Below are 144,179 nucleotides of genomic sequence, written 5' to 3' on the forward strand. Positions count from 1 at the left end.
CAGGATTTATTTCAAACAATGAAAACAACCTGTCAATAATAGATTTACAATAAGTACAATGAGTAAAAGGTTTAGAGCCGAAAACTACAAAGCTTATAACGGTCTTCTCCTATACATTTGTACAACATGCACTGAGTCGTCAATTGTATTGGTAATATTGTTTGAAACACAGATTTTTATAAGAATAAGAACATATACAAAGAAAGAAAAAAATCAAATATTAAGCTGCGAATTAAATCATAGTGAAACTAGCAATTGTTCAAAGGGTTCTAGTTGAATGAATGATTGAATGAAAAAAGAAATTTGTGAAGATTCATTCGGAAAGGTCAAATTTTATATTTTTGTGAAACTTAGATCCTGGAAATCGGTAACTTTCACGTATGTTAACCTGGAGTGCTTGTTTTTTATAATTAATGTCATGGCTAATATTCAGGTCGCCGTTTAGTAAGGTGTGTCTTAGTACAGACTTTAGAAAAAAACATCAAAGAGTCGAAGTCTGATATAATTATACAAGAGACATCCAAAGAAATAGTGGTTGTTACTTTCAAGGAGGTCACATGGACAATTTGGCGAGGGAGCATATTTTTTCTGTTTATGTGATTGTTTAGAAAGCTACATTCTGTTCAGAGCCGAGTGTGAATGACTTGTCATTTTCTTCCACCTATGTAATATCATTTAGGGATTTTGAAGTTAACTTTTAGTTGCGTTTTAAAGGGGGACAACGATGATGAGTTTTGATTTTCTCTTGTGAGGGAGTTCCAATCTCTCAAAGTAGATAGCAGAAATGCATTATGGTAAAGAGAAGTACTTGTTCGTATTGTTGGCATATCAGAAGCATTTCGTAAACTGTACCTGGAAGTTTCTCGACTAAAGACGATTTTCTAGTGAAAAGGCTATTGATCAGTTAAATATTGCCTTGATGGAAAATCATATAAATTGAAACCGCCACCTGGTCGGTTACCTAAATTAGTTCAAATGCCATTTACACATGGCGTGATGACTTTAACCGAGTCATACTCAAATTTTCCTGGTTCTATCGTCTTGGTTGTTTCTTTTCTCTGTTTCTCCATTAGCAGTGGTATGAAGATAGGCCGATAGGAGGATAAACCATCATTGATGGTATATGAATGAACTTTTTTGACAAAGGAGTAAAGATTTGAAGTCCATATGCTTCCATGATTGTATAGCTATTTATCTGTGCCCTAGGATCTTTAACTAATGTATGCATGGTCTTTAACTAATCACGTGACCGGTCAGGTTCAACACTGATTAGAGACGAGTAACAATTATAATAATAATGATAAAATCTTTATTTAAAGAAGGTAACAAATTAATATAAATACCACCGTAGAAAACAAATAACATATCTTAAATTTAAATTTGGCTTTCTAAACAATATATATAGAAACACAAACACAAAACATCATAAAACAACTACAACTTTTGCCCTCTAACTTTTTCAGACAAACGCTTTTTGTAGATATTAAATATTTATAGATTTTCATATACAAATATATTAACAAATATACATGCATAATAAGTATGATAACAAAATGACATAGTTATGAAGATATTTATTTGCTCTGCAAGATATGTTTTATATTTATTTTTAAAAGATGTCAGAGAATTAGAAGAAGGGATATTAGATGGTATTCTATTCCAAATCTTTGCACCAATGTTACAAACAGTGTTTTTACCATTATTTGTCCGTTGTTTAGGTATAGCTATGTCATCATGTGATGGTGATCTTGAATTGTCAATTTTATTGCTAGAAAAAGTCAAATTTTCAGATTTATAAGATGGAGCTAGATTAATGCAAGCTTTACAGTATGAAAATTGCATCGTTCATTGAACGGCATCCACCCAAGTTCTTTCAGTATAATTACCGGTATCTTGATTTCTTATTCGAGATGTTTTGCATTTTACCTATTCTATTTAAAGACCTTAAATTTTCTTTGCTCCAAACAGTACAGCAATAATCAAACTTCGACATTATAAAATAACTATTTCATTTCATCTGTCAAATATATACGCCTCAATAATGCTATTTTTGAGTTAAAATTTGAACAAAGCACTTCAATTTGGTAATTCTAGGACAAGTTATTATCAATATAAACACCTGATATTTTTACATTTTCTATTTTTGTTTTGCAATACATATAGTAAGTTCATTACAATAATTACTTTTTTGTTTCTTACATAATATCATGCATTTTGTTATATTTGGATGGATTAATATATTGTTTAAATTGCACCCTCGATCTATGGCATGTAAATTTTGTTGAAGTTAACTTTCTACTGCATTCAAATCATGCTTGTGCAAAAATCTTTCTTATGCTTATATGTATTATATACATTAAAATTCTAATAATGACATGATCATAATCGTTGTATCTTTAACCAAAACTAACTTTGAAGAGTGCAATACTGACAAGTGTACTTAAAAACATCTTGTGTATTGTTTACAAAAGTCTCTAAACTAACCATGACGTATTTTTCTTTCATTTTAGTATTTGTGGTTTAAACACAATCATGCTTTCAGTAAATATTTATACCTTGCACTTTTAGTTCATTTATTGACCTCTTTGATAATGATGAGCAATATAGGTCATTTTATGAATTTGACACGTTTATTTACCGTTTTATGTTATATAATAATACACTTTTTTTTCTTAAAAAAATCCAAATTTTCATTACTTGTAGACTCAATTAAAAATTTGAAGTTGTAAATTTGACAACATGCTGTTTCTATGAGCAAAATTGAAAATGGCATAGTGACTTCATTTCAAGAGATCGTTTTAGAAGAGGAAGTAAAAATCTGACCGATAGGGTCACGAACAGTTACAATGATTCGGATCTTATCATATATTCGTACATGTTATCTGTGAAATGTCGCACAGTGCTGTCTGGTTAATAGTACTGGATGACATAAAATAAGTCTTATAGTTTTTTCTCCCCATCATTTATAAATTTTGCTATGGTATAAAACTATAAATCATTGAATTATGTAATATAAATGTTGCTTTTCGTAGTTTTTAGTATAAAAATATTGTTATATTTATTGACCTTTATTGCAAAAAGTAAAGAACGAAAAACCTTTATTCACTTTGACAATTGAAATATACATGTTTTATTTAATCAACAGATAACCGTCACTGTACAACCGTTGCTTGGATACGAGAATCATACATTTATTTTTGTATTTATTTATCATAAGTTAAGCCAATGAAACCTAGATACATGTATTTTTTACGCTTTGCAACCAGCCAAAAATCAATTCAAAATCTTTTTTATATACCACCAGGATAAATTACAATGTACATAAAAATCATTATTTGTATCCATGGTCCATTTTTGCATGTTAAGATCCACTGTGCTACTGTTACTTCATACAAAACTATTTTTTCTTCTTGTCTGTGTTGTTATTATCATTAGAATTGATAAGATACAAAATGGCAAGACATAGCTTCGGTTTTAGTTGAGCTAGGAAGTAAACTGCTTCCTTTTATATTACAATTATGTAAACATTATGACACAAAAAATAAATAATACATTGATGAATGCAAAATAAATAAAGTTTGTTTATAAACATAACAATTGTACTTATAAATAATGTAACATAATTACAGAAATTCTCTCGATAACCATACATTGCACTGAAACTTAATGTATACAAATATTCGCCCACATCTTTCATGTTCATGCATAAAATCTAACAATATGATAAACATTTTATGCGTGCACCAATCTTATATAAATTATATAAATTTTAAAAGTATAGCTGATTACAAAATGGTTAACTTTAATCTGCATAACACCATTCTGCATATCGCTTACATAAAACATATTTTCTTGTCTACAATGTCCAAATATGTAGTCAAATTTCGTATTTTCTTCACACATAAATTTTCATTGATTGTAAATCACGCGAGGATCTGAAAATGATTTAACAAATGTTTAAGCTGCATGCCAGATAAATAATATAGTTTTTGTTCTATGATGGTTTAATATAATTATCCTCCTCAAGACATTGGATGATTTGCTCTTCTAAAAGCCGTGTGACACCAGCCATTCCATGTGTATCATCTGAAAAATACACAATTCGAATTTGTACAATTATCACTTACAAGCGAAATTGTACGTTGAAAAAAATCATATCTTAATGAAAATATCTAATCATAAGTGTGTTCTTATGAAGGAAAGAAAACAAATGTCAAGGTGAATGCTGGGATAAGCTATTTTTTCATAAAAGTGATTCAAAACTTTGCCTGAATTAAATTTAAACATCCGATCGATGGAAAGGCGACTCACAGAATGAGCAAATAGAGATGGTACGAATAATTAAAGAGGCGAATCGTTTTATAATATTATGAATCAATGTATATCTATTAACGTATTGTAACAATATAAAGAAATGTAGTTTGCGTTTTATACGGTCTTTTATTTTGTACGTATGTATGAAAAAGATATGAAAATTTGAAAAATCATTTTGATAATCAAGAATTAAAATAAACCACTTTTTTGGAAAGGAGTGAAATTACAAAAAATAAAGTAATCAGTTTCTTTTCTTGAAAAGAAGATTAATCAAAGGCAATGAAAATAAAACTTTATCTGTGCAAATCAAACTTGGGACTGTTTTAGGGTGTGTATGTGAGACTATGTACAGTGCAACATCACTCCCTTATCCCTACCTTTGCAACGGTCAAATGAGCACTAAAAGGAACCAAAAGATTCCATAGGACTAGAAACTGACATTGAGATTTAGTGTTGGTACATGTATTTGCTGCGTGTTTTTAAAAATAGAAAATCGTGACGTGTTATGTAATAATAATGATGATAGTGCCGTTAATATAAAGTTACTTAACGGGAAGTCTTATTTAACAAGAGTTATCAAACCTTCAAAATAAACGATTGAGCATTTATCCTTCACATCTCCAATTTCTTTGTTGAACTTTTCGTGTTTCATTATTTCATTAGAAAACTCTGCGAATTGTTTTGCCTGCTTCTTCATTTCCGACACGCTTAACCCGGCAAACGGGAGTCGGGTCATGTCGTTCAAGGCAATAACTGGCGTGGCATACTCACGGGCGTAGCAAACCCTCTGAAATCCACGCAACGTTAAAACAAAATCGGATTGTTTCATAAGAATGCAGCTTTAAACTATTTGCATGAGTTTGAAATTCTCCTATTGCTGATCTTAATATAATTACATGTACATGTATATAAAATCATCTGATTGTGTCTATTGAAAATATAATAATTGAACATGGACAAAGTAAATTGGCTGTTTATTAATATGATACACAACTATTGATACACAACTATTTTCTTCCCAGCCTTCATTTAATAATTCAATATTTGGTAAAGTATCATTTAAATACACAATTAAGAGAGTTGGGAAAGAGTAATCAATTTTATCAAATAGAATGTTTGCTTAAGATTTTAAAAACAACAACAATAAAAGCAACACAATTGTATAAAGTTCAAAGATCCTTTAAAGATGTATCCTGTCTAAGACGGTGCTAGGGGGTCATTATCAGGCACGGTCATCATGCATTTCACGTCATAGGACACATAATCATGTTTAGTCTGCATCAAATTTATATTTAACATGTAAGACGGGCTTAAATGCTCTTAATTCACTTGTTTATTTGAAATACAGTTGTAAAGCAATTATTAATCATAAAGAAGTGCATAAGTTATTAGAAAAGCATAAAAAGAGAGCCAAATTACCTGTCCCTTCCATTTTCCAGGTTTTGATAACGTCAGAACATAAAGTTGAAGAAAATATTTACGAGAGCCAATAACTATTGGTTCCAAAGGTCCGATGTGTTCCTCGTGTTCAAATTGTGTGCCAGGTGGGGGGAATTCACATGACTCCGGTACGATAACAAACACTTTAGGAACAATATGGCAGCTAAGTTCGCGCTTTGTAACTGCATCCGTAAACCGTTCTTTGAAGTCTGAAAAAAGTTTCCAATTTCTTTATTCGCATTTAGAACCCTTTTTTAGAATTTTATCCTCGCAATAGTGTTCAGCATATTTTGTTCTTGTCATTTCGGGATCATTGATTTCAATACAATATTAAATACAGATTCAGGCGGTGCTGGGGTGCTAAACGATTATGCAGATTTTCAATATCTGTCATGGAGAGATTCGACAAAATCGAATCTGCAACTTTGAAAATTATTTTCATTGCTCAGAAGTCTTATAAAATCTGTGAAATTATTGATTTTAAAGTTATATTGAAATACAATGTAATGCATATTTTTCTTTTTATAAAAACAATATTATTGATATAAAAATGAAATTAATAAGCTGGAAAAAAACCAATGAATTTTCAGAACTACTAAGTGTAACTTACCTTTTCCATTATCAGTTTTGCCGACGAGATTAAAAGACATATAATTTAACATGTACGAGTACGCCAGCCCCTCATACAATGAGCCTGCAGGCAGGAGCTCCTCCAAATTCCTCTCATCTATACCAATAAATTATAAAATTATAACTTAACATTCACATTTAAGACTTAATATATTGTTGCCTTAATTTTATAGGAGTTAAATCGTTATTGAACTATGATGGTGTGAAAAAAGGTGAAGGATATGTTAGAAGAACTGCAAAAACAAGAGTCAGCTCTTGTTGACTTATATGGCCTATTAACAATAACTTTGTGTCAATGCGGGTAAAAATAACCTAATTATAACTTATAGATTCATGTTGCTAAATTTAACTTTAACTCTGTGAATATTTCATATTAAGAAGATAAAACTCGCATCTTTCCGAAGAGATGAAGTGTTTAAATAAGCTTAAAGCTTACAACACAATCGAACTAAAATAAATGTGTATAAACTTTATATACTAGTATTTTCATTTTGCGTTACCCAACATTTGCCTGATACTTTCAAATTTTTATACCTTGCATAGTACTCCACATAGTGTCTAGATAGCAAGGGTCTTCTTCACTTAAAATAGTTATCCATTTTAAACTGTAAGGAATATCTTTCATATTTACACCTTTTGCAACAATAGGTATGACCTGAAAAGAAATATTTTCTTGTTGTATAATATCTTAAAATTGTCTTTTACATATACTATTCAAAAATCTTATTATATCTATATGAAGAAGAAGAACTTTTATATGTAAATTTGAGTTATCATGTCTCTTTAAAAATTATAAAACACAAGTTTGTCCTTTTTCAGAGAAAAAGACAACATTGTTCATTTTGAATTTTGAAAGTGCCTTTAAGAATATAACAACAATAAATAATAGAAAATTATAAAGGTGTTTCAGAATGTCATTTGAAAAGTACAATTACACAATATTTTACCAATATCTTATTTTACCAATAACTTATTCTATCAATATTTTATTTTAGCAATATCTTTCTTTACCAATGTCTTATTTTATCAATATTTAATTTTATCAATGTCTCATTTTATCAAAATGTTATCTTACCAATATATTATTAATAATGAAAAATAATACCCAGCGTAAATACTTTTTTCATTATTGTCCATTTTTTCATTTAAGGCAAGACATTTGCGTAAAACTTTAGACGAAAGTTGAATTAATTTAGCTAATTAGTTGAGCGTACATTAATTTGATTTAATAATAAACCAACCTGCACTTTGTTTTTGGAAATGCTAATTGACATTGCTTCATTAAATTCATGTATCATATTCCCGTCTTTAATTGAAGTGTCAGTCAGAACAAAAATCCTCCAATTTGTATCTGTTGCTTCAAGGTCAGTCTCATCTGACTCGTCGCAGGTAAAATTTACATTGTGCTTTGTTAGAAAGTCTGTTATTTCATCAACCAATGGCTGATTTGTGTTTTTATCTGCAGAGTAAGTCACTGTCACTTTACATGTCTTGTCCTGTAATTAGTTTGTATAGAATGTAAAGTGCAAAAGTATAAAAGTACTGATAATATAACAAAATAATTTGATAAAAAGATAAATTGTATTATCCCTTACAACAATAAATAAAGAAAAAATAACAAGTTATAAAGAAAACCAATTAATAAAGAAAACATGAATTAATAAAGAAAACAACTAATACAGAAAAAAACCAATTTATAAAGAAAACAATTAAAAAAAAGAAAAAATAATTAATTAAGAAAAAATAATAAAGAAAATAATTAATTAAGAGCCAATTAATGTTTTACTTCACAGCCTGCTTAAGATTCGTTTATAAAAAAAGCAGAACATTTCTAAATGTCAAAATGTTACAAAATTGAAAAGTTTTATAAAATGTTGTTTGAAGATATATAAAACTTACACAGTTTTCAAAAACTCCATTTCTTTTTTGTATTGCCTTCGGTTCCTAAAATTGAATAATTTTACTTATAAATTCTGGAATTTGCTATATTTCCAATATAACAGTGTTATGCTAGCCTGTACATCCGTTAAGCATGACTATTTTTTGCTATTCAAATACATGTATATTGTTGTGATATATAAATGACTTTCATTTATAAATCAATAATCATATTTAAGAAAACATTTATTAAATGTTAATAGTAAAAATATTCGAAAAAAGAGAATGTTTATAAGGAGTAAATTCATCAGTAAAGATTTATAAAATTTTCAGTTTACCAGACCATTGAATTTAATATGACGTTAAACTTACAATGTCTGTTAAATTGTTAAGTTCGGCCTCTAATGCTGTCCATATATCCTGAGCAGGACTTGAAGAAAATTTTTGTTCTGAAGTTAAAAAAGAAGGAAGTGTTAAACATTAAATCAGTACGCATAATAAATCCTAAGCAGATACACTTGAGTGACAATTGTTTTAAAAGTTTATATAGGGAAGACAATTGTATATTCTTCTTAACCACACAATATTACTATAATTAAAATAAATAATCTCGGTCTATGGCGATTGATTGTTAGGAATCATAATTACCTTATAATAATATTTTGTTACAATCTATAATTATTAAACAGTATTGCAATCTATTAATGGTTTCTTTTTTATGCAGTCGGCAATTTTAATACTAGCAGTCTTTTCTTTAATGTACAGTCTTTAACACGTTGAACTTCTTCTGTTTATTGTAATCATTTGTTTATTCTTTTCATATCATGTAAACACGGTGATATTGTATTAATTGTATGCAACGAGATCTTTTATAATAAAAGTTATTAAAATAATACAATTATTATTTTCTTATAACATTATAATACTCATATTTTGTAATCATTGACATCTTAAATGGTGAAAGTTTTGGAAATGTTACTGATCTAATTATTTACAATTTAATTATTATATGTAATGGAACATATTTTAAAGTAATGATCCATAAGGAAACTTGCAACATACATTTCTTTATGTCTTGATAAACTTACTATTAAACATTATAATGTTTGCAGTGTCCTTGCATTCCAGGTTACTGCGATGTTCGACTAGTTCCTTCAGTGTCATATAAAACCTGATCACCTGATAGTGTAAATCAATGTTGGCAAAACCCATTGTCTTCATCTTTAACATTGTAGCAATTATAAACGGGCAATCGGCGCAGAAATAGTAAAACTGAAACAGAAAAGGGACAAGGTCAAAGAAAGCTGTATGCATTTGAGCCGTGTCACGACAAAACCAACATAGTGCGTTTGCGACCAGCATGGATCCAGACCAGCCTGCGCATCCGCGCAGTCTGATCAGGATCCATGCTGTTCGCTTACAAACCCTATAGCAAGTAGAGAAACTGATAGCGAACAGCATGGATCCTGATCAGACTGCGCGGATGCGCAGGCTGGTCTGGATCCATGCTGGTCGCAAACACATTATGTTGGTTTTGTCGTGACACGGCTCATTTAGTTTGATAATAAAGATAGATAAAAGTTGACTTTATTTATTTAAACGTGAAATTTGAATTTGGACGTTCTTGACCTTTTTCATGCCTTATTAACATTTTTGTCGTGTGTGAAATTGTTTTATCTGAGAATGAACGGATTGTGCAATGTTATTCATTTTGTCTTCTTTTTTCACTTGAAAAATGTTGGATATCAATGACTTTTACCTCGCTTCCTTTCGTGATTTTGTAAATAGTCAAAGTATATTTTCGTCTCTTGTCACCATGCGTGGCATCAATATCGAGCGTTTTGTCCATCTTTTCTATCACGAAGTTTTCATAACTACCTTCCAGTGGTGTGACGTCACACGATTCTGGTATGACGATAAACATCTTCTTTGAGAATTTGTCAGATGTGAAAATGTCCACTTGCTCAACCGATTTTGAAATGGCTGAAACAAAATTTGTCTTTTATTTTTAATTCGTTGTATGTTTTTCAAATTATGTTTTCTTTTATTCTTTTGTTAACCTTTTCTCCCATTGTTTACAAAAGAAGTTGAAAATTCTGACAACCAACATACGTCATGACGCCAGGAGAGACGTTTAAGAATTGAAACATTATGCAATTTTATCATCAATCTTTATTCTTCAGTTGAATAATTTGTTGGCTACCATTGGGTTAGAACCTTTTTTCTAGTTTAAATGAATATTTCTTGTACTTTCGTTATCATGTTAACTTCAGTCTCTTGTAGGTGAATTGGGATATGTATCATTGCTGATTGATAAGAAATATGTTTAAAATCAGCCCTACTCTATGCAAAAAGAGTTTGTAATGATTGGTTTCATAAAATCTAACAGACTTTAATATGCTGTATAAAACATAAGGTAAATAATAGGACAGAATTAATATTATTAAAATTAGGCTGCCTACCTGGAATTCTAAAATTTGACTACATACCTGGCAGAACATATGTTAAGTAACCACTGAAATAGTTGAACACAAGACCATGTGCAACATTTCCTGCCGGGAGAAGTTTCTGTGTCGGTATGTTCTCTATACATTAAACATAAGTCAGAAAAATAATTATTAAACATGATATTGATGTGACAATTTGAATGGTTTGCCAAATGATACTAAATGATCATCTATATTTGTATAAATATTCATTTCATGAAGTTGGTGTTAAATCATCTTAAATTTAAATTCTTTACCACATACCCCCCCCCCTTAAAAAAATAGCCCATCCAAACAAAACAAAGCAAAACAGAGCTACTTTTTAACACTCTTGACACAATTATTTTATTATTTACATCCTTATTTTGAAACCTGTATTGTTAAAAGTAATAAAACTAGATACATTATATAATTTTAAAAATGAAGTCATTTTTCGGCTATAGTTAGGGAAAACCTTTAAGGACTGCAAAATGAAAGAAAAAATCAAATTACCTTTAATCATTTTTATAAAGGACTCTTTCCAATGCTCTTTGTTAAAATCCACTACAATATCAGGTATTGTGGCCAACATTCCGTGCTTAAATTCCAACCTATCTTTTTCTGAAACGCCTGCAAAAACCAAACGAACGCTCAGAATGTTTCCACGTTGTGAATTCTCCAGTGCTACTTGAGTTTCTAAAGACACCCAATGAGATTTCATGGAATGTTCTGTAACCAAAATCAGCACGATTTCCGCGTGTTTTATGGCATACACAATATTGTCGAATACTGGTTTCCCGATGGTGAATGCATGGCGTTCACTTTTATAGTCAAACGAACTCAGTCCAAATTCTTCAAGTGTTTTGTTTATAATAGCAGCTTGTGAAGAGTCTTCAGCACTATGCACAATAAATACATCAGCTTTTGCTGACTTGACAGTGTCGGTGTCTTCTGATTTCATTTTGTTATTTGTGATGTCTTACAAATCCGTCGAAATTCGATTAAAATGTGTACTGAAATTGTTTTTATAAATACCCTTAAGGAAAATGTTGATGAAACATATTTTATTAATCAATTCAATCAATATTTCAATAAAACATAAACAAATTAAAGAATACAAAAAAAAATAAATGTTATGAATAATCAAATTAATATATATAATAGATTTCAAAAGAATTGCAACGCTTAACCTTCATAATTACTTCATCAAGAACAAGTCAATTATTTGTTGTTTTAATTTTTTTTTATATTTATCAAATTATGCAATCATTTTCTACGAGATTGTTTAATACCACGAATAAAATTCCTAATCTAGCACTTGTAGTCAATTTATGCCGTCATTTTTTTTTCATTTGAAAATTTGCAAATTATATAAATAAAATTCATTTCTAATATTATTTCTAATATAATCTTCATTATAAAATATGACAACAAAGATCACCAATCACGGAGGGCAGCTCCAAATAAGGTCCAGCAATGCACACTTGACCACAGAACAGACTTTTGTACAACTGTTTTGCTAATATTTAAATCACTTATTTTTCTGACAACCTTTTTTAAATTTGCTTTAATTTAACACATGAGTTGTTTTTGTTTTATTATTATTTTTATTAAATATTTTGTTTTATTATTATTTTTATTAAATATTTCGTCTTAAAAAATGTTGAATATATAATCAAATATCCTAGTCCATCTGTTGCTTCTAAAAAGTTATATTTAAAAATCTTCACGAAACAATGATTATTTTTTGTGATCTGTGGTATTATTTGTTACATTATTATTAAAAATGATAAATTTATCACCATTACAAATTAAAAAGAAACAATTCACTTACAATATGCGTCTGTCAGTTATAAATAGTGAAAAATATAACAAATTATTTCCTCGTTTTAGATTAGTAATTACATTATAAATAAATCTATTTAATAAAGATATTCTTTCTAAAGTTTTTTGTCATTGCCCAATCCAAAATATCATTTTCATATTAAATTATATCTATTATCCGAGAATACTTTAAGATTTGCTTTTTAATTGTATGCATGTATATTGCATCGTTGAACACTTTTTTATTATTTCAATTATAACTTTTATTTATTATTTCATTTTCATTTATCCTACAACTTAAATTTAATTTAATAATATTAATTAAAAGCTATAAGTTACCATGAGCCGCAGAAACAAATCATAAAATATAAAGATTTACTTGGAAGGCACGCGGAAATCTTTTAACAGTTCGGAAAGTAATGTGGAAATACCATACGGAAAAGTTATCAGTACGCATGCGCATGTGTAAAAACCTGTTATCTGCATAAATTATGTTGATGTCGGCCATGTTTTCTTTTTTGTACATACGAGTTCATGTATTTGTTTACAAAATAACTTTATAGGTACACCCAATACTATGACTATTTTTTCTCTAATTTAGTTAATATTTAATACATAAAAATAAACAAATTAAAATATTTCAATTTACTTTCTTTTGTTCCATACTTAACATATAGACAAAAATCACGTTGATTTCATACTGTTAAACAATAACTTTTTACTTGAAAAATGTAACATTGCACTCTGAAAAATTAAGGCAAATACGAGAAGGAAGAAAACAGATACAATACTTTCATGATTTTGTTGTAGTTCATTTGAAGGTGCGACACGTACAAATGAAATATAAATGTATTACAAAACTTTTAACATACCAAATACAAACTAAGAATAATAAATCATTGTGATAATTTACTTCATGTGATGACAAAATATATTGTTTCAAGATTTTTTTTCTTATTTAATCCAAAATGATAGTTTATTTTGTTCGGGGCGGTGGTTGTCTGTTGACAAACTGTAAACGATACAAAATCAAGTTAAAATTTTGAAGCAATATATATTTTAAATTCTTTATTTTTTAAACAATCTAAATTAAACAAATGTCCACTTTGAGCCGAAAAATAAGTGCATTACAAAATAACATGTATGGAGTGTGCTTATATTAATATACTTCTTTAATAATCTTATACTGGTGCTTTTTATTTATTTATTTATTTATTTATTTATTTATTTATTTATTTATTTATTTATTTATTTATTTATTTATTTATTTATTCATTTATTTATTCATTTTTGTAGATATGAATAAAAACAGACGTTGATTATATAAAAAAAATTCCTTAAAGATAACATGTATTTTTTTATTCTAGAGTTAAATCACCTTAAATTTGATTATCCTTTGTTTTTGTTTGACATCTTTAAACTAAACAAGAATTTGTCTTGCTAAATATTTCCGCTTATCAAATCTATAAAAATGATATCTACATATATATGAGTATAAATATTTCTGTCATCATTGTACAGTTATTGGATAGATAATTCGATTGTTTAATTTATGTTTTATTTATATTTTGTCAAAATATAACATGTACATGTATATAAAAAAAACGACAACAAAAAATGAGAAAATTGAAAATCGAAGACTCTGTTTTGTTGTTTTATCGAGACATTTCAAGAAAGATATGAACTGTGAAGCGTCTCTCAGCGCCCCCTCCCTGGCACAGCCTAAAGCGATTTTCAAATTTCTATACTTAACGCAATGAAATCAATCATGCCAAAGAGATTTTTTTAAATCTTAATTCTCAATATTTTCAAGTTAGTTTTTACCTGCCTTTTTTAAAAAGTGTTATACTTTTTCAATTCTAGAAACAGTCGAATGCTGTAGTAATTTAATTGAATGCAATTCCACTTTTAATCAAAATTTAAATTAATGTTCTTTTACACACAAAAATACGTTGTCCTAAAACTACAGCACAATTTAACATTTTGTCACACTCTTTTATATATATTGAAGGAATTGACAAAAAACCGCTTACAATTCGTTCTTCCGTCGTCGCTCTAAACTGAAATGAAAAGAGATAGAATTATGAAAAATTAATAGGATATGCTTTACAGGAAACGTAAAATAAAATCAGAAGCTTAAAGAAATTATATATTTATCTTAAATATGACGTGAAATACAGTTTATGATATATATTATCCAAAAATATGTTAGAAACTATGACATTTGTAGTTAGTACGTTTCAAAAACTGCGGTTAAGAAAATTTCTAGGAACTTTAATTTCTTTTCAACAAGCATTTCATTTCCACCAGATGATTTATTGTGTTTCATATTTTGTTACACAAAATATTCCTACCATTTAAATGCGCATTATGTAAATCATGTTTTCCCCTAATGCATTAGGCTTGTAGGTAGTCCGTGTAAAATAATCGTCGTATGAAGTCAAACAGTATTATTTATCATCTCTACTGGTAACGTGTAAACTTCCTCGGTATTCCCATGTTTCATTCCATAGATTTAAATGAATTCAGACACCTTAAAATAACTATGGATATTTCCAACAACTATATATATTTATTGTTTATAACATACATATTTTTGCAATACTTGGCAACAATCTGTCGTTTACGTATTTCCTTTGTTTTTTTTGTTTTTTTTTTTGCTGTTGTTGTTTTTGTTTTTACAAGTTCGTGCATGCATTGAAGTTCTTTTCATATTAAATAACTTAATGGTTCATATTGTGTATTAACATTAATCTTAAGCCAGTACGTCGCTCATATTTAGCTTTTACACATATTAAAGATACTGATAAAAAGAAAGTCAAAATAAAGAAATTTAAATACTAGTAAAGAATATATATGTTAATTGTCATGTTTTATAAATTTTCTGCCCAGCTGTCTGCTGTTCCGGCAGAAAACAATCTAGGGTTATATTCTATTCCAGAAATCACAAGTTATAGCTCTTCATTTAAGCCAAACAACATTTTCATGAAATAAGTCTGATTGTAGTCGTAACCTCATAATTGTTTGATTATGTTTATTAAACATCATGTATATAAAAATAATCACAGTTCGTTATTGTGTTAAAAGTAAAAAAATAACTCTTCACATTTTATATACTAACCACATTTCATTTGAACCAAAAACGATCGATTCATAAACCACAACTTCGGTTCAGTACGCCATCATGCAACACTATCTCTTATCATGCCATACTCCACGTATACATCATAGATAAACCACACGATTATTATAGTAGTGGTGGAAGTAGTGTTACCCCGGATCACGACAGTTAGCAAAGTGACCTGCACCGTCCGGTTATCGAACAAGGATCGATCGATTTTCAGTCCAACGATTAGTTTGTTTTTGTTTTATTTATACTCGACACCGGAGTTTACCGTATGTCTCAAACCTACACGACCTTGTCGATCTGCTGAGTGTAGCTGCAACCATCGGGGACGTCTTGAAATACTGCCAAGGCATCCGTGTTTCGTAACAACGATACTTTGCAGGACCACACTCTCCCGAGTTAGTCACGAGAGGTCAACCAATCATCCCTGGTACATCGGAGGAATTGACCTTGACCTGCCGCGTAGAGGAATCTGGACCTATGCTCTACCTAACCACACGGTCTTCATTAACCTCGCCTACTTAACTTCATTTTTTACATTAACAACACCTCCTTTCATGAAACACACCAGCTTTATATATTAACCGCATCGTTTTGTAACTTTAACCACACTTATATTTTTACATTTACCACATCAAAATTTGACATTAAAACAAACCACATTTCATTAACCACGCCATTTTTATACATTAACCGCAACGTCATTTTACATTTATAACACCAAACTTTTACATTCATCACCTCGTCTTTACATTAACCACAGGTACGTATAATATTAACCACATCGTCTTTTTACATCATTCACACCATCTTCCGTTTATCATATCAGCTCGATATATGAACAAAATGTGTTTTCTTTAACTATAAACACAATTTACATAAACCACATCACCATCTCGCATTAACTACATCATTACATATATCACACAAGCTCTTGATTTCATCGTGCAGTCTTGAACCACACGTCCTTAAACATTTACCACATTAACTTGTTATACTAACTAAAACATCTTTTTACATTTGCCTCATCTAATTTTTCACATTCTTTTTTATTATGTCGCACCTTGCGACCTTTCTGAGTTTCAAGTGCGACGTAAAACGCAGCTGAAACGTCATGGACACCGTAAGTTCGTGCTGGAAAGGACTCCAGCCATCGCGAGGATCCAATCATTGTCTCAGCATTACCACGGCAACAATACACAAAAACAAGGTTCGGCGTTCTCAGAGCATCCCAGGAAAAGAATACTCTAGGCCGTGGCCCAATAGTCACGGTAGACACATAATGAACAATCAATGTGCGCACTGTAGATGTCGCATAGTCGTCGTGTTAACGCACACAAATTACATTGTACATAAAAATCTATGGCGGCATCAGTGCGTTTGCAGTGCAGCCAGGTAGTTTTCTTTATGACGTTTCTAGGGCGTCCTTGCGGTCGTGGTGAAGACGCCTTAAAACGCCATAGTTGCCGTAGCATGGTGGTGTTCACTATAGACACACACAATGTCGTAATAATGCCATAAAAAACGCCTATGTACTTCGTGTAAATGCAGTACAAACTCCAAAAACGTTATGTAAACGCACAAAGCGAGACGACAATGTGACAGCTGGCTGAATTTTGCAATTAAAAAAGGACATTGGGGTTCCTAGTGAGAGAAAAAATACCGGGATAATACCATGTCGGTGTCACGTTGGTTCTATCTGTTACTGGACTCACTATTATCATTGGAAGATGTAAGTTTTTATTTGCAAAACATTTAAAGTCATCTTTAGAAATTATAAAAAAAACAACATAAGTATGCTTCTTATAAACAGAAAAATGCAAGAAGACGCAAACATTAAGTTATTTAATTGGCCCCCTTAACATGTTTAATCACCATAGCTAGATGTGACATTGAAATCTTCTGCGATAGATACAATTTTCATTGTTCAACTTAATAAAGATTTAAATGATATTAAACCATGTATATAAAAAATGACACGTAGTTTGTACGGAAAATCCAACCAAAATTTATTAAGTATGGCAACAGTTTGTGGTAATTTATCATTAGCTGGTAAAATTTCCAGTGGGATATTTTAAACGGAATCGTGTCAACCGTACAAGGTAAAGTATAGAAATCGTAGGCTATTTATAATACATGAATATGGATTTTAAAATCGAAACTAGATTAACATTAACTCCGATATCATTTATTCAACTAACAAAATATCCCTCAGATAAGTTTTATATATTGCCAAATGTTTTCATTCCGTAACCCCCCCCCCGTCCCCTCCCCGCCATTCCACACAAACACCCGGATGTATAAAGAAATTACATGTTTAAAGGTACATGTAGGTTAATTACGGGAAAACCCAAATGGAATTTAGTCGCGTATAAACCAAATAGGAAATAATGCTATATTTATCTCGGTTAGGATTAAGTAAGCATACATTTGTTTAATATTTTTCCTGAATAAAATAGTAAAAAACAGGAAATTAATATTCTTTGACGTTATGAATTTGATTATAAAAAAGCAATTTTGAGTGGTTTCAATTATTCTATTTTCGACTAGGAACTCGACTTGAGTTACAGATAAAAATCTATTGTTAAATAGAATGTCCTGTTGTTAATGTCGTCTGCTTTTGGACATTATGTGATATTTGAAAAGGAAAAAAAAGGTATGTGTTTCCTACTAGTTTCGAATTTATAAGTTTTATTTTAGATAAGATTTAAAATGACGCAAATAATTTTAGTTTTAATTCATTCGGAACACTTATCATATCTAATTAAGCATATTAAATATCAGGGGCATTTAGTCAAGTGTAAATGTATTTCGTAAATGATATAGATATAGATATTCGATTGGAAGAATTAATGGACCGTGCTGGCATATAATCCGTACATTCGAAATGAAGAGGGGTATCTGGGTCAGTCTTTACTTTCGGTTTGTTCAAAAGTGAAAATCAGTCAATAAATAATGTACAAATATTTTACATGATAGGATGACACCGTTTTAGAAAACAATAAAAAGGGTTAGATGGGATAAAAAGATCAATAAGTCGTAATAATTATGTACGTGCACTATTTATATTTTTATCGATTGAAATAATTATTGACAAAAATCAAGTTAATTATTTGAGCCGCGTCACAACAAAACCAACATAGTGGGTTTGCGACCAGCATGGATCCAGACCAGCCTGCGCATCCGCGCAGTCTGATCAAAATCCATGCTGTTCGCTATCAGTTTCTCTACTTGTAATAGGGTTGGTAAGCGAACAAAATGGATCCTGAACCAGCCAAAAGTACACCAGTACTGGTATCATATCTTGAACCAGCAGGTTTCGAATCCTCTATCCCTAGGGTAAGAGACAGGCACCTTAAGCACAAGAATTTTGTGATTTTATATAAACTATTAAACTTTTTTAATGGTGTCATTATCAGTTGCACATGGTTGATTATTTGTATTTATATACCGACAGATTAAATTTTTGTGGCTAAAATTATAGCAACATTTGATAAAATTCTAAGAAAGTCGGCAAGTCAACTTATTAAAAACCTTTAGACAATCGTAACCTTTCGGCACTTTCCGTCAGACTTCGGTAAAGAACTTACAATAATGAAGGTATGAAAACAAAATTTATCCGCATAATCGTTTTGTCATTATACTTGTACAAGTTATGTTAAAGTTAACGGTGGCAAAATCTGTGAATAAAGGCCATCTAAAGGAGCATGGTCTTTATTGCCAAGTGGTATCTATTTGGAGATGATAATGTACTGTTTTATCAATGCAGGTTTGTCCAAAAGTGTCCTTTATTCACATGGTGATCTTTATTCGGAGGTGGTTTTTAACATAGGTTTGACAGCATTATATTTGTGAAAACACAAAATGAATGAAGTATATAATAGTTCGAATATTTTCTGACCCCCCCCCCCTTTCCCCGCCCACTGAATTTATCGCGATGAGATAAATAGGGATTGTTAAACCCTTGGCAGTGAAAGAAATTCGTGATTTCGAAAACGCTAATCTCTCAGACATGGGAAGGCTGCCGTTGTTGTAGTCAGACTCTACGGACCTACTGAATGAGGCTGGCTCCATACCGGTGACCTTGACCTGCCACTATTGTCTCTAACGTTCTATCATAGGTTAAACTGGTATCTTAACCATCACATGTATCTCATACTGCATGTTTTTAAATAACTTTATTTCTAGATGTTAGGAAGTTTTTTCTGAGAAGACTAGCTGTCCATTTGTAGAAGAGTGGGTGACATAATGGCGTGTCTCACAAAATCGGGTAAAGAAGTCTATTTTAATCTTACATATTTCAATAAAAAATCTGTTTAAAGGGGTGCAATTTAAACAATTAAATTATCACAATTCAGGTGTGTTTTAATAGATTGTTCCCTATAAACTTACCACGACTCTCTTGCGACTCTCTTGTTTTACTCGACTCTTTTGTTTTACCACGAGTCTCTTGTTTTAGCACGACTCTCTTGTTTTAGCACGACTCTCTTGTTTTACCACGACTCTCTTGTTGTACCTCGACTCTCTTGTTTTACCGCGTCTCTTTTGTTGTACCTCGACTCTCTTGTTTAACTCGACTCTCTTTGTTTTACCACGAGTCTCTTGATTTAGCACGACTCTCTAGTTTTCCCGCGAGTCTCTTGTTGTACCGCGAATCTCTTTGTTTTACACGACTCTCATGTTTTACCACGACTCTCTTGTTTACCGCGACTCTCTCTTGTTTTACCGCGACTCTCTTGTTTTACCGCGACTCTTAGTTTTCTTTGTTTAACCGCGACTCTCTTGTTTAACCGCGACTCTCTTGTTTTACCGCGACTCTCTTGTTTTACGACGACACTCTTGTTTACACGTGACTATCTTGTTTTACCGCGAGTCATATGTTTTTACCGCGACTCTCTTGTTTTACCGCGACTCTCTTGTTGTATCGCGACTCTCTTGTTGTACCGCGACTCTCTTGTTTTATCGCGAATCTCATGATGTTCCACGACTCTCTTGTTTTTACCACGACTTTGTTGTTTAAATTGCGAATCTCTAGTTCAGCACGGCTCTCTTGTCTTACCACGACTTTGTTGTTTAACCGCTAGTCTATTGTTTTACCACGACTCTCTTGTTTTACCTCGGGTCTGTTGCTTAAATGCGAATCTCTAGTTTTACCGCAACGTTCTAGTTTTACCACTACTCTCTTTTTTAACAGCATCTCCCTTATTTTACCGCTACTCTATTGTTTTACCACGACTCTCTTGTTTTACCACGACTCTCTTGTTGTACCTCGACTCTCTTGTTTTACCGCATCTCTTTTGTTGTACTTCGACTCTCTTGTTTTACTTGACTCTTTTGTTTTACCACCAGTCTCTTGATTTAGCACGACTCTCTAGTTTTCCTGCGAGTCTCTTGTTGTACCGCGAATCTCTTGTTTTACCACAACTCTCATGTTTTACCACGACTCTCTTGTTTTACCGCGACTCTCTTGTTTTACCGCGACTCTCTTGTTTAACCGCGACTCTCTTGTTTTACCGCGACTCTCTTGTTTTACCACGACACTCTTGTTTACCGTGACTATCTTGTTTTACCGCGAGTCATATGTTTTACCGCGACTCTCTTGTTTTACCGCGACTCTCTTGTTGTATCGCGACTCTCTTGTTGTACCGCGACTCTCTTGTTTTACCGCGACACTCTTGTTCACCGTGACTATCTTGTTTTAAACCGCGAGCCCTATGTTTTAGCGCGACTCTCTTGTTTTACCGCGACTCTCTTGTTGTTATCGCGACTCTCTTGTTGTACCGCGACTCTCTTGTTTTATCGCGAATCTCATGATGTTCCACGACTCTCTTGTTTTACCACGACTTTGTTGTTTAATTGCGAATCTCTAGTTCAGCCACGGCTCTCTTGTCTTACCACGACTTTGTTGTTTAACCGCTAGTCTATTGTTTTACCACGACTCTCTTGTTTTACCTCGGGTCTGTTGCTTAAATGCGAATCTCTAGTTTTACCGCAACGTTCTAGTTTTACCACTACTCTCTTTTTTAACAGCATCTCCCTTATTTTACCGCTACTCTATTGTTTTACCACGACTCTTTTGTTTTACCACGACTCTCTTGTTGTACCTCGACTCTCTTGTTTTACCGCGTCTCTTTTGTTGTACCTCGACTCTCTTGTTTTACTTGACTCTTTTGTTTTACCACGAGTCTCTTGATTTAGCACGACTCTCTAGTTTTCCCGCGAGTCTCTTGTTGTACCGCGAATCTCTTGTTTTACCACGACTCTCATGTTTTACCGCGACTCTCTAGTTTTACCGCGAGTCTCTAGTTTTGGCACGACTCTCTTGTTGTACCACGACTCTGTAGTTTAACCGCGAATCTCTAGTTTTACAACGACTCTCTTGCTTTACCACGACTATCTTATTTAACCGCATCTCTCTTATTTTACCGCGACTCTCTTGTTTTACCGCGACTCCGTTGTTTAACCGCGACTCTCTAGTTTAACCACGAGTCTCTTGTTTTACCGCGACTCTCTTGTTTTACGCGACTCTTTTGTTTTACCTTGAGTCTCATGTTTTACCTCGAGTCTCATGTTTTACGCGACTCTCTTGTTTTACCACGACTCTCTTGTTTTACCGTGATTTTCTTGTTTTACCGCGACTCTCTTGTTTTAAGCCGCGACTCTCTTGTTTTACTGCAACTCTGTTGTTTAACCGCGACTCTCTAGTTTTACCGCGAGTCTCTTGTTTTACCGTGACTCTCTTGTTTTACGTGACTCTTTTGTTTTACCTCGAATCTCATGTTTTATCTCGAGTGTCATGTTTTACCGCGACTCTCTTGTTTTACCACGACTCTCTTGTTTTACCGCGACTCTCTTGTTTTACCGCGACTCTCTTGTTTTACCGCGACTCTCTTGTTTTACCGCGACTCTCTTGTTTTACCACGACTCTCTTGTTTTACCGCGACTCTCTTGTTTTACCACGACTCTCTTGTTTTACCGCGACTCTCTTGTTTTACCGCGACTCTCTTGTTTTACCGCGACTCTCTTGTTTTACCACGACTCTCATGTTTTACCTCGAGTCTCATGTTTTACCACGACTCTCTTGTTTTACCGTGACTCTCTTGTTTTACCGCGAATCTCTTGTTAGACCCCCTTTATTTATCTTAACTGATTTACAATATGAACTGTCAATACGAGTATGAACAATATTGCTATCTTTTTAGATAGTTAACATAATAATGCGAAAATTAAATTTGCAATATATTTAGTCCAGGATGATAATTTAGCATCCAGATTACTTTTTGTGAACGTCAATATGTTTAATTTAAAGATGGATCACCTACCACCGCTTGTACAACAAACAAGAAGGAGTATGATGCTTTTATCGTATACAAAACGGATGCTGATTATGAAATTGCCCGTTGCATAGGCACAACTCTTGAGGAACATTCTTTAAAGGTTTTAGCACATTGGAAACAAGAGGCATTCCCTGCAGGCCAAAACATATTTAATAGTATTGTTAGATGTGTGCATAACTCAGCAAGGACAGTTGTCATACTAACGAAGGATTCGTTGGAGAGCCCATGGGTTCTTCTTGAAATGGTTCAGTCAATTGACCAATCGCAGCAAAGCAATATTTTGACCTTGAGACTTATTGTAAATGACGTCAAAGACGAGGACCTAGATTACCTGAAACGGGGTATACTAGCGACAGTTCCACATTTCCGTCTGAACTTTAATGACAACAAATGGGAAGAAATGCTGGTTAAAAATATTACCCGTAAGTTTCTTAAAGTAGTGTACAGTATGGCAATGCCACGTGAAATATGATGTCAATTGTGGTATAGCTACACTGGTGTATGTTGCAGATTAGCGTCCATATTTAAAAGAGACATCATTACACATTAGGCTTGATTTCATTGTAAAACAAAGCATGTTCCCGAAATTTGTTTTAAATAATAAGATATTGATCGAAAAAAGAAGTTAAACACAGCAATTAAAAGTAAGAATTCCTATTAGATATTAGATTTTTGCATGTTCATGCCATTTCCTCATTTTAACGAATGTATTTAATCTTTAGGTATTAACCACTGATACTTTTTTAAAATTTATATTAGATCTGATCTTAATCTGACCAAGTCACATAGTTTTTCACTAATAGTGACTTTTTTATTATACTACAAGAAGCTATCGTAGAACAATATTACATAATACTCTTACTAGTGTATGGAACACCGCGACTGTATTACAATGATCACATAAGACAGTCACGGCGTTCCATACTTCCATACTAGTGTATCTTAACCCATCTACTTTAAACATTCAATTGTCTTAATCCATGCCAAGTTCTGCTTGCACGGGCTATATTTAAGCTATTGCTTGCTGATCTTGATCGTTCAGAAATGATAACCGGTTAAGATCATATATATTTTATTTCACTATACAATCGCCATCTACTTTACTCGTATTAGTAATGTCATGTTATTATTCACTTAAGGTACACCACCCCTAATGGGCAGTATAAGGAACTGTAAAATTGACAACATACTACAGTTATATGTCTTAAAGGTCACCTGTATGCAAAATTTAAACAAAATTTACCGTGTGGTTAATGAGTTATGGGTATTTTTCTAAACTATATTCGCTATAAGTAGAGCAACTTTTCAGAAATGAGGAAACTCTAAATTATCTAAAATATCATCATTATGAAAAATGTTTTCCTATTGCTCATTGTTAAGAAACAAATAATAACATTCAGGTAACAAATAACACGAGCAAAATGATTGTTTCTATCTAAAGAAAATGTTTTTTTAATATGTTTAAAAATGTTACCCTAAACACTTATTTGACCATTTCTCTATGTTAAAAGCATTATTCAAAATATCCCTATAAATATCATATACAGACTTGTATTATTTTACAGAGGATGTACCATTGCCAAATATTTTGCCACTAGAAGGAAGCCTTGCACATGGTTTGGTATTTTCTCATTATGTTGGATATTTGTCGCATGTTCTTCCTGGTAAGTTATTTTCTGTTACAAAGGATTGTGTGTTTTTTCTTCTTAAAAATGGATTATTTGTCATAATTGATGAATGTATATCTAAAAAAATTAATCTTGATACATTTTAAAAATATACATGAATGAATACATTCATCTTATAAGAAGAAATAACATTCTCTATATTGTAGTTCTAAAACAGACGATAGAGCAGACTTCAATATTTAGAGCTCACCCTCAGCGGGTATCTAGAAAGTACCACATCTTGCTTCCAAAAACATGCGACGTTAATGGAAGTTTTGAAAGCTATGATGACCAAAATAAAATCCGTATCAAAAAGCAAGACATAACAGAAATCAAGAAATCCCATGTCGGTAAACCAAGAATATACAAACTAGTAATATACGAGATTACTAAAGAATGTGAAACTGGGGACGAGGTATATGTAATTCTATAAAAGTTAAACTTTTTAAAGTCGCTCAAAACATTAAAAAAATATGTATACTTTGTAAATAAATTTGATTATATTGTGGATAAAGAAAGGTAAAAATACAGCACTTTTTGTAGAAAACATTGTGATGGCAAAACATCAAATTTAATTAACTAAGATCTTTATAACGAGACTGTAACGCTGTGATGTCTGATTAATTTTGTCCTTTACATGTTACAGACTGCGTCGAAATATGTTCCAGATTTGGACGTTATATGTTCCAGACTAGGAGAAATATGTTCCAGACTAGGACGTAGTATATGTTCCAGACTAGGATGTAGTATATGTTCCAGACTAGGACGTAGTATATGTTCCAGACTAGGACGTAGTATATGTTCCAGACTAGGACGTAGTATATGTTCCAGACTAGGACGTAGTATATGTTCCAGACTAGGACGTAGTATATGTTCCAGACTAGGACGTAGTATATGATCCAGACAAGGACGAAGTATATGATCCAGACTCGGATGTTCCAGACTAGGGCGTTATATGTCACAGACAAGGACGTAATATGTTCCAGACTTGAACGTCATACATTCTATTCCTGGATATAATATATTTCAGACTTGGACGTAAAATGTTCCAGACTTGGTCGTTATATGTTTCAGACTTGGACGTAATATGTTTCAGATAGGTGATATGCTTATCGTTCTCGTTTATTTATCTAGATATTTAGATATATTTATTTATGATAATATGTCTCTTAATAGTTTTCTTCTATTTTATTTTTATTTTTTTTTTGTTTCAGGGCTATTTCTTCTTTGCCGATTGTCCGTATATACTAAATGCCATGTTTGTTATGAACAAGGAACGTTTGAAAGTAGTTGATATGCGTCACCAATTAGCGCAGCTTCAATATATTCTAGGAGAAGTTATCAATCATGCTGAAAATAATGATTGTTTTGGAACAGTGAAATTAATTCTATATGATGGTATTTATTGTTTTTTTCTATTGAATATTCTTATATTATATCAAATAAAAATCTGAAAATTGTTGAAACGTAAAAATTATGACTATTTTAGTATAAGGTAGACCCCTCGAACGCAAAGAAAAATTAAGAAAATGGGTGAAAGTCAATAACTCAATTTGATTGAGTGTGCCAATGCGAGAGAATGGAAAGAGCATCAGCCTACTCTGCACTGGTTTTGTCAAATCTATTTATTCAATAATAGTAATAACTTACAAACGCATTTCCATAAACCTTGTGATCTTGTCGGCTAAATACGTACCTGCGTGTGCAACTCTTTTCCTTTTAATCTTTAACCTATATAAGTCGTTTATTTATTTGATTTTACAACTATTACAATTATTATCACTTAGAAAATGAGGGGACGATGCAATCAGCGCTGTATAATGCTGTCAAAGAAAGTATCGAAGCGGAGCTCAAAGAGGATACGCAAACCGAGGATCTGTCTGATACTTTTGAGGTAAATCAAAAATTTATGTGTGCTGCCATACAAATATATTCTTTTTGGGTGCTTTGCAAAAGATATATTCATCAAACAATAAAATGGTTTGATCGTTAGACCAGACCTTAAATGGGTGAATAACAATGTAAGGAACTTCGGTGTCGAGAGAAAATGATACTATAATGTAAATAGTGTTTTTAGATATTTTTGAAAGCATCACTGCTACTAAAATTACAGAAAGGTGTGTATATACAAATGTACCATCTTTAAACAGTTACCCAGTTCAACATTTTGCTAATCTGTAGATTATATGTACTGAACAGTTACTTTACTTTACTTTTCCTTCTTTTACGTAGAAAGATTTGTATGTTCGCGAGGTTGATGCGAAAACTGAAATTTCTGCTTCAAAAAATACTTCAACATATGATGACCATGAGGTTGCCATTAATTACATGAAAGATTCACATACTGAATGTGAAGTGGCTGACAAGTTAAACAAGTTTTTTGAAAGTAGAAACATGTCTGTGTATCTTGACAGAGGCAATGAAAGAGAACTTTCTAGACGTCCGGCTAAATGGCAAATTTTTCTGCTCTCAGAAAACACCTTTACAACGCCAAATACCTTATTATACAGATGTTCTGTAATGCTACGTGAAGGCCTAATGGATAATGCATTGCGAGTTATACCTGTACTTAATGGCATTGAAGTAAAGGACATACCACGCTATATCAAATGGGTGACCGTAGTTAGTGCGTCAGAGCCAAAGTACTGTGAGAAAATCTACATGACAATGAAAGGTAAATACACCGATCAAGGAATATAAAATGTATTTGAACATTTTAACAAAGATTTATACAGCCTTTTGGTAAATATAAATTATTTCTTTAATTTATTTGACTTTTCCTTATTTTTGTATTCTACAAAGGTAAATTATAAAAGCAAAATATTCTGGCGGATTGAACCACGGTAGTTAATCGCCCTCGATCATCATGGCAAACCATTCGTAAACCAATCAAAGACATACTTATGTATCATCCCCAATATATTAATTATATAAGACGGGATTTGAAATTGTTCAGTTTTTTTTTTCATTTCTTTCATATTTTTAAAATTATGAAACATTCAGATATTGGTTTGGTGATTTAGGATACAAAAAGTGATTTTTAATCCATCTTCCAATTATTTGCATCTATTTTCTAATTTATTAGCGGAAGTTTCTTTTGGAAATGGTGAATTTTTAACATGTGTAGTTTAATAAAACATATTTTAATAAAGACAGTTACTTCATAACCTATTTCGTGGGACACATTTTTGTCTAAATACCTTTACAACTTTATACTGGTAATTGATGGGAAACATGGTCATGTTCCCAAATTTGGCTAGAATTAATGATTCTTGAAAAAAAGATACCTTTATAACTTGGTCAACGCTGCACATTCTATTATTCACTTCAGGTGGTATTGTAAGAATGGAGCACCGCTTGCCATCAGGTGATGTAGCTACAGGTTTAGCATGGGCTTATGTGATCAATTACTTGATAATCACACTTCTAGGTTAGTATTTTTATTAAATTAGAACTATTAAAGAGAATTTACAAGAAACTTTACACTCAATGCTTAGTTCTAGTTGGATCCAGAAACGGGTTCGAGTGTTTCAATCAGCTTAAAACATTGAAGTAAAAATCAACAAACCTAGCTAACCATCCAAAAGATGTTAACATATTTATAAAGGATGTATGTGTAATTCTGTAGTGTTAATGTGATATAAAGTCATTAAACCTTTCAGGATTAAATGCTACTCTAGGCATTTGAAGAAAGATTTTGAATATACCGTGTGCAATATTGAAACTTGAATTCTTATGATGCATATGTAAGTTTGTAGCATGCTAAAACTCCATAAAATATTATTTCTGATTTTCCTCATTTATTTTAGATGTTAGCAACCGTGTCAAGGAGTTTTTGACAGAAAAGAAAATAGATTGTGGATGTATATTGAAGATGTTCCCGGTGTTACCAAAGTCATGTACAGTAGAGGATTGGTTACTCAAGAAAGCAAACGAAGGGTAAACTTTGCTGCAGTCATGTTTTTTCATTACATTTTAAAAATATGACACTCTATCTTTCTGTCTATAATCATACGATAACTTATAACTAACTTCTTTGTTTCTCAATGCATCAAACTTAACTACAGAAAAAAGGTTATAAACAGAAAATTTCAGGCTAAGGTTACTTTACCATGTCCAATATCAATAGTTTTCCTAAAATCAATTTGGTTTCAGAGTAAAAGCCAATGACAAAGTTGTTGAACATCTTGGAATGTTGAAGCCAGTGATCAAAGACACCGGTGGACAACTGAAACGTCCTTTCTATCTTCATGTTTACAAGATAACCGATCATGTCAGCCGGAAGGTTTGTTTTGATTTACCTTATTTAATTATAATGTTTTGTGTGTAGGCAGATTGCAAATAGAATGAAACATTCATTAGATACACTCAAATTATTCCCATAGGTATCAGGATCTCTTGAAAAGTATTAGCGTTTCATCGATCATTATTATTATATAAAACAGGTTAAGGAAATATCCAGGTCCAATTGCAATAATGATGAAAAGTGGAAGAAGCAAGATAAAGTCTACACCGATAAAATTTAGATTTAATGTTATTTCTGATGTCAAATCTTTTTTCAGTTCTTTTATTACATTTTCAGAATTAGTCTTCTTCAGATAATAACATCTAAGCATGTATTTATGGAGAGCAGGGCTTTTAAAAGATGGCATACAACCTTAAGATGCATGACTGCGTTTCTTATTCCTCCAATACTGTTGTTGTTTTTTCAGTCGGTGTGCTTCATAGCAGAGTATTTTACGCCAGGACATTGTCTACATGGGATGGCATACAGCTATCCCTTTGCTGGACTAACGACAGATGAAATGTTAGTTCAGGGTAAACGTACAGTTGAGCTTGTCACAGACATTTTACAACTTCCATCTGTGAAACATAAACTTGGTGACATGTCCAACTTAGTTGATATCATTTACTACGATGGTAAGAATTATCTTTCGATATTTACATTTATACATTTAATACATTAATAATTTTTTTCTGATGTTTTCTCATGTTTATTTTCATATTAATACCTCGATTCTGTGATAATAAATTTCTCATTTATAGAAAATTTCACCTTTGTACATACAACCTATACTGTGTTAATGCGACGAAAAACCAAACAACAACAACAAATTATCATGTAAATCAAATGTTTATGTATAAAGTATTGTTTAAACTCATATTAACAAAAGAACAAAAAAAAACAACACAAAAGCACCCATTTTCATCTTCATATCCCCGCAATTGATAATGGACAGTTAGTACAATGGATAAACTAGACAAAGCAGTTGGACAAAGTCATTAGAGGAGGTTTAAAAATGTTTCTGAAGCGTTTCTTAACTCAACGTGCATTGACATTTAAACATTTTTAACTAGTTTGTTATTTGATGCAATAAAAATCCTTAATGAAAAGAAGAAAAATGTGTTTTTTATTACCTTGAGATGGTTAGGTAATTTTCTTTCTTTTAAATTATTTTTCATAAAAAAAAACAAACACTTTAAATGTTTGAAACCGACTGAAACATATATGTCCCATACATATTTTGATGTATCTTACGTAATTATCGTCGAGCTTGAAATATGAATATACTTATGTGTAAATAAATATACAGAATCGCATTTATAAGATATATTTATCTGGTTACAGATGGTCAGGAAACATTGATGTCGGCATTTTGTAGACATATTTTTGAAAGCAAGAATGGAACACAGAGCATGATATATGCAGAAGGAAGAGAATCAAGTATTAAGTAACATAAGAAATTCACAGTCGTGGTAAAAAGGAAATGATCTGATTTCAGCTTTAATGTAAAGTGCAATGAAAACACCTATAAAGAAGCAAATATGAGCCTTTATTTCAACTCATTGTGATATTTATTAAATCTTGGGGAACATTTATTACACATATGTACATGCAAAACAGATAAATGAGGAAATGACCAATGCCAATACTATTATCATTCAAAAGATATCATTAACAATATGACCTATTTTGCTTGACAGTTTTTGTGTGCGCATATAATAGTTATTTAAATGGTTTACAAGTAGAGATACACTCCTTTTATGCACTTCAAATACTGAAAAGCTTTCTTCGAGTGATTTGTATTGTGAGGGGTGGAGATATCACATCAGTGAATTTAGCTGTCGATACATGCGTTTGCTTACTGCGAGTAAGTGAATAAGTGGAAACTGATTAAGCCATTGTAACAGCATTTATATGACAAGGGTCTGGCGGTTTTGGCGATCACTGGTAAACCAATTACCAAATCAATTCATAGATTTATAGAAAACTCACGTGCCTATTGGAACAACATGAACATGCTGTTGTTTTTTAAAAATGAGTTGCAGTCACGGTGTAGCTGGGTGATCACTGTTATAGCGGGATGATAACTGGTGTAGCTAGGTGATCACTTGTGTAGCGAAGTGATCACTTTTATAACGGAATGATCACTGTTATAGCTGGGTAATCACTGATGTAGCTAATCAGTCCATCTATGATTTGATACAGCTAGAACATGCGGATTGGGTTTTGTGTGTGTTTTTATTTTATTTTATTTTTTTTTATTTATTTTTTTTTCTTTCTTTATTTTTGCAAATTACGAGTATGTCTTACAGTATAAGCATTGTGATATTTGTAAGAATGTAATGTTGTTTATAATATATGTTGGTATAATACTCATATCATTCTCATGTCTGTATATAACTTTCACCATTGTATGACAATATTAACTACAAAAACAAATTTCGAAGATCTTGTGGTTCCTTATCATCTCGAAAATGAAAAGAAGATTGTCAGGTTTGCATAAGAGTTAATGATCCTGTATAATTTAATTCAGGTTGTATACCACACTTAAGTGAAAAAATATATATATGTATATAATTATGCTTCTTAAACAATTTTCGAACATCGAAGAATATCTAAAATACGTACTGCAAATATTTGTCAACATTATATGTAATCATTAAAATATATGCATTCATTGCTTATTGAAAAAATGACTTAGACTTTAAAGAAAATAAATTTCTAATGACATCCCTTTATTTATGAAATGTAATTTCGGTAATATCTTTACAAATAATGCTTTTTGGAACTTAAAATTTAGCTAAATCTTCATTTGAGCATTATATTTATGATTTCCAGTAAACCATAAAAAGTTGAGCTACAGGAACTTTAATGTAAGTTGATGCCAAATTACGACCTTAAGTCTTCTTTTTAAGAACACTTTATTTGATGAATCTATAGACATATAAACATTGTAAACATGTTTTGTTGCTAATAAACAAAAATTGATTCATTTTTAACTGGTTGTTTCTTCTCATTTTTGTTCAGATGTTATCTATTACATTAGTACCTCGCTATCAATACAGTGTTCCGTTTGGACATTAAAGACCTTTTTGACATGGTCCGTTGCTACGCAAAATTGAGGATGAAGTATTTGCTCACGCATGCGCAATCTGCGTAGGGTAAAATATCATAGTCATGCATATAAGTGTTATAGACAGTCATATACAATCCCACGGCACCGTCCAGTTAGCTCAATATATACAGCCTTGGACTGTGAATCGGGGGACCCGGGCGATGCACATCATATTCGTTGTGATTGATCATGAACTTTCTATGGTCATTCGCTCTGGGAGTTACGAGGGGTGTTCAAATATGAATGCAACTAGGCCAATATCTCGCTTTTAACTACGTTTTGCACGAACTATGTACATGTACCGCATAATTAGTTGTGTAAGCTCTCAATTGATATAATACATGTGTAAATCAGTTCAGTCTAGCTTTGACAATGGCTCGATTAATGCTATCTACTCGTGTATACTAAAGCTAAAATGGTTAGGGAAAGGTCTCCGTTCACTGAACAATACGGTCCTATATAAAGAACCGCTGTATTCTCGGTATACAGGCGAAATACATATTTAATGAATATGTCGTGTTTATGGGAACAATGAACTTTTTCATCTGTCACACGGTGGTGTAAGAAATTTAAAAGTGGTGTGGATTCAGTTAAAGATGAATCTCATTCTCGCCGTCCGAAAACTACAATTTCGCCAAAAATGGTTAAAGATTACAGGATTTGATTGTTACTGATTCAAGATTTACAACTAGGTATATAGCGAAATGCGTAGCTATCTCTGTGGAACCGCACATACAATTCACAGACGTGATTTAAAAAATGAGAAGGATGAGTGCCAGATAGTTACCCCATCTCCTTACAAAAAAGGAAAAACTTGCTCGGGTAAGAATATCCAAAACATTGTTGAAACAGTTCGTCGATCTTTCGCAAATTGTCATCACTGGCGATGAGACGTGGATCCCAAGCGAAAGATACATACCAAAATACGGGCAACCAAAGGAAGTCAAAACCTTGCATAGCAAAACGCACCATGGCCATGAGATTCAGAAAGGACATGTATGTAATATTCTTTACCAATCAATGTCCTGCTATTTATATTGCCGTACCAAAGGGAAAATCTGTAAATGCCAAGTTTTACAGAGGCAAGGTCCTTCATAAATTAAAAAAAATATTTCAAAATCCGTCGACCAGCAACTGGTCTCCATGGGTTCAGGTTTTTGCATGACAATGGTTGGTCACAAAAAGCGGCCATTGTACGATAATATCTGTTACAGTAAAAGGTTGTCGAGCTTCCTCGCCCTCTTATTCACCTCATCTTGCCCCTTGTGACTATTTCTATTTCCGAGGCTCAAATAATTATTTTGGCACTGTTTGTTAAGCACTTCTGAAAATTGACCCAGTTGCAGTCATATTTGAACATCCCTTCTGACAACGTTGTCTGTTGTTAGTCGGGGAACATAATTTCGAATTGTACTCATAAAGACAACTTCAATGAAGTAGAACTAACAATTAGGCGAACCATTATTTGTAGATGTATACGATGCATACCAAAACATTAACTTAAAGGCGACATTGATTAAATTGTTTATCAATACAGTCTAGTCTTATTTTCAGAAAGATAAGTTATTATAATGGCGACCTTTTCATTGTTTTTGTTGTTGTGTAATATGATATACTCTCTAGTCACGTGGGTTTATCTCAGTGTAGATTTGTCTCTCTGATAACAGTTTCATAGAATGCTTTAACATGTAAACTTAGAATAAAACTTATATATATTTAACAGTGTTATGGTTATAACTGACCATCGGTCATTCAGATAATAGTACATGGTGTCAGAAGTAAACACAGAGAGGCACATGTGCAACAAAAGTACAGAAGAAAAACATGGACCTACATGAAATTGTAAACAATGAAAAGGACTTACATTAAATTGTTAAAAAGGATTTACATTCAATTGTAAATTAATAAAACATTGTTGATTGGATTAAAATTGAAAATTTCTAACTGGACTACATTAAATTGTAAAGTTACAACCTCCAGAAAAAATTTGTCAAGCCCAAATAAATGGAATAATTGGAAACAAAAATTTTCTTTCTACAGAACAGCTTCAAAGCTTCATCAAGAAGATGAATATATACAAGTCGCTACACAGGTATATACCATGGGAAAAGATGCTGACAATTTATTAAAATCTGTTTGAATTATCAGAAAGTAACGAGAAAAAATATGACACTGTCTTAACAAAATTTGAAGAACATTTTAATCCAAAGAAAAATATAATTCATGACATAAGAGAAACCAAATGCAAGGTGAAACAGTAGAGACATTCATAAGATCTTTATACGAGTTGGCGGGCTGTGCTGTGAATTTGCTGCCGGTATGAAAATCGAGCAAATAAGGGATCGAATCGTAGTTAGAATTTTAGATAAAAAAAAAATTCAGAAAAACTGCAGCTTGAATCTCGAAAAATCCGTAAACAGCGAAATAGTTAAAAACCAAATTCGATCACAACAGGATGTAGCTGTAACAGACGAGGTTCGTGGCGGGGTAAAGCCAAAACGAAGTTCGTACCGCAACCACACGTTTCTTGACAGCAGAATGCGACGCAGAAATTTCCGGGGACACAATCTAGACAATCGAAGAAAATTGATTATAAACGGTGTTCAAATTGTAATGAAAATCATGCACGACAACATTGTGCAAAGTATGCCGGAAATGTGGACTTTATAATCGTTTTTCGCAGTGTGTTGTAAAACTATAAAAGTACACGAACTGTGTGCAAATGACGCATTATCATATTTAGGAACTATTGACTGTGCACCAGATGAACCTTGGACAATAAAACTTCAGGTGAGAGATTTCTTTGTCTACTTTAAATCAGACACTGGTGCTGATTTGACTGTTATTCCGGAAAGTCTTTATAATACTTTAGGCAAACCAAAATTGAATAAAACACACAGATCGTTATACGGTCCAGGTAACAAAAATTGATAGTTATCGGTTCATTAACACAGACTCTTTCACACAATAGTAACTCTTCGCAAGAAAATATATACGTTGTAAGAGACATAGATAGATGTTTATCAGGGAGACCTGCTATAAAGAATCTCAATTTTATTAAATTTGGACGAGATTCAAACCATCGAAAATATCAAACAGAAGCATCCTAATCTATTTCGCGACCTAGGGCAATTAGATGGTGAATATCGTATTTCACTCAATGAAAACGCGCAGCCATATGCTTTACCTGTACCAAGGCGCGTGCCTATACCTTTGCTACCGAAGTTTAAATCTGAGCTCGAGCGTATGGAAAAGGCAGGCGTAATTTGAAAGTAGATGAAATCACAGATTAGTGTGCAGGAATGGTATGTATTCCTAAAAGCGACAATAACGTGCGCATATGTGTTGATATAACACAGTTGAATAAAAATGTGCGACGTAAAAATTTTCCTCTGCCGATTATAGAACAAAGCTTAGGTCGTTTAACTGGAGCAAAATATTTTTCAAAATTAGACGCTAATAGTTCATTTTGGCAAATTAAACTTGCTCAAGAAAGAAAATTATTGACTACATTTATCACACCTTTTGGTAGATACGCGTTTAATCGCTTACCAATGGGGTTATCTAGTAATTCTGAATATTTCCAAAAAAGAATGTCTCAATTACTTGAGGGCATTGAAGGAGTTTTTTTGCCAAACAGATGATGTCCTGATATTCGGACGGATAGAGGCCGAACATGACACTATACTTAGGTCAGTTTTGGACAAACTAGACCAGTGTAACACTGAATGAAAATAAGTGTGTCATCAAGCAAAAAACAGGTCAAATTTGTTGGATACTTAGAAGGACAACATGTAATCTCAGTAGACCCGGACAAGGTAAATGCCGTAAGAAATTTATGGCCTCCAAAAGACATACATGGGATACGTAGTTTGATGGAATGGTCAATCAATTTGGGAAATTTTCTCCATCTTTGGCAGCAGACTTGAAACCTATCAGAGATCTGCTGAGTACGAAAATCAATTTTACTGGGGTTCAGACCAACAAGAAGCTTTTGATAAAATCAAGCTTACTTTGACCAGTACTCCAATGTTAGCTCATTATGATCCAAATAGGGAAACTGTTCTCATGACAGATTCTTCAAAATATGCTACCGGAAGTGTAGTCCTTCAAAAACAAGACAATGGTGACTTTAAGCCAGTATCATTTGCGTCATGGGCATATACACCCACAGAGGTTAGATACAGTGTTCTTGCACTTTCCAGTACCGTCCATGAACAGGCTCAATCAAACCGAGCCTGCAACATTTTCAATATTGTCGTGTTTGGCTATCTTTAGGGATTCTGTTTTACTCTATTTTGAAAAAGAAGCACTAGGCGTAGTTACTGGGACTGAACGACATAGTGACCTTTTGATTAGAAAACATTTCCATATCAAAACTGACCATAAAAGTCTTGTTAGTCTTTTAGAACAAAAGAACTTGAGTGATCTACCGGTAAGGGTACAAAGATTTAGAATGAGACTGCTGAGATTCTCATACTTATTAAGCTTTGTGTCTGGAAAATTGATGTATATTCCTGATTACGTGTCGCATGCTGAATGTGACACCTTAACATTTACTGACTATCAAAATTGTAATGAAACCGAATTGTATGTTGACTCAGTTGTCACCAGTCTCCCAGCTACAGAAAAAAGGCTGGAGGAAATTAAATCAAAACAAAAATCTAAGTGTGCAGCAAATTAATTGAATATACTTATAATGGGTGGCCTTATACAGAATAGTGTGCAATTGCCGAACTGTATAAACCTTGTAGGTAATTGAAAGAGCATCGAAACATCTGATTTGTACGAGGGGGCGTAGCCCCCGAGTATTAATCAAATTGCCGAGTGTTTTGATGTTTTTTTCTCTTTTGTATCATAGTCAAACATAAAACACGTTCCCTGTTGTCACAATATGAAACCCCGGGAAAAAGTAACCAATGAACGAGCATCTGAATATGATATTTCTGTCGCTTTCCTTTCTCTTCCGTCACAATAAGTGAACCCCAGCAAAAATTAGCCAATCAATGGACATGCTCAGGAGTGCGGGTAACTAATGTTAACGCATTGTGCATGTATATATGTATGCGATTTAACTGTGACACATTTTCAACAGATAGGTACCCAAACTATGATACAATTACTAGATATGACAGGCTGAGTAAACCCCCAGATATATTATTCCTGATTTAACAAATGATTACATGTTGACAGGATTTAATGTTTAATGTGTGTTTAAAAACATAAATGATAAATATTTTCTCACAGTTAATGAAATATTTGAGGTAATAAATGAATGAACTTACAAGCTATAGTAAGGGGGTGTTGTGTAATATGAGATACTCTCTTTAGTCACGTGGGTTTAAATCAGTGTAGTTGTCTCTCTGATAATGCTTTAACATGTTAACATATTATTATTATATATGCTCTAGTACTTAGAATAAAACTTATATATATTAACAGTGTTATGGTTATAACTGACCATCGGCCATTCAGATAATAGTACAGTTTTAATAAGATTTTATCAGAGAAATGTACATGGCAAAAACTACGCGTTATGAAGAACAGCATGACAGTTATCAGATAAAAAACAAGTGACAGTAATAGGAACATAAACGTGACAGAAAAAAGAACGTGACAATTTTTTCTAAGAATAGTCTCGTCACATTCTCTAAAGAACCACGTGGTATTTAGCAGTACTGCTTGAAAGTTATTATAAAAAATACGTGAGTTATTTATGATATGATATATGATATGATTATGGCTATCGAAGATAGTGACAAGATATCACCTGTACATTTTGTCCTTCATAGGACGGTTTGTCTTCATCTAACTCGTGTTATTATATTGGAATATGAACAAATATGTTTAATTCGTGTAACTGTACAGTGTTGTCCTGTGGTGTTTTTTACAAAATCGATATACATGAGGCTCTTTTTCTATAAATAAATAATTCAGGAGTGATATTGTAGATCAAATATTATACAGTAACACTCTATCTATATAGATAATAAACTAAAGGTATAACTTTGTAACTTCCTCTTTCGATTTGTTTTCAATAAAATTCCATGGAGACATATTTAGTATGACCTTAATTAATGACGAGTACACTGTAAGGAATACCATATATATATTTTGGGGCTTAATTTAGATTAGTTTTCTATTTTGATAAAACTAAAAATCTAGCTGCAAGTTTTTAGAGTGTATGGGGCTGTTAAAAGAAGTGTTGTTGTTTTAAATAAAGTTTAATATATAGATTATAAGAATAGTTGGACTTTGGCAGGGTATAGATATATATCATGTATTTTATCGTCGAAACCGAAACTAGTTAGATTCAATATTTTATCTTTATCAGCTTTTCGATATATATGTATGCTACTAATAATAAGCTATATTCTTTTTATATTAATTATATATTTAGTGTTAAGAATTTATAAGGTCTAATCACTGATAAGGATATTCACAGTTTGTATATATAATTGATGACGTATTAAACAAAATATATGAAATATTCAATTTATATTTTATGTTAGGCATATATATACCCGAGACTGAAACCGAAAGAGGGAAATAAGATTACTCTTGGAAGAGACTTATTGTGGCCAACACTAAGATGTCCGATCGTAACTTTTGTACATACATGCATATGATCTAATTTGGCACATTTAGGAGTACAATGATAGAGGAATGAATGAATAAAACTGGTAAATATTGTTATTAACCTCTTACCTCATAACTATCTTACCCCTTGAGGTCTCACACAGTGAAAAAATGTCCTATTTATGCCCCAAACACAGTTCTTCGTTTGAGAAACTATTTCGGCGCGGTCCCCAATCAAAATTGTACATCAAGGGGTTGCCAGAATTGGATATGCCCCTTCTGTTTCGGGGGAGGGGGGGTGAAGGCTGCGGCAGTCCCTTCATCATGTTCATCGCCAAGAAAATTTTGGAAATGTGACAGACTAAAAATGGCCTCAGATCGATCTTGGGGTAACTAGTAACCAACGCTGAAAAACCTTTTACTCTATCTCAATTCATTGAGAAGTTGCAGCACTTTGAACTCAGTTTTGACGGAAAAAAGCAATGCAAAATAGTGTTGTTTTTTCTCACAATTTTGAGACGTCCTCCTTTTTCCATGGTAACAGGATATTTACGACTGAGCATGCTGTTACAGAGGCTATGGTCTAGTCAATATTTGTGCCAAGTTTCATTAGAATTGAAGCATTTTTCATAGTGTCATAGCAGTTTGAACTTGTAACGGTCATTTTTCACAATATGCTCATGAGGGAAAAGGTTAAAGGACAGTTACTTATTAACATGACAAACATTTCGTAATAAAAACGTGACAGCTTTTGTTTAAATATTGTGACGGCCAGGAATCGGGGTTACAGTGTAACACAATTAAACAAAACATATACATGTAACTGAACAATGAACAATGAACACACACATGGAGATGCGACATATCACTGGCAACACTAAGATGATTATCATAATCCGAACTTTTTATTTAAAAGATTCAAAATGGATATTGTTTTTCTTACATTTTCTGCAGATATTTTTTGTCGATATAATCAGAATCAATAAAAATCAATATAGTCTCAGGGGCCACTAAACTTGTATCTCTTCAGGAACTTCAAAGAGAAGTTCTTTGGGAATCGCTCGAAAGCCGTAGACAGAATCACAAACTTATTTTGTTTTACAAAATGAAAAACGGTCTCACACCAGATTATTTATCGTCCTTAGTTCCACCATCAGTTGGAGAAACGTCTATGTACAATTTACGAAATGCTTCTGACATGCAAACAATACGTACAAGAACTTCTCTTTACCATAATGCATTTCTGCCATCTACTTTGAGAGATTGGAACTTACTATCAACAGAGGTACAAAACTCAATATCTTTGTCCTCTTTTAAAACGCAACTTAAAGGTAATATAAAAAAATGCCCCAAATACTATTATATAGGTGAAAGAAAATGGCAAGTCATGCATACACGGCTCCGAACAGAATGTAGCTCTTTAAACCATCACTTATTCAGAAAAAATATGTCCCCTCACCAAATTGTCAATGTGGTCTCCTGGAAAGTAACCACCACTTCTTCTTTGAGTGTCACTTCTATAATGATATCAGACTCAGACTATTTGATGCTGTTTCTAATATTTGTACTATAACACTTCATACCTTACTAAACGGAGACCAGAATCTTAGCCATGACATTAATTCTAAAATTGTTCAAGCAGTTCATGTATATATACGTGAAAGTAACCGATTTTCATGAGCAAATAATATGCCAACTTGACCTATCCGAATGAATCTTCTTTACCTTCTTTCTTATTCTTTTCAATTATTTATATTCTTTAAAAAAGGATCTTTTGAACAATAGCTAAAATCTTCGATTTTTTTCGTTTCAAATATGTTAAAAATTAACTTCATTGTTTCAAACAATATTGCAAACACTGTCATAATTTAACTGCATTGTGCAAATATGTAGGAGAAGACCTTTATAAGCTTTATAGCTTTCGGCTCTAATCCTTTTTCATTCGTGTATCTAATTATTGTAAATGTATTAACAACATGTACTTGTATCATTGTTTGAAATAAACTATGTTTAAACTAATAAAAATCAACATGCTATAGAAATGTTAAAGGGCCTCCAATACGTGACATCATGGTGTGTAAGTCAAATGATTTTGATTCGATTTAATTAGACGTTTTTAACACAAATCAGTTTATCTTATTAACAAAGATTATACAAACGTTTATTTCGCCGAACCTTTTGATACGTCTGAAGTTTCTGTCAAGGCAAAAAGGTATATTTTCGTCTATTGTATAACCTTTTTTTAAAAATTCGCCCAGACAAAAAAACTTCAAGCATTTCGAGAAATGTTACTGAGAATGACAAAACAAATGGCAAAGTCTTTGTGAATCAAATGAATTGAATTTTTTAAAAACATTTGATAAAATCGAACACAAATCAGTTGCTTTACACCTCATGATCGCACTACATCATTTCCGTATTATTCAAATGAAATAGAAAATGTTGAAGGATTGATTGAGCCTTTCATGGACGGTACTGTTTCACAGACGTATAGGATGTGCTTTCAAACAGATCTTACATCATTAAGATTAACTTAATGTTTACAAGAAGATCAAAACTAATTTACAGACCTGGCGAGATGTTGTTCTCATATGTATCACTCTGTTTTAACACTGATATTTCATATGTCTTTAATTTTTACTATTATTTATGCTACTTTTTAGATAAAACAAATCTAAACCGGCTATAGTAAACTCCTGTTTGCACCATAAAACTGTTTTTTGCTACATTATATTCATAATTAAACCAGTAAGGCTTTCGTTTATTTTGTTTAGGGTGATTGCAAGTAACAAAATGATGCAATAAAAATATTCCTTGATAATGGTACATTATTTTTACAGGTGCTGAAGTCATACGATTTAGAAATGTCTGACAGAAGAGAAGACGTTAAGAATAGTTATGAAAAAGATAAAAGAACAGGATCAGTTGACAACCAGACTAAAATATTTATTGTTTACAACACCGGGGAAACAGCGGAAATTAAAACCGCCCAATTTGTTGCACATGCATTAACAAAAAGGTCGGTTTCTTGCGTTTTTGATGTTGAAGACCACCAAGCTTTCCCTATTGGAGAACCAGTGACAGAAAATATTGTTAAATGGATTGAAAACTCGGAAAAGACTTTGGTGATTCTTAGTAAAGATTCAATAAAGAGTACATGTCAGCTACTGCAAACTATTCTTGCTCTGGACAAATGTAAGAAGAAAAACATCTTTTGTCTACGGCTATTACTGCACGGGGTAGATGAAAATGAAATACAATTTTTGAAAAGGGATTTCTTGCAATCAGTTCCATGTAGAAAATTAGATTTCAACAAAGATGGATGGGAGGAGCGTCTTGCATCTTACATAAATGGTCAGTACATTACATGGATACAAATTTACTTTTCATATCAATTTTTTATGTGAAAATGTGTTTTATCATGTTTTTTGTCACTTTAGCAATAGACAAAGAATAATTCTTTCTCATTTTAATTGCATCGCGTTTTAATTAATACCATTGCATAAAAAACCTATTGCAAATACATGCATAAAATATTTTTTACTTATTTTTGATTACAAATAACGTATAGAAGTTCAGTCTAATGTATATAAATCATGTAACAAAATATTTGATCTTCCAGAGGAAATACCTGTTCCAGACATTCTGCCTGTTGGGAGCCTTGCACACGGATTGGTTTTCTCACATTTTAATGGCTATTACAGATATGTTTTGCCAGGTAAAATTTATTACAATACTTTGATCAAACATTTTACACTCGTTGCTAAGTACTGGATGGTTCCAAGAACGGACTGAGAATATGTCTATAAGCAAGTAGCTTCATACACAATGAAAGCTAAGTACTGGATGGTTCCAAGAACAGACTGAGAAAATGTCTATAAGCAAGTAGCTTCATACACAATGAAAGTAAGATAAATATTAAATAAACAAAACATACTTTAATATATAGGTATATAGTTATGCAAACTATTATTATAACTACGTGGGTGCTTCAAAAAGTAATGTTTCTTATGTGTTTCCATACTTAAATCGGATGTTTATTCAGGTATGTAGTCCGATTTAATAGCTACAAAGGCACAATATCCGCTTGCAAATTTCTTCAAAAATGACAAACATATCCATTTGTAAATGTAAGCTAGTAATATACACTGTGCAATTTTTCGCTCACCAATGAATAACCAAGGTGGTAAAATAGAAATTCGTGCCTATATAAAAGGTCGTGATGCTTTATATATGAAAATCAATACAAAATAGACAAAAATAATGATTTTTGAACAAGGAAGACATTCTTCTTACGATTTCAAACTAAATAACGAATCATTAGAAATTGTAGCACAATTCAAATATTTAGGAGTGACTCTATTCAAGAACGGTCATTGGAATCGCACCAAAAAAAACTCTTGCGCAACATTCCCTTTACGCTCTCCATAATTTATTTATTTATTCAATCAGTTAGAATTAAAAGTCGTGGATAAATGCAAACTTTTCGACAGTCTTGTTAGTTCTATTCTTAATTATGGGGCGGAAGTATTTGGATATGACGAAGCAAAGGATATTGAATTAGTTCATTGTAAATTTTTACGAAAAGTACTTAATGTTAGGAAGTCAACAAATACGGAGAGCTTGGCCGACATCCAATGAGAATTCAAAGAAAAATTATACTTGTTAAATATTGGCTAAAGATTATAAATCTCGAAGAAAATTGTTTACTTAAACAAATGTACAACATACTTAAAATTGACGCTGACAACGAAAATTCATATAGAGGGAAAAATTGGGCCTACCATATCAAATCTATTCTTCAGGAGATCGGGATGTCTAATTTATGGTTAACTCATACTGCTAATCAAAATAATTTCATTTCTATAAAAAACAGAATTTTGGACATATATAAACAAGACTGGTATAGAAAAATAAATAATTCAAGTAGATTATCTTCCTATTGTATTTTCAAACATGATTTTAATCAAGACTTATATCTAAGTGTTATAAATACGAATAAATTCAGAATAGCTTTAACAAAATTTAGACTGTCAGCACATAATCTTACCATTGAAGCAGGTAGACATCAAGGAACGCCTAGGGAAGAAAGAAAATGCCAAAAATGTACCATGAATGTAATTGAAAATAAGTTGCATTTCCTCCTTATATGTCCAAATTATTATAACTTAAGGAAACAATATCTAAAACCATATTTTTGTAGGTGGCCTACTATTAAAAAATACGAATTACTGATGACAAGTAGAAATCCTAAAGAAATTATCAATTTATCAAAATATTTATACTTTGCATTTCAAAAAAGAGAATTACAAAATATAGAAAAAAATAAACTGAAAATATATAGCTTTTAAGAGGTTATTTATTGTTCTATTCTGTTCAGTAATAATTGTTGTTTTGTACAATTCTTCTGTAAATTGTTAAATATTGTACAATGTTTGTAACACGTTTATCCCTTTTCATATGTAATTGAAAGTATATTGGCTATATGTATGCTCATGCTATTTTATGCCAAATAAAGATTATGTTATGTTATGTTATATACCACCAAAACAAATGTATAATGAACTGAATGATATTTATTGGTCTTCCACGGTATCATATATGACAGTTTGCAGATGGGTAAAAAATTAAAGCTGGTATATCCAGAATTAAAGATGTAGGTAGAAAAGGTCACCCAATCACATCTGTTACCAGAAATAATGTGTCTCCTGTTAAGGCACTTGTAGAAGAGGGGTTCAGTAAGGTATGGATCTTAGAAGGGAACGCTCATACTATTCTGACCCAAAATTTGGGAATGAAACAGGTATGCGCTCATTTGGTCCCACATTTACTGACCACGAACCAGAAAAAACAGAGTCGATTGTTAAAGAAAGCTTCTCAAAAAGTTCAAAAACTGTGATGACAGGCTGATTTCTAATTTACTACCAAGAGATAAGACTTAGGTCTATATGTTTTAGCCACAGAGAAGGTCAGACAATAGGCAATGGAGAGGTGAAAAACAGAAATGTCCGGTCATAGCCAAACTACAGTATAGCGCACAAAATTTTCTTTAATTTTTCTGGTCCAGCGGTACAAATACCTTCAAAGGAAGGGATATCTATTAGTGGGAATTTCTACACTGTTGAACAAAATAAGCAAATTCTATAAAAAGAAACACCCAAGTGTGGTTTGAAGAGCATTTGTCTGCTTCATGACAATGCTCCAGTCCATAAAAGCGGGTGGGAGTAGACTTTCTGAGCAAACACAAAATTAATGTTTTAACCCATCCTCCGTACTCTCCTGATTTAAGTTCATGCGACTTTTTCCCTTTTCCAACGACTCAAAAATATCTTTCGGAGATATGTTAGCAGGAGTGCACTTGGAAGCACTGTGCATCATTGCCTGATAGATACCAAAGGCAGACTACTGTGTGGCTTTTAAGCAATGGATTTGTTTGAGATTACAAAAGTGCATTTCGGTCAAGAGGGATAATTTTGAGGGGTTGAAATAAATCATTTTGAGGCACTTTTATCCGTATCCATGTTATTTATTCGTCGTATTATTATTAGTAGAAATAATCAAGAACTGTACATCATATACAGCCATAATCAATTAGTTGTTCTTTTTGTAATTTTGAATTATTATCATGTAGGACATTTTTATTATGTGTGTTGTGTTTTGATTTTGTATTTGTCCATACGAATAAACTCACTACTGTAGAGTGTATTTTTTCTTAGAGCTTCAAGAACATCTTATAAACAACGACGTGTATAAAAACAACCCAGGGAGAGTATCGGTACATTATTATTTACTCATTCCAAGTACGTGTGAGGTTGTTAGCAGTTTCAAAGGTCGTGACAGCAAAAATGATATCACAATAGAAGAAGAAACAAAGCTAATGTTTACAAGGCACCATGCAGGAAAGCCGCGAGAATACAGTATTATCATTTATAGAATAAAGAAAGGTGATGAGGTAAAATTCTTTACGTATTATATTCTATTATCATTAAACCTATTGTAGTTGGTTATAATAATAATAATAATAATAATGATAATAATAATAATAATAATAATAATAATAATAATAATAATAATAATGATGATGATGATAATGATGATGATGATGATGATGATGATGATGATGATGAGCACTACAAAGAAAAATATGTGGACTTTTGTACTGACTTAAAACCATGGTGTTTATTTCATTTAAAATTTGCCAATGTTTTTATCACAAAACCTCTTTCTATAGAATTGAATATATTGTCTATAGATGAATAAACAGAACTTTAAAAGAAAATAAAAAAAATTGTGTATCAGTTAAATCTGAATGTTTTGATAATATCATACTGAAATATTCATTGTATTTGCTGTCCATATACCGTTTAACTACATGTAACATTCAATTTAAAAATTGGCATTGGAGTTATTATCTATTATTACAGGACCCTTACTATTTTTTCGCTGATTGTCCAAACGTGTTGAATGCTATTCACACAATGTCAAAGGAGAAAATGGCTACAGTTGATGTACAGTCACAGGTGGCCCGTTTCTACCATACCATGAACGAGGTCATTCATCATACAAAGAACAAGTTCTGCAAGGATGATGCTGTAGAACTTCTTCCGTACAATGGTAAACTTTTTGAATTAAAAAAAATTTGTACAGACCAAAACGTGTTTAAAAACTGTGAAATACTTTTTGTATTCTTTGAATTGAATGTGTTAATTAATTAAGACAATTTCTTACCATTAATTATATTTCCATGAACATGATATTAGTAAATAAATATGAATATGACTATTAGCTATTAAACCGATTTAGAAAGTACATTCCATACGTGACGTCGCTGCAATGCTTAACAATATTGCACATATAAAGTAACGAAACTCCACTTAGGCCAAAAGTCAGAAAAATATAAAATTTGAAAATATTGCATTGATCAATGGGGATACCTATAACTAAAACCCATATGGTAATAAAGGATTATAGTCAAAAAGAAATTGAAAGCTATATTTAGTTCAGTTCTTGGTCTTTGGACTTAAACGTTTTTCAATTTGGTAATTTGCACAATATTATTGATAATTGCAAGAAAGAAATGAGCAAATGATGTGAAACACATTAAATAGAATAAAAATCTTGAAAAATATTTTCAATCCAGACATAACCAAATTCCTAAGTGTGGGCCCTTTAAGAAAATAATTTTTAGAAAAGTGAGCATAGTAATATAATTTTCAGAGTGACACAAATCTAAGTAAACTCGTTTAAAATGTAAGGCATAATTCTTCTGGCTCCAACATATATTGACTGCCGACCTTTTAAACTAAATGTTATCAAATTACGTAATATTAGCATAATAAGTATGACTATTAATGATGAGTCGTTTGTTCAACTTAAGACAGATCATCTTTCAGATATATATTTGTACATTTAATATATTAAATAGGTGTGTAAAGTTAACCTGGTATAATTTTATGCTCTTCAGCTACAGACGAAACTATGCAATGTGTATTATACGACGCCATTAAGCGAAACTTGAGTATGACGGTAAGTACTAAATTATGATAATAGTGTATTGCAAAAATATCTTGTTTTTATTTATATGCTGGATTGTGATGATGATAGTAAAAAAAGCTTACTGGTACTACCATTGAGTCCGCTGGAACTAAACCGTTCTAGCTCCAAATGAGAGAGTGTAAAGCTGGCCCAAGACGGGCTTAAATCTACAACTTTAAAACATTTAGGTGACATTAATGATTATAATATAATACTATATTAAAATCTAAGAAAAAGGTTATTTTTTATAATTAAAGCGCGTATTACATAAAAAGCATTTAAATAAAAGCAATATCATTATTTCACTTATAAAAAAGGAAGAGCTTCATATTGGTAGAGCGAGAACTTATTGGTACTGTCTCTTACTAATACAATATATGATAATGGTATAGAATACTATAAATATTAACGTACGAAATTAGTGAAACAAAATTTCTAAAAATGTAACTATGATTGACAGATTTGTACTTTTGAACAAGACTTACAAGCGCGATAAAAATCATAACAATATCAATCACGTGTGACACTATTTGAGTGGATTTATTGCTATAATTTTTAGATGGGCCTTCTTGCGACAGTTCGACTTGTCTAAACGTCAAAATACTTAAAACAATAACTATCAGATGCGTGAATGTCATCAAATTTTTAATTAAGTTATTTCCTTGATAACATTTTACATTAAAGATGTTCTGGATGGATTTTCAGTGTACTACCATAGGTATGTGCATCTGGTCGTTAAGTATAGGGAGTAATCATATAAAGTTTTATAAATCAACACACTGAAAACATGGCTGTCATAAGGACATCCTTTACATTTATAATTTTGTTATCAACATTATAGGACTCAAAACAGCAGCGCACTCCACACAGACTTCTTTCGCCTCATGCAAATCAACCTGAAAACGATGTCACAATACTGTGCCACCCTGATTGCAGTAATGATCTGCTTCACGCAGATAAAATTGAAGAAGAATTAGTTAAAAACAACCTTAAAGTTGTAAAGGATTATGAGGGAGGAAATGAATCAGAGCTGAGAATAATGCCAGCGAAGTGGTACATTTTGGTGATATCGAAAACAACATTGAACTCGACCAATCTTACTGCTTTCAAATGTGCAGCGTGTTTAGACAACAGTATAACAGATGATTCAGTTAGCGTTCTACCTGTCTTAGTTGGAGTTGAACCTTGCGAAATCCCGGCAATGATCAAATGGGTCACAATGATCAGTGTGAACGACCATAATTACCTAGAAGCCATACTACAAATTGTGAAAGGTAAACGTTTTTGTTTGTTGATGATAATTTATATTCTTCATATTTTACATATATTTATTACATATTGATTTTTCGAATTGATGCTTAAGCAAATAGTAGCGCTGTTAGATTGTATTTACTGAGTGTAATGTGTTGTATTCTTCGTTACCTGCTCTTTACGACTCATGTTTTTTATCTGAAACATAGGACAGCCTGTCAGAATGCAAGACAGAATACCATGTGGAGATGTTGCAACAGGTCTAGCGTGGGCATGTTATATTAATTACTTGTCAATCACAATGGAACCAGGTATATTCTTGAGACAGCAATTCTTAAAACATTTATAAATGATATTAAAATGAAAAATATTTTTTAAATTTTTGTTTTACAAATTGCGGTAACACTTTTTAACAGATTAAAGTATTTTTGAGTAAATCAGCATTATCAATATACACAATATTTAACTGATTTATGATCACTCGCTCTGACTAACAGCATGTGTATATAACTACTTATTCTCAAATTTTGGTCTATATAAACTGAAATCATAGCATAACAAATTTGTAACATTAATATTGCTAAGCATATTTTATCAAATATCTGGAAAAGTGATATATATTAAAAAATCAAATTAAAACGCATGAATGTGGTTTATATGTTGATTAAAAAACTATTAAGATAAAATAAACACAAGTTTTTGATATCACATACATTCCCAACATGCTTAAAATCTGAATTAAAACCATGTCAAGGCGCAATAACACATGCGAAATGGACGTATAAAATATACATTTTTTTATACAAACGCAAAATTATGTCTGACCAGATGTGTATTGATTACTTATTTTATAATTGTAAGATGTCTTGTGTTGTTTGATAAAGGTTTACGTGACAGAATAGTGAAACTGATGAAAAGTAAAGGTGTCATGTGTGACTGCATTGAGAAGTTCTTTATCATAGTGCCGCTATCTTGCAAAACAGAACCAAAGCTTGCAGAAAAGGCAAATGAAAAGTAGGTCAACGTTATACTGAGTGGCTTTAATATAAAACAATCAATATTAAACTGAGTGGCGACTTGAATGTTTTCTTGTATTAAAACAAACACTGTTAAATTGAGTGGCGACTTAAATATTTGTCCCGTACACAGAACAATCAATGTTTTACTGAGTGGCGACTTTAATGTTTTCCTATACTAAAACAAACAATCTTATATTAAGAGGCGTCTTTAATATTTGTCCTGTACATAAAACAATCAATGTTATACTGAGTGGCGACTTCAATGCTTTCCTGTAAAAAAAAAACAATGTTATATTGAGTGGCGACTTAAATATTTGTCCCGTACATAAGACAATCAATGTCATACTGAGTGATGACTTGAATGTTTTCCTGTAATAAAACAACGTTATATTGAGTAGCGACTTTAATATTTGTACCATACATAAAATAATCAAAATATTCGGTCCTTTTATACTTTTCATAGAGTGACCTTTGAATTGATTTCTGCTGAGAAATTTGATCTCAGTAGTTTCAATTTGAGGTGTCGGACTGGACCTTCGATAATTATCTACTTGTTCTAGGCACATTGAAATAGCATTAAAACGTTTATATTTGATTCTATCTTTTTTAATTATAAATTAAAGCATCAATTTTTACTTTCTTGTAAATTAGTTAAGCTTGGACTGGTGATCTTATTTAGCTTTTAATATATAAATAATTTGCTGTTATCTAAATTGTCCTCTCGTTTTTGTTGTTGTATATATACTGTTGATGCATCACCTAACGATTCAATTTTAGAAGTGAGACACCAGTTATACAATATGTTGGGATAAGTGAAAAGGTGGAAAAGGAAATGGCTGGTCAACATCGTACATTTTATATTCACATGTATAAATATACCGACCCAAGAACTAAAAATGTAAATATCTTCTATAATCTAGATTTCCACTACTTATTACTTTTACTACTATTATTATAAATAAATTTTTTATAGCATTCTTGTTATAATTCTAGCAGTCTTTATTAAAATCAAACAACATTAAATTTTTCTTTTTCAGAGACTTTTCGGAGTCTCTCCGTGTATACGGGTATACATATCTTACATATGATAACGAATTTTTTCAGAGTGTTTGCTTTATGAGTGAATATTGTGCGGCAATCAATAATATCAGGGAAATGGGCAATCTACCATTTTCTGGAATAACGAGGGAGGACATGAGCAGACAGTGTGAAAATTTTGTAGAAGTAATGGAAGATATTATGAATAGAAAGGCAGTGAAGAATAAACTCGGAGACATTAGCAAACTTGTTCACTTTGTTTTCTATGACGGTATGTTTTTTTCGCAAATATTAAATAAATGCTTCGTATGGAGTAATGTCAGAATGACCTTTGTCAGTGCCAAATTTGCCTTTGTTAACTCATGACTTTTTATCTGAAGGATAACATCATTACTTTAAATAAACATGTATATACTGCTTCGAAAAAAAATCATTAATTTTCTACTTATTTTTAATTGTTTACAAATTATTAATAAATTTGAAAGGTATTTTGCATGATTGATATATACTTTTAGTAACAAAAAAAAATGGAATATAAATGTTGTTTATTATTTGTCGTTTCTTCAAAATCAAAACTAAAATTACATAAAAAAATGTTCTTGTATTTGCTTATACTGTTATACATGATGCAATGGAAATTACATCACTTACAGGAATTTTCAAGTTGTATTACATCCATGCCCTATTATATCCATGCCCTTGGAAATATTTTATAAATGTTAATACGGTATAATATAAATTAAATCGCAAAGGCTTTATAGATTTTATCAAGGTAAAATTTAGATGAAATCGCAAAGGATTTATAAATGGTTATACTGTACATTATTGATGCTATATGGATATCATTATGAAACATGGATACTATAAATAAAATCTAAAAGGCCTTTTAGATGTTAAAATGGCATGATAGTGAGGAAATCAAAAAAGGCGTGGTGGCGGCGTGGCCGAGTGGTTAACGCGTCGGACTAGTAATCTAAGGATTGCTGACCACGTGGGTTCAAACCCTGTCAGGGGCAAGCCGTTGTTTCCTTGAGCAAGAAACTTTACATTCATTGCTTAGTACTGGTTGGTTCCAGGAACGGATTCGAGAGTGTTTCAATAAGCTTATAGCTTCCAACACAATCGAACTAAAATAAATTTGTATAAACCAAATCAAAAAAGCTTAATAAATATCAAAACTGCAACTTGTGTCAATTAATCACGTTTTTTGTTGTCCTTTTGTTTTCAAGATAACTTAGGACCAATATGTAATTTGGATTTTTTTCAATATTTATGTCATTCTTTGGAGTAAAATGTCTTAACCCTTTTTTTTTCTTTTTTCATTTTCAGATTCGAAGCAGACATTGATTGAAGCTATAAAGGAACAGATCATTGGGGGAGATTACAATATGATTTGCAGAAAAGATATTGTCTAAAACATGTGAAATGAACAAGACTCGTCGTGTGATAATTAATCCTGTTGACTATCCTCGTTATCATCTTGACATTGCAAGTCTGTGATATGTTTCAAACACCAGTATCATTATTTTCTACGTAATATCATCCATCATCATCATCATCATTATTATTATTATTATTATTATTATTACCATCATCTTGACATTGCAAGTATGTGATATGTTTCAAACACCAGTATCATTATTTTCTACGTAATATCATCCATCATCATCATCATCATTATTATTATTATTATTATTATTATTACCATCATCTTGACATTGCAAGTATGTGATATGTTTTTTTACATCACTATCATCGATATCATTATTTTCTACGTAATATTCTTCATCATTTTCCTTATCATCTTAACATTTCTCTGGTGGTTTTTAGCGTCACTATCCATTGTAGTGTTCCTTCAGAATCACTTTTTTCAAATATATAGACTAAGATAAGCGCACTGTAGTTTAATGCATTCATTTGAATCCGAGGCCAGTATTTGTGCAGACTGGATTCACATGTCATGGAATGCTTTTGTAAATTATAATTTGTTATCTTATTGCAGTCAAAAATATCTTTGGACATTGCCTTGTTGCAACACAAATAGAAGGCACCTGTTCATGGTATAAATTACAAAAAGACAAAAAAAAACATGTCACGTTATAATTCATTTATAAAACAGATAAAGCACCCCTATTATAAAACAAGACTAGTACTAGTAAGAAAATCAAGTTTTTCCTCTCTTCTTTGTCTAACCATAGTAAGCATGACTGGATTTTTTTTATTGTCAACTGTTTGGTTTATGATCATCAGAGTTAACATGACCAAATTCTTTAATGTCAAGTGTTTCATTTTAGGGTAAGCAGATTTAAAATGATTCTTTCGTTTAAGTGTAAGCAGAATTAAGATGATCAGAGTCTTATAAAAGGTAAAGGTAAAGGTCTTGTTTATTATAGTGTCACCCCTACTGAAAGGGCCAGCCATTTTGACTTATGAGACACCTTTTGCTTGCATACCATGTACCTCCCAATTCCTACCACTATGCCAGGCGCCAGGCGGATAGAAATCGGTAACCATTCATTTTAACTACCTCGCGGCTCACGAAGCGGCCATTTCGGAACGAGTCCCACGAGAAACATTCATCCTTCAATTAACGATCCCCGTGGGGCTCGAACCTTCGACCTCCCGATCCGAAGGCGGACGCCTTAACCACTAGGCCAACGGTATGTCAAGACTAAGTGTTTTCGTTTTAATGGAAGATAAACATATTCTTCATTGTCAAGTATTTTGTTTTATGATAATCTGAGTTTAGATGATCAAATTCTTGAATGTCAGTTGTTTGGTTTTGAGTTTAAACGGATTTTTTATGTTAACTTTACGGCTTAAGTGTAAGCAGAGCTAAGAGTACCAATTATTTAATATAAACTGAATGGCTTAAGTATAAGCAGAGTTAATATGACCAATTCACTATCAACTGTACAGTTAATATGACCAAAACTTTAATATCACCTGTTCTTCTTAAGTGTAAGCTGAGTTAAGTTGACCAATCATTTGATATCAACTATACGGCTTTAGTGTAAGCACAGTTAAGATGACCAATCATTCAATGTTAACTGTACGGTTTTTAGTGTAAGCAGAGTTGAGATGACCAATCATTCAATGTTAACTGTACGGCTTTTAGTGTACGCAGAGTTAAAATGACCAATCTTTCAATGTTAACTGTACGGCTTTTAGTGTAAGCACAGTTAAGATGACCAATCATTCAATGTTAACTGTACGGTTTTTAGTGTAAGCAGAGTTGAGATGACCAATCATTTAATATCATATGTTCGTCTGTTAAGATGACCTATCATTTAATGTCAATTGTCCGGCTTTAGTGTAAACAGAGTTAAGATGCTCAGATTCTTTATTGTCAATTGTTCGATTTTAGGTTCAGCAAAATTAATTCAATCCATTTTATATCAATAGTTCGGTTAAATAGTCACCACAGTTATCATGACCAGATAATAAAATGTCAGCTTTTCAGTTTAATGGTCACCAAAGTTAAGATGTCCAGATTCTTCTTTGAGGATTGAGAACATGGTTAAGACGGTCGAGCTATTTATTGTCAGTTGTTCCAGTATTAGAAGAAGCCGTATAAAATTACTTTCAAAGAATACATATCATTTACATTTACATATCGTTTTAATTTGTGTCATTTAATTTTCAATACCTTTTATATGAAAATATCTGCATGTCATTTGTTACCACATCTATTTATTTTGGTTTTGTATGTCTATTTTTCCCCTGGTCATTAATATTATATGTTCATTGTAGTATTATTTTTATTTTCATTATTATTATTGTTATTTCATCACTGTTATTGTTACTATTGTTGTTGTTGCTGATTGCACTATTGTAACCAGGGAAGAATGAAAACCACAAAAATGTGTAATGTCTACAATCGATGCATTTCATTCATCTAAAGGCTAATAATCACATTGCAAAAATTTTATATTTTGTTTTCCCCTGATTTATTTACAATACCCGGTGATTTCCTCTAACACAATGGAGAATTCTATCCTCCAACAACTTTACTAAACATTGCTGCAAGGCTACAACGGTATCTTCGAAATAAAAAACCATGCACGTGAACTTTGTTAAAACTGAAGACCCTTTTTTCTGAACTTTGCAGAATATTGTATCCACGCAGGCGCGAGTTGACTAACGAGGGTATAGGGGTCGAAGTCAACTGTTAAAAAAAATGGAGATTTTAACAAAATGTGGAAAAAAAGGTTTGTCATGGAATTATAAAAAATGGATATTCTGTATGATTTTTTAAAGATATGTGTTAGTCTTTGAGATTTCTCTCACTCCATGTCTATTTTTTTCAGTGATCAGCCACAAACTCTTTTCTCATTTTTGAATTATAACCATGACGGTATAGGGATTGCACTGTTTCAATAATGTTTTATACATGTTAAAGCTCGGATTTATAAATAACGTATGAAGTCGCTTTCTTATTTGTTTACTTTATTCGCATGCTACATTCATTGTCTAATTTAAAACTCAGCCCATATCCATAACGTCATAATTGCCAGATACCACGTCAATACCTGTTACTGAGAGAGTTTTCAAAAAAGCTTTACAAGCTTCCTACTCAATCCGTAAATTTTATTTTATGTAATTTATTATGTAAATGTGTGGATTATAAATAAATATTGTTTAAAACTAATACCTGTTACAATAAGTCAACTTATTTTCCACGTTCACCAGTCCCGGTTTAGTGTATGCAATATAATTCAAATAAATTGGAGCATTTGATCGGATAAGAAAGTGGGACAAACGGTAAATGTACATACAAACTGTTCCAATGCTATTAAATGAACTCCAAAGAAGGTTTAAAACCATAACATTTGAAAAAAAATACAAATATCTAGTGAAATACTTAAAATGTAAAACCCTGCAGAAGATAAGAAATATACTCAGAATTGAAATGTGTGCAGTTCTTAGCAGGTAACTGAGTTAAAGGCTTTGCAACGCTTTTCATTTTAAGGTCATTTTCACAATAAAAATGATTATTAATTCTAAAAAATAAAATTTTAACCATAAGAAAATGCATGTTCTTATGTTCTACAATGATATTCTTAAAGTCAATACTATCTAATTGTCACTGTACATCTACATTCTAATGAAGTATTTCTCTTTTGCTTTTCGGTGGTTTATAGAAATATATCAGTGAATTAACTATATGCATTCAAGAATAAAAACAAAACAATATAATAATAAAATATATATTCATTCAATATAAAATATGAAGGCCAACAAATAATCATCAAAAATATTCATCCATTACATCACAATAATTATATTTTGGTGAGTTATGATCCCTTTTTCAACATATTTCATGACATAATAAAATAATTAAGAACACTTTAATTGATATATCTATAGACTTTCACATATGCGAAAGAAATTAGTAATTTGTAATTTAATACAATGATTATTTTGTAAACATGTCTTGTTGCTAATAAACAAAATTTGATTCATTTTTAACTGGTTGTTTCTTCTCATTTTTGTTCAGATGTTATCTATTACATAAGTACCTAGCATAAAGTACGATGTTCCGTTATGACGTGGTTCGTTGCTATGCAAAATTGAAGATGAAATATTTGCTCGCGCATGCGCAATATGCGTAGGATAAAAGATCACCGTCATGCATGTAAGTCTTACAGACGGCCATATACAATCCCACGGCACCGTCCAGTTAGCTCAACATGTACAGCGTCGGACTGTGAATCGGGCGATCCAGGGGGCTACCTCTCTTCATTTGAATTTTTATATCACAGGTACCCTCTCATTTTTTAGCACATAGGTACCCTCAAAGCACGACATATGCTTTTATTTGCGTAAATCGTTATGTATGAATGTAATATTTCTTACTTTTATATAAATATTACATACTTAGCGATTAACGCACATAAAATTTGAGGGTATCTATGTTTTAAAAAATGAGAGGGTACCTGTGATATAAAATTCAAATGAAGAGAGGTAGCCCGTGCCGCTGCAAAACCGAAAGTTGGGAGTTTTTAATTAATTTTTGACAATATACTGCCATTTGTCCGAAGATGATATGTATATGAACATATTAAATATGTATGATGTATACATAATCAAGCCACAGGTTGATTTCAGCCCGAAAAAAATATGTCGAGGTGATGGGCGAGGCAAGACATGTCGATTTTTTTGTAGCTTATTGTGAAGTTGCAGTACATGAAAAACCGGCACATGACAAACAGCACATAAATAAAACATTCTAGTGTTCCGTGGTGTACATCTTTTCTACGTGTCATACCTCCTTTCCTTATTACAATGAAATTTTACTGGATTGTTATCCATCGCTGGTATGTTTTCAGCAGAGAATGACTTGTGCATGTTCAAAGAGGGTACCGTTTGAGCAGATTTCGCAAAGAGGGTACCGATATGGATATGCACCGTGGGATCAATTCTTCGTCTACATTGGATGCCAGACGGACATGTACAGAATTTGTGTACATCAACATCATTCTTATAGATCGAATCGATAATTCGTCTACATAGGATGCCAGACAGATATGTACAGAATAGTGTACATCAATTTATATTAAACAACTTACACGATACAATTTCGTCTACGTATTAATTAAAACAAAAACAGTCGTGTAAGAAAAATAAAAAACCCACTGCTATCATTCAAGTTCGATGTTGTCTGTCTACGACGCAAGACAGACATGTACAGAATTTATGTACACCAATGTACACCAATATATATGCATTTATTAAGGGAGGAGGACATGATGATAAGTAAACGAGAAAAAAATGTAATGCTGTTAATCTGAAATATTGTTTACAAAAATAAAACTCCGTTCAAAATTGATTTATTCAGTTAAACTTACAAATAGATTAACAACTAACAAAACCTCGTGTTTTCTTATTCTAAGCGAATAGCTAAAACTTTACTATTAAATCTTCTGGAATCAAAAATACAGTTAATGCAATTTTTGTTCATGAAAATATTTTGACCTGCTTTAAACTCTAGAATATCTTTGATAAAATCTTGCTTGACGCCATTGTTTTTAAACAAAATTGGCCAAAATGACGAACTGTGCCATTTAGGAACTATCAGAGTGCCTTTCCCTTTACATGCTACAAGGTGAAATATGGTTCTACAAACAAGATATATAGGTGGCACAAGCCAATTATTGCAGTCTGACCAAGACTGTGTAAAAGCATCGATTGCCTCAGACTTATATTCATAAAACAAAGAGTTAAACCGATTTAATTTGCGATTTTTGAAGCTGGCAAACATATCTACTTCATGAGGACCCCATATTTGATCAATAAAATTGAAAAATTCGGTGGTACCTCCCACTCATCTGAACTATATATTTTACTTATGTCGTCTGCAATCTGATTATGCTCACTTGGTACCCACTGAATGCTTAAATCTATGTTCCATTTTAAACATAATTTAAAGATATTAAGCGACTCAAGTTGTAAATCTAATTTCGTGCTACCCGACTGAACAGTTTTTACACATGACTGAGAATCAGAAAACCACTTTACTTTAGAATTTTCTAACAAACTTCCATAAGCTCGTAAAGCAAGATGAACTGCTCTTAATTCTCTAAAAGTTGAACTCTTAGCCTGTCTTCATTATTCCAAACGCTATGTAACACACTGTTTTTGCAGTCAACGATATAAGAACCACATGACAGATGAGTTGCATCAGAATATACCAAAGTCTGTAACTGATTGTAAGCCGACAATTTTCTTGACATTTAACTTCTCTATATTTTCAATCCAAAAAATTACTTCAGTAAGGCAAGGGTGATTTAATGGCAATTTATAACAAAAATCCCACGACTTACTAGTCTCTATCTCTTTATACAAATACCGAGTCATCAGTCTTGCTATATTCCCAATAACAGGCATCATAGAAAAGACTTTTCCTGCAAATTTCGCTAAATGTCTAGCAGAGACATAAAGGAGAGAACCCAACAATAACTTGAGAGGTATGTTAAAATCATAAATTCTTCTTTGAGGAATGGATATACAAAATTGTGTGTTCCAGAAAATACCAATCCACTCCAATTCTTGAACTGGGAGCCATATTGATTTTTCCTTATTAATTAAAAAACCTGCCATCTCAAGACTGTTCTTTACAAAATAAGAATCGGCTTCAGTCTGTTCAAAAGTTTTGTTGCTACCCCAACCATCATCTAAAAACATTACAATTTTTATTCTGTTCAATCTCCAGTATTTAACCATTTCCCTCAACACTTTTGTAAAAATGTAAGGGGCGCTACTGATGCCAAAAGGTAAAACAGTAGTTTTTCCCCTTTACCGAAAAACCTAAAAACGTTTGATGACTTGGAAAAATGTCTAAATAATGGAAGCCCTTACTTAAATCGAACTTAAACATATACACATCATGTGTAAAATACTCAAGTCCAACTTTCCAGTCCTCAAAAGATATTTTTTATTGCCAAATATGTTCATTAACTTTTCTCAAATCTAAAATCAATCTCTTTTTTCCTAAATTGTTGATTGAAACAGTCAATGGATTGATAATATGTGTGTTGTAAATGGAACCTCAACAACACAATGATTCTTTAAAAGTTCTGAAACAGTTTTTTTTTACGAAATCCATATTATCTAATGCAGACTTGTTATTTTTAGAAATTGACCTTTGAGGTACAGAAAATAAACGTAATTTGTATCCATTTCTCAATGTATCTAAAATTAGCTCCATTTTTTCCCCAAAATGATACATTTTTCTTGAGACGACCCTTTACATTTCCATTTAAAACCTTGCTTTTGCAAAATCTAATTCCTGCATCTCAAAAAAATCTTTTGAACATAGATACATATCTAAATACTTAACATTAACTGGTGGCTGTACTTGTACTGGTTCCGGTTGTCTAACGTATGTCGATTCCGTCGGTACCCTGTTTTCCAGACAAGAAACGGTTGCATTGACGCCGGAAGTGCCCTCTGTACCCACATGCGTAGCAGACGTCATTTGGTGTTGCTCGTCCTTGGCCATGAAAAAATTGATTGAAGTTGGGACGTGGTGGTAACCAATATCTTGAATCATCTGCCCTTGGTGTGGTTGATTTGTAACCCATGAAAGAAAGAGAATCACTCTTATAAGGATGAAAACAAGCTTGTTTTGAAGAAGTTGTCTTAACCTTTTTAATGGCTCTAGATTCGGCCTGCTTGAGTTTCCGTTTATCATCGCTATCGCTAGCGAGAGAAGGCTTCTCATATTCTCGGACCGTAGACCAGCCCCGGGGGAACTATCTGCTATTTGTATCAATTTATTCCTGTGTTTAATCTTACTTATCAAACCTTTAACATCAGCCTTCAAATCTGATTTAGACAACTCCTTCAAAATCGACTCCAAACCGTCAAGAATTTCAAGGTTAAATTCGTGTTGAATTCTATGCGACTCTTTATTCAAAGTTACTTTTTTAACTTTAGACTTCAAACTTTGAGAAGTTATATCACTTTTCAAGTCAGACAAACGAGAATCAAAATAACTTCTAAATAAATCAAAGGCTTGAAAAACTTCGTTCCCTTCCCCCGGGGACTTACCTCGTCTATCTCTGGAACGCTCCTGTCCTTCTCGACTATCTCTCGATTGAAACTCACTTGGCCTGCTTGGCGAGTTCCTTCTAACTTCTGGAGAAATACTCCGTCTGCTTCTTGAAGTTCTGGAAGGCGAATACTGTTCTCTGTCACGAGTTAAACTTTCTCTGGATCTAAATTCAACGTGTTCACTGCCACGTTGCTCATTATCTTCCATTATTATAGTGCAATTACGTCTGTGTGTAGTGAACCTATAGTACATCGAATGGTCAAATACCCGTGTACATACACCTTATATATTGACCTGTCTTACGCATCGATACGCTTGGTGGACAGCTGAAATACAGCTGCGCTGTCCACAGTGACCGAAAAATCATATTATATTAAAGACCAATGATAAATAAATACATATGGATACGTAAAAGGAATGCGCAGGTCAAGTTCGAATTTTGTCATGGTTCGATGATTTATGGCCCCTTAAACTTTGAAAAAAAAAATTCAGTTTCCATTCATTATCTCCCAAACAGTTGTACATATTCAACTCAAATTAAAGATATGGATATGCCATAAGAATGCATTGGTCAATTTCGAATTTGGTCATGGTTTGGTAATAGCTGACAGAGTTATCCCTCTTGAAAAAAATAAGAAATTTTAAGTTTCCGTTCATTATCTCCCAAATGGTTGTACACATTCAACTCAAATATGACATATAGATACATCTTAGGAATAAGCAGTTCAAGTTTGAATTTGGTCGTGGTTCAATGATTTTGGACAAAGTTATCTTTCTTGAATGTTGGAAAAAATTTGAATTTTCAGTTTCAGCACTCATACTTTTGCGGAAATGTATGTAGCTATTATTTTGGCTACAAATATGCAATTTACAAAAGGTTAACAGAATAGTTTCAGTGTCTGGTTGAACTTTGTATAAAAATGGTTTGTGTTAATATTGAATAGTTTTAAGGGTTTTGAACTTAAAATGAAAAAAAAAATTTGTGCAAACAGATTTGGAACTAAATATTATAAGATCTGAAATTTTGGCTGCATGTGTAGTGAACCTATAGTACATCGAATGGTCAAATACCCGTGTACATACACCTTATATATTGACCTGTCTTACGCATCGATACGCTTGGTGGACAGCTGAAATACAGCTGCGCTGTCCACAGTGACCGAAAAATCATATTATATTAAAGACCAATGATAAATAAATACATATGGATACGTAAAAGGAATGCGCAGGTCAAGTTCGAATTTTGTCATGGTTCGATGATTTATGGCCCCTTAAACTTTGAAAAAAAAAATTCAGTTTCCATTCATTATCTCCCAAACAGTTGTACATATTCAACTCAAATTAAAGATATGGATATGCCATAAGAATGCATTGGTCAATTTCGAATTTGGTCATGGTTTGGTAATAGCTGACAGAGTTATCCCTCTTGAAAAAAATAAGAAATTTTAAGTTTCCGTTCATTATCTCCCAAATGGTTGTACACATTCAACTCAAATATGACATATAGATACATCTTAGGAATAAGCAGTTCAAGTTTGAATTTGGTCGTGGTTCAATGATTTTGGACAAAGTTATCTTTCTTGAATGTTGGAAAAAATTTGAATTTTCAGTTTCAGCACTCACACTTTTGCGGAAATGTATGTTATTTTGCTATTATTTTGGCTACAAATATGCAATTTACAAAAGGTTAACAGAATAGTTTCTGTGTCTGGATGAACTTTGTATAAAAATGGTTTGTGTTAATATTGAATAGTTTTAAGGGTTTTGAATTTAAAATAAAAAAAAAAAATTTGTGCAAACAGATTTGGAACTAAATATTATAAGATCTGAAATTTTGGATGCATGCGGGTGCATCCGTGACGTGACGACACATTTCTAGTTGTTTTTATTATATATGTTACACCCAAGTATACAATCACAAACTCCCAAACATCAAGTAAACATATATTGTTTGTTTGTTTGTTTTGGGTTTTACGTCACATCGACACAGTATAGGTCATATCGCGACGTTCCAGCTTTAATGGTGGAGGAAGACCTCAGGTGCCCTTTCGTGCATTATTTCAGGCACGAACGGGCACCTGAGTAGAACCACCGACGTTCCGTAAGCTAGCTGGATAGCTTCCTCACATGAAAGAATCCAAAGTCCCTGTCGGGATTCGAACCCACAGCGGTGAGGGGCAAGTGGTTTGAAGTCAACGACCTTAACCACTCGGCCACGGACGCCCCAAGTAAACATATATACAGTTACAATAACGATATTTGATATTAAAGGCGTGGTTTAATCTTTCTAGTAGACTTGCTTACTACAATGGGTTTTCTACAGACATATGTCTTATTCATTTGTCGTCAGACTGTGTAGGAATAGAATGCAAATTGATAAAGGTAATTTTACTGGAATGATTATGTCAAAGGGCATACGATATTGTTGAACACCCAACTATTCTTATGAAATTAAGTGCAACTGGTCTTAGAGATGATATTTTGAGATGGTTTCGATCATATTTATCTGATATAAGGCAGCTTGTTGATGTTTCAGGTACACAAACATCTGCTGCTCGGATAACATGTGGTGTTCCACAAGGATCAATCCTTGGTCCTCTTTTGTTTTAATATACGTTTTTGACAGGTCAGCTGTAGACAAAATTAAGTTGTTATTATATGCAGATGACTCAATAATTATGGTTTCAGATAAATGTAAGGCTGATGTTGAATATGCCCTGCAAGAGGATTTGCATCTTGTTAGTCATTGGCTAGTGGATAATAAGATATCATTACATCTAGGCAAGACTGTGTCAATCTTATTGGGGTCTAAACAAAAACCCTTTCATCTCATAATATTTAATTGTAATGGCAGAATTATTAAAGCAACCATTTTAATAATTATGTCATGATGCAATGGCTAGGTCAGTGTTACAGAAGGCTAATTTGAAACATTTACAATGTATTTTGCAAAAGAAATACCGTACTAAATATACGAAGAAACTTCTAGTTATGTCCTTAATCAAATGTCATTTTGAGTTCTGCTGTTCAATGTGGTACCCCGGTTTGTCCAATTTCCTTAGAAAATAAACTTCATGTTGATGCCAGGTCACATATTGGTCCCAATCACTTTCGCTCACTTAACTGGTTACCAGTCAATAAACGATGTAGATCAGATGATCCTTTGTCATGTCTTTTTAAATTAAAAATGATCTGGCTCCAGATTACATGGAAAAGAATGTCATCCCACAGGTCACTGTTTTTTTCTAACAAGACCATGTTAAGTAACAAGGTGCATTTTACAAAGGTCAAAAGTTTTTGGTTACAAGTACTTCAGCTTTATGGTTTGTTCGTTGTGGAACAATTTGCCAGCTGAATTATCTAGCATTGCCAGGTTACCTTCTTTCAAAATATCTGTTCAGTAGTACATGATGGACAATTTGTATTTTTAATATATTTTGTGAGAGTTTTTAAATTTATATTAGATTGTTTCGTATAGGAACTCATTCGTTAATCATTTAACACATTCAATATGCAATGGTGTATTTCCTTTAGTGTAAGTAATACCCACATTTTTTGAAAATTGTTTTTACTTTTATGTGCAGATGATATCGTTATTCTATCTGAAACAGAAGAAGGCTTACGTAAAGGTTTATTGTTATTGGAGAATTATTGTGATAAGTGGAGATTAACTGTAAATATTAAGAAAACTAAAATAATGATTTTCAGAAAAGGCAGACTAAGACATAACATGTCATTCGTATATAAAGGAGAAAATTTAGAAATTGCCGAAAAATTTACTTATTCAGGAGAAGTCTTTACAACTGGTGGGTCTTTTAATACTTCTTTTGAAACATTATCTGGTCAGGCTTTGAAAGCATTATATAAATTACAACTAGATTTGATTAAATTCCCATGTATAACTGTGAAACATAAACTAGACCTTTTTGATAAATTAATCTCACCAATTTTGAACTATGCTTTAGAGGTAAGCGGTATATATGATTGTTGTAAATTAGAAAAAGTGCATATAAATTTTTTGTAAAAAAAATGTTAGGCGTCAGACTACAAACTCAGAACAATTTTATTTATGGATAATTAGGTAGAACGAATTTGAAATGCAGAAGAAGTGTAATAAAATACCGGCTTAAAATTATACAGCTTGAAGATATAAAATATGTTTATGTTTTATTGTACAGAGAGTTACAGGTAAGACCTAACAAAAAAAAAACATGGGTTAGAAGTGTTAAAGATTTATTACAGTCGCTTGGTTTTAATGATGTATGGTTATCTCAAGGCGTAGGCAATGTAGATGTATTTATTAGTTTAATAAAACAAAGAGTAAATGATGTTTTTATCCAAAATTGGTTTTCAGAAATAAATAACTCAACTAGAGCTCGTACATATGTAATATTTGCATATTTTAAATTTCAAAAGTATCTAAACTGTATTAATATTGAAAAATTTAGAATTGCCCTGTCCCGGCTAAGAGTTTCTTCACATAGACTCGAGATTGAAACCGGCAGATGGAATAAACCTAGTGCTAAACCTTTTGATGATAGGAAATGTAAAAATCTTTGCTTTTTAAGCTTTTTCTCATTTATTTGCAGACGACCAAGTACTTTTTTGCTAAATCCCCTGAATCCCTACAGGCAATGCTAACGAATATTGAAACTTATTGTAATACATGGGGTTTGAAAATAAATACGTCTAAAACAAAAGCAATGATTTTTGAAAAGGCATATTTTTTTTTATATTTACAGCACACCAATCGAACTTGTAGAATCATTTAAATACCTTAGAATTACCCTCTTTAAAATGGCAATTGGTTTAGAACTCAAAACAGAATAGCTCAACATGCCTCATTTGCTTTACATAACCTGTCTAAAGTATTTAAAAATATAGAACTGTCAACATATCAGAAATGTAAATCGTTTGATTTTCTAGTCGGTTCCATTCCGAATTATAATTCGGAGATATGGGGAATGCACGATGCTAAAGATATAGAAGTTATTTATACTAATTTTTCGCGGAGAGTCTTAGTGTTTAAAAAATCTACTAACTTGTCAGCACATTATGGTGAGCTTGGTCGTTACCCGTTACATATTACTAGAAAACTTAACGTGATAAGATATTGGTCAAAAATACTTAAACTTAATGATACATCACTTGTTAAGCAAGCGTATTTACTTCTTAAGTCAGACACAGATGTTGGTCGAAATCATAACGGAAAAAATGGGTTTCTTTTGTTAAAGACAACTTGTCAAGTCTCGGTTTTTCATATATTTGGGACAATCAGTTTGATATAGATATACAATATAATACTATTAAACAAAGATTAATTGACACCTTTCTATAAAGTTGGTATGCATCTATCAATAATTCACCAAGATTACAAACATATTGTATATTTTAACATTCTTTTGAAATGGAAAAGTATTTAGATTATGTCCAAGAAAGTAAATACAGAACTGTTTTAAAGGTACTCCACTGAGGTACAGCCGAATGTCACAAAAAAAAGTAAAATTTCACAAACCGATAATTTTTTGATACCTGCGTGTTAGGGACATTCAAACAGAATCAGTGATACATTGATGTGTTCTTTGGATTGGCAAATCGTTTGAAATACACATTTTCTCCAATTTTGTGGGAAAAGCGTTTAAACACCTTTCAGTTGCAAATCTGAATAAAAACAACGGTCACGTGATGATTCTCGGGATGACTAAAAAGCGAAACGGAGATTTTTTTGTGTATCGGCAGCAACGAAAGTGCGAAAGTGCGAAAGTGGAATATACCAACAATCCATAAATTTAAAAGCAAACTATGGGTTTGTTTGTTAAATTTCTTGTTGTTCACATATGTTCTTGTGAGAAAAATCTTTCAAAAGCAATTTCAATATATTTAAAGCATTACATTGTTGTAATCATGTTTTTTTCTCCATTACAATGATGGATTTAGCTAAACGTACGGAGTTGGAAACTGACATACACAAATTTTACAAATATTCTATGTCAATTTGAGAGCTTTCGTGTAATTCTTAGATATTATGTATTAACTTTATAATGGTTAAAATATCATGATATCTAGGCTAAGAAAATTTACTTTGTCAATCAGTGTAATGGGTCCTATTTCAAAGGTCACTTTGGTTTATCTGACACTCGTTCTGGAAAAAAAACTTCGTAATACCTTTTATACAACGAACATGAACTTGAGTATTGTAAGCATAAAAAATCACACGCACACTCAGAATGTTATTCCACAGATTTCTCTTTAACTCTGATCAAAGCACTGAAAGCACTGGCTAAATAGAGAATGAATCCGGCCTCATTCCTATATAAGACATTTAGGCTTCAACTTAATTAGTTAATATTTCTTATGTATGTCTAGTGCATATAATTTAAATTCTATAAGAAAAAAATCGACCTCCTTTGCTAGATAGATCTGAAATTTAATATTTATCATTTTACATACATACTTGCATATTTATCCGGATTGGATGTTAACTTTGTTGATGAGAAGATTACTACGTTTTGATCTAGACATTCAAAACTGTAGGTAATTGATACCTGTTTCATGCACATGGTGTAATGTTTTTTGTGTAATTTATGTACGTATATTTATTGTGTATACGGAGTTCAGTAATTTACAAATGTGAATAGAATAAAGTAAGAACACAGATGAGAGCTTATTAAGTTTAATTTTAGAACTGGCTAGTGGCGGGAATCGCCTGTCTATAAATAAGAACTGCCCATTCAAGCATTAATTTATGTACGTATATTTATTGTGTATACAAAGTTCAGTAATTTACAAATGTAAATAAAATAAAGTAAAAACACAAATGTAAGCTTATTAAGTTTAATTTTAAAACTGGCTAGTGGCAAAAATCGCCTGTCTATAAATAAAAACTGCCCATTCAAGCATTAATAAAATAGTACTAATAATATAAAGGTCAAGGTAAAATAAACATGCAGGTTAAACTAAAATTTAATATCGTTACTCATGGTAAACATCATCAAGAAGGTCGGAAAAGAGTTACAATCTGGCTCTATTAATATTATTATTATTATCATTATTGATATAGCAGATACCCTGATAAATTGCTTTCTTATTGGAAGGCCTCCATTCTAGTGATGGGTCAATTGAGTTGTGCTTTAATGTTACCAATATATTGAAGCTTCCCGGTGGAAAAGAAAAGGAGAGCGTTATAATAATAAAAAAAAAGGAAAACTGGAATAAAGACAAACAAGGCGACGGCAAAGTTCACAGGACGCAGCCCCCGACACAGTCAAGCTTCCACAGCATGGGTATTGCTGTGACTAGTGAAATAAACTTAAAACTGATTATATAGTTGTTGTTCTTTAAACCCTAACATTCTTTCAAATTAAACGAAACAAACAAAATCATGATACTTGCAAGACAAATGTGAAGGGCAGGTAAGTAAAGGTAACTTTAAGAATTCAGTAAGATATTATTAACCTCACCTCAAACAACAACCATTACTTAAACTATGTTTTATAATACTTCCAACTCCTAGACGGTATACAAACTTGGGAAACGGCAATGCATATCTTAACAATTGTTTTACTCCTTATAGCCTGTTTATCTTTTTTTTACCACTTGAAAGCCTGAAATTAAATTTTTCATTGATAATTTAGCTGTGGTCCTGTGTTGCTTGGTCGTGTGGGTGTTGCATTCATTGAATGTTACCATTTCTTTTTGTATTTCTGATCAAAGATCAGGAAATACAAAGATAACAGTCAATCTCTGACACAGCGGTTTCACGACAAACCTAACAACAAGCAGTTCTTAAAACAGCTGAAAGCTAGCGATTTAAAAGAAAGAAATATTTTCATTTTGTTATAAGAATCCAACAAATTACAACGCATTCAAAGTTTAAAAGTAGCTTTGGGTTATAAAATTGTCAATGAATGCACATTCACAAATTACGCGGATGAATATCATTTTAATCAATGAAAATGCTATTTTAAGCGATGTCGAGAGCGTATTTCACAAATAAATCTGACTGTCGAGTAGTGGAATATATACATGTCGGACTGTTTTTGCGAGAAGATTTTTGTTAAATTATTTACATCAATGTTAAACAACAGGTTTATCTTGAACAAAAAACCTCGAAATTAATAAGGATTACAAACCCGAAATGCAATGAAAAATCTAAATTTAGTATTACTTGATTTTATTCAGGCATTGTTCGTATATCTTCTCTGTGGTGCGAGGGTAACGCGCTCGTTTAGTGTGTCTGGGGTTCAAATCCAATTCAAGGCAATTATTTTTTATAAAGTTTCTTTGTTAAGGAAATAGCCACGATATGCAGGGATAAAGTGTGGCTGTCATAAAAATGAACATAAATGATTTTTGATGCAACTCTAGTCATGCAAAATTGCATATGTATCAAACTCTGGTACCAAGCAAGAAGAATTATAGTACATAAAAATAAACTTATACAGGAAAATAATACAGTTAAACAGTGCGATTTAGATTGCAAAAATCAGAAAATACCACAGAGCTTACAGCCTTTTGATTTATCTTGTTTTTCGTATGTATGTTCTGGAGATTAGGTGGATTGTTCTCGTAATACTTTAAGATTTATAAGATTGTGTATTAAAAGCTTTTGTAAATTGTTTCGGAAATACTGGATATCGTTTTGAAAATTTATAGAGCTACTGAAGTATTTTAAAACCATGAACGAAAAATTTCACAGTAACAGGAATTAAAATTAATTCCTAAGTATTTCGGTTATAGTGATTATACCGTAATCAAACGTTAAAGGTCTCCTAAGAAATATTCTTTGGAATAAAATACTAAGTGTGAGCAATAGAACATAAACCACCAGATTGCTTCGGCAGGAAAAATTGGTTCACAAAACATAATTTTTCACAGTCATGATCAAATGAACAGACTGTCATTTTATTCCTGTTACCGAAAGATACGAACAGACTGTCATTTTCTTCATGTTACCGAAAAATACACACCAGGAAGATTTCAAGTAGAAGACACGTCACTGACAGAATGTTCTTAATATTTGAATAGAAAAGAACTTGCTAAAGCCAATTTATGAAAGAGAAATCGGGGATGCCACTTATTAAATTATTTGCCCATAAAAGAGGGTTTATTTTACTCGTTTAGATTATTTTCAAAAACAAAAAGTCTCAAAAAGCAAAGGTTAGCTGATATTAAAATGTAAACCGCGACATATAAAATTAATTTACCTGTGAAACCGGAGTGAAAAGGTGTTAGTTTATCCGGTTTTTTCTTCAGTGCCTTCAGCACTTTGATCTTATATGTAGTACAAGTAAACTATATCGTTTTCACCGAAAAATCATCAAATTCTAAACAAGTTTCTAATAGAATCATAAACATTTATTGTATCATAGTTTGAAGACATTTCTGTTGAAAACGTGTCAGAGTTAAATCAAATTCATATACATGCACAGTGCGTAACTGGAGTGCAGGTAATAGTTCCAAATACTCCAGAGCATGCCCATTGATGTACTCATTCCTTTTTTTTTTTTTGGGGGGGGGGGTGCTTTTTGTGGAATAACAATAGAAATGTCACATTCAGAAGCTGGTTCATGAATATGTTTTTTTCTGGGGTTTCATATTGTTACAATAGGGAACGTGCATTCAATTTTGCCTACGGTATGAATATGATGTAATTGTGTGTGGAACGTGTATGTACGATCCTATCAAGATAGCCTACGAAACGTCACTCATTACATACACAGATGCCCGTTTGTGCCAGAAACAATTTTGCAAAGGGGGCACATGAGTTCTTACTCCACCAGTAAAACTGAAGAGTCGCCAAAATGACCTACACAGTTTTGTGTTACGTAACCCCCACTTCATTCCAAAAACAAACAATCAAATCAAATGAGACATGTCATTAACTGTATTTGATTAAATACGTTATAGATAGCGTTAAATACATTTATTAGTGTGATAACACTGTGCTCGTTATAGTATAAATATCACCGATGCATTATGTTTGCCTTAGAATATTGAAATTGAAACTGAAATGTCAATGAAAATAATTGTACATGTATATTATATCTTTCCGTTTTATCTAGAAAATGTCCGCTTCGCTGGCGTTTGATTTTTCAAGACAACGAAATTATCTTTTATACAGTTTTTCTTCGTTATACTCAAGTTATATAAACATGATAGGTTACAGTGTTAAGAAAAAATCAATAGACTTTTTTCCCCCCCTTTACTCTGTTGTTCCAAAAATGTCCGTTGCGTATTTTAGTCATACCCGATGAATTGTGGGTAACTTCTGTACATGCCTGGGAAAACCAACTTTCATTTTTGCATCAAAAGCTAATGTGAAAATGCATTTTCTAGCATACTTGTTGTTAGAGGGTTGGTTAAAGTGTAAGTTATTGTTATTTTAGTTATAATATTGTGATTTGTGAGGAAATTTGTTTACATTTTTTTTGGACACCAAATTACCTGTCAGACCTCAGTGTAGCCCCTTTAACAAGATTTCGAACTTCCTCCCATGATTTATTATAGAAACTGGCATATATGAAAACATTCCTAGAGAACAGCAAATATGTAATATGAAGCAAATAGAGAGTGAATACCACTTTCTCCATGTGTGTAACAACTACCGAGATCTTCGAACAAAATATTTTAAAAGATACTACTGCCATTGGCCGACTATGAATAAATTCGATAGTCTCTTGTCGGCAGACTCAAAGAAAACTATATGTGCCTTAGCTAAATTTTTGTATTGGGCGAATCGTAAACGTATATCTTAATCTGATATTTTTCTGTAAAACTATATTGTTGATAAGTACAAATCTTATTTGTTCCTATATTTACTTGTATTCTTCAGAAAACTTGTGTATTGTTAACTGCTATTTTTCTCACTTTACCATGTGGATCATTGTTAATTGGCTATAAGCAATGTATTTTGTTTTATGCTGAATAAAATTCGTATTCGTAAATGCTTCTTCCGTTTCTAACAGAAAATCATATTGTAAAGATTTCTATAGTCAGGTACAATAATTTAAGAGGTTATTATAATAAAGGTTTTTTATGGTATCTGTTGTCATTTACGTCTCGGCAGTTGACGTCACCAACGTCCTTGTAACTTTCACATTTTGCCTCTCCCTTCCTTGTCCACAATCTCTTTATAATTACCCTCTCTGAATCGTTTATGCCAATCAGAAACTATGGTGCGGCTTACTATACTTTTTCCTGGATAGCCATTTTCCTTACGAATTTCGAGACGTTCTAACGACACAATTGTAACGCGAATCTTACTGTCACAAGTGATGTACTACGACAATTGACAACGTGTTTTCGTGATTTTTTCTGACAACGTTATCCTAATGATTCGGAATTGCACTCAAAAAGACAATTTCAATAAAGTAGAACTATCAAATAGGCAAATCATAATTTTGTAAATGCATACCCAAACATTGAGTCGACTTTGATAGCTTGATTATCAAATTATTCACTTTATCACAATCTCACTTGTAGAAAGATAAACCATTAGTTAATTAAAATAGTGACTACTTTTTTGTCTTAATAAGATTTATGAGAAAAAGGTACGTGTCAGTTATCAGAAGAACTACCTACGTGACATGCATGACAGTTATCAGGTAAAAAACATGAAAGTTATCAGAATATCTATTCATCGTGACAGTTCTAAGAAAATACGTGTCATTTATTAGAATAGTGACGTGACATTTTTGAAAGAACTACGTGGTATTCATAAGGACTTTTTGACAGTTTTTAGAAAATTACGTTAATTTTATCAGAAAGAATGCTTATGGTAAGTCAAGATATTTGTCTTTCGTATGACACTTCGTCAAGTACGTGAATTTGTGATATTAGAATATAAATAATGATATTTTATTCGTGTAAATGTTTACTTTGGACCTCTTGGTCGAGACACATGAGTTGTTTTTCCTTTAAATACACAATGAAAAATATATTGTTATCGTAAATTATCTATATCATTAAGTAAATATAAACTAAAGTTAATAAACTAAAGATAAGACTTCAAAATTTCCTATTTCGTTTTTGTTTAATTTTATTGTCAGAAGGAATTCTATGAAGACATAGTTAGTGTGTTAATGATAGTACAGTTTATAGAGTGTCAAATATTAATTTAGAGCTGATTTAGATTTTGATCATACTGCAAGTTTTTGGAGTGTATGTAACTGTTATATTTTATTTTGTTCTGTGAAGTGTTGTTGTTTTCTATATATTTTAATATATAGACCAGAAGAATAGTTGGACTTTGACAGGGACTAAATCTATATCATATGTTATCGTTTTGTAGTTTTACAGTTTTGAATCAATATTTTATAAATTTATCTGCTAATTTTGGTGTTCCAGGTGTCAATATGAAATTGCTAAACTATTTAACAAAACATATAAAATATTGAATTTGTATATTATGTTAATTGATAGATCTGAGATTGAACCCGAAAGAAGAAATAAGATAAATATAGGGGAAAATAACAGCGACAAGTCCGTTAGAAAAACTTATTAAAGTCGACACTGTTCTACCGCTTGTTATACTTAAATAATACTTTATTAGACGCCGAGTGCACGCAGCGCCTAATAGATATGCATTTATCTATTCAGAAATGGGGAAATTTTAGTCTTTCTTTTGTTAATTTTTTTTTCTTGTTTTATACAAAATCGCACTGTTTTCAGATTCTTCAATAATTCTGATGTACAACTTAAAGGAATTGAAATAAGCGTTTAACTGAAGTAATAGTTCAATGTTTGAATATCATATTCTTTTTTATATTTTAACTTTTTTTTACCTGATAAAAAACGTGTCAATGAGCCAGTCTATATTGTAATGACGGGAACCAAATTCGGACAGAGAACAAGAGGTGTGACTTAAATATGCAACGAAGATTTTTTGGCGCAACGGACATAATTTTTTTTTTTTTTTTTTTGCAAAACAGGCCCCACGTATGCTTATTCATGAAAAAGTTAACATTTAAGTTATAAAAAAGATTAACTGAATGAAAAAGTAAGTTTGTTTTAAACTGCAACACAAATATTTGCAATAGGCAGTTTTGAAGAATTCTGTGACGATTTTTCTCTTTTACTTATATTTTCAAGTTACATTTAGTGGTTCTACAGTACCGAAGGGAACGTGTTACAGTATCGCGTTTTCTGGTTACAGTATAGAATTTTTAAGATGGAGGATTATTAATGGGAAGAGAGGTAGGTGATTTTTATTCAGGTCCATACTACAAGTAGTTTAGTTTCTAAAAGATGATTTGTTGCTTTGCTTGTAAGGAACATGATCCGGTATCTAGTCATATATTTTCTTCAGGCCCTGCACCGCAGATTTATCTCTATATTGTCTCATAAATGTGCAGATTGGACGGTTTGAAAATTTGAATCGAGAGACCAACACAGTTTTCTCCCATTCCGACATTATTTATGCATGCATAGATAAAAGAAATCTACAAAATGTTAGTCCTTTGTGTTTAGAAACGTTTATAAAAGTAAATGACCCGTTAAACCTTTTTTCCTGTTCGTCCAATGCAATTGAAAAAATCAACAATGTTACAGTATAGAGCGAGGTGAATTTTACTGGGTTACAGCATAGACCAAATTTTGTTACAGTTTATACCCAGATTTCGGTTACAGTCTAGAAACTTGCCAAATTTCAACAAAAGTTCGTGTATCCATTTTTAATGAAATAACTCATACCTATCTATTTAATACATTCTTGAAAGGTTGTACATGTATTACTTTTTTTCGTTCAACAGAAAAGTTATAGTTTGCTATTTTTCTTACTTTAAATTTCAGATTGAGACTTTTTGCAGAATACGTAATGCCCTACGTTAAGGACTGTTTTCACGACAACGACAGTACCTTTTATCAAATTGTATGGAGAGAAGAAAGATTATTGCTTGATTCCGTTACACATTATAATAATGCCTATTAGTAATAATATATAGAAAACAACAGAATCCTTAACAGAAGTCCAACACGGAAAACATGAAAATGTTGCTGCCTCAATTTGATTGAGACTGTTCATGGACGGTTATTGTAACTGCAAGCTACCGTCCACGCCTCCTAGCACCGGCTTCAGCAGAATTCACATTAAACATGAACTGGTAAACTTGAGGTTTTTTAACATCTGTGGATGTGTTCATATTGCGGTTATCATGGAACCTTCAATGTGACACGTTATTGCCATTCCATGAAAAGCGGCATATTACCCCCAGGTTAAAAATTGCGTGTGCCCTAAACGAGAATACAATGAGTGAAACTAAATAAAATGAAATTTTGAGAGGGGATCAGAGGTTATGAAGCCTGCATACCACAGATAAACTGTCAAAAGACACATGAGTTCGACAGACGGACAAATAGCCATTGGGGCAATAAGCTCACCAATTGGGTTTCTAGAGATTTAAAAGTCTATGTATCATTCATACATTTTACCTAGTATGGATAGAACATATCGAAGTCTAAGCTGTAACCGAAATCTGGGTATAAACTGTAACAAAATCGGATGAAAATTACTACATCTAAGCTATTACCCTGCATAAATCACCTCGCTCTATACTGTAACATTGTTTATTTTTTCAAACTCATTTAACAAACAGGAAAATAGGTTCACAGGTCATTTACTTTTATAAACGTTTCCTAACATAAAGGACTAACGTTTTGCAGATTTACTTTTTCTAGGCATGCAAAAATAATGTCGGAATGGGAGAAAAATGTGATGGTCTCTCGTTTCAAATTTTCAAACCGTCAAATCTGCATATTTATGAGACAATATAGAGATAAATCTGCCGTGCAGGGTCTGAATAAATATATGACTAGATACCGGATTCTGTTCCTTACAAGCAAAGCACAAAATATCTTTTAGAAACTAAACTACTTGTAGTATGGATCGGAATAAAAATCACCTACCTTTCCTCCAATCTTGAAAATTCTATACTGTAACCGGAAAACGCGATACTGTAACACGTTCCCTACGGTGTACAGTATACCTAAATTCCCCGGTAAGTATATTGTAAACAAATATGCAATCTTGGTTTAATCAAATAGTTTTATCTTTTATAAATAAATAAAAAATGTAACTAAGAATTGATTATATTTAATAATTTAATCATAACCATTATTTGATATTACAAACATATTTTGCTGTTTGTAAAATAACAGAAATCATTCGAGCATAATTTATGCAATTCGCAACAATATTTCGACTCAATGTCGATATCTTTAGAACGCTTGATTTCATCACCTTCAAGTAAGTATACCAATCATTTCATTTTTACTTGTTATCTACGGAATGCCGTTAGGGCCATTGCCTATTAATGTGTTGATCTGAAACGCGATAGTCGATAGTACGATGGTGAAAACGCGAAATCACGAAACTACGATGGTGAAAACGCGAAAGTACGATGATGAAAACGCGAAAGTACGATGATGAAAACGCGACAGTACGATACTACGATGATGAAAACGCGATAAACTATCGTGTTTTCACCATCGTACTGTCGCGTTTTCACCATCGTAGTTTCGTGATTTCGCGTTTTCATCATCGTACTGTCGTGTTTTCATCATCGTACTATCGCGTTTTCACCATCGTACTATCGCGTTTTCATCATCGTACTGTCGTGTTTTCATCATCGTACTATCGCGTTTTCACCATCGTACTGTCGTATTTTCATCATCGTACTATCGCGTTTTCATCATCGTACTATCGCATTTTCATCATCGTACTATCGTGTTTTCACCATCGTAGTTTCGTGATTTCGTGTTTTCACCATCGTACTATCGACTATCGCGTTTCAGCTTAACACATTCATAGGCGATGGCCCTAACGGCATTCCGGAATGCCGTTAGGGCCATCGCATATGAATGGTTTGATCTGAAACGCGATACTCGACAGTACGATGATGAAAACGCGAAATCACGAAACTACGATGGTGAAAACGCGACAGTACGATGGTGAAAACACGATAGTTTATCGCGTTTTCATCATCGTAGTATCGTACTGTCGCGTTTTCATCATCGTACTATCGCGTTTTCATCATCGTACTTTCGCGTTTTCACTATCGTAGCTTCGTGATTTCGCGTTTTCACTATCGTATTATCGACTATCGCGTTTCAGATGAACACATTCATAGGCGATGGCCCTAACGGCATTCCGTAGTTATCCAATTTATTTTGCTTCCTGCAGACCTTTCAATCTTTGTCGCAACAGAAAAACATTTTATAATTTCACACATGGCATTACTTTGTGAATTTATGCATTAGGATCTACTTTTTTCACAAAAAATGCAACTTTATTATTATTAAACAACGACCACATACCAAGAACACGAAGACAAATTGGTTAGTGCTTCAGATATTCAACTGTTGTAAAGAATAATTTTCAAGGCTGATTTTGTACATTACCTGTGACTGTTCACATCATTTGGCGGCGCCTTTGATGTGCGGCATCAAATCTAACATGTACATATATGATCTTAAATGAGTACCGTAGAGAGAGAGAGAGAGAGAGAGAGAGAGAGAGAGAGAGAGAGAGAGAGAGAGAGAGAGAGAGAGAGAGAGGGAGGGAGAGAGAGAGAGGGAGAGAGATCTGCATTATTCAGGTTATACAATTGTGCAACAACATGACATATAACAATATTTATTTTTTACAACGTAGTAGTCAAACAAGGTGAATTTTATACTAATCAATTTATTAAATATAAATTTTATTCTTATTTTGGCATGCAGCTAAGAAAATATTATTGAATAAGGAGAAGAAGAACAAAAAAAAATCTTATATTTTCTTTGATGCTTAATGGTATGACATATTTGGGAGAGGGGACACATATGTAAACAGAGTGATATGAAATTAAGCTGCAGGTATAACATTCTTTATTATCATTCATTCATATTTATCCCTTTAAAATACTTATTTGTCAATTTATGTTGTGGCGTAGCTTTAAAATTAACAGTATTCTTAAATGAGGTTTGCGCAACTTGAACGGATTTCAAGCTCTTGTGTCGTGGTATTTTACCAGGTATGAATTATAGTTTCTTAACAATTCGAAAATAAGCTAAGTGTTACATGTATTCTACTTAAGGACTATCCAAACATTTTCGGAGAGGATTGGTAAAACTGATAATTTATGGTTTGCTGTCATAAATTTTAAAATGTTATTTTTTATATCGCGGTGATATCTTTAAGTAGTTTTTTAAAAGAGCATACTTTTTACCTTTATTTGATATTGTCAGATCTGATAACCATTTTTGAATGTATTGATTTACTAAGGTTTCTTTGATGACCTTTGCTGTACTCACGAGAAAGAGTAGCCCGTATTGTATGTGTATCATCAATTTAAATGTTAATAAAGCATGGCCTCGTGTTCTTCTGGTTTACAAGTTTGTTCCAGAAGGATATCATTTTTGTTTTGATTGTAATTTCGATAGGGTAAAGGCCTAGCTCGGCTTGACGTGCAATATGTTCCCGGTTGCGAAACTACCATTGCCTGAAAATATTAATCCTAGATATTTTTAGTGTCCAGTTTTATTTGTCATCCAATAAAACGCTGTATTTCTTAAAAATAATGTGTGTTAATTTTCATAGAAGTAAAAAAAGTCGATACTAATGAAATCGGTGTAAAGTCGCCTTAAATTATTATTTCGAATGAAAGAAAAAGAGTATTGATGTATTTTTATCGTGCCATTTATCATAACTTTTATTTATATGTACTTATGTCTAGCTTCGAGTATTACAAAAGTCATTGAAATCGTTAAGTGTTTTCTGAAGCGAATTTTTATCGTCAGGAGATGTCGAGTATATACCACCACAATGATGATTGTCAGAATAATCATAAAGTTTTATCTCTTCGTTAAATTTATATATAAATTGTACCCATGAAATATGGTGCTATATCAATCAAATATATTTCTTATTTTTTAAAAAAAATATGAAATATAAATATGAAAATGGGCGGAGTCAAAACTCGTATTTATTTTAAGGGACTTCTTTCGCCATTTTGTTTGAAAATTTTTATATATATAAAACAATTATTTGTTGAATTTTATCTAGAATGATAGAAAATGGTCTAATTTAGAATATAAATCCGAACACCAATATCTTCAATTCAGTCATTAACGCTGTAAAGACGTTTAAACAGTTGTTTACGGGACGTCACAATGTAGCGCCAAATATCGCGCATCTGTAAATAATAATTATATTACTGCGCGCGGTACAATAGCAGTTGCGTAGCAAGCATTGGGTTCGTAACCATTTTTCTTTGATAATGAAATTAAATAAAAAGGTTATTATTTCGTTTTTTTTAAATATGGTATATATTTTCACTCAACATGATAAAATGCCACGTATTTCATATTCTCGTGAAAATATGTGGCATTTTATCATGTTTCGTGAAAATATATTCCATATTTTACTTATTATCATATATATATACGAGCTTTGATCGAAAAGTTCTCTGCCCGATATACTTCTAGCCACTACACTGACATTTATACACAATACGTCGATACCAAGATCATATTTAAGATTACTGACCGTGTTACACGCGGTTTTACACTGATAAAGTAACATAAATCACACTTTGATCACTAGAGGGGTGTGTCATTTAGACCAAATTGAAATAGTTAAAATCAGAAGTAAGAAGTCAGTCACTAAGTACCTCAGTAAGAAAAGGATGCCTCCAAGGAAATCCATGAAGACTTCACGGATACACTTTTGAAGGAGTACCCTTCCTAAAGCACTGTGAAAAAAATGGGCTGCTGAATCTAAGAGGGGCAGGGAATGCATTGAAGCTGATGAGCGGCATGGGTGGCCAAAAGAGGCCACCAACGATGAAACTGCCGAAGCTGTGCATGATCTGTTCATGTGCGACAGAAGGTGAAGCATTGCTAGGGAAGTGGGTATAAGCTTTGGTTCAGTTCAGGCTATTCTGACTAATGTCTATGGCATGTCAAAGGTTTCCGCTAGATGGGTCTGATGACCAGAAACGGACCAGGCTTGACATTTCAAGATATCTTTTGTCTCGCTACGAGGATGATCCTGATTTTATCTACCGGATCGTAACTCAGGAAGAAACATGGGTCCATCACTTCGATACAGAATCCAAAAAACAGAGCATGCAGTGGAAGCACTCTGACTCACCCCTCCGAAGAAATTAAAGAGGGTGCCGTCAGCAGGGAAGATGATGGCTTAAATTTTTTTGGGATAGTCAGGGGATAATTATGATTGACTATCTTGAGCAAGGTCGTAACATAAACGGTACGTACTTTGCCGACGAATTGAAACGTCTGCGTCAAGAAATCGTGGGACAAACTGACTCAAGGCGTTCTGCTCCTGCACGACATTGTGCCAGCTCACACATCCCAAGTTGCGATGGTTGCTGCAGTTGAGTTTTGTTGATTTGTTGAAGTTGGTTGATTTTAATTGTGGTGATTTTAATTGATCAGGGTTCATTGGTTGTAATAAGTTGTTTTTGTTGTTGAATTATACTTGGTTGAGTTATATCTTTTTGGTAAGATATATTAGGTTGATATTGGATGAGTTGTATTGAGTGATTTTGTTTTGTAAAGATTATCATAGTGATGCTTTGTTTTTAAAGAATCTGTAATTAGTGGGTGTTTTAGTTTAAGTTGTTTTCTAATGCTGATTAGATTTTATGAAGTTAATATTGTTGTTTAAATGTTTGTGGTTTATACTGTATCTTAGAGTTGTAAAAATCATTTTGTGTTCTTCATTTTGTGGCTTTTTTATTGTTTTGTTTGATCATATAAGTTGGTGAGAGTTGGGCTCGCCAAGTGTCTAGTATTGTTTCATATTAAAGACGTGTACGTGAAAAGATATTTTGTATAAGTGGTTAATAATGTATGTGTGTGTTTGTTTTGGGTGTAAATAATGATCAAAGTTTGTTGTATTAATGTTTATATGGATTTGGGATAGAAAAAGATAAAAAAATACCTGAAATATAGTGTTAACTAAGCAATTACTTGCTATTTATCCAGCTGAGAATATATTAATTTTAAGTAAGGCAGTGCTGCTCACCCTCCATATATTCGAAATTGGATATACGAGGGTTGTTCGGGAAGTTCTGAGAATTGTTTTATAGCACACGTTGTAGTCGGGTTAGCGTAAATATAAATATATACGCATTTATTTCAATATATACTGTACAGTATCTGAAAATATCATCATCATACACACAGAAACTAAAACATAATAAAAATAGTAAATAACCATATAACAAACACCCGGAGCACGCCGACGTCATTTGCAACGTTATGCGACGTTAAAGTAGCATTATTTCTAAATATTTTCTAAGATTAAATATCATCAAAGCAGTCATTCTCCTGACAATAGTCATCGTTTTTAGTTTTTGACACCTTGCTTTTTCGCAAAGTCACGCAAAAATCAGCATATTTACATCAAAATTTTGAGAGATAAACGTGATTTGTTATGCAAGAAAAACACTATGTGTACAAGTGACAGTTGATTAATGAGGGAAAAAAAATACTGGTAGTAATTACTAAAAAGCACAATTTTAAAGTACAATAGAAATTAATACTATTGTAATTGAAAATGCTAATTATCTGAAGAAAATCGACATTCTTCTTTTTAAGGTTAAGTCAAGGTTAAGGTCAAGGTTACTGGGACATGTATTAACAAAACATACAGCTTGTCATTTAAGTGTAGTTTGAGCTAGGAACTTTAAACTTTGTTTGTTGATGTAACTTGATAAGTTCTACCTACACCCCCTCCAAATAAAATAGCAGTGTATTCTTCAATTACAATCATCTATTTATTTATTTCGAAACTATGATTTTGAATATCTTACAGTGAGAAAAGTGGAGCGCGTTGCTCCTTGGGCAGTTTTTGTTACAATGAAACACAATTAACAAACATATAATTGAACAACGATCAATGAACACATACATAGAGATTCAATATATCATTGGCAACAATTAGATGATTATCATAATCAGAACTTTTTTAAATCATTCAAAAGTGATATTTTTTACATAATTATTCTGCAAATATATTTTTGCCGATATAATCATAATCATTTAATTAAGAATCAACATTCAAATAAAATAGAGAAAACGGAAGCGTAAAGAACTCAAAAATGACAAAATTGAAAATATAAGAGACTCGGTTTGATTGAGTCTGTTGATGGACGGTGCCTTTACAAACGTATAGGATTTGTTATCTTAATGTTTACAAGTTGATCTAAACATTTTACTAGTAATGTATTTACAAAACTTGCAGGGATATTTTTTGCTCATATATGTCTCTCTATTATAACGCTAATATTTCACTTGTCTTTTTTTACTATAATGTATGCTACTACTTAGTTTAAACAATTAATCAGCATCTTAACCGGGAATAGTAAAACGCAAATTTGCATCATAAAACTGTTTCTTTGCTACGTTATAGTCATAATTAAACCAAAGAGACTGCTGCTTCTTTTGTTTAGGGCGATTGCCTTAGTTTTTACACGAGTAACAAAACAAAAAAGAAAAGAAAAACAAAGTCCGTGATTATGGTGCATTATATTTACAGGTGCTGAAGTCATACGATTTCGAAATGTCTGACAAAAGAGAGGACGTTGAGAATAGTTATGAAAAAGCTAAAAGTACAGGATCAGTTGACGACCAGTATAAAGTATTTATTGTATACAACACTGAAACAGATGAAATTGAAACCGCCTGCAAAGTTGCAAATGCATTAACAAAAAGGTCAGTTTCTTGCGTTTTTGATGTTGAAGACCACCAAGCTTTCCCTATTGGAGAACCAGTGACAGAAAATATTGTTAAATGGATTGAAAACTCGGAAAAGACGTTGGTGATACTTAGTAAAGATTCAATAAAAAGTACATGTCAGCTACTACAAACTATTCTTGCTCTCGACAAATGTAAGAAGAAAAACATCTTTTGTCTACGACTATTACTGCACGGGGTAGATGAAAATGAAATACAATTTTTGAAAAGGGATTTCTTGCAATCAGTTCCTTGTAGAAAATTAGATTTCGACCAAGATGGATGGGAGAAGTGTCTTGTATCTTACATAAATGGTCAGTACGTTACAATGCTTAAATTGTACTAAAATAGACATCATTTTTATGTGAAAATATATTTTATCGTGAGATGATAAGTCATTTATACAACTTAATCAATTTTAAACAACATTTCTACATTTGTTTTTAATGCTGTGTTTATTGCACTTTATTGTCCTTGTTCAGGTTTTGGGAAAAAATGTTTGTTTCTTATGATATAATATACAATTCGACTCAATTTTAATAAGACATTCGTCCCAAAAATCGTGGTAAAAAATTTGTATTTTTAGTCATCGGCCCAACATTTTTATAAAAAAAAAACAACAACCGCCGTGCAATGTTTAAGCCCCCCACCCCCACCCAAAAAATGAATAAATAATAATGATAATATGAACGTGTATAAACGTTTTTAACAAAGGCCAATTGCCAAGAAAGCATGATATTACTTTTAATATGATTGCATTAAAAATATTGTATCAAAATATTTCATCTTCCAGAGGACATACCTATTCCAGACATACTGCCTGTTGGGAGTCTTGCACACGGATTGGTTTTCTCACATTTTAATGGCTATTACAAATATATTTTGCCAGGTAAGATTTATTAGAATACTTTGATCAAGAAACTTTACACCCATTGCTCATTACTGGTTGGTTCCAAAAACGCATGTGAGAGTATGTCTATAGACTAGTAGGTTCATACACAGTGAAAGTAAATTCATTCTATATAAACAAAGAATACTTTGATAAATAGGTATATAATTATGCGAACTATTATTAGGAACTGTACATCATACACAGCCATAATTAATTTTGTGTTCTTTTCGTAATTTTGAATTATGATCATGTACGACATTTTATGATGTGTGTTGTGTTTTTGTGGTAGGTTTTGTATTGTTTCATACGAATAAACTCACTATCATGTGTGTTATTGTAGTGCTTCAAAAAGAACTTGAAAAAACCGACGTGTATAAAAACAACCCAGGGAGAGTATCGGTACGTTATTATTTACTCATTCCAAGCACGTGCGAGGTTGTTAGCAGTTTAAGCGGTTGTGACAGCAAAAATAAAATCACAATAGAAGAAGAAACAATACTAAAGTTAGAAAAGGAACATGTAGGAAAGGATCGAGAATTCAATATTACTATTTACAGGTTAAAGAAAGGTGACGAGGTAACATTCTTTACGTATTATATTCTTTTATCATTATAGCGATTGTTGTTGGTGATAACAATAATAATAAAAATAATGATGATGATGATTAACACTACAAAGAAATACATTGACTTTTGATGACTGACTTAAAACGACCATGGTCTCTCTAACATTTAAAATTTACATTTAGTCAATGATTTTTTCACAAAACATCTTTGTATAGAATTGAATATTGTCTATAGATAAACAGAATTTATAAGGAAATAAAAAATTATGTTTAAAATAAATCTAAACGCTTTAAAATATTATATTGAAATATTCCATTTATTTACTGTCCATTTACCGTTAACCGAACATTCAGTTTGGGACATTGGAGTTATTATATTTTTTACTGCAGGACCCTTACTATTTTTTCGCTGATTGTCCAAACGTGTTGAATGCTATTCACACAATGTCAAAGGAGAAAATGGCTAAAGTTGATGTACAGTTACAGGTGGCCCGTTTCTACCATACAATGAACGAGGTCATTCATCATACAAAGAACGAGTTTTGCCAGGATGTTGCTGTAGAACTTCTTCCTTACAATGGTAAACATTTTGAATTAAAAAAAAACTGTATGGACCAAAACGCGTCTAAGAACAGTGAAAAAACTTTTTATTATCTTTAAATATAATGTGATGAATAATTAAGACAATTTCTTACCATTAAGTGTATTTCCGTGAACATGATATAAGTAATATGAATATGATTATAAGCTATTTAGAAGAATTTGTAACAAAGTTACCAACGTCCCCCGCCTAAGGGAAGTTTTACTAGAAGTTAAGCATAAAATTTTGCTACTTTTAAAAGATTGAGGTATCAGTCTGGACTTTCATTACAAAATTTTGATTAATGCTAGATCTGCGCAAGCAAGTTACAATAAATTCATTAAATAAATAAAATAAAAAAACTCCTCTGTATATGTTAACAGAAATATATTTGTATAGTTGCTATAACTATTTCAAAGCCACAAAATGTGACAATTACAAAATCAATACAGAGTTTGGTCAGTTACAGGTTATATTTCGTGTCAAGTCATCAATCAATGTATGTGGGCAATTCACCAATGACATTTGATTTGCATAAGCCGAACTTGGCATACCAGTCTGTTATTGACTATTTTAGGATTTGACCTCCAAGTGTGACATTGACCTTTTAGGCAAGTGTCTAGGTGTTGCGCATGACATGTCGTCTTATTATTGTTAACAATTGTGCCAAGTTATTTTAAAATCCTTGATTGATAAAAAAGTTATATAACTGACACAAAAATATACCCTTGACAGTGTGACCTTGACATTGAAGGTAGAATTCTGGCTGTTGCATATGACACATGGTCTCATTGTTGTGAACATTTATGTCAAGTAATTTCAAAATCACTAGAACAATAAAAAAGACTTATGGACTGCACACAAAATATACCCTATAAAAGACCATGTTTAGATGGGACCTCTAATTGTGACCTTGACCTTGGAGAAAAGGTCCGGGTGTTGTGCATGACATATCGTATTATGATTGTCAACATTTATACCAAGTGTTTTCAAAATCCTTAATGGCACTGGAAACAGAATATACCCTATAACAGACTATGTTGATCTTTGACCTCCAACTGTGACCTTGAACTTGGAGGTAGGCGAATACTATTTGCGCATGACACATCGTCTTATAATTGTTAACATTTGTGCAAAGTATTTTCAAAATCCCTTCATGGATAAGAAAATAATGGAACGGACACGACATATACCCTCAAAAAGACAACGTTGACTTTGAATCCTCGAAGCATGGCCTTATTTTTGGAGGAAGGGGTCAGGTTGTTGCACATGACAAATTGTCTTATTACAACAAACATTTGTGCCAGGTTATTTCAAATTCCTTTCATAAATTTATTTATGGACTGCAATTGAAAATTGATGGACGGACAGACGGACGGAGCCTTTTTCGATATACCCCATTTTCTTCGAAAAGGCGTGGGCCAATACTAATTATAAGCAATTCAACGAATTCTAGAAAGTACATTCAATACGTGATGTTGCTGTAATGCTTAACAATATGACATGGATAATTATAGTAACGGAACTCCACTGACGCCCAAAATCAGAAACACATAAACTTTGAAAATATTACAGAGATCAATTTGGGTTCTTATATCGAAAAACATATGGTGTAATAAAGGAATATACTCAAAATGAAATTGAAAGCTATACTTAGTGCAGTTCTGATCCAATTGGACTCAAACGCCTTTTACTTAGGTAAGTATGCACTGTAACACCGCACTTTGGGGTCAAACACACTTTGGGGTCCAACCCCAAAGTGCGTTACGTACTTTGGGGTCCGACCCCAGAGTGCGTTACGCACTTTGGGGTCCAATTTCGACCCCAAAGTGCGTTAAACAGGTACATATGTATTTTTTAACATCAGACAAACGACAGCACTTTGGGGTCATAGAAAATTATTGTTCATTATGTTTTAAATAATATATTGTTGTCAAAGCGAATGGTAAACAAAAATCAAGGTATTAAAAAGACGCAAAACATGTGCCCTGGATTATAGTAGAATCAATAGGGATTTAAATGGTCTTGATAAGTAAGTGAAGAACTTTCACCAAATAAATCACCTAATTAAGAATTTGTATCAATTATGAGGCTTAAAATATTTTTTTCTCAAATTTTCCATTTATTTTAAAAGAATGTACACCTTTAATTAACTCCATTGTTTTTAGCTAAATGGATTTTTCCCGTTTTTTTATTTACACATTTTAGGCAAAGGTATAAATTCTGGGCAATTTTAGTAAGACATTTCAGTAAAAAAATGCGCCTGATAATATGTTGAAAGAGCCATTTATTTAGCTAAATGTAACATGTAAGAAACTTGACTAGATGTAGATGCGGCTTTAGGTAGTAGTCCTAAAAATATCAACTATTTAAGAAGTCGCACATTAAGAGCGGAGCTTCAGAATAATGTAAAATTCTCACTGGGTGTATAGAGGGGATTGTGGGGTATCGACCCCCACCCCGAGGGTTAAAAATGACGTTTTAAAGCCCATTATGCTTTTATTTGTTGTTCTTAAAAGCTTTTTTATTTTGATGTTCTTCTATATTATCCAAAAAATACACATTGGCCAATTACCTGAACCAACTTTTTCATCTGTTGCTTTTTGGCAATGATGAGTATAGTAATAGTGAATTAGTATTTTAAATGGAAGTCAAATACTACATTGTTTTGACTACTTTTATGACATATAATCTCACATTTATCGCTACTTTATTCATGGAACAAGCATCTTACATTTCTCTGATACCATTATTTCAACATTATAAAATTCGTGTATGCTCTTCTAACGAAGTATGTAAGATTTCCCATTAAAAAAAGCCTCTGGCGAACGAGTGTAGAACTTAAGCCCCCCGGGACGAAAGAGGGGGTGCTTTTGTCCGGGGGGTGCTTTTGTCCGTATCCCCTGGCGAACGGTTGTTACGGAGCTTACAAAAACCCTTAATTTGTTGATAAGCTTAATAATGTATTTGTAAAAATCACTATTTATAGTCCGATCGAAAAACTTAATGTTTCACCAGAACATTGCAATAGAGTATATTTATAGTTCTTTGGGAAAAAAATAACTGCATTTTATTTCATTCCCAACATATTTAAAATGGGGCTCAATATGGCACCAAAAGTTATCAAGTAAATGACTGACAGAACGGGACATTTTTCGCAGCATCTTTTAATTTTAGGAATACACAATTTCTGTACTAGTGTATTTTGAACGGTGGCATAAAAGTGACATTTGCATTTTTTTTATACTTTTTTTGTTTTTCGTACATATTTTTTGTTTGTTTGTCGTACATATTTTTTTTTAAGTTTTGAATACATACTTTTTTTAGTTTTGCTTAAATATTCTTTTTTAATTTTGCATGTATATTTTATTTCAGTTTTTTGTACAAATTTGTTTTTTGTTTTTTTAGTACATATTTTTACATGACGCAATTTGCAAAGTAGAGGTTTGGATAATTACGCCATTTGTAAAACGCCATTTTTAAACACTTCGCCATCTGTAAATTAGAGTACCCCATTTGCAAATGCTATTTGCAAATACCAACATTTTCATTTTGGAGGTATAAAAAAATAACAACACTTTTAGTATATATATAGGCCGCGATAACCCAAAGAAAGGTTCTGCATATTGTCTCGATGTGGTTAGACAAAGTGCCTGAAAATCCTTTATTGGGTTTTGGAGATAAGGAGCGGAGATGAAACCCAAATCTTAATCCTCTGACCTGTAGTTGTGTCCCCCGACCTTGAGCCGGCACACCTGGCATATAAGTTGACCAATTTTTATAAAAATCCTGATCCTTGATTGGCTAAAATATGTACGAAAAACAAAAATAAAATATGTACGAAAAACTAAAATAAAATATGAATGCAAAATTAAAAAAAATATATATATGCAAAACTCAAAAATAATATGTATGCAAAACTAAAAAAAATGAAAATGTCACTTTTATGCCACCGTTATTTTGTTATATGAACACAATTTTTAGATATTTCAAGTGGAAAAAATTAATAAAAGTTTTATCATTTAAGCATCATCAATGTATTGACCGCCATCTTGAACTCCATCTCAAATATTTCAATGTCGCAGATCGAAAATAAGTCAGTACTCAGTATTTAAGCAGATCTCAGATGACACCTTTAGATCTCAGGAACCCAAAGTGCGTTGATATGTAGCATATTAACGCACTTTGGGGTCAATTTCTCGATTTTGACCCCAAAGTGCGTTTGACCCCAAAGTGCGGTGCGAAGTTTAACGCACTTTGGGGTCGGATCCAAAAGTGCGTTTGACCCCAAAGTGCGGTGTTACAATGCACAATGAATTTGATTATTTGAAAAAGGAATGAGCGAAGGATGTGAACACAAGATATGTGTAAAGAGCCACATTAAGTCGTATAAAAGTCTGGAAAAAAAGATATTTCCAGTCCAGACATGTCAAAATTACTCAGTTAGGGCACTGAAGCAATGAGGAAATTAATATCAGTTAGCTTTTAGAGTGACACAAATTTAATTAAACTCATTTAAAATGTAAGGCATACTGCTTCTTATTCCGACACATATTGACTTTTTACGTTTTATTATTGTAAACAGATTAAGTGATATGAGCATAATAAGTATGACTATTCTTTATTAATGATGTGTCTCCAACTTTAGACAGATCATACAAATTTTAACATAATAGGAGTATAACGGTAACCTGATAAAATTTTATATTCTTCAGCTGTGGGCGAAACTAGGCAATGTGTTTTATACGACGCCATTAAGCGAAACTTGTGTAAAACGGTAAGCACCAACTTATGAAAGTGCATTGCAAAAATATCATGTTTTATTTCTTTACTGGATTGTGATGATTGTGATGATGACTACGCTTGAACTTGCCGCTCTCAGTCCCAAATGGGGAGCATTGTCTTGGTCATAGTAGAGCTTGTCTTGGTCATAGTAGAGCTTGTCTTGGTCCTAGTAGAGCTTAAATCTACAATTTATGTGACATTAATGATTATGATATTATAATATATTGTTTAAGAATAAGGTTAAATTTTTATAGTTTAAGCACGTATAAAATGAAAAGGATTAAATTAAAAGCAATATCACAATATCACTAATTTAAAAAAAGATTTTATTTTGATAGGGGAAGAACTTATTGGTACTTATCTCTTACTTATACAATGATAATGGTATAGGATAATATGAGTACATGACTATTGACTTAAAGAATACAGTAGTGACTCAACGACGAGCAAACATAATTTCTATAAAATTACTAAAAATGACAAATTTGTACTTTTGAACAAAGCTCGATCAAAATTATAGCAAGTTCTTGGTGTGACACTGTTTTGAATATATACGTCTATGATTTTTCTACTACGGCCTTCTTGCGACAATTCGAAACTATAACTAGCCGATGCGTGAAGGTCTAGACTATTTACTTGATAACACTTAACATTAAAGATTTACATGGAAGGATTTAAAATGTACTACCGTACAGGTACTTACAGCTGGTCGCTTAAGTACATGTATAGGGAGTAATAATACAAAGTTTTATAAACATATAGATATGAAATATATGTGTGATAATGACGTTTTTTTACAGTTATGGCATAATCTTCATATTAACATTATAGGACTCAAAACAGCAGTGCACTCCACACAGACTTCGTTCGCCTAATGCAAAGCAACCTGAAAACGATGTCACAATACTGTGCCACCCTGATTGCAGTAACGATCTGCTTCACGCAGATAAAATTGAAGAAGAATTAGTTAAAAACAACCTTAAAGTTGTTAAGGATTATGAGAGAGGAAATGAATCAGAGCAGACAATAAAGCCAGCGAAGTGGTACATTTTGGTGGTATCAAAAACAACATTTAACTCGACTAATCTAACTGCTTTCAAATGTGCAGCGTGTTTAGACAACAGTATAACAGATGATTCAGTTAGCGTTTTACCTGTTTTGGTTGGAGTTGAACCTTGCGAAATCCCGGCAATGATTAGATGGGTCACAATGATCAGTGTGAACGACCATAACTACCTCGAAGCCATACTACAAATTGTGAAAGGTAAACGTTTTTGTTTGTTATCCCCCGCCGATGGAATCGGGAGGGGGATATATAGTTTTGGCGTTGTCCGTCCGTCCTTCCGTCCGTCCGTCCGTCCGTCCATCCGTCCGTCCGAATTTCGTTTCCGGAGTAGTTCTCTGCAACTAATGGCTGGAATTCAACGAAACATTATGGGAATGTTGATCAGCATGTGAAGTACGCTCCCTTTGCAGCTTACTGAATACACTCCCGTTACTTCAGTAAGAAGTGAGCGATAGTGGAACATTCGACCGATGCGCAGGAGAGTACATGTGAAGTTGTGCACCTGGGTATTTTCGTCTGAATATTTTTAGTATTTTTAGAGTTATTGCCCTCGACTCAGTAAAATTTTGTACGAATTTCGTTTCCGGAGTAGTTCTCTGCAACTAATGGCTGGAATTCAACGAAACTTTACGGGAATGTTGATCAGCATGTGAAGTTGTGCACCTGGGTATTTTCGTCTGGATATATTTAGTATTTTAAGAGTTATTGCCCTTGACTGAGTAAAATTTTGTAATTTTCAACTTGTGTCGCATGTAACTCAAAAAGTTTTTGACCTAGAGTCATGAAACTTTACAGGAATGTTGATCAGTATGTGTAGTTGTGCACCTGGGTATTTTCGTCTGGATATTTTAAGTATTTTTAGAGTTATTGCCCTTGACTTAATAAAATTTTGTAATTTTCAACTTGTGTCGCATGTAACTCAAAAAGTATTTGACCTAGAGTCATGATACTTTACAGGAATGTTGATCAGCATGTGTAGTTGTGCACCTGGGTATTTTCGTCTGGATTTATTTAGTATTTTTAGAGTTATTGCCCTTGACTTAGAAAATGTTTGCAATTTTCAACATGTGTCGCATGTAACTCAAAAAGGATTTGACATAGGTTCATTAAACCTTATTGGAAAGTTGCTCAGCATATTTAGTTTGTTCCTGGGGTTTCGCTTGTGGATTTATCCAGTATTTGTAGAGTTATTTCCCTTGACTTAGTAAAAACTGTTTCATTATGTTGTTATTTGATCCTTGAGTGCTTGAGTTAGAATCGACCAACTTTACAGGAATAATAATCAACATCACTAAATTACAGGAATAATGATTCACCTCACTGTGATGCTATGAACCTGGGACTTTGCATGTGGATTTTTTTCAGTTTTGTTAGAGTTATTGCCCTTGAATTACAGTAGTATAAATTTGCAATTTTCAATTTGGGGTTTGCTTGGGGATTTATTCAGTATTTGTAAAGTTCTTGCCCTTTACTTAGTAAAAAGATTTTTAGTTTTCAAAAAATATTTGACCTAGAGTCATAAGATTGACAGAACAGTGGCGCGGTGGGGGCACCCGTGTCCTATGGACACATTTCTAGTTTTTATTAAAGAAGAATTAAAATGATTTGTTACAATAACATTTAAAAATATTTGAAAATTGTGAGATCCCTTCTTGATGCCTTGAAAATGGCAATGAAGTCTGGAGATTAAGATGTTTTTACATCTATGTGAGCTATTGTGATCCCCCACCGTCCGTCGTCGTGCGTCGTCAGCAATTTCTTTAAACAACATCTTCTCAGAAACAAATGACTGCACAGCAACCAAACTTTACAGGAATGATCCTAGGGTGGTCCCCTGCCAAAGTTGATCAAATGGTTCCGGTTTGTTGCATAAGTAGGTCACAGGGCCAGAAAAGGAGTTTCAAAAATGCAAAATTAAAAAATCTTCTCTGAAAGTACAAGGCCTAGAGCTTTGATATTTGGTATATGATATAACCTATAGGTCCTCTACCAAAATTGTTCAAATTTTAGCCCTGGGGTCAAAATTGGCCCCACTCCAGGGGGTCATAGATTTTCCTTTTATATATATATATATATATATATATATATATATATATATATATATATATATATATATATATATATATATGTAAATATATATATATATATATATATATATATATATATATATATATATATATATATATATATAGTGAAAACTTAAAAATTCTTCTTGTTTGAAGGTACAAGGCTTCAAGTTCAAAGAATATTACAGTTTATGCCATGATTAATATATAAATAAAGCCTTATGTCTTCAGTTGTTGTGTTAATAATAAGCAGTACTCGGCGGGGGATATAAATTCAACGAATTTGCTTGTTGATGATAATTTATATTCTTCATATCCTATATATATTTAATACATATTAATTATTCGAATTGATGCTTAAACAAATGGTAGCGCTGTCAGATTGTAGTTACTGAGTGTAACATGTTGTATTCTTCGTTACCTGCTCTTTACGACTCATATTTTCTTTCTTAAAAACGTAGGACAGCCTGTAAGGATGCAAGACAAGATACCATGTGGAGATGTTGCAACAGGTCTAGCGTGGGCATGTTATATTAATTACCTGTCAATCACAATGGAACCAGGTATACTTTATTACATTGATTACCTGTCATTCACAATGAAACAAGGTATATCAAATTACATTATAAGTACCTGTCAATCACAATGGAACCGGGTATTTCAAATTATATTAATTACCTGTCAATCACAGTGGAAGCAGGAATATCAAATTATATTAATTACCAGTCAATCACAATGGAAAAAGGTTTATATTTAAAACAGCAAATTTCTATAGATTTTTAAATGATATGAAAATAAAAAAAATGTTTTTGAATTCTTGTTTTATACATTGTGGTAACACTTTTAACAGATTAAAGTATTTGTTTGAGTATATCAACATCATCAAAATGCACCATATATAACTGATTTATGATCATGTGTTCTGACTAACAGCATGTTTTACAACTTATTCTCGAATGTTGGGCTAAATACACTGAGATCATAATGTAATCAGATGTGTAACATTAGGCGCAATAACACAGGCTAAATTTACGTATAAAACATACATTTATATGTTTACATGTAATTTACAAACACAAATGATATGCCTGACCAGATGTGTATTTGATTACTTATTTTATAATTGTAAGATGTATTGTGTAAACTGTTTGAACTCTGTATGATAAAGGTTTACGTGATAGAATTGTGAAACTGATGAAAAGTAAAGCTGTCATGTGTGACTGCATTGAGAAGTTGTTTATCATAGTGCCGCTATCTTGTAAAACAGAACCAAAGCTTGCAGAAAAGGCCAATGAAACGTAGGTCATTTTATACTAAGTGGCTTTGATATTTTTCCTGTAAATAAAACAATAAATGTTAAACTGGGTGGCAACTTGAATGTTTTCCTGTAATAAAACAATGTTATATTGAATGGCGACTTAAATATTTGTCCCATACATAAAATAATCCATGTTATACTGTGTGGCGACTTTAATGTTTTCCTGTAATAAAACAAACAATGTTATATTGAGTGGCGACTTAAAATTTGTCCCATACATAAAATAATCAAAATATTCGGTCCTTTTATACGTTTCATAGAGTGGCCTTTGTATTGATTTCTCTTAAGAAATTTGATCCAAGTAGTTCCAATTTAAGGTGTCGGATTGGACCTTTTATAATTATCTACTTGATCTTGGGACATTGAAGTAGCATAAGATCGTTTATATTCTTTTTCTATCTTTTTTAATTATAAATTGAAGCATCAGTTTTAACTTTCTTGTAAATCAGTTAAGCTTGAACTTGTGATCTGATCTAGCTTTTAATATATAAATAATTTGCTGTTATCTAAAATGTTAAATCTCGTGTATGTTGTTGTATATGTACTGTTGAAGCATCACCTTGCGATTCAATTTTAGAAGCGAGACACCAGTAATACAGTATGTTGGAAAAAGTGAAGTGGTGGAAAAGGAGATGGCCGGTCAGCATCGTACATTTTATATTCACATGTATAAATATACCGACCCAGAAACTGAAAATGTAAATATCTTCTATAATCTAGATTTCCACTACTTACTACTTTCACTACTATTATTATATATATACTTTTTATAGCAGTCTAGTAATAATTCTAGCAGTCTTGATTAAAATCAAACAACACTAAATTTTTCTTTTTCTGATTGGTTTTTTTTTGCCAAACAAAATGTTATATTTTTGCATTTAGTCGGATAGATGTAATCGGCAATTGTAGGTTTTCGAAACATACTCTACGGTTCAATACAGTTTACACAATATAGTGATCAGAGCATTGCCTTTATTATCTATATATTTACCAAGTTAAAACTGAAAAGTTTGTTTCTACAAGAAAAAACACAAGTTTCGAGGTATCTTTATATATACGGTCTGAATATCTTACACATGCAGCGAACTTTTTCAGAGTGTGTGCTTTATGAGTGAATATTGTGCGGCAATCAATAATATCAAAGAAATGGGCAATCTTCCATTTTCTGGAATAACGAGGGAGGACATGAGCAGACAGTGTGAAAAGTTTGTAGAAGTAATGGAAGATATTATGAATAGAAAGGCAGTGAAGGATAAACTCGGGGACATCAGCAAACTTGTTCACTTTGTTTTCTATGACGGTATGTTATTTTCGCAAATATTAATTAAATGCTTCGTATGGTGTAATGTCAGAGTGACCTTTGTCAGTGCCAAAGTTGCCTTTGTTAACTCATGACTTTTTACCTGAAGGATAATATCATTACTTTAAATAAACATGCTTCGGAAAAAAATCATTAATTTCTACTTATTTTTAATTGATTATTAATAAATTTGAAAGGTATTTTGCATGGTTGAAATATACTTTTAGAGACAGAAAAAATGGAATATAAGTGTTTATTATTTGTCGTTTCTTCAAAATCAAAACGCAAATTACATAAAAGGTGTTCTTGTACTATTATACATAATGCAACGAAAATTACATCACTAGTTGTATTATATCCATGCCCTATTATATCCATGCCCTTGGAAATATTTTATAAATGTTAATACGGTATAATGTATATTAAATTTGCAAAAGGCTTTATAGATGTTGTCAAGGTAATATTTAGATGAAATCGCAAAGGATTTATTAACGGTAATATTGTACATTATTCATTATTATGAAACATGTATCATATAAATAAAATCTAAAAGGCCTTTTAGATGTTAATATGGCATGACAGGGACGAAATCTTAATAAATGTCAAAACTGCGACTGGTGTCAATTAATCACGCTTTATGCTGTCCTAATGTATTCAAGATAACTTAGGACCAATATGATGTAATTTGGACTTTATTCAATATTTATGTCATTCTTTGGAGTAAATTGTCTTTAACCTATTTTTTTCATTTTTCATTTTCAGATTCAAAACAGACATTGATTGAAGCTATAAAGGAACAGATCATTGGGGGAGATTACAATATGATTTGCAGAAAAGATCATTATCATTATTTTCTACGTAATATTTTGATATTCTTCATCATTTTCCTTATCATCTTGACATTACTTTGGTGGTTTTTAGCGTCACTTGTTCCTTCGGACTCACAAGGAGAAGGGACATGTTACAAAAAAAACACATGTCACGTTTAAATGCATTTATAAAACAGATAAAGCACCCATGTTATAAAGGAAGACTAGTAATAGTAAAATAGTAAAAAAAATCAAGTTTTTCTCCTCTACTTTGTCTAACAATAGTAAGCATGACTGGATTTTTTATTGTCAACTGTTTGGTTTATGATCATCAGAGTTAACATAAGCAAATTCTTTAATGTCAAGTGTTTCTTTTTCGGGTAAGCAGATTTTAAATGATAACTTTTTGTCAAGTCTTTCGTTTTGGTGTAAGCAGAATTAAGATGATCAGAGTCTTATATGTCAATACTAAGTGTTTCGTTTTAATGGAAGATAAACATATTCTTCATTGTCAAGTATTTCGCTTTATGATAATCTGAGTTTAGATGATCAAATTCTTGAATGCCAGTTGTTTGGTTTTAACGGATTTTTTATGTTAACTGTCCGGCTTACGTGTAAGCAGAGTTAAAAATACCAATTATTTAATATAAAGTGTATGGCTTTAGTGTAAGCAGAGTTAAGATAATCAATAATTTAATGTCATCTGTACGGCTTTTAGTGTAATAGAGTTAAGATAACCGATCATTTAATATCAACTGTTCGGCATTAGTGTAAACAGAGTTAAAATGACCAAACATTTAATGTCAACTGTTCGGCTTTAGTGTAAGCAGAGTTAAAATGACCAATCATTTAATGTCAATTCTACGGCTTTAGTGTAAGCAGAGTTAAGATGACCTATCATTTAGTGTCAATTGTGCGGCTTTAGTGTAAACATAGTTAAGATGACCAATCATTCAATGTCAATTGAACGGCTTTAGTGTAAACATAGTTAAGATGACCAATCATTCAATGTCAATTGAACGGCTTTAGTGTAAACATAGTTAATATGACCAATCATTCCATGTCAATTGAACGGCTTTATTGTAAACATAGTTAAGATGACCAATCATTTAATGTCGATTGTACGGCTTTTTTGTAAGCAGAGTTAAGATGACCTATCATTCAATGTCAACTGTACGGTTTTATTGTAAGCAGAGTTAAGATGACCTATCATTTAATGTCGATTGTACGGCTTTTTTGTAAATATAGTTAAGATGACCTATCATTTAATGTCAATTGTACGGCTTTTTTGTAAGCAGAGTTAAGATGACCTATCATTTAATGTCAATTGTACGGCTTTTTTGTAAGCAGAGTTAAGATGACCTATCATTTAATGTCAACTGTACGGCTTTATTGTAAACATAGTTAAGATGACCAATCACTTAATGTCAATTGTACGGCTTTAGTGTAAGCAGAGTTAAGATGACCTATCATTCAATGTCAACTGTACGGTTTTATTGTAAGCAGAGTTAAGATGACCTATCATTTTATGTCGATTGTACGGCTTTTTGTAAGCAGAGTAAAGATGACCTATCATTTGATGTCGATTGTACGGCTTTTTTGTAAGCAGAGTTAAGATGACCTATCGTTTAATGTCAACTGTTCGGCATTAGTGTAAACAGAGTTAAGATGACCTATCATTTAATGTTAATTGAACGGCTTTTTTGTAAACAGAGTTAAGATGACCTATCATTTAATGTCAACTTTTCGGCATTAGTGTAAACAGAGTTAAGATGACCTATCATTTAATGTCAATTGAACGGCTTTAGTGTAAATAGAGTTAAGATGACCTATCATTTAATGCCAATTGTACGGCTTTATTGTAAACAGAATTAAGATGACCTATCATTTAATGTCAATTGAACGGCTTTAGTGTAAACAGAGTTAAGATGACCTATCATTAAATGTCAATTGAACAGCTTTAGTGTAAATAGAGTTAAGATGGCCTATCATTTAATGTTAATTGAACGGCTTTAGTGAAAGACAGAGTTAAGATGATCTATCATTTAATGTCAATTGAACGGCTTTAGTGTAAATAGAGTTAAGATGACCTATCATTTAATGCCAATTGTACGGCATAAGTGTCAACAGAGATAAGATGCTCAGATTCTTTGGTGTCTACTGTTCGATTTAAGGGTCAGCAAAATTAACACATTCTATTTTATATCAATAGTTGGGTTTAATGGTCACCATAGTTAAGATGTCCAGATTCTTCTTTGGCAACTGTTCGGATTGAGTAACATGGTTAGGACGGTCGAGCTTTTTATTGTCAGTTGTTCCAGTATTAGAAGAAGCCGTGTAAATGTACTTTCAAAGAATACATATCATTTACATTTATAACCGTTTTAATTTGTGTCATTTAATTTTCAATATATATCTGCATGTCATTTGTTATCATCTATTTATTTGGATTTTGTATGTCTTTTTTCACCCTGGTCATTATTATTACATGTATATTGTACGAGGGTTGTCCAAAAAATTCGTACATTGCAGTTATTGTCGTGAGAGTGATTAATAAAAACAAATGAATTATATATCACTTGAATGGTAGATAGATAGATACTTTTTATTCCTCCAATATTGAAGAGCAAAACATATTTACAAAACCGAACAATAACAGAGCATGGCATATGTACAATAAATTACAAATCATAACATCTAAGCAAACATCATTTGTTATACAATTCTTTCAGAACGAATAAATATATGGAGATATGCTGATATCTACATTTATCTCATTTATGACATAAAATGTATGTAACAGACTTTAATTATATAAAAACGTATATTTGTCTCAAATAAGAAAACAAAAGAAAAAGCCGAGTAACCGGCGTGTCGAGTAAATGAATGGTCATTAAAATACCTAAGTAACGTAATACCGGCGCACGACAAAAATTGGGTAAGCTCATTCCTGTAATTGTATTAATTGTTTGTTGCTTGTAAAGTGGCATTTGCTTTGTTGTTATAATTTGTTTTACTGTCAAAAGAGGAATGATTGATACAAAGTATTTTGTAGTTTTTATTGTTCTTATGCAACGGACATGTAACATATTCCACCAGTGCACCAATATATTGGGCAACCCTCGTCACATAGTCCTGCATTATGGACGGACGTCTGCCTGACCGGTTGACATCGTCTACCGACTCTCGCCCTTCTACGACCGTTACAATATGGCAAATGACGTCATATTTTCTAGTGACGTTAGGAATACGTACACATACTTTTCCCTGAATTTTTACGTTTATATGTAGTGTTTAAAGAATACCGTGATGCATCAAAGTAATGAACTAACCCAATTTTTGTCGTGCGCCGGTATTACGTTACGAAGGTAACTGTAGGAGGTGTAGATAGCATGTGTACATATAGGATGTGTTTTTTTAAGGCTCTAAAACAAACTGAAAAATAAGTGAATTTTACAGGAGTAATCTAAACAAAACTTATATTGGATTATTTGTGAAGGTATGAGCTTCTGTAAACTGTAAAAAAATATAAGAAATAATGAAAGATAAAAAAGATATAAAGGCAAATAAGTAGACAATAGAAGAAAGGTATTTGATAGTTATAGTTCTGCACCAGTGGTCAGCAGTGATGGTCATCAACTAGTGAGATAACAGTAATTAACAGTAAAATTGTATGTGTAGAAATATACTCTATTGTAAGGTGTAAAATAAGTTACACATTGATATATATTGACATTAATTGAGATAAACATGGGTATAGACATAACAGTATATCGTATAAGGATTGGACTATTTGGGCCGGGGAGAGGTGTAAGTTGTCGAAATGTCAAGAGAAATGAGGCTTCAAATACAGGTTCAGATATACACTACAGGATGTTTTTTGATGGGATTCTGGCTCATATTTAACACTTGCAGTTGGAACCACTTTTAGCAAACACGGTAGTGGACATGGGTTCAAATGGCAGATTTATCACCAGAGAAATTAAGCAAACACCCTTGTCACATACAAGACCAATTCACGCATAGCATTCTTGATGAAGCATTATGGTCACAACCAATAAAATAAACATTTTTATAAAAGAATTCTATTCTTATCCAAAGATGTTGAATCAAATCCGGGACCTTTAACTGATAAAGAGGAAATTTTATTAGCAATAAACCAAATGGCGAAAAACTGCAAGCCGAAATCCGAAATGTTAGGTCAGATATGACAAAAATAAAAATCAGATGTAAAACTAGTAAAAGACATTTGCATGGAAGTTAAAGGGAGAGTAGATGCCTTGGAAATTAAACAGAGTTACCAAGAAAGCAAATGTAATAAAAAATTGAATCAAAATATGGAGCATTTACGTGGTGATATAGAAATGCTACATTTAGATATTGACACTATGCATGAAATGTGTGAACAGAAATTGGAAATCTTTAATCAGGTTGGCGATACAGTTGAAAAGCTTGAGCGACAAAATATAAGAATAAATTTAAGAATATTTGGCTTATCTGAGAACAAAGAAGAAACAGATATTTCTCTTAAAGCTTCAATTTTGAATACAGTGTTGAAAGTGGCATGCCCAGATGATACTTGGAATATAGATTGTATACTAGATGCTTATAGATTGGGAGGTAAAACGGCTAAGTAACTAGCAATGGTCATAGTTAAATTCAAAGAACAATACTGTAAGTTTTAAACTATTTAAAGGCAGGGAGAATTTGCGTATTAAATGGTTATACGTATATCAGACGAGCTTACTTCTAGACAAAGATCCACATTAGCGGAATTAAAAACTTAATGAAAAAACAGGCTATTTCCTTAAAGGAAAAACTTCAAATACGAATGAAGGAAGAAAAAAAGGGCTAGAACATTTATTAACGCAAGGCGTAAAAATACCCAGGAAAGCTCTTGATATGGAAGTTAACCAGAACAATGACATAAATCATATTAGTGTTTAAATTAGCGATTTCAGGCCCAAAGCCCATATGAACAAGAAGTAAATTTATGTTTCTGGAAACATTGAAGGATTTGTGTCAAAACACTTTTTCATGATTTTATTCTTTATTTGTCAACTTTTGAAATATTTGCATTAGGAGAAACCTGGGAAGAAAATAATGATCTTACAAATAATATTTTTGTGTCACATAAATGTTACTTTTACCAGCAGTTTAGAAAATTCGATGTTTGGCAGGGCCATGGGTGGGCATGTCCGTGTATGTAAAAAATGAATTGATTAAATATATTACACGTGTTATCCATGAATGTGAAGTAGGCATTATATTGAAAATTTCAAAGTCTGTTACAAAATTAGCTAAAGATACATTGTTATTTTTTGCCTTTTACCACCACTTGACTCCCCTTTTATAGTAATAAACATTAAAAGGTGTATCATTATTGGAGAAAGTATTAAACTCTGCTATTAGTAATTACCAAGACTGTAATATTATTATAATGGGTGAGATTTAAAAAATGCAAGATGTGGTGAATTGAAAGCGAATTGCTTAAATGTTTGAACACAATATTAACCAAACTTGAAGAATATAACCAATTTTTTTCAAAGTCCAATTGATGAAATACGTAAATCTTGTGATAAGACTATAAATTCGCAGAGGTAAATTATTTATTGAAATGTGTAAAAGTGTATTCTTTATATATCATGAATGGGCGTTTTGGACAAGACAAAAAAATTATGGTCATTTTACGTATACTTCTACTTTTGGGCTGCAGTGTAATTGATTATGCATTATGCTCAGAAGATTTGATAAGTAATATTAAACAGATTTTAAAAAATTGATGAAAGAGGCGAATCAAAAGCATTTTCCATTAATATAAAGCTGAAAATGTTTAAAAATGAAAGAGAAAAATTAAATGCCCAAGGGAATAACAATTTTATCTTTTAAAAATCCCATAATATTCATAAGAATGTTTATCAAGAAAACTGAGTGAATTATTCACAAAAGATTAATGTTTGAACTTTTGTAAAATCCATTGAGGAACAACTCAAGTTGGGATCAATAATATTGTATCTCTTTTATTACATGTCTAACTGATATTGGTAAGCATTTTCAAAAAAAAGTCAAATTTTAAAGCTCCTTCATCACCAAAATGGTTCGATTTAGATTGTAAGATTTTTAAAAATCAAAAATATAAACTGTTAAGACAATATAGGTAGGTTAATTGTAGGTCTGACATAAATTTGCAAAGATATCTTTTAAAACGAAATGAGTTTAAAAAACAAGTGTAATTTGAAGATGCGAGAAATACAATAAACAAAACCTTGATTACCTGACAGCAAAAGTTAACGATCCTAAGTCATTTTGGTCAAAACTTAAATCTATGAACTGGCAAGAAAAAGTAAAGGACAGTAAACAATATTTCTACCCAGAATGGCTTGAATATTTTTACAGGCCTGCTAAACCCTTATGAATGTGATGAAAATACTGGTGAAAAATTTAGAAATGATAAATGAAAGAAATAGATAATGAAGTTGATCAATACATTTTTAATTCTGAGATCACTGAAGTGAAGTAAGAATGGCTGTAAAGCATATTAAAACTGGTAAAAAACCAGGTCCTGATAATCTAATCCAGAGTTTTTTTCATTTACGTATAGATAGCTTTATACATATTACCAAATGTATACTTTGTTAAATTGTTTGATCGACTATTTGCTTACACAGGCGAGTATCCAGAATCCTGGTGTGAATCTATTATAACAACACTTCACAAAAAAAGGGGATATAAACAATGTGGACAATTAATAGGGGTATAAGTTTAAACAAAATGTTTTAGGAAAAATATATTGTGGGATTTTTTAGTGGCTCGTTTGAATTTTTTGCACAAATATATAGTAAAATTTCTGAAAACCAGAGTGGGTTTAAAGCAGGAATACTCAACTGTGGATATTGCATTTATTTTTAAAATCTTTAACCAGATAGAACTAGTTAAAAAAAAAAACAAAAGAATTTGTTGCATTCATGATTTTCATAAATGTTTTGATACCATAAATAGACAAATTCTTTTGGAATTACTTAGAAAGGGGGGTGGCAGTGGAAAATTGTATATAGCTTTTCAAAGTATTATAGAACCGTTAAAGCATGTATTAGATGTAATAATGAAAGAAGTGATTACATATTAAGTTAGTAGGATTAAAACAATGTTGTTGTTGGCCAGCCCCGATTCTTTTCTCTTCTATATAGAATGAATTTACAACATATTTTAGATGATAGTGGCATAAGAGGAATTCAATTACACCCGTCTGAGACACAACTTTTATCTTTAATGTTTGCAGATGATATTGCTCTCCTTTCAGATACAGTTTCTGGTTTACAAAAACAGTTAGGTACTTTGTCATTTTTTTGCGATACATATAAACTTAACCCATTACTTCATGAGCATTTTGTGAAAAATGGCTGTTTTCATTGAAAAGTCTCCCGTTACAAGTTCAAATTGCTATAATACTATAAAAACTGCTTCAACACTAATCAAACTTGGCACAAATGTTGACTGGACCATTGCCCTTGCAACAACATGCTCAGGCTTTAAATTTTCTGTTACCATGGCAACGAGGGGACATCTCAAAATTGCCAAAAATCACTATTTTGCGTTGATTTTTTCCATCAAAATTGATTTCAAAGTGCTGCAACTTCTCAATGGATGAGATAGAGTCAAATGCTTTTCAGCGTTGGTTACACGTTACCTTATGATCAATCTGGGTCATTACAAGCCTCTACAAGTCCAAAAATGTTTTTGGCGATGAGGGGGACCTCCGCCCCCTTCAAACCCCCCAAACAGAAAGGGGGCACACATCCCCCTCCTGGCAACCCCCTGATGTATCTTTTGGTTGGGGGACCGCGACCCGAAAAAAGAGGTCACTTTTTTAAAACAATTTCTCAAACAAAAACAAGTGTTTTGGGGCCTAAATAAAGGCATTTTTTTTTCATCATTTGAGACAACAAAAAAAGGGGGGGGTTGAAAAAGGCGTTAAAAGGCGTGTATATGAAGTAATGGGTTAACAGAAAATGATGAAAAATACTTGAAATTACCTAAATTGCGTTTTTATATTTAAACATGGCCCTGTCATATAAATTTGAAGAAAAATTGTTGTTTTGTAGATTTTTTATTTTTTTCATTAACCCATTACTTCATGAGCATTTTGTGAAAAAAATGGCTGTTTTCATTGAAAAGTCTCCCGTTACAAGTTCAAATTGCTAAATACTATAAAAACTGCTTCAACACTAATCAAACTGGCACAAATGTTGACTGGACCATTGCCCTTGCAACAACATGCTCAGGCTTAAATTTTCTGTTACCATGGCAACGAGGGGACATCTCAAAATTGCCAAAAATCACTATTTTGCGTTGATTTTTTCCATCAAAATTGATTTCAAAGTGCTGCAACTTCTCAATGGATTGAGATAGAGTCAAATGCTTTTCAGCGTTGGTTACACGTTACCTTATGATCAATCTGGGATCATTTACAGCCTCTTACAAGTCCAAAATTTTCTTGGCGATGAGGGGGACTCCGCCCCCCTTCAAACCCCCCAAACAGAAGGGGGCACATCCCCCTCCTGGCACCCCCCTGATGTATCTTTTGGTTGGGGGACCGCGCCGAAAAAGAGGTCACTTTTTTAACAACATTTCTCAAACAAAAACAAGTGTTTGGGGCCTAAATAAGGCATTTTTTCATCATTTGAGACAACAAAAAAGGGGGGGGGGTGAAAAAGGCGTTAAAAGGCGTGTATATGAAGTAATGGGTTAAAGTAAATGAAAGTAAAACAAAAATAGTTGTTTTTAAAAATGGTGGTACATTATGTAAAATTGAAAAATGGACTTATAAAAACAAGCAGATTGAAGTTGTTAATGCTTTTAGTTACGTTGGTTTAACATTTACAAGACAACTTTCTATGAAAAGAATGGTACACGAGTTATGCATAAAGGGTAAGAGGGTTTTTATATCAATCTTAAAATCCTTGTATGATTGTGGCCAATTAAATAAGAAAGTATTTTTTAAACTATTTGATACTAAAAAATGTCCTCAGTTACTTTATGGGGCTGAAATTTGGGGCATGGGTAAATTTGAAGAGCTAGAACGAGTACAATATTATGCATGCAAACGCTTTATGTGTTGTAAACAAAATGCATCCAATGTAGCTGTATTAGGCGACTGCGGGAGGTCTCCCATGTATTTAATATCCATTAAGAGGTGTATTAACTATTGGTTAAAAATTATTAAAATGCCAAACGATAGATTAGTTAAAAAGTGTTACTTAATGATGTTTAATGATGATATACAGGGACATGACAATTGGGTTACATCTTTAAGAAAAATTTTACAAAGTCATGGTTTTGGATAGGGAAAGTCAATCTGTTACATCAGATAAATACTTTATAGCACAATTTGAAAATAGGTTAAAAGATATATACCTACAAGAATGGCATTCATCTGTAACCTCTAATGTAAAATTGTCTTTTTATGGTATGTTTAAGGAAAATTTCTCATATGAATGTTATTTAGATGTTCTAGACATTAGAAAATTTAGATATATATACTCAAATTTTAGAATAGGGTCACATGATCTTGAAATTGAGGTTGGTAGACATAAAAAGATATTGAGGGAAAACAGATTATGCACAAAATGTTCTAAGAATGTAATAGAAGATGAATTTCATTTTTTACTATGTTGTGATTTTTATTCAGAACTTAGAAAATTATATTTACCGATTAAGTACCTAAATGCTCCAACCCGAAACAAATTTAATATATTAATGTCTACAAAAAATAATGATCTTATAAAGGGTACAGCAAAATTTTTGTATTACGCTTTTGAAAAAAGGAAGATTAACAATTAATATGTCTCAGATACAAAATGATAATTAAGAAACTCCCAGAAATTTTTTTTTATGCTTAAAAGTTATTTTCAGTTAAATTTATATAGTATTTGTTTAAACATTGTGCACATGCTATAATTTTGTGTAAATTGTTTCTCTGTATATATGTTTTTGCATGGGCCGGAGGCCTTAAAGCGAATAAAGTATTTGTATTGTATTGTATTGTATTGTATTGTATGACGATTTGTTTTCACGGCATGCCGGTTACACGTTTTTTTTCTTTTGTTTTCTCATTTAAGACAGATCTCCCCTTCAAGTGATATAATTAATGTTTTTCTATCAATAACTCTCACTGCAGTGCACGAATATTTTGGACAACCCTCGTATTATTATTATTATTTTCATTATTATTATTTCGTCACTATTATTGTTACTGTTGTTGTTGTTGTTGTTGTTGATTGAACTATTGTAACCAGGAAAGAATGAAAACCACAAAAATGTGTGATGTACAAGGTACATTGCGTAAATTTTATATTTTGTTTTCCACTGATTTATTAACAATACCCGGTGATTTCCTCTAACATTTTAGCATAAATATGATAAATGTATATAGGCATATGTACATACAAACTGTTCTAAGGCTATCAAAGGAACTCCGCAAAGGCCAGAGGTTTAAAAAAAATAAAATTTGAAAAAAATACAAATATCTAGTGAAATACTTAAAATGTAAAACCCTGCAAAAGATAAGAAATATATTCAGAATTGAAATGTATGCAGTTCTTAACAGGATTTGAGTTAAAAGCGTTGTAACGTTTTTCATTTTTAGGTCATTTTCACAATAAAAATGATTATTCTGAAGAAGAATAAAAAAAACCAGAAAAAACGGAGTGATGGGATTGACCTCAAAATTTGCACACAAGTTATTGGTTAAGACCTTCATTAATTGTTTTAAGAGGTTCTTCATCTCATTCAACTTTCTGCTATTTTTCAAAAACACAACAGCTTTTTGATCCAGTTCTTTTTGATCAAGTTACATATTTCTTTTGTTTACCATTTCTAACAAGATATCTGTAACTGTGTAAATTTAAAACTAATGATAATCATAATATGCGCAGTAATCTAATGATTTATCCTTAGGACTTTTATTCTAAAAAATAAAATTTCAACCTTAAGGAAATGCATGTACTTCATATCTTTAAAGTCAATACTATCAAATTGTCACTGTACATCTACATTGTAATTAAGTATTTTTTTAATAGATTATTTATCTCAAACAGTATAACTTGTTGATGAAACATGTTAAACGTCTACTAATAAAACCACAAGTATATGTAACTTTAAGTATGTTTGTTTTGTTTTTTCCCTATGTTCTATATAAGGAACTATTTCAGTAATGTCCAAAAACACATGATCTATCATTACTCCTCATCCTTGCTATGGTATCTTCTATTTTGTGCAATAAGGCCTCAATTGATATATCACTTTTATAATACCTCGGGTTTGAGGCCTAAATGGCTGAGTGGTGGATAAGGTCGGTGACTACAAATCGCTTGCCTGTCATCGGTATGAGTTCATATCTCTGACTGAATCCGAGGAAACTATCCAACTCGCTTACGGTGGTTCTAGCATGAATATAATGTACTAAGTTAAACCGAAGAAAAGATCCCAAACAAATATTTTGTCGAATCACATATAAAACACATATCGGAACATTGATACGAACAATTGATTCGTAGCCAGACAAAACAATGCAACATAGACTGTAAAATTCAATTACCTATATCCTGACAATTAGAAGTACAAAACCTTGACATAATAGATTCAATATTCTTAGAAGAAAATGAAAAAACACGAACTCTTGCTCGTACCCTGGCACCGTCTTCAGCAGAATTAGACCTTAAACACTTAACAGTACTTCAATCAGACATTAAGAAAGATGGAATTTCATAACGCCAAGATTATTGTACTGGGCGACCTTTCAGTCATCACTAAACCCATTGTGACATTTAAAGTTTAAAAGAAAAACGTGCTGCCCACCTAGCACCGTTTGTACAGTACTTGCGTTAGATATTCCGTATACAATATGTGTGCGTATATGAAAAGCATCTGTAACAAATCTCTTCCATTTCAAGAGATATAAACATTGTGGAAGGGCCAATTTTATTCTTTATACAGCAAATTAAGTATATACCACTTATATGTTATTCTATTAAGCGTAAAAATGTTTGCCTTTTAAATTTAAATTATAATCATGAAGATAATTATAGAACTACTTTAAAAATGTTTCTGTTTTTATTCCCGGATTCTTGAATGCAAGTATTTCTCTCTGACAAAATTGCATGTATATTAGTAATATAACAAAATATAATATATCCAAACTATATAAAACAAAGCCTGGGATTATCTTCATTTTTATTAAATCAATTATAGTTTTATATAATAATCATTACAATAGAAACAACGAAGAAACATGGCCGCAGCCATAGTAATGCTTCACAAACGCATTATCACAAGATTAATTTATCTAATAATTTGCCATTTGTACACAAATGAGCCGCGTCATGACAAAACCAACTTAGTGGGTTTGCCACCAGCATGGATCCATACCAGCCTGCGCATGCGCGCAGTCTGATCAGGATCCATGCTGTTCGCTTACAAACCCTATTACAAGTAGAGAAACTGATAGCGAACAGCATGAATCCTGATCAGACTGCGCGGAGGCGCAGGCTGGTCTGGATCCATGCTGGTCGCAAACCCACTATGTTTGTCATGGTGCGGCTCAAATTTATTGTAAAAATAATAACGTTATCACAAATAAAAATAAAAAAAGCAAAACAGCATTAAATTGTAAGCCAATATTTTCTGGCGTCCAATCAGAATATGCACACACAGATGATTTTACAAAACAAAACACGAATACACTGATTAATATAAATCGAGTACATATAATAAAAACAGCAACATGTATTAATTGTTCGTATTATTTTTTCATATTTTGTATCATCTGAGGAAGATAATAAAGCGAAACATGTATTGATATCTAAAATTGTGTTGGTTTTTTATCCGTTTGTCCTATTATTTATTTCAAAGACAGATGTAATAATAAAGGAATTCAAAGTAATATGTTAGTTAACTACAAAACTACAAAATACAAATGAACTAAGTGAATACAAAATCATTAATTTTGTGTTAGGTAGTTATTGTTATTAAATTTGATAAAAAATCTACAAGATGCTACATTATTGCATCAAATAAAAGCAAGCAGACGACCGATTGGAGCACATATTAACTTAAACAGATACAATGATGAGTGTTATAATTGCAGTCGCCTGTTCAACTACTGTTAAATTTACGGAATTCTTTATCCCAGAATGAGCACATGATATGTCTAAGTTTCATTTAGGCAAATTACTATTTACAATCGTACATTCAAATATATTTTCTATAAGGTATCTCACTTGGCGTTGAAAGTTTTAAACATCATTTATTTTGTTTTCAATGACATACATTAAATCCAATTTTGACATAATAACAATAATTCTGCAAAAATCACAGTATTCAACCCATGCCATACCGGTGATAATAGATTTCACCCGTGCGACCAGTGCAGACCAAGATCATCCGGTACATCAGCGCCGTCTGAGAATGGTCTGCATTGTTCGCATTTAAGCCACTGTTTATTTCGAAAATTTCTCTAAAATGACGAGTGTTTTTGTCCAGATTGATGGACATGTCCATTTAACGAATTCACATTTTTAACGTCGTAGGTATTGAACAATTAAAGGAACACGCATGCTATGATTGATAAATAAAATTTCTTTATTGCATTTAAATGATAAAGCTACTTCAGTTGCCAGGCAACGGATTGAGCTTAATAAAAAATAAATTTAATATTAAAATCATTACGTTGTGAAAAATCAACATATTTCATAATTTTCAATATCATGTACGAAGTGAATAAGCCAATTATTAAAATTCTGAAGATATATTTGAGTACGGCAATGCAGAAATCATTCATGAAAAAAAAACGACATATTTCGGAAATGCTCGTGCCTTGTAATGTCGAATTATTGTCGCTACGGCCAGGTCCAACAATATATGTCAAATCATTGTTTTTACTAATGCAATTTTGCTACGAAAATACGTGATGTTGGTCGAAGTCATACGGGATATGGTTGATGAAATACCGATTTTCACAAATATTTTAAACCACAGTATGTAGAAGCAATAAAATGAAATAGAATGACGACTTTCTAAAATAAAAATATTAATGAAGACGTAAAGATGTTTGTTTTAATAACAATATCACCCCCAAATAACAAAACAATAACTATATGTATTCAAGAATAAAAACATAACAATATAATCATAATAGCAGGCATATATTCAATTTATATAAAATACGAAGCAAACATATTCATCCATTACGTATTTTGCGGAGTTGTGATCCCTCTCTTAACATATTTCATGTGATATACACACATAACACAGGGATTAACCAACCGGCTTAATGTTGATATGGTTTCCACACGTCTCTACTTTATCTAATGAAACAAAAATGGGCGACACAAAACTTTAGTTAGAATGTGAACAGACGACATTTTATCTGACCCAAACAGGACATCGTATACAACTTGTGATATTACTGGGACTAACTTTAAATGAGAAATTTTATAAGATATGTTTAACTTTTAGTCATTTATTGCGACTCGGACAGATAGCGCATCATAACGTGGATAAAGTCCTTGAAACATGGTCTGGTATGCCCGTAAAACAGAGCATGAAACTAACTATTGTGATCTTGACTGAGTGCGGCACACTGCCTTATTGATGTTGACATTTGTGCTATGTTTCTGTTAGTTTTTGATGTTGTTGTTTTTTTTGTTGTTGTTGAGAATCCAAAAATCAATTGCAAACTAAAGCCCAGACAAACCAATTCCTCTTTAACCCTGAAGTATGACCTTTACCTTCGAGCTAGTTCATATTTATTGTGCATATCGTTTCATAAAGATTCACCTACTTCATATTATTTTGCGAATTCATCAATCCATGACACAGTTACCAATCGGACAACCATTACTAATGATTCCCTAAATATGACCTTGAACTTTGACTTTCGATTTTGGTTTTTGTTCGACACACACGGTCTCCTTGTGCTCGACAAATGTACCATGTTAATTGAGAATCTGATAACAATTTATGACGTGTAAGGACAATCAGAATTCTACTCGTTTTTAACCTTTGATCCCAAACTTCGACCTTGACCTTGATTCTGATTCTTAAGTGTGTCATCGAACCACATCGAGATAAACATTTGTCTCAAATGTTTCATGAATCCACAAATCTGTGGACAACTTACAACCCGGACAAGCACGATTTCACTAATGTCTACTTTGTTACTTTCCATCTCAAAGGACATGTTGAGATTTGACCTACAGTTTTGGTTTTAGTACGCAACATACGGGATATTCTAGCTTGACATTGGGGCAATATTTCTTAGGAATCTCAATATCCATGACGCATTTGCTGCCTAGACGAGTATAATTTAATTCATTATTTGCTTTTGACATCTTAATATACCAGTGACCTCCGAGAACAGTTGATGATGCATTGGTCTCATTCAGTTGGACATTATTGCAAGTTTGTTTACAACATTTAGCAAAATGATCTAAACAAATCAATTTTTAAACTAAGAACAACTTTTAAACAAACATGTTCGTAGGAATGTATATCGTTTATCTAAACAAAGTAAGTGAAATGTTAGTACACATTTTTATATTTCATAAAACAACTACACAATTTCACAACACAATACTTTCATCGCGTGTACATAAAAATAAAAAAAAGCTTGATCCACTGTTCCCTCTATAATTATAGTTCAAACAGTCATTTCTCTTTCCGGACATAGCATCAAAACATACATTTTTCTATCATAATTTACACGTATTTCATTCTAATGTTTTAAGTTATAGAAAATAAGCCCCTCTTTAGTACCAGTATTAGTTTCGTGGATAAACACAATACACATGTATATCATATCAAATACATCCACCGAAATAACTCTTGTTCCTTTAAAACACATCTCAAAATTATTATTTATATTAATACTCTACTTAAAATTCACTAGCATTATGTTTTCAGACATAGCTACCAGTGTCCAAACATTTCTTTAATCTTTCTTCAAGGACATCTATTACACCGTCCATTCCGGTTGATTCATCTGAAAGTAAAACAAATAAAATTTTCTATATTATTGCATTCAAACATAATAATACAAAAAAAATATTTGTTCAAATTTTAATGAACCGCTGGTCCAGTTAAATACTTAAAATTGACAATATTGGGCTTATCTTTAGTTCTGCAAATCAAGCGGGTGATTTTAGTATCTTATGTCTAAAACATGTTTTTTTAAACAGAAAAAAGTATACAAACCATCGAAATAAACCATTTCACATTTGTCCCGCACATCTCCTATCTTATCATTAAATATCTTGTTCTTCATAATTTCTTCTGAAAATTCTGCAAACTTCTTGGCTTGTTCATTCATTGCTTCTTTACTCACACCAGCAAATGGCTTCTGAGCCATATCGTGAAGAGCAATGGCAGGTGTGGCATACTCCCTGGCATAACACACTTTCTGCAGATATATTAAAATGTTTATTTTGTAGAAATTGCAATAATGTTCAGTAAATTTTAACGGACCAATCAGGCAAGTACTAATGATAAGCATCATTAATGTTATCATCATCATTATTATTATCATCATCATTATAATCGTCATCTTCATCATCATCTTCATCATCATCATCAATATTATTATGATCATCGTCGTCATCATCATCAATATTATAATCCTCATCATTATCAACATCATCATCATCATATTCATCATCATTAATATCCTCATCATTATAAGTGCAATTTCGGATTTGTGGTTTTATATCAATACGATACATTGCATTGTTTTGACCAAAAAAATGTTAGTTAAAATGGGCATTACTCATATATATATTTCAGAATTACGTCCATTATATAAGCAAGTATTTTAAGTTTCGTGTTGATACATTTTCAAGTGTTTGAATAATAAGTTGCATTCAAGTTTTTGCACGAAAATAAAGACAACATCAGACTAGCTTTAAAAAGGAACGTATATATAAAAAACATTTAGTAATATATAAACTTACTTCTCCATTTGACATGGTCAGTCTATACAATTGTAAACAATATTGTCTGAAACCATCAACAATGGGTTCCAAAGGACCAATATGTTCCTCATTTTTTATGGAACTTCCTGCGTCAGGAAAGGAACAAGACTTTGGAACGATAACATAAACCTTGTTTACACAAGGCTCTTTTATCTTATATTTTTCCTTTGCATCAATGAAGCGTTGTGTAAAATCTGGAAACAATATATCAACTTGGATTCAATTTACTTTTTGGTATATTTCGTAATTATTCTTTGTCATATCTTTCTATTTTAAGTACCCCAGTCGTTCTTTTTCAGAAATTCAAATTTTATTTTTTTAGACCTTTAGACCTCAGTAAATTTAAAAGGCAGTAACGTAATATTCTCTTATCAAACTATGAACACATTTTGGAAAAGTAAAAATCGAAAGTCTAAAGTTCTTCATTTTGATAAATGTCCTACACACATTAAGTATGGAATAATTGAAATATATAAAATGGTTTACCTCTGCCCTCTGGTGTCTTACGTGTCAGGTTATATGGCAAATAGTTTATGAGATAAGCATACGCTAATCCCTCATATATTTTTCCTGATGGTATTAACTCCATCATAGTCCTTTTCTCTGAAAGTGACATACAAATGTATAAACTTTTTTTCAAATTGACATGAAAAGAAAATAACAAATTTAATCATAAATATAATGAATATCTTTTTATATTTTATAAAAAACTCAAAGTTTTCTATTAATATTTTGGTAGGGGCATCTATTCATATTTTGGTAGAGGCATATATAAATGTAAATGATAAAATTAAGTTTACTTTTATAGCCACTAGTTCTTTAGGTCGTTCTTCCCTAAAATTGAATTTGCCAAAAATTGTCTTAACCAACCATATTTTAAAAGAATTTATCACTGAGAAAGAAACAAGTAAATAATGAGATAGAATCAACAATATAAATAAAGAGACATAATTAAATAACAAACCGTTCATGAATTTCCACAATTTATTCAAGTATTCTGGTTCGTCTTCCTTCAAAAGTGTTGTCCATTTCATAAGGTCCGGTATCTTTTTAATATCTGTGCCGCTAGCCAGTACTGGAATAACCTAACACAAAGTATTTATAAAAGTTAATAGCCGATAAGATATATTTACCGTTTTTACAATCTAATGTAATTTATACCTTTCCTGGCATAAATACATATTCAAAGAAATCGGACAATAAAAGATAACAAGAGGGTCATGATGGTCCTAATTCGCTAATCTGAGTCAGAATACTTGTTTATTTCGGTCTTTTGAAAGAAGATTTTATTTGTGTTTACTAAATGCATATCAGGAAAATCAATGACCCCCCCCCCCCCCCGTGCAGGGCAAATTTTGACCCCGGGGCTTTTATTTGAACAAACTTGGTAAACACACATAAGAAGATGTTTTGATGCTTAATATCTAAGCTCTAGCTATTTGTATTTTTAAGACGATTTATTAAGTTTTGACCCCAGGTCTTATATTTGAACAAATTCGGTAGACACTCACTAGAAGATGCTTTTGGATTTTTTAAAAAAAAGTTTTTTTTAGTTTTTAATATAAACATATAAAGGAAATCAATGACCCCCTGGAGCGGGGCCAATTTTGACCCGAGGGCTTTTTTTAACAAACTTGGTATACACTCACTCGAAGATGTTTCATTCTTAATATCAAAGCTCTAGCTATTTGAGTTTTTTTTAAACAAGACATTTAAAGTTTTTACTATATACAAATTAAGAAAATCAATGACCCCCTGGGTCATAACTCTGACAAAATGCATTTAAGAAATGTGAATCTTGAGCTGTGCCCTTGATCATAATAGAGCACAAAAACTTACAAACCCATGGGTGACGTGGAATACAATCAATTTTACAAATTAACAATAGTCAATGGCGACATTAATATGTCTATGCATAACCAAAATTCTAATGTTTCATTTGTTAATTTCTACATGTATAATCAGTCATAGATAAGCAACATATTAATGCAGTAAGCATTATAAATCAACTTCTCTTTAATCACAAGACGCGTTGTGAACTGAGACAACAAATTTAAGTCAATAAAGAACTATCAAGTATCAGCACATAAAAAACCGGTAGTTGTCCGTAAGAATAATGTTTATGTGGCAAGATGAGAAAATCAGTACCTGTTTTGATAGTGATAATACAACCAAAAAGGAAGCTTTATAAATGTCGGTCAAAAAGCAAAATTTAAGAAAAACCAATTTAAATATATAATAACTACCTGTACTTCGTTATCACAAATGGAATATTCAAGCGCTGCTAAATACTGCGCTACCATGGTATCGTCTTCCAAAGCATCTTCCGATAACACAAAAATATTCCAACGAGCGTTTGCAAGCACTTCAAAGTTCATTTTGCCTTCCCCGTTGTGGAATTTGACGTTCCTCTCTTCATCACCTAGAAATGTTACTATTTCTTCAGCTGTCGCGCGATCTTTTCCTTCACCCATATGAGTAATTGTTGCTGTAATTTCATTTTCTCCCTTTAATTAATAAGTGGAATTAGTTAAGTGTTTATTGTTCATTTACTATATCGGTAGACCAGCTTTTCAACTTGTTATGTTACATGTTAAAAAACACTTTCCGCCTGCAATATCTTTTTGATATCTTTGTCCATTGCGAAGATTACATAACACAAATAATTTATGTATTTATGTTTTTCCACAAATTTCAAACAGAAATTAGCTCGCAGTCATCTTTATTGATTTTTGTTTACAAATTCTCCGATAATTATTCACAACAAAACATAATCAAATATCTGATATTCTCCAAACAAAACATAATCAAATATCTGATATCAATTTTTCCAGGAGACAAACGAGGTAAAAACGAAAGTGAAAGCTGCAGTCCGAACAAATCTACATGTATAGAGATTTAATTCTAATTTACTAAAGTATACTTGTCTGGAAAACCTGGAATTATTCCCATTTTAATAAAATGTCACTAAAATTCCCAATCCCAAATGTGCGGTCATATTCCCAAGACAATGAATACTTACCGCCTTATATTCGGCTTTCTTTCTCGTAACGGTTTTGCTTTCTGCTGTTTCTCCTTTCTATATGTAAAGAATATCATTATAGTATTTTAATTTAAAACATAATGTACGAAAGATATTTATTCTGTATTTACAAGTATATATATGACGAAATCTTAACCGTATTTGCTATATTGGAAAAGGGAGGTGTAACTTTTGATGAGACAAAATGCATGACTTCTTTGGTAATACTTGCGTTAATCGACGAAAATGTATGCCAGTTAAAGCGAATCCACTAAATTAAAATAGGAAGCCAGATAAATTACGTGTAATAATTTAGTCAGCAAACGTTAAAAATATGTAGGTTTAATGTCAAAAGTAATTCAACACGGAAAAGGGAAGTGGTAGCTCAATAGTTTAGGCGTCTGTCTCTCAACTCAGGATCATGTTTTAAGTGGTTGTAGCTCAACTGGGATCAAGACCATGTTTCTTCATATGACACCTGTATTATAAAAAATGTATCAGAATACTAAGTCCGTTAACAAAAATCAAAAGTGTTTGTATAACTAAAAAACAACACTTACAGGCACTTTCGTGGTTAATTCTTCCATTATATTTTTCCATATCATATCTGCTAGTGATTCATCCACGTCTATAATAAAACAAAACATTCAGTTAGATTAAAAAAAAGAATGAGGCCACAATGTCTGTTCATATACCACATTTTTGTTTGTTTGATGAATTAACGGATACACCGAAACTTAAAAGGTCAAATTGCTACTTTGCAGCTTCACACCAGATGTCTCTTCGTGCATCATACCCACGACCTTCCGTAAACTAGATGTTAAGCTTCCACACATGAAAGAATCCAAAGTCCTTGACGGCATTCGAACCCAAAGCGTTGACGGCCAAGTGATTTGAAGCCGCCGACCTTAACCACTCGGTCACGGAGGCTACAAAATGCATCAGCAAATAATTACATAGATTTTTCACAATTTATCCTAGTTAAGGCCAAAGCATTCTATGATTATTGATTAGAAGAGTTTTTCCTGATCAAGTTCAAGGTGACAATGTCCTCAGACTGACAAAATACAAGGGTCATACCCTAGTCATGACAAACCTGCACGCCAAATCATAGGATTTAGCCAAAAGTATTCTGTAGTACACGGCCAGACAAGCTTTTAGCTGCCAAGGCCTCAAAAACCTTGATCTTTAACCAACTTACCTCAAACCTGATAAGGAATTATGCTAATTATAAAAAAAGAATCAACACCAAATCTTAGGACGGTAACTCAAGCGTTCACACGTTATTTTTCGCACAAGCTTTAAAAGTGACCCTGACATCAGACTGACTGAGCTCAAAATTATTACAAGTTACCTTCTTATCATGACCGACATCAACACCAAACTTCTGTAGTCCAAAGCGTTCTATATTTCTGGGTTAACAAGATCTTAGTTTTCAATTCAACTTTGACCTTTACCTCTGTCTGACCTCAAAATTAAAAGGGGTAAACTACTAGTTATGACCAATCTCTACACAAAATCTAGAACTGCATATCCTTGGTGTTTCAGAAAGGATTTTCCATATTTTACAATGTTCATATAGGGAAACCCCGTTACCCACGGAGCAGTGGCAATGTTAACCCCAGGGGCTTTATTTCAACAATCTTGAATTGTCTCTAGTCAATTTTTTATGCTAAATATCTACCTTGTAGCACGTATGGCATTAGAGAAGAATGTTTTACAACGGAGGCAGAGCCAATTTTAATCTAAGGGCCATTATTTTGGCAATCTTTGCCATTAGATGATGTCTCATGCAAAATTTCTCAGCTCTAACTCTAAGGGTTTAAGAGCAGCTATAAGGGTTTCAGAGCAGCGGCTTTTGAAGTTATTTTAATTTATATACAAAAAAGAAAAACCATGGAAAAGCTTTAAACAACATAGAAATAGCAAGGAAAAACAATAGTTACCTTTATAAGAAATAAATTTGGCAGTATCTTTGCATTCCAAGTTTTCCCTGTGCTGGACAAGTTCCATCAACGTCATCTTAAAGCGAACCATTTGTGAGTTCAGATCAATTTCAACAAAACCCATGTTGTTCATCTTTGACATTGTAGCCACTATGAATGGTATATCCCCTGTGAAGTAGAATGACTGAAAATAGAAAATAAGACTTTACATACACATGTAAACAATAATATAAAATTGCGTTTCTGTAACCAGAAGAATATCCGCGACGGACTAACTCTGTTGCCGTGAAACGCAGAAAATGAATTTGCGCGGAAAATTTAATTTATGCGAATTTCCTTTTTGTAGAATGTTGTTTTTAAGAATCGTCTAGAGTTGTTTGTACAAACCCAAAGAATTTTAGCTTATAAAAAGCTCATACTCAATCTGAATTAATAAAATATTGTCATAAAGAATGGAAAAGAAAATTATTGTTACAGTATTATTGATTTTACCTCATCGGAACCGTCCTTTAATATTCTGTATACAAGAGGGTAATATTTGCGTTGTTTGTCGCCATGGGTTTTGATAACCTCTAACGGTGTCCCCATCTTTTCTATGGTAAACTCCCCATATCGACCCTCTAATGGCTTAATTTCACAAGATTCAGGTAAAAAGAGGAAAAACTTTTGTGAGAATTTCCCTTGTTGAATGTGTTTTATTTTGTATTTTTCAATTGCATCTGCCATTACTGAAAAATGTTTTGCTAATAATTTCAATATTCAAAACAATATAAAGAGCTTTTTAATACGACAACTTGAAAAACGCACCCCTGTAATTCATGATATTCTTATGAAAAAAGTAGATTTTTTTTTTTTAAATTATTTTAACGCACCTGAAACAAATACAATATATGACTTTTTCCCTTAAAAAGGTTTTGATTACAACACCTGCAGAATATTGATATCGTCCAAATTAATATTGGGTAAATTAACTTAGCATTATTTTTATTGTTATTCTAAAAGCAAGAAAATTGTTGTTTTTGAACTTGAACTATTGATTAACAAAAAATGATTTCACATATATCTAATTGACGAAATCTAGTATCTCTCTGACAAATATGAACAAAAAGACCTTTACTCACCCGGAAGTACATGAGTCAAGTAACCAATAAAATAGTTAAACACAAGACCATGTGCAACATTCCCTGCCGGCAACAATTCCTGCATTTTCACACGCTCTGTAAGAACAACAACACATATGATAAAGACAAATACAAAAAACAGTTTATGTATGTTACCTATGTTGGCTGATTTGGAACACTTTTATACGTCGTGTTGTCGCCAGAGACAGAACGACAAAAAGCTAACGATGCACGCCAAACGATGCGTCGACGTGCGGCGTGTTGTCGCGATGTCACATTGTCGCTCGGCTCAAATCGCCGTTTGGCGTGCTTCGCTAGCGACAGGACGACAAGACGACAGTGCGACAAGGCGTCGTTTGACGCGTTTCGCTAGCAATAAGACGACAAGACGAAAAGGCGATAACGAAATAGGTTGTGTTGTCGCTATCGACAACGCAACTCGCAATGTGTACCAAATCAGCCACCATAGTTACCTGCAATGGGTAATAATGCCATTATATCAAGAACGTTACGATCGCTTCTTCAAAATAATATGGCAGGTACCTGGTAACATTAACTGCACTATTAAGCGTAAGTCTATGCCTTTTCAAAAAACTGAATATTTTTATCATTTTTTTTTTTTGCTTTGAGTTTAAGCAATCGAGATACAATGAAATACAAAGTAAATATATTTTCATTAATTAGGAAGAAACAGCCAGGAATTATAAGACAAAGTTCTACCACATCATCCCCATGATCAATAATCATCATCAATCATAACAATTATACAACTTTTTTCAAGTCAAATAAATAAGAAATCAGTACCATTGATTTTATCTACTAAAGTTTGTTTCCATGATTCTTTATTAAAATCCAACACAACATCCGGTATCGCATCCAACGACCCCTTCTTGAATTCTTCGCGTTCTTTTTCTGAAATTCCTTCGAAAACTAGACGAACGCACATTTCATCTTCACGATGCGATTTCTCAAGCCCCATCAAGATTTCAAATGTGACCCATTGTGATTTAATGGCATTTTGTGTCAATAAAACCAGAACTATTTTCGACTGTTTTACGGCATGTAGAATATTGTCAAAAACAGGACGCCCTGCTGGAAATTCGACCCCTTCTTTGTAATGGGCAAAAGTCTTTAAACCCATTTCATTAAGAGCAGTATTAATGGTATCTGCAGTCCCATTGTCTTCGCTGCTATGCACGAGAAACACGTCATATTTCTCATCTTGTTCCGTAGTGGACGTCGCCATTTTGAGGTAGTATGGTTTATTTCAAATCTTTATGACTCTTTATCCTATCAATCCAAAGTTTAGAATTTAACTTTCACCTCGTGACCTTCGATCTAATATAACTAGAAAAAAGAAAATAAAGTATGCAAAATTAGTGCATTGAAATAATACACTATGTTCTTTCAGCACACAGAACTTCTTAAACTAAAATCAATAAAATACAATCTAATTTATTGTTAATGTAGAAGATGTTTGTGGAGTAGTTACCGCCCTTGACTTTCGTTCAAAAGTTATGTGCCCTTTACCCGGAATACATTTGTTTAGATTATAAAGGGGAACCCCTAGAAAGTCCCTGATATTTCAATGGGGACATTAATTTTCAAATATCAAAGTGTTGCTTGATTAATACATGTATATATCCTTCACAAGATCACAAACATTGTCAGACGTTGAACACTGAAAGAAATCAGTTATAAAACTATCGTGTATATAGTATGATTAACATAATAACATATATAATACACAATTGCTGATCTAAATAAAATTTATAGTCTCGAAATAGGCGATTATTATTAAATTAAACTCCATATTTGGTTTAAACATAATTATTTAAGCTCGATTGCGAAACAAGTTCTTGCAACTTATATTAATCGATTTCGAGTCCGCTTCCTGGAACCAACCAGTACTGGTTTCATATGAAGAAACATGGTCGTAACCCGATTAGGGCTCGGACCAATGATCCCTGGATTGAGAGGCAGACACCTTAACCACTAGGCCACCGCTCCCCTCCATATTTGTTTGAGCACCGTCGACCTTCCATCATCGGCATGATTTGATAATATTTATTTATTTATTATATTTATTTATTTATTTATTTATTTATTTATTTATTTATTTATTTATTATATTTATTTATTTATTTATTTTATTTATTTATTTATTCATTTATTTTTTATTTATTATATTTATTTATTTATTATATTTATTATATTAATTAATTAATTTATTTATTTATTATTATATTTATTTATTAAATTTATTTGTTTACTTATTTTATTTATTTATTTATTATATTTATTTATTGATTTATTTATTATATTTATTTATTGATTTATTTATCTATTTATTATACTTATTATATTTATTTATTTACTTATTTATTTATTATATTTATTTATTTATTATATCTATTTATTATATTTGTTTATTTACTTATTTATTTATTCATTATATTTATTTATTTATTATATTTATTTATTTATTATATTTATTTATTATACTTATTATATTTAATTACTTACTTATTTATTATATTTTTTTTATATTTTTTATTTACTTATTTATTTATTATATTTATTTATTATATTTATTTAATTATTATATTTATTCATTTATTTACTCATTATTTATTTATTATATTTATTTTATCTATTTATTTATTTATTTATTTTTATTCATTTATTTACTCATTATTTATTATACTTATTATATCTATTTATTTATTTAGTATATGTATTTATTTATTTATCATATTTATTTATTTATTATACTAATTATTTATTTATTTATTTATTATATTTATTTATTTATTATATTATTTATTTATTTATTTATTTAATTATTTATTTATTTATTATATTTATTTATATGTTATATTCATTTATTTATTTATTTACTTGATACTTATTCATCATCTCTTCCGAATGTTTGGAATTAATTATTATCAATTATTTACAAAGTAGGTAAGCCTCCGTTAAATTATCTTATTTGCACAATATTTTGAATAAACGTGTATATATAGGTAATGCATATATAATACGTTATCATTGTGAAGGAACTTTATCACCATACACATTATAATGGAAAAGAAAAGAAACGAAAGAACTTATGAAACAATAAAATTTGTTTGGTTGCAGCTTCACTTGCGCATGCGCATTTTTTAAAATAGGTCAGACGTCGGTAAGACATCGATCGTCTATCTTAGGCAGCACACCACACTAAATGAAGCCGCAACTTCGTATGGCCAGGGAGGATTTCATGGATATAGTGACTATTGTGGATTTAAATGACTGGTTGTCTTTAAAATGCATTTTCAGCATAAAATTTGTTTTTGTGACATGTAATATGATCATTGGCAAATTCGAAAACATGATTAGAAATCACATGCTGATAATTATTGATGTCAAGGTCGCCATTGTTTGTAAACATTGCTTTTAAACAGCATGCTCGGTGAAAACAAGTAATTTTACAGGGGGGTACAAACTTTCAGCAATAGCAAAAAATCTACAAGGCCAAGCACCTGTTTCTTTGTGATATTTTGCATGCATAGGGAGTTGCTAAAGCAGTGACAGAGTTTTTGTAGACCGTATATTTGCAGGTATTTTTTGCCGGAGGGATGAAAAATGTTGTTTTGGGTCTCGGACCACTATAGATTTTTGGCTTTTACGGAATGAATTGGAATTTTTTTAACTGCCTGACTGTTGCACATGGGATGATTTCATTACAGATTTGCAATGGTATGACATATATGTTCTTAACAAAATGTGTTTTCTTTTTCCAGGTTGTGTAGTTTGGGATCAGATTTATCAGACATATTGCTTGTAGGACATTGACGGCAGAAACTTGAAATTTAGTGTGGAGTGCTACCTTATTGATATGAAAAACAGTGTCCTCATACAGTCAGTATTTAAATAGGTCTATTACTTTTAAAGTCATATTCAATTCTCTTATATAAAAATTAACGAATGTAAAATCACATGTTCAATAAAAACCTAATATATAAATATTCACTCAATCACTCAATCCATTAATCAAAAATAAACAATACAAAATAAAACCCAACAAATCTTCCATTCATCACGGGGTGCATAAACAGGGTAAATAATAAGGGAGCACAACAAATGCCATTAGGGAGGCAGTATGTATATACTGAATGCGTATATATATACATTCTCCGTATTTTCACTGTAAGATTTTATTTTTTCACAACAGTAAACATATTTTCCGTATGTTCACTGGTGTCTTTCACTGGTGACTAGTTTCTTCTAAATTCAGCCAATATGAAAGTCTTCCAAATTGTATTGTTAGAAAGGGGAAACAAAGGTACATAATAACAAGAAAAATTCAAGATTTTTCTTTAAATACAGGATTTATTTTCATCTAGTTTTATGAAAATTATCACATTTCACTCGTGGCTATTGCAACTCATGAAATTTTTATTTTCATACCGCTCGATAAAATAAATCCCGTATTTATATAGCAAAAACTTGAATATCCTCTATTAAGATTAATTCATAATTTATTATTTATCTTTCTTCTACCTTATTTTCATTCGTGAATGATTGATTGATTGAATGAATGAATGAATGAATGAATGAATGAATGAATTAATTAATTAATTAATTAATTTATCAATTAGTGAATTAATCTATCAATTAATTCATTTATTTATTTTATTTATTTAGATCTATTTTTTTCCATATAAATTCAGGCATTAAAATCAGTGTTTTATGAGCTATTAATATTATCTCTTTTCTTTAGTTAGTTAATTCTTATTTACTTTGATTGATCAAAGACATATGCATACTATATACATATGCTTGAAATTAAAATATTAAGTCCCCGGTAAAAGTAAAGATCCATCGCGGATTTACGTATCAATGATCAAATGAGTTTTTATTTATTTAAGAATTGTGTCAAAAATCATTATTAGTACAATGTTCTACATTTTATATGTACAGAAGAAAGAAAAATGTAAAGATGCTTCTGAAATATACATGTATACTGTACACATGCGTGTGACCTAATTTACATAAAGGTCCATGCGTGTACATAAATAACAACAATAACAACAGCAAAAAGGTGACGTAACATACATACGTAGTGCACAAAATCCTGGAGATCCCTAACAAATTTTCTATATCCTTTCCAGCATATACACAAACATTTCATATCAGGACATAAAACTAATCTGTGGAAACTCCTATGACGATTTTGGAAAGTACAACGGCTCTTCGGTAAAATCCGATAAAATACGGGATGGTATATCCTTTTTGTATTGGATAATCTAAACCTCGGTACTCTCCGTGACCTTTCACGAATCATTAAACGCCATTTTACGAACATTTAATCTATTAATAACCCACGCGGTGTATTTTCAGTAACGGATTTTCCATTTGAAATTTTGCAAAGGCCAAACAATAATTTTATTCTTTTCTTGCGACTCAGAATACATCTGATACATCTTGAAGTTCCTTAATTATCTAAAACAAGTTATCTTATCAGATAATTTTTATAGTTGAATTAAAAATTTTATCGATTTCAACAAACTAGAATAAAATTTGTATTTCCGAAACGGCCCTGTACTAAAAGCCTTCATTTTTTTTATATTTAGAAACGGAAATATTTCATGCGTAATTTCAGAATAAATTCTTGTTTTTATTTCCCGGGTGAAAGTAATTTAAACACACCATAAACAGGAAATTAACATATACGAGTATAGTACATTGGCGTAGCAGTTAACGGATGAGAAAGGCAAGCTCTTACGAATCTAACAATTGAAACAATTGAAAAATTAGGATTGCGGGGATTGGAGTGGAGGGGGGGGGGGGGATGTTGTACATAATTCATTGAAAGAACGTAAAATGTACCTCATATAAGGAAATAGCGTAAACTTGTGTGCGTAGCTTCATCGTCATAATCTATATAAAGAAATACACTTGATATAAAAAAAGTCCTTTTTTCCATTTTACAGGGACAACATTTTTATACCCCCAAGAAGAGTGGGGCTATAGTTTGCAATTTGTAATGTAGTATTATAATTAATCAACCAAAAGTGATCACTTAAATGAGCAAAGATCTCACCCATCATGTTATAAACTCTGTATTAAGAGTGGTCCATGATACTGGACCGATACTTGTTTATTAAATATTAGTATAAATAAGTAATAGAAAGAGCACCGAAACACGAGGCTATCTGATTTGTACGAGGGGGCGTAGCCCCCGAGTATTAATCAGATTGCCGAGTGTTTTGGTGTTCTTTCTCTTTTGTATCATAGTCAAACATAAAAGCACGTTCCCTGTTGTCACAATATGAAACCCCGGCAAAAATGAACCAATGAACGAACATCTGAATATGACATTTCTGTCGCTTTCTCTTTCTCTGCCGTCACAATATGTAAACCCCAGCAAAAATGAGCCAATCAATGGGCAGGCTCTGGAGTGCGGGTAACTAATACCCGTACTCTAGTTAACGCACTGTGCATGTATATGTATACGATTTAACCCTGACACATTTTCAACAGAAAGGTCTCCAAACTATGATACAACTATTTAAGACCCACGGTGCCGTGGACGGTACCTTGTTTCCAGTTTTCCACTGCCGTCAATGAACAGATTCAAACAGCATTTCAAGTTTTCCTATTTTTTTTTTTATTTTGACTGCTGGTATTTTATTTCATTAAAGTAAAAGTAAAATAGCTTTTTACGCCGGCAATTTTTTATGTAAGTACAGCTGATATTAATTCAAAAGTAACTGTGAAAGAAACACTTCATCAGTCTTAGCTGACAAAATAAAATGATGCACACGTGACCAGGTGATATGACAACTACATGGCTGATGTCGGGATGGAAAAGGTTTATGCGGTGAGCGAGAAAGTGTATCTTGGCCAAGATTCACTTTCGCAGCGAACCGGATAAACCTTCTCCATCCCGACAAAAATTATCCTGCTTTTTATCATGTTTTTAGAATAATTTAATGGTTTCATTCTTCTTTTTCCCCGATAAAATAGAATTTTTATGCAGTTTTGTTTTGCTGCTAAATATGTGACGTTATCTTGTGATGCAATGACTGGAGATAGATAAGTTTATCCGGGAAGGCTTTATCCAGCTGATGATCTAGACAGTAGCAGGATAAAAATGGTTTATCATTATTCTGAAAGAATTGCCGATGTCATCTTTTGAAATATTGTTATAATTACAAAAAAAATGTTTAATCCAAAGCTCTTCATCTGTTATTTATAATAAATACATTTTTAACCATAATACATTTCTGAAGCGTTTTAAATTTGACTTATAATAAGGTGTTTTAGTTCCTTAATTTCTATTTGACCTTGTTTCTTGATAGGTTGTTCCAGTATTCGTAATTAATTATTGTTGAATCACCCTTAGGATAATTTATGTTGCCTGCTTGTTTAATTTGTCTTTTGGTGTCTTATCTGCCTTTCCATTTTGTTCATTTCCTCCCTTTTTTTCTCGTTTAGGGCACACGCTTTCTTTTACTTGGGGACTATACGCCTCTTCATGGAATGGCCCGAAAGTGCCTGATTGAAGGTTCCATGATAACCGCCGTATGAACACATCTACGGATGTTTCTAAATTCAAATTTTACCAGTTCATGTTTAAATGTTTCTGCTTAAGCCGGTGATAGGGGGCGTGGACGGTAGCTTGCAATCACCACTACGGTCTAGGAACATGCTCAAATCGAGCCTGCAAAATATCATTAGGAAGCCATGTGCAGGACTTGCCAGATTATGCATTCTCAGTTCTTTTGTAAATTATTGTTTCCCACAAAACAATGTATTGCATGTTTCTTTGTCCTAAATAAGTCAATAAAAGGTCACAGTAATATTTTTATATGTGCTAGTAAAAGTCACCGTCCAAGTTCTCTGTACTTTTTGGTATACTTTTTTTTGTTAATTCCCTAAAATTCTGTATGGCTTTTGTGTGGAAATTTTGTTGAATCGAAATTTCGAAAGTCCGGTTAATGCATAAACTTGAATATTATTTTGTCTAAACCGCAATTGAAAATTCGTAAAAACCTTTTTTATTGTGATACTTTTATTTGCAATGACACATCCGCCAGTGACTAAAATAAAACATTAGAAAAATATTGGATTGTTTTACTACAGATTTCTCCCTTCCCAAGCACCAGTATATTAATATTTTCTAGGGAATAACAGTGGGAAATTCCGATCATTAAGAAATTATAAACAAGCTTTAATTAGTTTATTATCACAATTATTTTTTTCTGTCATAAAATTGAGGCTTTTAGCTCATATAGGGGCTTTCCATCTTGTTTTCGATGAGGAACATACCAGCTTAACTCTTTGTCTTATTTCATCAGGCGCGCCCCCTGTCACCAAACGTCAGATAAGGATGATTATTGGTTTTCGACGAAGTGTTCCCAATGGTACAAGCATCTGAGCAGAACGAAAGACATCACGGAAGCTTGCTGGATGTAAAATAAACGTTACTTCGGACCCACAGTCAGGGAAAAATTGGTTCGAAGATACAACGTTTTTTTCTTAATTGGGAACAGAGATTTAAAGACTGTAATTAAGTTGCAGAAATACAGTCCATAAGCGAGGAATAGTTCGTTGTTTATAAGAAATAGTGACAGTATATCTGTTACAAACGTTTTGAATATGTCGGCAGCATGTCTGATTCTGAGCAGCAGTTTTCATTTATATAATTATACATAGGAGTTTCCAGGCAAATAGATATCTCGGAGGTTGCTTCTACAAAATATGTGCAATAATAGATTCATAAGATAAGTAGTTTATAGCTATTATAAGGGAACAATCCTCACTTTTAAAAAATATCCCTCGAAAATTCATATGTGAAAAAAATAACCAAAATCTTACCGCGCTTTGTACGTCCAATTTTAGCAGACATTTTCTACTTCATCGCTATATATTATATAAGGACATTATGATATTTCAAAAGCATTTTAAATTAAAGGCAGTTTTGCAAGTGCGATTGACAATTTAAAGGTGGTTTCCCGAGTTTTCATGATATTTTCCCTATTTTAAGTACATCTGATTTTTTTTCTTTATATACATGTATTTATTTAAATATCTGATTTAACAATTTAACATGACACATAACATTCTTTTTCTGCTTTTTCTATAAAATAAGAAATAACGATTGAGGAGAAACCAACACGGACAAAGCAACGACTTTTGGGAGAGAGGAAAGCGCTTGGCGTCTGAATGCGGTTACTTTTCTTATGTGGACCTCTTCAGGGTCTACCTGCCCTCCCACCTAATATAAAAAATTGAAAACAATAAAAAGACCATCTCTTTCCGACAATAACCATTAGCTACTCCAAATACAACTCTAAAGCTGAAAAACGTCGAGAACAACTACGAATAGTGCACTATGCAGATCTTGGTGTTTTATTCGAAGGATCTCTATAGGGTATGACTAAGCACTATACTCACGCGTTTCAATACGTATGTCTGCATATTGACATACTATATAACTGTATAAAAGGGTACAAATTTTGAACATGTCTTCTTTACGTTTCTTAAAATTTTGAAATTATTGTTGAAATACCTTTATAAACTTTTAAAAGCGTTAGTAATGCAACAGAAAAAAAGTTGAAGCACTGGTGTAAGAATTTAATGCATTTCTGGTTTGAATCGCAAAGAACTGGTTTAGCTTTTTATTGTTGTTATGGACATAGGGGCCTTTTACAAAGTGGGCTAGCAGAAACATATATTTGTATTCGATATAACTACGTCACCTTTAATTAAAAAACCAGCAAAAAAACCAATGATCACTTGGATATTTTGAAGGAAATTCCTATGAAGTCATAATTTGCATACGGAATTTCCCCCATGTTTATATTTAGCTTAAATGATGACAAATGTATTATTTTTCTTAACGATCTATCCAATATATGCTGACAGATTCAATTTTAAAATAGATATATCGATTGATTTTTTCACATTAACGTCACGCGTCCTAAATATTATTGCGTTGCCATTTATTTTACAGAACCGAAAGTGGAAAGTCCATTCGTATTAATAATTCAAAACTGTACAAAATGCAGAAAAGATCTTGTATTTTAAATCTAGGCATAAACGTAGTATATAATCGCATTATTGAGGTATAGATTTAAAGAAAATAGTCTTTTTGAAACGAAAGTAGAAATTTTACACAGGAAAGTCCAGTTCAAAAAAACATGTTTGATTTTCCTATGGAAATTCCATTTTTTAAATACATTTTTTTTTGCGACTTGTGAGTAATTTTGGTATTTGTTCATGGGAAAACCAAGTATATAATTCTCTTTTACAGACTGATATGTTTTTATTTTAAGTTTTTCTCACATGGATACGTCATTTACAAAAAAGTAATTTTACTTACAGGATACCCGAGACATACTGACCCCAACGCTAAATGGAAAGATTAATGCGCCTATATATGAGTAAGCAAACATTTTACTCTTGCATGGTAAACATTAATTCCAAGTCTGAATATATTACGCTGGCACGAACCTTGTCTATAATTATGAAATTACATTTTGATGGAATCATATTAAAAGTATGACGAATGAATATAATTTTGTTCATCTTGATAATGAATAATACTAATAGGTGCATCATTTGGATTTTTCCAAAATTAAAAAAAATGCGCAGTTTAATCGCTGTGGCTATGGGAGGCTACTCTTGAATTACATCTCTGATTTCCTTGTAAGATTTCTCTCCCTCTAACTATTAATTGAGCTGTTGTAATTACGAACATGCTGGATAAATTAATGTTATATTGTGTCTCGGGTTATTATGTAACTTAAAGAAAAAAATCACCATAGCCAATTTGTTCCTTAAAGTATTTGTTTAATATTGGCACAGAGCTATATTTAAATATATACATGTATATCTGTAATATAAGTCTTTGATATTGGCCAAATGTACACCTAGTTTAAATAATAGGTAAACATTTTAAGTGTAATAAAATCTTAAACTACATGTAAACATTTATACAGGAGTCATATGAGCACAATGACCTAGGTATCCCAGTATAGAACAGAACAGAACGGTATAAAATACAAAGACAATGTTTTTTCATGAAGTTTTATTAATCAGTAACAATGCATGAATGAAAAAAGCTAAAATCATAAATTTGATTCAATAATTAGAGTTACAAAATCAAAACATCTTATCTTGTTATATGTGCTAGTGTTGGAAAAAAATCTAAATTATGTCCAAAAATATCACAATCAAGTGTAATCATTTTGGCCTTTCCCCAATAACTTACTTTATTCCCCATTAAACTTTTAGGTTTTTTTTTTGTATTCTAGGGACAATAAAACAGACCAAGCCATTAATATTTTCAGGTTAGCCTTCATATCCTACACTCTGGATTCTTTATTATTTATTGCCATCTACTAAATGTTCAATTCTGAAATCCCTTAAAGAAATAATGGAAAATTCCAATTTCAGATCAAGACAAATCTATAGCCTTTATTCAGTATGGGTTAAACAGAGGGGATAAAGGTTAAAATACATGATTATACATGTACTATGAGAATAAACTAATTAATTTCTCAGGGTTTGCTTGCATAAGATTGTCTTCAAACCATTTAATTATGACAACACTTTCATCTTGCATTGTGCTTTTAAGAGTTTCCACATTAATATGATTAAATGAGAGGATATTGTCATCTGCAGAATCCTTTTTTAATTAAATAAAATATATCATATAAGAAAATGTTAAATAAGAGGGGACTAAGAATTGACCCTCGTGGAACCCCTTTGTTTATTAAATTCCACTTACTTCAAATTGTACCTTGTTTTACTTCTTTTAAACAAAGAACTTCACATTAGATTAGCAGAGGCATCAGAAAGACCATAGGCCTTAAGTTTATTCATACTAATTTTCATGAAAATTTTGAAAATGTATTTAGAGGTAAAATATTGTGAAATGAACAAAGAAAGTACTAGACAAATTACAATCGGCACTTAAAATCCACGTAAATTACCAAAGAGGTCAAAATATGCATAAAAAGCCCCTACTGCGTTAGTAATGCAGTAGAAATATAGTGATAAATACTACAAAGTACAGTCATTAATTGCACATAAGATATAAATTATCACTTGAATCTTTAATTTGTTCACTTTTCTCAAAGTTTTAGTATGTTTTTTCCAAGTTTAATTTTCTTGAAATATTTTGGGTCTTCTGGAGGCATGCAGCTTTAAGAATATTGAGGTAATGCGGAAGACAGTCAAAAGTCTTAGACAGATCCTTAGTACTTAGTATGGCAGCTACATATTCATTTCTGTCTAATGCTTTCTTACTTACTGTCTTACTTATTAATACTAAACAAGAAAAAAAATACTAAATCTGAATTTTGAAAAAAATTGAAATTTGTATCAAAGAAAATCAATTATACAAATACACACAAATATTCACAATTTTTTTTTTTTTGTTATGAAGATATTATTAAAGTGAATTGATCTATAATGGATGTTCTGTAATTCCACAAATTATAATGTTGATAGTATTTATAGTATAAAAATGAAAGAATTACTATCGGATGTGTGAGATAATCCGGTACAATATAATCTCTTTATTAGATTATAACAATATCTAGAAACAAAATATTAACATCATATAAATGTCCATACTAAAACCACTTAAAATTTTACCAACATTTTTTGCCCAAGAAATATATTACAAGAGTGTCCAAATGATACATTTCTGTTATGTTTATTAATACATTGTATGTAAAATGTGCCCATTGTAGAAAAATCCACTTTACGAACATTTAAGAACCGGTTTTGTTAATCCATTGATCACCAGAGGCCATTTACAGCTGGCCTGTGCAACCAGTAAAGAGATAGACCAGTCATGCAGTCTGACAAAACTTGATACTTTAAGGTTGCTTAATTTAATCATTCAAATATATTAACATAATTATCTGCCAAAACTGGGCATCAACTTGAAGCAGACGACAGAAACAGGCGACAAATTTAAGTTGTGACAGCCAGGTTACATTCAAAAATATTGTCATAGACTACTTGAGCCAAAGTGATGGAGATAAATAATTCACTTAATTCTTTGTTACAGGGGTGTCTGTAATATATTTAATAAACTCAGGGTCTTTCAAATAATTCTATTTCAAAGATCCTGATAAACATAATTAAACATAAGAGGCGAAGATAAAATCTGAAACTTTCAGACATAAAAATCAACATGTAAAAATACGAAATACACATTTAGATATGATATGATGCATAGCTGAGTACAATATAATAGTCAATCACAGCAATAAAGTGTTTCAAAATATTTATGCCAACAATAGCTTGTTTTCAATTTAGTACACTTCAACATATAATAATACAGTACAATTTTTTAAAATCAAATTTTATTTGACAATGGAAATGATTATATTACATATCTGCAGATGTTTCTAATTTCAAATATTTCACCACAGCTTTAAATAAAGCTGGGATTTCACCAGTACATGTTTTATAATTGTAGAATTTACCCTCCGTGCTAGGTGACGTAAGCGGTAGCTTGCATCCATGTATAGGCTCCATCAAACTGAGTCTGCAACATTTTCAATTTTGCACGTTGTTTTGGTGTTCTAAAGTGATAATATAAACATGGCAGCTACTAATTCATTCCATAACTTTTTTATTCTAAGCAATAGTGCATTATAAATTCGTCATAAGCACATTTCACAGGTTAAACTTCCACAATGCTATATATCCATTTATATAATTAGTTTTAACAAGAGCTGTCACAGGAGACAGCCAAGCTCGACTAATAAAATATTGGACGCAGTAAGGAGGACAAAACTATGAAAGAAAAACCAATTATGTATAATTATGTATTAAGTTATAGTGAAAAAATATCATTTGTTAACATAAATTCCAAGATCAAGGGGAATAATTCTAGAAAAAGTCATGCTAGAGTTATGAACCTTTCACACAACATGTGTGTAATGATAAGAAATATATATTTGAAGTTTGAAGTAGATACCTTAAAAAGTAAAGTTATAATATTTCTTGAAGAACATCCTAAGTTCAAAGAAAGATAAATCTGTAAATATTGCTTCAAGAGTTACGAACATTGTCACATAAAATGTAATTGATGATAAGGAATAAGTATTTGAAGTTTGAGGTAGATACCTTTAAAACTAAAAATGTTATAGTAAAAAAAAACATTTTTCTAGTAAAAAAAATCTAAGTTTATGGGGAGATAATTCTTGCAATATTAGTGCTAGAGTTATGAACCTTGCCACATAAGATGTTGATGATGATAAGTTACATATATTTGAAGTATGAAGTTGATCCCTTTAGAAATAAATAAGTAACAGTAAAAAAATAGTATTTTTTAAGGAAAATTCTAAGTTCAAGGGGAGATAAATCTGAAAATATTTGTGCTAGAGTTATGAACCTTGTCACATAAGATGGGGATGATGATAAGGTACATATATTTGAAGTATGAGGTTGATCCCTTAAGAAATAAAGAAGTAACAGTAAAAAATAGTATTTTTTAAGGAAAAATCTAAGTTCAAGGGGAGATAAATCTGAAAATATTGGTGCTAGAGTTATGAACCTTGTCACATAAGATGTGGTTGATGATAAGGAACATATATTTGAAGTTTGAAGTTGATACTTTAAGAAATGACAAAGTTATAGTGAAAAATATTTTACTGCACCAAAACTTTAATCTGAAATCTGGACGCGGACGTGGACGCCGACGCCGGGGCGAGTAGGACAGCTCTCCATATACTTCGTATAGTCGAGCTAAAAATGGTTATATAAGCCATGGCATGTAAGCTTATATAACACATGGGCCACTAACCAAGGTGTCTGGTTATATACACAGTCATATAATCTTGTCAAAAATCTTGGATGAATTTTTTTTAATATAGTCGCTGCTTTAATAACAGTCGTTTTATACAGTAGTACAATTCCTACAATTGCTGAAATATGACACAATTACTTTGTATATTTACACCAGTGTTGTACTATACATAGTTTATAAAAGTCATGAATATCCAATCAAAAGTGATATTTTAAATGTACAGTATTATACACGGCCATACATTAAACCTTTCCTTAAATCTTGAAATTAGTAATGAATATAACATAATAATTCATCTATAAATACAAAGAAACCCTGTCTATACATGGGACAAGACAATATAAATTGCCCATTTAAATTCTATTGGCAACAAGAACTTGCCTATTTCACCTATACATTGATAGCAAATCTCTTTAAACTATAAGCTACTGATTTTCTGTATTTTGATATATAAAGGAAGAAAACTATGAAAAACTATCACTATTTTAAAGAACTCACTGAGTTTTTATAAGCTCTAACATAAATTGATAATTCTGTTCCACTAGATGCAGTGAGCACTATAAACAGGAAATATAAATGATATAATTAAAGAAATACATTGAAAAGTATGTTTGAAGTATATATAGTTTAAATTCTGAAAGGTTAAGCTTTCATTGGGTATTTTATTTTTAATAATTATTTGAAAAAAGAGAGCTAATGATTGACATTAGTATAGGTAATAGGGAGAATAATAAATATTTCATCGTCATTAAAAAACCTCAGTGAGTCTATTCTACAGAATGGAGAAAGAGACTGGAAAAGTGCCTAGATGTGGGTATATAATGGACTGTCATCAAGCAGGGAGTCATTAAAATAGTGGTGACAGGTTAATTTACATAATAATTGACAATTCTAAATGAACATTCAAAAGGAAAGTTGGTCCCTTGAAGATATATCACACAATTAGATCACACATTATGAAAATTAGATACATGACAAAATTCAATAACATTCAATTAAACAACATTCAATTTAATTAACAAATCTGTTAATTGCTTTTGGAAAAAAAGAATACTAATGCATTTTTGTATAAACAGTTTCATTCTGTATAGATAATGTTAATTTTGTATGAAAACCGTATTGAAAAAATCATATAATTTGGTTTCTGTCTGAAACCTTATTAGACAATGTATTACTTATGTAATGGATCAACTAATGGAAAATTCTGTGTTTAAATGTATTACAACTGTCCAAATAATTTTGATGCACTGAAAGCAATCTGTTTTCCATGATATGCTATACAATGTATTTTACCTGTATGGTCCCTAAATTCACCTGTTTTTAGTTCATACAGAATTCATTTAATTCAAATAGTGAGCTACATAAAAAGTTTCTAAGCACACATTCATATTTGTTCCTGGAACCAACCAGTACTTAGCAATGAGTGTAAAGCTTCTTGCTTAAGGAAAAAGTGGCATACCCCCCTGCTGGGGTTTGAACCCACACATCAAGATTAGATAACTAAGTCTGACATGTTCACCTCTTGGCTATGCTGCGATGAATTCACTCGTTTTTAGTATCCTAAACTAGTTTATCAAATAGTTCAATGACAAATATATTAGTAACAAACATGTTGAAATATGTGCTTCAGAATTAAGCTAAAAATAAACATTGCAATGTACAACCATAAAGTGCCCATTTATAAGTCCACAGACTATATCTCATACACTGTAAGAAAAACAACTTTTTTTTAAAGTGACATTATGCCCATCATAGTGTAAACGTTGAGTGTAAAGGTAAAATGGTAAAAATAACATATTTCACCATAAGTGTTTTTAATTTTATATCCTACCTAACATGTTCACAAGTGATCCATGTAAAAGTCTATAAATATCCTTCAGAATGTGTTGGAAATACTCAGTTTATAAAGAGTTGGGCAGTCTTTTTATATATTTTGGCAGCTTTATATTTTACCCTAACCATTTGTCATTTAATATAGATTGGTCATTGACGATTTGAAATATATAACTTTTTCAGCTCACCTTGACAGCAAAAAAATGAGCATATTGTCACTTTAAATATCACCAACATTTCAGTAACATTTAACAATAAAAACTCAACAACATATAATATAAGAATGAATACATGTATACATATTTTATACATAAAAAATGAGTGAAATATATAGGATAGTGGATATACCATGAAATAAGATGTAGAATATTTAAAAAAAAAATGTGTTTTCTTTCTAATTATTTAAAGAACATGATGCTTTGGGTGGTTTTTGTATTACTTTTTTTTATTTGTTGATGATTTTTTTTTTTTTATTGTTTTTTTTTTAGGTATTTATATTCAGACTGACATGTAGTTCTGACTTAGAATTTCTCAATAAAGCTAGAGCTGTCAAAAGTGATACATCATGTAACATTACGTATGATGAAAGGAGGAAAAGTTATTAAAGAGGTATTTCTATATGAATATGTTCAAATGAAGAGGTGAAAGTAACAAGAGCTGTCACACAAAAGTGACCAATGCCCCTGAAAAGATATCTTAATTATTGCAAAAAGGTATTATGAAAAGAAAAGAGAATGAAAGTGACTAATTGCTTATTACTGCTAATTGGTCTTTGACGCGACACATCATCTTGATGTGGTAGACATTTATGCGAAGTTATTTTAAAATACTTCAATGTATGACAAAATTACAGTCAGAAAACAAATGTTGTGTAAGTTGGGATACAGAGGGGGGGGGGGCATAAAAACAGGAAGAAAATGAAGACAATGTTTACCAAGACAGCAGACAAGACTTCTCACAAAGTATGAGAAAAAATAAGGTAAATATGCCTCAAATGTCATAACAACATGCATAAAATTTGACAGTTTCTAGCACAACCTATTTTACCACAAAATTATGATGTAAACAATATAGAACCAGGTCAGATTGGACATTTTGAACAATCTATCTTAGACAACATTATATGCTGACATCATAACAACTTCAAGTTTAACCCTGACAAACCTACAATTATTAATCAACAAATCTGATTTCATATTACGACTAGTCTATTTTGAAGTAAACACTGAAATTAAAATGGTAACCATGGAAACCAAAACTAGACTTGTAGTTGTTTGCCCCTACCATTGGTTTCTTACTTCTGCATTGAAATCTGCAGAAAAAGTACCTTTACAATGTTGTGTACTTATAATTACATTTTACAAAAGATGATTTACAAAAATGACTAAATGGATTAATTTCTGAATGCTATTATTTTAATAGGTATCATTAAAAAAGTCACTTAAAAGTAAATGCAAAATTGAATTTAAGGACTACATTTAGCAAATTCATAATTATGTTGAAACAACTAAGATGTTAATGATTAAATGTCAATGCAAATTTTTTCCAAAAATATCAATGAAGTCCATCATTACTTGTTTTGATGTTTTTGTCAGAAATTATGCAAGACATTTATCCAATAAAACTTGACATACCAGGTACCATAGCATCAGTATGTAACAGACTGTGACAAAAGTTTGACAAACTGTGAAAAGTCTGTGATAAGTCTGTGAAAAACTGTGCCTAGAAAAAAGAATGTTTTTGTGCTTTTAATATTTTAATTCTAATATAAGCTTATCTTTTCAGATGCTTTTTATGTGATAAACTTTTTCATTTTCAATTTTTTGTTTCAGTTTGCATCCATACATGTATGCTGCTATGTTAATTTCACATTTAATCATTTTTGTGATTATGGTAGTGTATCTTTACTGTTCTTTTCGACTAAATGTTCTTTTCGTGTAAATGTACTTTTAGTCTTAATGTACTTTTTGTCTAATGTACTTTTCGCCTAAATGTACTTTTCCTTTAACTTAATTATATATATGTTTTGATAAACTTTAAAATCATTTTTCATTTTTTCTTAATATATCTTTAATGACTTTAATGTTTAAACAATATTTTATGTATTATTATATGTTATAACAGAAATAAATGCTATTGACTCTCTATCACAGCTATTTGTTATGTAAAGTTTATCCTATAATATAGTAAGTAAACAGCTCGAAGCTGACCGTTCCATCTTAAAAAATTGTTATATGTATATTAACTTTAAAAATAAAGTTTTGTGTATCTTGTGAAATCCTCTAACAGACAGCAACATGAACTGTAATCATCAAGGCAGGTGATAATTTTGTTCTCCAGTACGTGGTGGCATCTCCTCAGCAAATATCATCTCCGATCCGGCTTCATCAATATGTCTCCCAATGGCTGACAAGAGGGTCTCTGATTTGTCTATAAATAGAATATAATTTATGTCAAAATTAATTAATGACAAAATTTAACTAAACATCTATGCCACCTGTATAAAGTCTTTCAAAAGAAAGATATGTCTGAGGCTTTTCCTCCTGGAAACCAATGTGTTTAAGCTTTGACATAAGTAAAACCAATGTGTTTAAGCTTTGACATAATTAAAACCAATGTGTGATACCATTGACATCAGTAAAACAAATTTGTTTAATCTTTGATATCAGTAAAACCAATGTGTTTAACCACTGACATCAGTAAAACCAATGTGTTTAACCTTTGACATAATTAAAACCAATGTGTTTAACCATTGACATCTGTAAAACCAATGTGTTTAACCTTTATCAAAATTTAAACAAATGTGTTTAACCTTTGACATCAGTAACACCAATGTGTTTAACCACTGACATAATTAAAACCAATGTGTTTAACCATTGACATCAGTAAAACCAATGTGTTTAACCATTGACATAATTAAAACCAATGTGTTTAACCATTGACATCAGTAAAACCAATGTGTTTAACCTTTGACATAATTAAAACCAATGTGTTTAACCATTGACATCAGTAAAACCAATGTGTTTAACCACTGACATCAGTAAAACCAATGTGTTTAACCTTTGACTTCAGTAACACCAATGTGTTTAACCATTGACATCAGTAAAACCAATGTGTTTAACCTTTGACATAATTAAAACCAATGTGTTTAACCATTGACATCAGTAAAACCAATGTGTTTAACCACTGACATCAGTAAAACCAATGTGTTTAACCTTTGACTTCAGTAACACCAATGTGTTTAACCTTTGACTTCAGTAAAACTAATGTGTTTAACCTTTGACATAATTAAAACCAATGTGTTTAACCTTTGACATCAGTTAAACCAATGTGTTTATCCACATGGCCATATAACCAAGGCAATATAACCACAGCCTGATAACCAGTCATAAACTCTTTATTATTGATGATACACATATATACACATACTCAATACCAGAGGCAGACTAGTTCGAGTACAGAGTGCAACTGCAAGGTCACATATGACAAGGGAGTCTCTTAATAATGTCTCAAACATATAAAACAATTTGTGATTTTTTTAAAATGTTTGTCAAAACAAGTGATGTTAAAAGATATTTTATCAACATGGTATTTGAAAAAAGATACCTTATAAAGACAAATTTTGCATCAATTTGTGGAAGTGATTTAAATCTAGTTTATTAAACAATTTTCTAAGATCTCATTAGTATGGTAGTAAGTTCTTCATGTATTTTTTCAATGTTCAAGTTACTTTAAAATGGAAATAAAATAATTGAGAATTAATTTTAACCACTATTTTTTTACCGATGATTAGAGGATATTAAAACACCACTACTGCTTTATCATTTACATCACTATAATGTATCCATTCACAAAAGGAGCAAATTACTTTAGACAATGTAAAGAAAATTAAAAAAATAAACACTAATTGTTTTTTTTTTGTTTCCACTAATGGGATGAATTATTGTCCTTATTACGCATGACTAAAATATCAGTGTGCATAGGCAGAAACTGAAATATATGTTTATATTCCTGTACCATATGAAATCATATGTTTAGTTACTGAATATATTATTAGTTATAAAGATTTTTGACAGGTTATATATATGGCCCTAAATAAATGGCTGTTTGGAAATATAACCCAAGCCCCTAGGTGAGGGTTATATTGCAAACAACCATTTATATATGGTTATATAACCTATCAGGAATATTTATAACAAATTTATAATACTGCAAACTTCCTTTTTTTTAAATTAACAGCAGTCATGTATAATATATAAATTTTTATAAACTTTCATAAACAGACATGCAATATTTTAAATATAATTATATTTTTTTTTCCCACGCCCAAAAAAATTAGGGGGATAATAAAAAAAATATATGAGTGCTTATGAAACTGAAAACTAATCCAATACTTGGAACGCTTATTTGTTCTCAGTATTATCTTATGCAAAGACGCCCCCACCTCTACTGTAACAAACCACTTCCTTAATTAAAAGTATTAACGCAAATACTTCAAAAACCTTATCTCTTACGTAAGTGAAAAGTTATTGTTCATTTTTAATCACCCTAGTATTCACCACACCAACACACTATATGCAATGCCTATAAACATTACATAGATGAAAAAGAGAGAAACAATAGTAATAAGACATCTATTATTAAATGTCCTTAAGGTTGACAAGCAAACAAATAAATGCTTAGTGACCAGAATGATTGCAATTCTTTATGAGTAATTAATCCATTACAAGATATATTTACGCGAGTTTCTGGTATGATTCAATATTTTTGGTGCAATCATTTACATGTATAATATTACTTTCCATAAACATTCTCTGAGGGGAAATATTTAAACCAAACAAAATACCAGACTCCTTTCACTTATTTGATAAAAGCTGAACCACTGACCTTTCACTGACCTCTCATATGCTAGCTGGAGAGATCCCTACCATGAAAGGATCAAAAGTCTTAAACAAGATTCGAACCCACTTCAGTTAGGGGCCAGTGCTATGGATTGAGGAGGCTCTGCATTATCATTACAGCTAGAGTAGCAGCATGGTGTAGTTGTTAACTGGTCAGTTTAGTAATCCAAGGATTGCTGGTCATGCGGTTCAAACCCCAGTGATGAAGCCATTGTTTCCTATAGCAAGAAACTTTACACTCATTACTTAGTACTGGTTGGTTCTACTGACAGATTCGAGTGTGTTTCAGTAAACTTATAGCCTCCAAAACAATCAAACTAAAATAAATTAGTATAAACTACAACAGCTACGTACCATCATAATATATCAGTTGAACCAGCTTACTGATATCTCCTAGCTTCCTCTTTACCATCTCTCTCCCAATAATATCTGGAAGTAACTCAGCAAAGTCATCACATTGTTTCCTCATCTCCTCCTCACTTAATCCAGCAAACTTATAGTTCTCTACCATCTCTCGCATACAATTGGCAGGCGTACAGTATTCTGCTATAAAGCAAACATTCTGCAACAGAATAAAAGCAAAACATGTTTTTTTTTATAAACTGTGTTGCTTTTTGAATCGTTTTATGATATCACTAGATTAAACAAAATATCAATAAAAATGTTTTGTGAATCTACAAAAGAGGGTCTTGAACAATATAAGTAAATAGTCACATAAGGACTATTTTTGTAAAATAATTTCAAACTTAGAAAAACAATTTTGTAAAAGAAGAATTTCAAAGCTTTCCATGTACATGCATACATAACTCAGTGTCATGTCTCTTGGTTTTGCCATGAGTCTCAATATTTTTTTTAGAGAAGTAACGACCTCGGGCTGACTTACGTTATTTCACATGGATTTCAATGAAAATTAAATGCACAAATATGAAAGTTATAAATTCAGGAAATTCAAATGAAAAAAAAGTAAGTCAAACTGATAATTTGCATCAATCCCTATCAGTGAACTAGTTTAAAGTATGTCAAGTTGGAATGAACTGAACATTTGAACAAAATGCAGGCCTTTTTACTTTTGTGACCCTGACCTTGAGCCAAAATGGCTGACTCATGCCTTCTGCACATCATCTCAATGGGCAAAACATTTGAGCCAAGTTTCGTGAAAATCCATCACAGAATGTGGAAGATATGGACATGAACGTGTTACATAAAGACAGACAGACAGACAGACAGACAGAGAGAGAGCATTCCTAGAATCCTCTCCTGCATCATGGTGGGGAGATAAAAAAGATATCCTCTAATATATTTAACATAATTAGATTTAGTCATTACATTGTAAAAATATAAATTTCCTTGTAAAGCAAGCAAGTAGACTTACCCTTTTAGACTCTGTGTCCTCATGTTTGTACATATGCAGGAAACTCTTTCTGCCTTTCTGACCACCTGTATCACTAACTACAGGTTCAGTAAGTCCCAGGTGTGTCACAATTTTAGTTCCATCTCCGCTAAAAGTAAAGTAAGAAATTCTTGAAACAGAAATAAACGTAGGGAAGAGTAAAGAAGTTCAGTCAATGAGTGTAATGCTTTGCCTACAGTGATATACCTCTGATAGTGCAGTGTTACCTCGGTCTTAGTCAAAATATATTGACATGCCAAAGCTAGATTCTGAGATATTTTTTCTCTAGGGCAGAATCTCGCTTTTAGAGGTGAGATATTGCCCAGACACGAACATAGCTCTTTGCACAGTACACTTAGTTGGACTAACCACAGCCTATGTTGTTGAACTTGTTGGTAGCCATATCTCTGTATTTTGATATTAAAATCCCTTAAACTTTAAAGGGACTGTACCAAATTCAAAGCACGTCAAATCCCTACAACTCATAAACCATGTTTAGGGTTGAAGACCTATTTCAAGTCCTACAGAAGTCACATTACCTTCTGTACATTATGAATTATATACCTGAAAAACAAATTGCCATATCTACTGTTTATATAACCTGCACAAATATTGTGACCTGACAGTAAAAAAATCATAAATTGTAAACAAGTGAGATCTATTATGACATAAAATTTTCTGATGCATGGTATTGAATGGCATTGAGTAACAGAACAATATTTAGTTTTGTCACATACCCAAGGCATATTTTGTGACTCTATAAATGGTATTGTACAGCAGTGCAAATACTTTGCTATGACATCATTTGAGTTATACAAAAATATCGCAAAAGTGCCCTAAATGCTAGTGTTACACTATAGGAGTGTCCGTGACAAATACTCAAAAATACTAATGAACACAAGCCAATTTAGTGTTTGAAAATATTATTTTTATAATTTACAGTCGATTTACTAGAATGATAAATAGTTAGCCGATTTACCAAAATGTATCATGATTCATCTGAAATACTGCAATCCTATTGGACAAAAGTTATTCCAAACACTAAAAGAGTCTCTTGATCTGGAACTTGTTTGTATTCGGCTCTCAAAGTCTTCACTATCAGATATAACAATTTTACCTTTCATTTGCTTTGTCAGCAAGCTTTGGTGCTGTTGTACAGGACATTGGTAACACTATAAACATCTTGTAAATACAACCACATTTGATGTTTTTGTCTTTTAAAAACTTCTGTATTCTTTGCTTCAAATCTGTCAAACAAAAAATGCTGTATATTTATAACAAAGAAATATGCATAATTCAGACAATGCTAAAAATATTGATGGGTTTTTATATCACAATAGACTTTTTTTTTCATAAAAAATCTATCCTATACAAGCAAAATGCAATGCACTTACTTAACTTTCCTGTTTCCTCTGAAGATTTCCCCAAGAGTGTCATCACCAGATAGTTTATTACATAAGCCCAGCTTAGACCTGTAGCCACATCCCCCGCAGGTAAACTATGCTCCAGTCTTAACACGTCACCTGTCATATTAAACAAGACACCAATTAAACATGTATCAATTTTTTTCAGAACTTTCCAATAAATTTAACCTTTTTTTGGGTAACAACCAAAATGTTGAGTCTATAAATGCCTGTAATTGTGCAGAGGAAATTAACTGTGTGCATGTATATCTGTCAGGTCAATTTTGTATTTTCTACAATTTTCTGTATGGATTTTTTAAATTTCTTTTTTTAATATTATTATACAGAACTGAACTGCAAGAAACCTTTTACAAGAGCAAACAACTAGTTGAGGCCATGCTTGACTTTTCATATTTCTAAAATCAAGCACATCAGTGGAAGAATATTACAGTAACGAGTACTCCTACAAAAAAACATATTTTTTTTGTAATAAATCAAATTCAAATTTCATATCAAGACATCAGTGGAAGAATATTACAGTAAAGAGTACTCCTACAAAAAACATATTTTTTTTGTAACAAATCAAATTCAAATTTCATATTTGATCTTAAAAGGTCAAAGTCCATTAAAGGTCAAAATCAAATTTGATTCATCATCATGTTTTTTTTGTCATATGTGTTCTTTTGTCAATGAATGAATCAAATCCATAAATAATAAAGAAATTTGGAAATTTAAGCAAATTTCAATAATTTGACCTTCACAGTCAAGGTAAATTAAAGGTGAAGGTCATATAAGTATAATTCAACATGTCCTTTTGTCCACATATGAATCAAATCTGTTAAATCTGTCATGTAAATAACAAAGTTATAATAATTTAAGCAAAATTCAATAATTTGACCTTGAATGTCAAGGTCATATCAGAATAATTCAACATGTTGGTTTTGTTATATGGGTTCTTTTGTCCAAATATATGTATGAATCAAATATGTAAATGAATTACAATATTATGACAATTTAAAAAATTTTCAATGCTACTAATTAAGGCTAAAGTCATATTTGAAATATTTAACCATAAGTGTTCTTTTGTCCAAGTAACAGTATAAATCAAATTCGTAAATATACAACAAATTTATGGCCAATAGCAACAAAATTCACTAATTTGACCTTAAGTGCAAAGGTCAAATTAGAGTCAAAGACAAGTTAAATTAAATCTTCTTTATTGTCTTTTCCCAAAGATTTTTGTGCACAAGTATAAAAACAGAATATATTCATAATTTACATATAACAAAACTGTAAATATCACAATAATTTGACCTTCAAGGTCAAGGACATTGTTGTATGAAAGTCATAATCAGTTTGATCAAATTAAAGGTTTTGTCCAAAAGATTGTTGTGTTTAAGTCCAAAAGATTGTTGTGTTTAAAGTATGAAGACAATCCATTTAAAGGTAACAAAGTTAAAGCCAACAATAGCAAAAATTTGACCTTTAAGGTCAAGGTCATATATGAGTCAAGGTCAAGTTCAGTCT

At 31.9% G+C, this 144,179-nt stretch overlaps 5 protein-coding genes across 9 annotated transcripts in view; 2 read left to right on the plus strand and 3 right to left on the minus strand.

The window, feature by feature from the left end:
• Positions 1-1,354: 1,354 nt before the first annotated feature.
• On the minus strand, positions 1,355-15,006 carry LOC132756177 (uncharacterized). The gene is made up of 14 exons (XM_060747179.1): positions 14,906-15,006; positions 14,585-14,611; positions 11,241-11,740; positions 10,752-10,847; positions 10,022-10,245; positions 9,351-9,534; positions 8,635-8,711; positions 8,284-8,328; positions 7,626-7,880; positions 6,919-7,039; positions 6,365-6,481; positions 5,734-5,963; positions 4,897-5,101; positions 1,355-4,086 (listed from the first exon to the last, which is right to left on the minus strand). The coding sequence occupies exons 3-14, from the start codon at positions 11,686-11,688 to the stop codon at positions 3,995-3,997; spliced, it is 2,094 nt and encodes a 697-aa protein (XP_060603162.1). The 5' UTR covers positions 11,689-11,740; positions 14,585-14,611; positions 14,906-15,006; the 3' UTR covers positions 1,355-3,994.
• Positions 15,007-18,066: 3,060 nt separating this feature from the next.
• On the plus strand, positions 18,067-54,936 carry LOC132756182 (uncharacterized). Its single transcript, XM_060747188.1, has 26 exons — positions 18,067-18,334; positions 19,867-19,948; positions 22,988-23,437; positions 24,581-24,679; positions 24,850-25,097; positions 25,897-26,080; positions 26,470-26,576; positions 26,915-27,356; positions 28,014-28,112; positions 28,492-28,621; positions 28,838-29,009; positions 29,395-29,602; positions 30,312-30,407; positions 34,766-34,999; positions 36,062-36,258; positions 41,502-42,015; positions 42,284-42,379; positions 45,378-45,613; positions 46,086-46,275; positions 47,126-47,187; positions 48,038-48,470; positions 48,657-48,758; positions 49,332-49,461; positions 50,244-50,364; positions 50,571-50,775; positions 51,834-54,936. The coding sequence occupies exons 2-26, from the start codon at positions 19,927-19,929 to the stop codon at positions 51,917-51,919; spliced, it is 4,863 nt and encodes a 1,620-aa protein (XP_060603171.1). The 5' UTR covers positions 18,067-18,334; positions 19,867-19,926; the 3' UTR covers positions 51,920-54,936.
• A 17,162-nt stretch (positions 54,937-72,098) lies between these two features.
• On the plus strand, positions 72,099-99,084 carry LOC132756178 (uncharacterized). The gene is made up of 12 exons (XM_060747180.1): positions 72,099-72,225; positions 81,608-82,118; positions 82,598-82,693; positions 83,037-83,272; positions 83,652-83,841; positions 88,557-88,618; positions 89,458-89,890; positions 92,220-92,321; positions 92,927-93,056; positions 93,654-93,774; positions 94,172-94,376; positions 95,139-99,084. Exons 2-12 carry the CDS (start codon positions 81,632-81,634, stop codon positions 95,363-95,365), a joined length of 2,289 nt encoding a protein of 762 aa, XP_060603163.1. The 5' UTR covers positions 72,099-72,225; positions 81,608-81,631; the 3' UTR covers positions 95,366-99,084.
• Positions 99,085-109,864: 10,780 nt separating this feature from the next.
• Positions 109,865-127,735, minus strand: LOC132756179 (uncharacterized). Of its 4 annotated transcripts, none has more exons than XM_060747184.1 (13): positions 127,599-127,735; positions 119,103-119,645; positions 118,299-118,394; positions 117,670-117,905; positions 117,178-117,361; positions 115,792-115,859; positions 115,232-115,288; positions 114,456-114,716; positions 113,174-113,294; positions 112,696-112,812; positions 112,189-112,403; positions 111,437-111,641; positions 109,865-111,224 (listed from the first exon to the last, which is right to left on the minus strand). In XM_060747184.1, exons 2-13 carry the CDS (start codon positions 119,542-119,544, stop codon positions 111,142-111,144), a joined length of 2,085 nt encoding a protein of 694 aa, XP_060603167.1. In that variant the 5' UTR covers positions 119,545-119,645; positions 127,599-127,735; the 3' UTR covers positions 109,865-111,141. The 4 variants fall into 4 exon arrangements, with proteins under 4 accessions (XP_060603167.1, XP_060603165.1, XP_060603166.1 ...); XM_060747182.1 differs by lacking the exon at positions 127,599-127,735 and adding an exon at positions 127,167-127,313; XM_060747183.1 differs by lacking the exon at positions 127,599-127,735 and adding an exon at positions 123,399-123,719.
• A 6,302-nt stretch (positions 127,736-134,037) lies between these two features.
• Positions 134,038-144,179, minus strand: part of LOC132756181 (uncharacterized) — an 18,981-nt gene continuing 8,839 nt past the window's right edge. For both annotated transcript variants that reach the window (XM_060747187.1, XM_060747185.1), the window contains exons 8-12: positions 142,644-142,772; positions 142,367-142,496; positions 141,232-141,358; positions 140,214-140,421; positions 134,038-137,388 (exon numbers count right to left, since the gene is read on the minus strand). In XM_060747187.1, coding sequence (XP_060603170.1) covers positions 137,270-137,388; positions 140,214-140,421; positions 141,232-141,358; positions 142,367-142,496; positions 142,644-142,772 — 713 coding nt within the window. In that variant the 3' untranslated portion in view covers positions 134,038-137,269. The remainder of the gene's footprint in view (positions 137,389-140,213; positions 140,422-141,231; positions 141,359-142,366; positions 142,497-142,643; positions 142,773-144,179) is intronic.

Source organism: Ruditapes philippinarum, unplaced genomic scaffold, assembly GCF_026571515.1.
Source record: "Ruditapes philippinarum isolate M1 unplaced genomic scaffold, ASM2657151v2 ctg2162_1_1_1_1, whole genome shotgun sequence".
Classification (NCBI taxonomy): Eukaryota; Metazoa; Mollusca; class Bivalvia; order Venerida; family Veneridae; genus Ruditapes; species Ruditapes philippinarum.

Bases quoted from the DNA above. Each gene is read 5' to 3' on its own strand.
- LOC132756177 (XM_060747179.1), bottom strand. From the start codon at position 11,688: ATGAAATCAGAAGACACCGACACTGTCAAGTCAGCAAAAGCTGATGTA. The intron at 6,482-6,918 runs GTATAAAAATTT...TTATTGGTATAG, and splicing joins TATGTGGAGTACTATGCAAG to ATGAGAGGAATTTGGAGGAG. The intron at 4,087-4,896 runs GTTTGATAACTC...TGTATTTTTCAG, and splicing joins CTCAATCGTTTATTTTGAAG to ATGATACACATGGAATGGCT.
- LOC132756182 (XM_060747188.1), top strand. From the start codon at position 19,927: ATGGCGTGTCTCACAAAATCGG. The intron at 26,081-26,469 runs GTATTTATTGTT...ATTATCACTTAG, and splicing joins GAAATTAATTCTATATGATG to AAAATGAGGGGACGATGCAA. The intron at 46,276-47,125 runs GTAAACTTTTTG...TATGCTCTTCAG, and splicing joins AGAACTTCTTCCGTACAATG to CTACAGACGAAACTATGCAA.
- LOC132756178 (XM_060747180.1), top strand. From the start codon at position 81,632: ATGTCTGACAAAAGAGAGGACGTTGAGAATAGTTATGAAAAAGCTAAA. The intron at 82,694-83,036 runs GTAAGATTTATT...GTGTTATTGTAG, and splicing joins TTACAAATATATTTTGCCAG to TGCTTCAAAAAGAACTTGAA. The intron at 93,057-93,653 runs GTAGGTCATTTT...ATTCAATTTTAG, and splicing joins GCAGAAAAGGCCAATGAAAC to AAGCGAGACACCAGTAATAC.
- LOC132756179 (XM_060747184.1), bottom strand. From the start codon at position 119,544: ATGGCGACGTCCACTACGGAACAAGATGAGAAATATGACGTGTTTCTC. The intron at 117,362-117,669 runs GTAAAATCAATA...TTCTATTTTCAG, and splicing joins TAAAGGACGGTTCCGATGAG to TCATTCTACTTCACAGGGGA. The intron at 115,860-117,177 runs GTAACTATTGTT...GTTTTATTATAG, and splicing joins CAAATTTATTTCTTATAAAG to ACGTGGATGAATCACTAGCA.